At 40.2% G+C, this 121896-nt stretch overlaps 2 protein-coding genes across 2 annotated transcripts; one reads left to right on the top strand and one right to left on the bottom strand.

Annotated features, from left to right (window-relative positions):
• Nucleotides 1–13721: 13721 nt before the first annotated feature.
• On the bottom strand, nt 13722–85392 carry LOC124140880 (Y+L amino acid transporter 2-like). Its single transcript, XM_046508696.2, has 10 exons — nt 84771–85392; nt 77558–77683; nt 68245–68344; nt 48921–48965; nt 21673–21796; nt 20555–20658; nt 20247–20343; nt 17366–17515; nt 16324–16501; nt 13722–14612 (listed from the first exon to the last, which is right to left on the bottom strand). Exons 1-10 carry the CDS (start codon nt 85237–85239, stop codon nt 14548–14550), a joined length of 1458 nt encoding a protein of 485 aa, XP_046364652.2. The 5' UTR covers nt 85240–85392; the 3' UTR covers nt 13722–14547.
• Nucleotides 85393–98253: 12861 nt separating this feature from the next.
• LOC124140879 (sorting nexin-16-like) lies at nt 98254–118780 on the top strand. The gene is made up of 8 exons (XM_046508695.2): nt 98254–98345; nt 101551–102220; nt 104542–104628; nt 106128–106276; nt 107393–107462; nt 108454–108590; nt 115805–115942; nt 117002–118780. The coding sequence occupies exons 2-8, from the start codon at nt 101684–101686 to the stop codon at nt 117129–117131; spliced, it is 1248 nt and encodes a 415-aa protein (XP_046364651.1). The 5' UTR covers nt 98254–98345; nt 101551–101683; the 3' UTR covers nt 117132–118780.
• Nucleotides 118781–121896: the final 3116 nt, after the last annotated feature.

Here is a 121896-nt window from a genome sequence, read left to right as displayed (position 1 = left end):
ATTGGATACAATGGCTGATTGTGTATCCTAGACCGGACACAATGGCTGATTATGTATCCTAGACCGGACACAATGGCTGATTGTGTATCCAAGAACTGACACAATTGCTGATTGTGTATCCTAGACTGGACAATATGGCTGAATGTGTATCTTAGACCAGACACAATGGCTGACTGTGTATCCTAGACTGGACAATATGGCTGATTGTGTATCCTGGAACTGACACAATGGCTTATTGTGTATCCTGGAACTGACACAATGGCTAATTGTGTATCCTAGACTACACACAATGGCTGATTGTGTATACTAGACCGGACACAAAAGCTGATTGTGTATCCTAGACCGGACACAATGGCTGATTGTGTATCCTGGAACTGTCACAATGGCTGATTGTGTATCCTAGACTACACACAATGGCTGATTGTGTATCCTAGACTGGACACAAAAGCTGATTGTGTATCCTAGACCGGACACAATGGCTGATTGTGTATCCTGGAACTGACACAATGGCTGATTGTGTATCCTGGAACTGACACAATGGCTTATTGTGTATCCTGGAACTGACACAATGGCTAATTGTGTATCCTAGACTACACACAATGGCTGATTGTGTATACTAGACCGGACACAAAAGCTTATTGTGTATCCTAGACTGGACACAAAAGCTGATTGCGTATCCTAGACCGGACACAATGGCTGATTGTGTATCATGGAACTGACACAATGGCTGATTGTGTATCCTTGAACTGACACATTGGCTGATTGTGTATCCTGGAATTGACACAATGGCTTATTGTGTATCCTGGAACTGACACAATGGCTAATTGTGTATCCTAGACTACACACAATGGCTGATTGTGTATACTAGACCGGACACAAAAGCTTATTGTGTATCCTAGACTGGACACAAAAGCTGATTGCGTATCCTAGACCGGACACAATGGCTGATTATGTATCATGGAACTGACACAATGGCTGATTGTGTATCCTGGAACTGACACAATGGCTGATTGTGTATCCTGGAACATACACAATGGCTTATTGTGTATCCTGGAACTGACACAATGGCTAATTGTGTATCCTAGACTACACACAATGGCTGATTGTGTATACTAGACCGGACACAAAAGCTTATTGTGTATCCTAGACTGGACACAAAAGCTGATTGCGTATCCTAGACCGGACACAATGGCTGATTATGTATCATGGAACTGACACAATGGCTGATTGTGTATCCTTGAACTGACACATTGGCTGATTGTGTATCCTAGACCTGATACAATGTCTGATTGTGTATCCTAGACCGGACAAAATGGCTGATTGTGTATCCTAGACCGGATACAATGGCTAATTGTGTATCCTAGACTGGACAAAATGGCTCATTGTGTATCCTAGACCAGACACAATGGCTGATTGTGTATGCTAGACTGGACACAATGGCTGATTGTGTATCCTAGACCTGATACAATGGATGATTGTGTATCCTAGACCGGAAACAAAGGCTGATTGTGTATCCTAGACCGGACACAATGGCTTATTGTGTATCCTAGACCGGACACAATGGCTGATTGTGTATCCTAGACTGGACAAAATGGCTGATTGTGTATCCTAGACTGGACACAATGGCTGATTGTGTATACTAGACCGGATACAAAAGCTGATTGTGTATCCTAGACCGGATACAATGTCTGATTGTGTATCCTAGACCGGACACAATGGCTGATTGTGTATCCTAGACCGGATACAATGGCTGATTGTGTATCCTAGAACTGACACAATGGCTGATTGTGTATCCTAGATTGGACACAATGGCTGATTGTGTATCCTAGACCGGACACAATGGCTGATTATGTATCCTAGACTGGACACAATGGCTGATTGTGTATCCTAGACCGGACACAATGGCTGATTGTGTATCCTAGACCGGACACAATGGCTGATTATGTATCCTAGACCGGACACAATTGCTGATTGTGTATCCTAGACCGGACACAATGGCTGATTATGTATCCTTGACTGGACACAATGGCTGACTGTGTATCCTAAACTGGACACAATTGCTGATTGTGTATCCTAGACCGGACACAATTGCTGATTGTGTATCCTAGACCGGACACACTTGCTGATTGTGTATCCTAGACCGGACACAATGGCTGATTATGTATCCTTGACTGGACACAATGGCTGATTATGTATCCTAGACTGGACACAATGGCTGATTATGTATCCTAGACTGGACACAATGGCTGATTGTGTATGCTAGACCGGACACAATCGCTGATTATGTATCCTAGACTGGACACAATGGCTGATTATGTATACTAGACCGGACACAATGGCTGATTGTGTATCCTAGACCGTACACAATTGCTGATTGTTAATCCTAGACTGGACACAATGACTGATTTTGTATGCTAGATTGAACACAATGGCTGATTGTGTATGCTAGACCGGACACAATGGCTGATTGTGTATCCTAGACCGGACACAATGGCTGTTTATCTATGCTAGACTGGACACAATGGATGATTGTGTATCCTAGACCGGACACAATGGCTGATTGTGTATCCTAGACCCGATACAATGACTGATTGTGTATCCTAGACTGGACAAAATGGCTGATTGTGTATCCTAGACCGGACACAATGGCTGATTATGTATCCTAGACCGGACACAAAAGCTGATTGTGTATCCTCGACCGGACACAATGGCTGATTGTGTATTCTAGAACGGACACAATGGCTGATTGTGTTTCCTAGGCCGTCAACACAATGGCTGATTGTGTATCCTAGACCAGACACAATGGCTGATTGTGTATCCTAGACCGGACACAATGGCTGATTATGTATCCTAGACCGGACACAATTGCTGATTGTGTATCCTAGACCGGACACAATGGCTGATTATGTATCCTTGACTGGACACAATGGCTGACTGTGTATCCTAGACTGGACACAATTGCTGATTGTGTATCCTAGACCGGACACAATGGCTGATTGTGTATCCTAGACCGGACACAATTGCTGATTGTGTATCCTAGATTGGACACAATGGCTGATTGTGTATCCTTCACTGGACACAATGGCTGATTATGTATCCTAGACTTGACACAATGGCTGATTGTGTATCCTAGACTGGACACAATGGCTGATTGTGTATGCTAGACCGGACACAATGGCTGATTATGTATCCTAGACCGGACACAATTGCTGATTGTGTATCCTAGACCGGACACAATGGCTGATTATGTATCCTTGACTGGACACAATGGCTGATTGTTAATCCTAGACTGGACACAATGGCTGATTGTGTATCCTAGACCGGACACAATTGCTGATTGTGTATCCTAGACCGGACACACTTGCTGATTGTGTATCCTAGACCGGACACAATGGCTGTTTATGTATGCTAGACTGGACACAATGGATGATTGTGTATCCTAGACCGGACACAATGGCTGATTGTGTATCCTAGACCCGATACAATGGCTGATTGTGTATCCTAGACCGGACACAATGGCTGATTGTGTATCCTAGACTGGACACAATGGCTGATTGTGTATGCTAGACCGAACACAATGGCTGATTGTGTATGCTTAACCGAACACAATGGCTGATTGTGTATCCTAGACCGGACACAATGGCTGATTGTGTATGCTAGACCAGACACAGTGGCTGATTGTGTATCCTTGACTGGACACAATGGCTGACTGTGTATCCTAGACTGGACACAATGGCTGCTCACACAATCAAGCAATGGACTCTGTGACTCCATAACTTAAAGCCTTCATGACATTGCTGGAACGTTGTTGACTGACGCATAAAACAACAATCTTAAGACCCTTGAAAACAGAACACCGACTCCTTCCTGTATACTGTTTATTGTAGAAGAATGCATGGTACAAGGTCAGGAGAGCAAAAGGCATGGCATCACTGCCTGACAGTAGAGAGTATAAAATAGGTCATTATGCTACAAGGATGGACAAACTTACATCACAAATGGACAGTATTTAGTGTGACATGTAAAAGAAGATCTTCGTTAAAATGTTCAAACAAAATATTTCAATCAAAGTCCATTTTATGCATGGACAGTCATATCAAGTATGGATGACACATGTTGCATGTGACGGTACTTTTCTGTGCTCCGATGTTGGGCCCACGTTCACAAAGCAAATCAATGACAGTTGTCTCTCCTGCAATGCTAACATTGCCATGTTAAATGGACCAAGGTCCCTGATCTTATAACAGTCATTGTGCTAAGATTGCTTGTTGGAACAGGCCTCTGGAATGTATGACATGGACTTGAAATAATGGAATAATAGGGGACAGAAACAATACCATGTGAAATTTCTTCTTCAGAATGTTTTGGTCAAATAGTTGGGACAAGCAGCGACCATTTCGATTACTATGTTCTTTTTCTTCAAAGATGTTAATACATCATCGATGGAACATCGATGAGGAGACTACACATTGTAGGGATTAATTTCTCCAAATCTATTTTAGCCAGGGGATGTAATTCTGTAGCACAGCACAGTCCCATCTTAAAAACACAAAAATCATAATTTACAAATATTTGAAAACAAAAAAAAGATATTTAGATAAACTTCTTGACAATCTGGACAAATACAAAATATTTTGTTCAGGTGAAGTAAGCGTAAGTTAGTCTATCAAGGAAAATATCAAGAACAAAATTACATTTCATTACCAGGTCATATCAGTTATTTAGGCCAGGCATTTTATATTTTTCAGATTACAGACCCACCGACTCTAATCTTTTAGAAAATTATAAAAATAATAATCAGATTTCCATTTTTTTCCCCGTCGATAGCCACGTAGTCAGTTTTTTATTTGTTATTACATGTATCACCTTTAAGTTAAAAACATATGAATTTACCATTGTAAACTAGTAAAGAGATTCATAATTGATCTTTGTTGATCTCAAAGCCGAACATGAATAGCCTCCCTTGACAACTGTCCGTGTTGTAAGTGGTAGAATTTTTATTGTTACAAGGGGCTTTATCGTCAGAAATGGCGGTCTTTTGAGCACAGAATATGTTCATAAAGTATGCCATAGGCATTCTGCATTAAAAAAAAAATGCATCAGGCTTTTTTTTTTCCCTCCTCCAACCCTGGACTTTGGGCTGAAAAATCTGTAATCTTAAAAATAAAAAAAAGCCTGGCCTTAGCAGAAAACATAATCAGCAGTCTTTACACATCATGAATAACAAGGAGAGAATGTTCAGTACACACATACACACATGAACAAGGCCTTGGATACTGCCCCTGTATATCTGGGATCATATGTAATTACTTCTACAAGCTGAAACATATCTCTTCTCCAGCTTGTATACCTGTTTATTATTGAACTGTTTATACATGAACAGTTTGTGTATCTGTTTATCATTCAACAATTGGTATACCTGTTTATCATATAGTGGGTAGGTTTCTCAAACAATTCTCCCCAAGGCTCGCTAAATACAATGTTTATTCCTAATGCAGGATATTTCCCATCCCCAAACACACTCGCGTGATAACCTCTATTTATCCTTCAACTATGTACATAAACTGTTTATCCTACAACGATCTATATAAACTGTTCATAACTTAGGTTGGAAATCATGTGTTTGTTTGTTTGTTTGTTTGTTTTTTAACGCCGCACTCAGCAATTTTCCAGCCATATGATGGCGGTCTGTAAATAATCGAGTCTGGACCAGACAATCCAGTGATTGATAACATGAGCATCGATCCACGCAATTGGGATTGATGACATGCATCAACCAAGTCAGCGAGCCTGACCACCCGATCCCGTTAGTCGCCTTTTACGACAAGCACAGTCGCCTTTTACGGCAAGTATGGGTTGCTGAAGCATATCATAAAACAGGTGTCTCATGTTTGAGGTCCATCTTACATTAATGGAAATATAATACAAGCAAGGCTACAAAGGGGCGTGGTGGCTAAGAAATATAGCAGGTACCCCCCTCCCATCAGCCCCTTTAGCAATTATGTATAAATAAACACATGTCAATTAAATTTCCTGCGAAAATAATTAGCATTGCAAAATTCTTATTTGGACCATGCTCTAGAATTTCCACTGATCAATCGTTACCACATTTAAAAGTGAGGAATGAACATTGTTATCACTGAACGAAAGAAGATTCGCCTGGAATGCCAATATATCAACAGTAAATGTAACCCCATAGCTAACTCTCATCCACCCACAAATATACTTGCCAAGAGCAGGATGTATGCTGATGCGACATTAAACAATATTCAGTCGGTCTCTCACCCAAAAATTAGATGTCACTCCACAGTATCACTCTCTTCAAAAATCTGTTCAATAAAAGTTCAATAACATTGTCATAGTATCACTCCCATTCTGACCATGCTGTAAACACTTCCACTTTCTGGATAAACACATTAGCTCTATTATTATGATTCTCGACATCATGACATCTGCACTTTCCACGATTCCATCTTCACCTGAAGACAAAAGGTTCCTTGACACCTTGATCCTTGTGATACTTGTGATCGTCATCGTCCAGTATGTCCAAGACTGGACATACTGGATGTTGACGATCACAAGGATCACATGGATCATGGCTTCAAGGTGTGTTTTGTCACAACAAGCTATTATAGGTCTATGTTACTGTCATATGGAAAAGGACAGTGGTGGATCAGGAGAGTCCTGGTTTTCAAACATCACATTGACCTCAATGACGTAAACCTAAAAAAATGCTATTGTATCACGGACATGAACCAAATCATCCGTATCCCTAATCATCCTGATCCAAACATTAATTCAAAATGTCGACCTCATAATTATCACTACTAGCATTGTGATAAAGCTTGGAAAAAATGAACTCTAATTTTCTGAGTGATTCATCCTGGTGCCAAATGAAATGAGTGAGTGAGTGAGTATGGTTTTATGCCGCTTTTAGCAATATTCCAGCAATATCACGGCAGGAGACACCAGAAATGGGCTTCACACATTGTACCCATGTCGGGAATCGAACCCGGGTCTTCGGCGTGACAAGCGAATGCTTTAACCACTAGGCTACCCGTCTGCCCCAAATGTATTGTTGAATAATGGTGTCAGATACAAACTTACTTTTGGCTGGCCTTATTCCAATAACTAGCACTGCCACAAGGTAAATTTATGAGTTTTCAAGACACAATCTATACTACTCAAAACAAATTAAAGAACACTCACATACAAAAAAAGGGGTTCCTTAACTTCTTTTGAGTAGTGTACAGTTTTGTTTGTTGTTTAACTCCGCACTCAGCAAAGTTCCAGCTCAATGACCGTCTGTAAATAATCAAGTCTGGACTAGACAAACCAGTGATTGATATTATGAGCAATAATCCACAGCGTCGGTATGATGCCACTCAAGCAAGCAAGACACCCAGCTTAGCCACCTAATCTAATAAGTCTGTGAATACATGGAATACTGTTATACATACATACCGTAACAAGAAGCAATCGGACCTCCACACACTGGAAGAACACTGTCCACCAGAACTATACTGCGAGTTATATCTACCACACTGAGACCAGATCTACCAGCGAGCCATGATCACGCTAGTCATACAGTTCACGTTAAGCAATATATTCATATTCAAACCTACATACCATAAAGACACTACCATTGACTTGCTAAACATTAAGAAGCGATTCTATTTACAAAAAAAAAATAAAATCTGGCATGAAAATTTCATCAAAATATCATTTCTATATACAGATTCTGTAATATAAAAAATATGTTTGTTGCGTTTGTGCTTAGGTAATACGAATGCCAATATACTACACAGGCAGTGCTACACTTGTTTAGCACACATGGTGTGAGTATCACCTGTGCTAGTGGACATAATTGATTCAGACATAGGAACATCATATTTATATTTTGTTAATTTAGGGGGGGGGGGGGGAGGGAGAGGGGGGAGGTTACATGGAATACAGACAATATAGTTAGTTCACACTTAATTTAAGATTAAGATTAAAGTACCTATTTTGACATTTTTATTTCAGGATTTATTTTATAAATTCTTGAAACCCCCCTTCCTGGAAGTTGAAACATTTGGCCCCAAAGGCACAGCAAGTAAGGGTCTTGAGGTGTCTGCAGCACACTTACTACAGCTGCAATCGAAACCAAAACTAACTGACATGTTTGTGGAGAGAAAAATGAAGTTAAACCTTCAGTGCCAAATGTAAATAATAAAGGCAAGTAGATTCTGACACCCTATAATGTCAATGACAAATTCATAAAGCATCCAGGGCCCACTTGCACAAAGCGATCTTAGCGCTTAACTCCCATACTTTAACATAGGCTTACAATAGTCTTAGCACTAAGATCGTTTTGTGCAAGTGGGCCCTGATGCCCAGTAGTAATTGTTGAGACCCTTTTTCTTTTGCGTCCCATAATAAAGACTACACAATTAAACAAGTTAGTTTCTAACCTTGAAACTTAAAATCAAGCTAAAACCTTCACCCATGCCTAATGTCTTCAGGAATTTATATTTAATATTGACATTATGGGGTTATCGTGAATTTTCCAGAAAAAAAAAAGACCTATATGTATTAATCAAATTCAAATTACATCAGCTGATCTCCATGCATAAATGAGGGGGAAATTGTTCAATAATGCTCAATGAAAATATATATATTTTCATATCAGGTTTCTGTAAAATTATCCAGATCTGATATGACAGACAAATGTGAGGTATAGATGCATAATATCTAAGTGGCAGTCTTGTTAATAAAATAAATATAAGTGTGCCCAACCGTGAAGGAGTTGCACCTGTATCCAACTATCAATACACCCAATCTCATCAACATCAGATCTTGTAATCTGATACCATACCTCTGTTTGAAGACCAGACAACACCATTGGTTGTGTCAGGTCAATCTGTTAGATGTGTTGAGGCATCTAAATCCTCAGTACAAGTGAAAGAAGCATTCAGATAAACATATCTGATTTCTGTATCTCGAAAATAAAGTTAACCATCCAGTGCCAAATGTAAATAATAAAGAGCCATTATCTCTGATTGGTCAGATGAAATGTCATTCTGACGAGACCGGTCATGGGATGGCCTCAGATCTTTGTTTTGCGGTGGTAAGAACTAAAATCTGATTTTAATGAGATTGTCATTTAAAGGGATGTTTATATATCACAAATGACCAGAGTAACTTAAAAACGCAAATAAAAATATTCATAATAAAAATCCTTAAATATTAAAATTAATGCTTCTTCCTAAAACAGCCCCAGTGGCAGTGCAGTGATGTCAGAGGCTTCAAAATCAGAAGATTCGAACCATCCTGGGGGGTAACAGTTTATACATTCTTTGATTTCAAACTAAGTCTTGAACTGTAAGAAATTATTACATAAAGAATCTCAACATGGCGACATGAGTAAAAGGCAGGTATATTCAACACTCATGTAAGTGAAAGGAGACAAAGAGACAGATACTCCTACTAAATACTGGTAAAACAAAGGAAACCATGGCAACGGTGCTTGAAGCGAGTCATAATGTCAGGTAACAGCGGTGTCAAGGCTGATTTGCAGTTTAGTTGTATGGTGATGATATTGCTTAAGTTTGATAAACTGCTTGTTTGTTTGTGTGTTTTTTTAAGTCTGTAAGGGCTGTAGGGTGGGCGATTTAACTGTGCAGCCCAGACTTAGCCCCCAGTGACTTTTTCCTGTACCGGCAAATGAAATCTGCCCTACATGGAAGACGCTTCCAGGATGACGAGAGATTCTGCGACTTGGTCTTATATTGAAGTTGCAAAACTTATTGAACACCCCTCATACCTAAAACTGTACTATTTTCTTTATCCAAATATGGATTTTGTTTTTGATTATTTTTTTTATCAAATATTGTTCATAACTTATCAATGTATATTTATCATGCCATGTCAATTAGAAATCAATCTGGGTGCACAGCCTCTCCACGTATACATTGTAATACATGTTCTATGGGAATCTGACCTTTCAGTTTTGAGAAACAAACTACAATAGTCTCCCCTGGACATCTAAGAGTGAACTACACACACTAATCTCACTGTGATGCCTCCTTTAATCAGGTCCTGACACTGATGACACGAAAGCAATTATTCTAATAACTGAGTATATCACGTAAAACATCAAAATATCTAGAATAGGATGCTATACATGCCATGCTATATATCTGGAGACGCCATTATGCCTCTATGTCAGAGCATAACAACTGTCCCACATAACCATGAGTTAACAATCATACTCGGCCAACATATACAAAGTGTTTTGTTCGACATTATGCTTTTATGTAGCTTTCATATCAGAATGGTATAACTTGCGTAACAAAATAACAAGTAACATTTGTATGATCTTAATAACAAAAAAGAAAACTGTACACCACCAATGAAACTAAATTAAACAACTCAAAATAGTGTAAGACTATCTGCTTCTTTCTTATTACTATAGTTAATCTGCCATGGCATGGCAGAATTACTATAGTGCAGTAAACTACGTTTACAACAACCAAGCTTATAACAAACTGACGGATATAGCAAACAGTTTTTGTTTTTGCTTGTTTAACGCCGCACTCAGCAATATTCCAGTTATATGACGATGGTCTTCATATATAACCAAGTCTGGATCAGACAATCCAGTGATTGATATCATGAGCATCGATCTACGCAATTGGGATATGATGACATGCGTCAACCAAGTCAGCGATATTCCAGCTACATGACGGCAGTCTGTATATAATCGAGTCTGGACCAGACAATCCAGTGATTGACATCATGAGCATCGATCCACACAATTGGGATATGATGACATGCATCAACCAAGTCAGCGAATCTGACCACCCACTATCCCTTTAGTCGCCTCTTACAACAAGCATAGTCGCCCTTTATGTCAAGCATGGGTTGCTGAAGACCTATTCTACCCAGGATCTTCATGGATATGTTGCCGGCCATATGCTGTATATATGCTGTATAAGTGCTTATAACGAACCAATGTTATAACAAACTAACATTAGTGGTCCCTTTGAGTTTGTTATAACCGTTGTTTACTGTATATGAAAGTATCAGAAGGATCTTAACTTTTTTGAGTAGTATACATCTTGACAATACAATCTTCTACTTGCATATAATATACATAGCTATGTATATATAAGTATCTATATAATACATCCAATCTCAGCAAAGAGATAGTTCTCGGTACCACTAGACAAAGATCTGAGGACATCCCATTACGGGTCACGTCAGAACGGCATTTCATCCGACCATTCAGAGTGCCGCTTACCAGATCAGGAAAATGACGGTCGGAATGTGTTTTCTAATCATGCAACCTAAAAAAAGGTTAACACAGGGTATTCCAGAATAATATGGGCATTACAACTGAATGTCAAAATCATCGTCTATCTCTCACTTCAATATGGGATAAACATTTCTACGGACTTGGATTATCCCATGGGAACTACTGCCATAAAATGTAGGTCATCTTTTAGACATTCCAGAATGTTATTTTGTTCAGTGTTCAAATTTTGAATCGAGAACTTCGTCAAAATATTTTTCAAAGCGTAGTCTGGAATGAGTGAGTGAGTTGGGTTTAACGCCGCTTTTAACAGTATTCCAGTTATATCGCGGCGTGTCAGCTTAATGTGGGAGGAAAGCCCGAAGTGATGCAGGTCTCAGACGTTTACCACTTCGGTGAAACCCACGAGCACGGGTATGGTGCTGACAAACCTAGAAACATAATCGGGGTGAACCGAGTCTGGAATGGAATTCGAAGTTGCCAATTTGAAAATCGTGTCGTTTTGCTCGAGAAAGCTGCTGTCTGATTGGCTAGTGTCGACTTCTGGTTGAGTCATTTCATTGGTTGGTCAACGTTTGCGAATGGTCGTGACCTGTAATGGGATGTCCTCAGATCTTTTTCGCAGTAGCGAGCACTAAGGTCTGATTTTTTTAGACTGACAATACACCTGTATGTACAATGACAAACATATGACCCGAATGCATAGTCTAATTACAAGAATACAGACATGAACATGCAATTGTTCATCATGGAATGAGTTACTTTAGACCCTGTAAACTATTTTCCCCTTAATAAGTGGTAACAATAAACAAAAGTCAGGAGTTATCTCCCTTGTAATATCAAAATTTCCAGAGTCCATTGTTTGAGCTGATGAATGTTGATGGATTTATCATATATTTCGATATGTTATCACGAAAAGAGACAGATAACATGTCTGAGGGCAGTGGCATCACTTTGGATGAAGGAATGAAACAAAACTGAAAAAATTAGTATATTTCATATGCCAATTAGGATATTCACCCTGTATATCTAATATAATACCAACAGGAAGAATATCATTGGTATATCACTGTATATAACACAAACACAATAATTTTCAAACACCGAATATTTCTTGAGAATCAATCTCGTATTTCTTTTTACAAAATACAAACTCAACCTTCTTCCCCTAATATTCTATCAGATCTGATTCTGGATAAATTGATACCTTAATACCTCACTCACAAATGTTTTTTAAACAGCAATGGAGATTCAAAATACACATATGTTTACAAAAGAATCACAACAGTTTGATTCGTAGAAGGATATATGTCTTATCTCCATCACATTCCAAATTCTTAAAAATTAAAAAGTGGTTCTCAACTGAAACAAAACAAACTTGGATAAAGTGGTTCTTAAAAGGTAAAAAATTATTTCATAAGTAATTATTACCAATAATAAACTTAAAAAGCACGAAAGATTTTTTAACAAGAAACAAGAACATTTTTAACATGAAAGCAAAATAACAAAACTGATATATAAACTCAAAAAGAATCAACACAAAAAAGTACAATCCTTTGAGGGTCAATTTTAACATTCGAACAATATTATTACAAGATCATTGTCACACACACAGAGATTTAAACCCTCTTGAACCAGTGTGAATGTTCACAAGCACCATAACAGGAAATCCCCAGTCATTGCAGCCTCATGCATTAACGAACACATTCAGTTATTCCACAAAAACCTTGACATGACACCATAGAGAGCATAAATAGATATTACACAACAGAAATATCTATCATTTTGTTCGGCTAGAAAGCAATCAAATGACTGTCTACAGAAACACATAAATACATCTGTGTATGATATAAACGAAAGTTACTAAAAATAGCACGAGAATCCCATAGATGGTATTCCCAAATCCCAGCCAGTCAGATTTACGTATCTTGTTGGTAGCCTATTTAGTGTGAAAAAAAACCCAGAACTCTTCAGTTGGGTAATACAAACGTGTAAAACAATCTACAGCGACTACAGTTCTATATATTATTCTGTAGACACAAGATGTTACCCAAGACAGGCCAGAGAGTGTTGCCATTCAACCTCGGCATGACAAAACAGGGTGAAAATAAGGTACCATATTCACCGCAATTAGTGCTCTGGGTACTTAGAAAATTTATAAAAAGGGGCGGTTAGGCTTAAAAAAAATAAAAGAATTGGTTCTCTAACAATGTTTTTTGAAAATATGGTGTGGGCATGCGGAGACTTTTTATGTGTTTTTGTTGTTGTTCAAACTAGTATATATATGATGAGCAATATCACGGCGGGGGACACCAGAAATGGGCTTCACACATTGTACCCATGTCGGGAATCGAACCCGGGTCTTCGGCATGACGAGCGAACGCTTTAACCACTAGGCTACCCGACCGCCCCCAATCTGGGAAAGGGCCTCCCTACATAAATGTATGCCTTGATGAGTAAAATATGGAAACAAAAAACGAAACCTGTGGCAAATTTTATGATGATGCAGGCAGTGCCTGAGAACCAAGACTATTATTTTTTTAGCCTTATAAAAATTCTACAATTTGCTAAACTTGTAAAAAATCGAGTGGCAGCAAACAAACTTAGTTCAAACGTCGATGAAACAAAAATGTTTTTGATGATAGATACAAGGCAATTATATTCACCTCCTACAATGCTGTTTTCTGTACGACATATGTAAATGTAAATGTTCAGTCTTAGTAGGGCAACTTACAACAGCGATAATTGGGGAACCACCATTTGACATTCTGGGAGGAGGCCCAGGACACAATCGAAAAACATATATTGTCTTATAAAATGATTCAAAAACAAATTATGCTTCAGACATTTCAACGAAAGAGCATGTCCAGTGAAAAAGTACCTTCTATTTAAATACCAAAATGTATTTTCAAACATTTTCTGGACCAAATTATTTTTTTGAAAAAAAACTCGGGGGACCCCAAGAATATTAAATGTTCAGTTCCTAAGCATTCACAGACATTGTCCTATTTGGTGACATAAATATTAATGTTGCTCTCATGGTTATCAGCATGCGGAAAACAAGTGCAACTTCGAGACTTAATATATTGCCACGCCCCTTCATACAATGCATAGTCTCTTTGTTAATGAGTCTAAATTAGTCAAGTACCTCATTACTGAGGAGCCTAACTTGTCCATTAGCCTGTTAATCCATACTAGTTACTTCCAGGAAACTACGACCATCAATTCGGAGACTACTAGGACGCTAATGCTTAATCTTCTTTCAGTTCTTCTCGTGCTGCGTAGAACAGTTTCTGGGTAAACCTTGTAGTCGTATCTGCAACACAGGATAACATAAAATATTAAAATCTGTTCAAGCGCATGAAGGGCGGGGACGATACACCAACTGTGCAATCCGATATGTATCACGATACGATACGTATCATGATACTTGCATGTGCTCTTAGTGTAAGCCATATTTTCATAGACAGGATCATTCGTCACCACTGGCCCCTTTCCGTAGCCTGCAAAAAGACTCGTCCCCCTATCGATGAATGTTATGTGGGAAAATACAACCAATCAGAATGCGCGTATGATTTCAAGTTCTTCGTCAAAGAATCCCTCAGAAATATTTTTTGATTTTACATATGTCTTGCATCTAAAAATATACCGCATGTCTCGATGTGCTTTAAATTACATCTGAAATATATATAATATATGGGGAAATAAATGTGAACCATTACGCAACGAGTTGACATTGTTTTAGGTATGCCCGTCCGCGCAACGACGGAATCCGGTCGCAAAAATGGCCATGAGAGGGGCACGAGTCGCTATTCGGCTTGTCCCGGAATAACACGAGTTGGTCACGAATGAGACAGGATAGCCAAATACCTGGCACACTGACAATTTACAGTTGGCAGTGTCAAGTGAGTGAGTGAGTATGGTTTTACGCCGTTTTTAGCAATATTCCAGCAATATCACGGCGGGGGACACCAGAAATGGGCTTCACACATTGTACCCATGTCGGGAATCGAACCCGGGTCTTCGGCGTGACGAGCGAACGCTTTAACCACTTGGCTACCCGACCGCCCGGCAGTGTCAAGTGTGGTACAATGGATTGAATTACTTAGGTTTTCACGACTAATCAGAGTTTGGTGTAACAGTTTTTACAGAAAACATTTAAGGTATGTATCGATATTTGTACCTAGTGTACCTCTGTGATTGATACTTGTATCGAGAAGTAACAAATCACAATCAGTGTGTCATCCCACCGCCGTGCACAATGCACATATATTTTGATTTACACAAACTATTCATATATACAGGACTTGGAGACAAAGGGTCAAATTGTACCTACTTAGCACAGAAATGTGTCACTAATAATTGATACACCAGACAACGGGTCAGACTGTACCTACTCAGTAAAGTAACGATTGCTTGTGTGACATATTATTGATACACCAGACAACAGGTCAGACTGTATCTACTCAGTAAAGTAATGATTGCTTGTGTAACATATTATTGATACACCAGACAACGGGTCAGACTGTACCTACTTAGTAAAGTAACGATTGCTTGTGTGACATATTATTGATACACCAGACAACAGGTCAGACTGTATCTACTCAGTAAAGTAACGATTGCTTGTGTGACATATTATTGATACACCAGACAACGGGTTAAATTGTACCTACTCAGTAAAGTAACGACTGCTTGTGTGACATATTATTGATACACCAGACAACGGGTCAGACTGTACCTACTCAGTAAAGTAACGATTGCTTGTGTGACATATTATTGATACACCAGACAACGGGTCAAATTGTACCTACTCAGTAAAGTAACATATTATTGATACACCAGACAACGGGTCAAATTGTACCTACTCAGTAAAGTAACATATTATTGATACACCAGACAACGGGTCAAATTGTACCTACTCAGTAAAGTAACATATTATTGATACACCAGACAACGGGTCAAATTGTACCTACTCAGTAAAGTAACATATTATTGATACACCAGACAACGGGTCAAATTGTACCTACTCAGCAACTTATGGATTGCCCTTGGTTTCTTCTTCCACATGACCCCCAGGAAGTAGACGGGGATCCCGGTGGCGATCATGACGAGGCCCATGAGACACTCCATGGGACTGGACGTCAACGGCGTGATCAGCAGGAACAGACAGATCACCAGGAAGAACACCGGGAAGAAGATGTTCACCTGTAGCCATGACAACCAGGATGAGTGAGGGAGATACTTAACTATACTGAGGAGTATCATGGAGGCACAAACTTAAAAGATGGTGTACACTCTGCATAAATCCATGCAAAGTTTTCAGTTTTTACAGTAACAACTCAATAAACACAAAATTTAAATATGTCAACAATAACTGCAAAAGATACCAACTGTTTTAACATAACATACAGCAAAACCCTGAAAAATGGCACATTTCTACTAGTCCTTATAATACCTTAACTACTGGGCAGTTTGGCTAGTTGGTCAGTTGGTTTGTTGTTTAACGCTGCACTCAGCAATATTCCACCTATATGACGGAGGTAATAATCGAGTCTTGACCAGATAATCCAGTGATTAATATCATGAGCATTGATCCACACAATTGGGATCAATAACATGCATCAACCAAGTCAGTGAGCCTGACCATCCGATCCCGTTAGTCACCTCTTGTGACAAGCATAGTCGCCTTTTTCGGCAAGCATGGGTTGCTGAAGACCTATCCTTCCCCGGATCTTCACTGGTCCATAGGACTAGTGCCAATTTCTAATATAAGGGTAATGCTATTTTTCAGGGCATTATCATTTGCAGAAGACCAAGGCAGGGTAACAACAAGTTCCACCTTTTAACGTCTTTTGGTATGACGCGGCCGGGGATCAAACCCCAGACCTTTCGCTTCCCGGGCAGACGATCTCCAACTAGACCACGGAGGTGGTCCCATAACATTTAAAGGGTTGGAACAGAAACAATTATCTTAAAGCAAAGTTATCAAAAACACAAGACCTACAATCAATAACACTCCCCAAGTGGAGAAGTTTCACGAATAACTTTGGCTTCACAGCGACGCCTTACCTTGATTGGACGTTCCATATTTGGACGGGTATATCTGAGAAACAGCAGGCCAGCCACAGAGAGCGCGATGAAGAGTGACTCCACGAACGACCCGTAGTTGATTAAAGCGTACACATCATTGCTGCACAGCATCACCAGGGACATGATGCACTGAAACACATGATCAACCCCATGACATCAGAATACTCAGTCATGTGAACCTTGTCTGCAGCAGTGGAACATGGGGCAGTGGAGGTCCTAGTGGTCAAAGAGGTCTAGGGTCAGCGCAAACAAACACCTGCCTTAGATCCTACATCGGTACAATGTGTGAAGCATTGGCTTGTTACACCAAACACCTGCCTTAGATCCTACATCGGTACAATGTGTGAAGAATTGGCTTGTTACACCAAACACCTGCCTTAGATCCTACATGAGTGCAATGTGTGAAGCATTGGCTTGTTACACCAAACACCTGCCTTAGATCCTACATTGGTGCAATGTGTGAAGCATTGGCTTGTTACACCAAACACCTGCCTTAGATCCTACATGAGTGCAATGTGTGAAGCATTGGCTTGTTACACCAAACACCTGCCTTAGATCCTACACGGGTGCAATGTGTGAAGCATTGGCTTGTTACACCAAACACATGCCTTAGATCCTACACGGGTGCAATGTGTGAAGCATTGGCTTGTTACACCAAACACCTGCCTTAGATCCTACATCGGTACAATGTGTGAAGCATTGGCTTGTCATCAAACACCTGTCTTAGATACTACACGGGTAAAATGTGTGAAGCATTGGCTTGTTACACCGAACACCTGCCTTAGATCCTACATCGGTACAATGTGTGAAGCATTGGCTTGTCATCAAACACCTGGCTCAGATCCTACATGGGTACAATGTGTGAAGCATTGGCTTGTCATCAAACACCTGGCTCAGATCCTACATGGGTACAATGTGTGAAGCATTGGCTTGTCATCAAACACCTGGCTCAGATCCTACATGGGTACAATGTGTGAAGCATTGGCTTGTTACACCAAACACCTGCCTTAGATCCTACATCGGTACAATTTGTGAAGAATTGGCTTGTTACACCAAACACCTGCCTTAGATCCTACATCGGTATAATGTGTGAAGCATTGGCTTGTTACACCAAACACCTGCCTTAGATTCTACATCGGTACAATGTGTGAAGAATTGGCTTGTTACACCAAACACCTGCCTTAGATCCTACATCGGTACAATGTGTGAAGCATTGGCTTGTCATCAAACACCTGCCTTAGATCCTACATCGGTACAATGTGTGAAGCATTGGCTTGTTACACCAAACACCTGGTTAGGGACCAGTACAAAAGTTCGATGTCAGATAAAAACCTTATTCAGCTTTGGAGGCAGGTGGCCCATTGAATGATGGACAGTGATGCAGACATGGAATTTACAGATTGTATACGAGGTCTATATTAAAAGCGGGAGACATATTAAAAATACATATTTTTAATGTTTAATATATTTCTTAGACTGGCTGCTTTTCAGTAGGGGCAGAGGCTCGGGAAACAAAAAATGAAAAATGTGTGGCCTTTGTTACATCAGAAGAGTGAATGTTGGATAACACTAATTGTACATGGTCGTGAAATATATTAATAGTTTTGTTTCTTTGTTGTTTATATCTTCCAGCTATATGATGGCAGTCTGTAAATACTGTATTTTCTTGAGTATAGTGCGCACTTTTTTTCCCAAAAAACACAGCTGTGTAGAAGGGGGTATGCATTATACACGAATTAATGAGTTTTGATGTTTTTTCCCCCATGGAAAGACATTACTGTGAGCACGTAACACCGGAAATACCATGTCAACAAATCCATACTGAAGTTCGCAAATTATTCATGTAATTACACTGTCTGGCTATAAAAAGTGTTCTTTGTATATCTGGACTTATGTTTGTAACTTATTTCATTTATTTATTCAAAATTCCTTTTACTGTTGTTTTAATTAATTTCGGCGAAATCGTGTGTGAAGCAATCGGAAGATTGCACAACTCACCGTTATTAACAGCAACCACGGTCAGATTACTGCTATTGACGCCTTGAAATGAACTTTAGTTGACAGAGAATGGATACATATATCATAAATGCCATACTTTGAATCGTTAAAAGTCAAATTTGTTGTTGTTGGACGATTCTATGTCAACACATAATTCTCGCGATCACGCGATCACGTGCACGTGAGCCTTGACGGGGAATGGTCAGACTGGTTCCATGTAAAAAATAATACCTGGCAATAGCGATCAGCTGCTTCGCTTAGGGTTATTATTATTTTAAATATGTCTAGTAAAAGCTGCATCTAAATTAACAAGATATTGGAATATTATTCCTGATAAAAAAAGTTTCAGATACAACATTTGCCGATCCTTGCATTAAAATACTGTAAAGTTATATCATTGGGTGTGTCTTGACCGAATCACCGGTAGATTCCAAGAAAACGTGTGTACAGCTAAATCAACATGTCTGGTGATTTTTTATCTCAAATTTCGAATTTGTACTGACAAAGTTTCTCATCACCCGTTCGTTTGCCGGACTTCGCTGAAGGGGTACGGTGTAATTTTTTTCCGCGCATAATATTCAAATTTCTTTTTTTCCAAAACATTGAATCCGCTAGAGGGGGGTGCGCATTATACATGGGTGCGCACTATACTCAAGAAAATACGGCACTAAAATTTGGTCCAGACACTCCAGAGATTGATATTGTGAGTAACGCTCCATGTGTGTACAATGACACGCTATCATCCAAGTCACCAAGTCTGACCATTACTCCAGAGGTCAAATCTCACAACCAGCCTAGGTTGGACCACTTCAAATCTAGAATCCCCAGGAGAAAGACATATTGATATTTCTGGATCACTCACCCCAAACAACAATGAAGGCAATGGTGTCATCGTCTTCAGACTAATGGTTGCTAGGAAACCAGGCAGATGACCTTGACGTGCTCCCACAAAAAATAACCTGGAAGAAGTACACACATACCATGTCATTATCTGTCATAAACATGCAAAGTAAATATTTACCCAAATGCAAAATAACCAACCCCCAGGTACATGGAATGCTGCACACATACTTAACCCCTGAAGATCTTATATGACACACTACAAAATATTACATGATTAAACTTCATTTGAAGATTACGTCGGGCGAGTGGCGAGAAAGTTCTGCTTACCTAGAAGATGTGAAGATTGCACCATTGAGACCACCAAATGTGGAGCAAGCCACAAAAACAGGCATAACCCAAGCCATCACTCCTAGAGTACGATTTGCAAAAGTCTGAAACACAAACAAAGATAAATAGCATTAAAAAATATGATAGATGTGCTGTCAAGTGAATATTGTTGAGGATCCTCCTTTCCCAGAAAAAGATATAGATTATTCACTTGGAGTATAAATTGAACTATCAATGTATTGCCATTGTTAACCCTACAATAAAACTAAATCGTAAGAAAATAAAAACTACCAATAGTATTGTTGATAGTATGCATAACAATCGATAGTTGCAATTAGTTATTAATAAAACAAATTAAGCAAATTTCAAACCTGCCTGTGTATTGATTTGCCAGGACTATGACAATTTCAGACTAGAGTTACTTCCCTTTGATTTGAGTAGGAACAGGGACAAAAATGGCTAACTTTGACATTGTTGGCAATACTTTAGCCATTTCTGTAACATTGATTAATATAATTATCAGTCCTTTAGTTGATGTACTAGTATCTTAGTACTCTTAGTACTATTGCAACAGTTGACAAGTATCACAATACTATTGCAATATTGTGGACTACAAAGGACAAATAGTCACCCCTATTGTTCACAAGGTGATACTCTTCATTTCTTTATAAAGTAGTTCCAGGTTGTAACAATTAAATAAAAATTAGCTTAAGTACTGAAATTGAAATTATGCCTGTACTTTTCTTTTTTTCAAACAATTTTGTTTCTATTGGACCATTATGAAGTCAGCAAAACAATCAGTTTGAAACCACCAAGTCAGTCCAAATTCCACAGCAGTAAATATTCATGTTTCCCCTGCCTGCTGAGTTCATTTTCTAACACATTTTTAGTTCTGAGACGTGAATGTTTAGCGAAATGCAGCACAGGCCTTACCATGGTCAAGTATGGAGTTGCAGTATGCACCTCTTAGAAATGTAAAATGTAAAATGTGACCCTGTAGGTTATACTTGAAGCACTGCGAAAGTCATAACTCCCTTGGTTAACATACAACAAAGACAGTTGTAGCATGAAAATCACTTGGAGAAACAAGCATTGATTCTTTTCCCATGATGACTTACAACAGCTACTGCATCCGATTCTAACATTTCAGCAGGCGTCATCACGGAGAAGTATGCCACGTTTGCCATCAGGTAAATCACTGTCACCATGGGCATCGAGATCCAGATCGCACGCGGTAAATTTCTGAAAGAAAAAAACATGCAAATATTCAAATCTGCCACACACAAAAATACACGTAATACAAACAAACATTTTATATACTATGGGGCAAAACAAAGTTGTTTTTTGTTCTTTTATGTCATTGAAAATTGATAGAACTGAAAATTTTGTTGGGGTGAAACAATGAATGAGTACTGAGTTCAGGTAATTAATTTTAGCAGGTCTATCAGAAATTATGCATCGTGTATCATATCATGAGTGAGTGAGTATGGTTTTACGCCGCTTTTAGCAATATTCCAGCAATATCACGGCGGGGGACACCAGAAATGTTCAAATTTGCCACACACAAAAATACACGTAATACGAACAGACATTTTTTATACTATGGGGCAAAACAAAGAAGTTTTTTGTTTTTTATGTCATTGCAAATTGATAGAACTGTTGCAAATTTTGTAGGGGTGAAACAATGAATGAGTAGTGAGTTCAGGTAATTAATTTTAGCAGGTCTATCAGAAATTATGCATCGTGTATCATATCATGAGTGAGTGAGTATGGTTTTACGCTGCTTTTAGCAATATTCCAGCAATATCACGGCGGGGGACACCAGAAATGGGCTTCACACATTGTACCCATGTCGGGCATCGAACCCAGGTCTTCGGCGTGACAAGCGAACGCTTTAATCACTAGGCTACCCGACCGCCCTTATCATATCAAGACAACTCATAAAGTATCAGCCACTACAAAACGTTTCTGGGTGCACCTGCCAAATGGTTTGAGTAACGATGCGGTGTATTGTTTGAGTCATTTGAAAGACATTGTTGGGGTCATTCAAATGTTAATGTGACGGAAGGTCGGAATGACATCACACTATAGAAATGATGTAATAGCTGAAGAATGTTGACGTCTTTCGACAAATTGTGGTTTTCTAGGACAGCGGTGGTGATAAAAGCATGTTTCTAAAGGAGAACTCAAGGATTACGAAATAATGGGCAATAAAGAAATCATGACACTAAAATGTGCATCTTACTGATTTTACGAAACTCGTGTAAGAATTCATGTATTACCTCACTCTCGCTCAGGAACTTCTGACACTCGTTTCGTTATATCAGTATGACACACATGTTCACATGATAATCTCTATTACCGTATTCGACATAATAAGCGCCTAGGGCGCTCTCAAAATTAGAAATAGGGGGCTCTTATTAGAATATTATTTTGGTGGAAAAAACAGAGTTGAAAGATTAATTTCGTGGTTTATGCTGACAGCCTGAAATGTTTATATGTATACGACAGATATGTTTTTTCAGAATTTAATTGCCCATAATTAAGGGTGTATATAACACACAAATGCGTATTATAAGCGAATAAATAAGTCTTGTGTACATTGATCAATCGGAAGGGGTGCTAATTGGAATTGTTCACTAGCCAATATATGAGCAATTATCGCCTTGGGCGCTTATTAGAGCGGGGCGCTTATTACGTCGAATACGGTATGTGAAATTTGTTTAATAAAATTCAAAAGTTTCAAAATGATATTGTACTTTCAAAAATAAACCTTGGAAGTATTCTTTGAGTGCTGACAAAGTGCCAGCAACTCGATTTGTTTTCTATAATATTGCTAACTTAAATGCGATGCACATGTTGCTATACTCTTGGCTCTTCGGTACTGGTGACATGCTTGATAACAGCCAGCCTGTTCAACATGGCAGCGAGGTCCATGGTTGGGGGGGCAGTCAGTACAACTTTAGCCTTCCAACTGTTTGCCGACAGCTATTGTTACAGTCATTCTGATGACAGGGTAATCATCTTGTCACAAAACAAGGCCTGTACATAAAGAGGGAATTGCAGATTGGGACAAATACTCAGAATGGGTATCTACAATAAACAGAGGCCAGAGTACTCAGAGTTTAAAAAATGATGTTTTAACTATGTTTTGCTGGGACTGGAAATACATGCCGGTTCATATACCAACTCCACTGTAACCACCTCTGGATGTATTGATGGGTAACATCCTTGGTCCACCATGGATGAATTGATAGGGTAACATTCTAGGGCCACCATAGAGGTATTTGTAGGGTAACATCCTAGGGCCACCATAGAGGTATTGGTAGGGTAACATCCTAGGGCTACCATGGAGGTGTTGGTAGGGTAACATCCTAGGGCCACCATGGAGGTGTTGGTAGGGTAACATCCTAGGGCCACCATGGAGGTATTGGTAGGGTAACATCCTTGGTCCACAATGAATGAATTGATAGGGTAACATTCTAGGGCCACCATAGAGGTATTGGAAGGGTAACATCCTAGGGCCACCATAGAGGTATTGGTAGGGTAACATCCTAGGTGAGGTGAGGTGAAATTGGGTTTAACGTTGCGTCCAAGATTATTGCACTTATATAGCGACGTGCATGTACGAGTATGTGTTTGTGTGGCTGCTTGTTCTAGTCCGGACTGATGCCGATTTATAGTGCTAGCTCTCTGAGATACCACGCCGCAGTTTAACATGAATACCCCACTCAGACACAGTATACTGACTCCGAGCCGACCAGTCCTTGTTTTAGCCCCTTAATGCCGAGCCCCAGACAGGGTAACATTAAGTACCATCTTTTAACGTCTTTTGGTATGACGCGGCCTGGGATCGAACCCCGGACCTTCCGCTCTCCGGGCGGACGCTCTACCACAGGACCACGGAGGCGGTCGTAACATCCTAGGGCCACCATGGAGGTGTTGGTAGGGTAACATTCTAGGGCCACCATGGAGGTGTTGGTAGGTTAACATCCTAGGGCCACCATGGAGGTGTTGGTAGGGTAACAATCTAGGGCCACCATGGAGGTGTTGGTAGGGTAACATTCTAGGGCAACCATGGAGGTGTTGGTAGGGTAACATCCTTGGTCCACCATGGATGAATTGATAGGGTAACATTCTAGGGCCACCATAGAGGTATTTGTAGGGTAACATCCTAGGGCCACCATAGAGGTATTGGTAGGGTAACATCCTAGGGCTACCATGGAGGTGTTGGTAGGGTAACATCCTAGGGCCACCTTGGAGGTATTGGTAGGGTAACATTCTAGGGCCACCATGGAGGTATTGGCAGGGTAACATTCTAGGGCCACCTTGGAGACATTGGTAGGATAACATTCTAGGGCCACCATGGAGGTATTGGTAGGGTAACATTAGATCTAGGGCCACCATGGAGGTGTTGGTAGGGTAACATTCTAGGGCCACCATGGAGGTATTGGTAGGGTAACATTCTAAGGCCACCATGGAGGTGTTGGTAAGGTAACATTCTAGGGCCACCATGGAGGTATTGGTAGGGTAACATTCTAGGGCCACCATAGAGGTGTTGGTAGGGTAACATTCTAGGGCCACCATGGAGGTGTTGGTAGGGTAACATTCTAGGGCCACCATGGAGGTTTTGGTAGGGTAACATTCTAGGGCCACCTTGGAGGTGTTGGTAGGGTAACATTCTAGGGCCACCATGGAGGTATTGGTAGGGTAACATTCTAGGGCCACCTTGTAGGTATTGGTAGGGTAACATTCTAGGGCCACCATGGAGGCATTAGTAGGGTAACATCCTAGGTCCACCAAAGAGGTATTGGTAGGGTAACATTCTAGGGCCACCATAGAGGTATTGGTAGGGTAACATTCTAGGGCCACCATGGAGGCATTGGTAGGGTAACATTCTAGGGCCACCATAGAGGTATTGGTAGGGTAACATCCTAGGGCCACCATGGAGGTGTTGGTAGAGGTAACATCCTAGGGCCACCTTGGAGGCATTGGTAGGGTAACATCCTAGGGCCACCATAGAGGTATTGGTAGGGTAACATTCTAGGGCCACCATGGAGGCATTGGTAGGGTAACATCCCAGGGCCACCATAGAGGTATTGGTAGGGTAACATTCTAGGCCCACCATAGAGGTATTGGTAGGGTAACATTCTAGGGCCACCATGGAGGCATTGGTAGGGTAACATCCTAGAGCCACCATAGAGGTATTGGTAGGGTAACATTCTAGGGCCACCATGGAGGTATTGGTAGGGTAACATCCTAGGGCCACCATGGAGGTGTTGGTAGGGTAACATTCTAGGGCCACCTTGGAGGCATTGGTAGGGTAACATTCGAGGGCCACCTTGGAGGCATTGGTAGGGTAGCATCCTAGGGCCACCTTGGAGGCATTGGTAGGGTAACATCCTAGGTCCACCATGGAGACATTGGTAGGGGTAATTCTAGGGCACACATGCTTCATCTGATTCACTCTCCAATTCCATGCCAAACATCTCAACACAACTCCCACTTACAGCCCCATTCCCAATGACAAAACAAGCAGATAGTCAGTGTCTTCATTTGGTAATTTGACACGATGAAAGGTTTCTGGGTGCACCTGCCAAATGCTGACCCATGCATAACAGTTGACTAGAGCAGCAATGAGGTCTATCAATCACCTGCTGATCTTGCAGTGTCTGACATCTCCATGTGGTTACAATCAGGTCAACAGACATAATAAACACAATCCTAGGTCATGCTGCTCCACTCTTGGTGCAGTGGGGTAACACAGAGAAACACAGAGAAACACAGACTGGCATTTTTCTTCTACATGCATGACTTTCAAAAACCTTCCCAGTTGCAGACAAGCGCATCTTTGTCAGCTGACAGATGTCTCATCATGTCCTATCCTTGAGGACTAGGCGTGTCACGATAAATCAAAATAATGATATATTGCTATTGGTTAGGACTTAAAGTCAATAAATTGATTGTTAAATCAGTTTCCGATCAATAGTATCGATTTCAGTTAGGAATATGGATAGTTTTGATTGTATTTACCATATCAATAAAATACATGCAACGCTGTTGAAATTCGTTTTTCTTTTGATCATGATAGTAGTATTAATTTACACATGGTAATGTGACAGTTTCTTTTTCTTAAATTATTAGGGTAAAGAAAAAACAAATCATATCTCAAACTTTTTATCTGTTGTTATGGTTATCATCTGTTGGCATGGTTATCCCATTCAAAGGAAACTTCAGTTCCAAGGTTTAATTCAACTCTAAAATCCATCTAAAATGACACGCTGAAAACTATCGATATTTATCGCAATAGTTACTTGCAATATCAATAGTTATCGCAATAGTGATTTCCATACCAATAGTCACCCCTATTGAGGACCATAGAATAGTCCACATTATCCAATACTTGTCAGAACAGGTCCCCCAGTACCCCATGCTTATCTCCCATGGAGAATCTTGGTTCAGAACAGGTCCCCAGTACCCCACAGAGAATCTTGGTTCAGAACAGGTCCCCAGTACCCCATGCTTATCTCCCATGGAGAATCTTGGTTCAGAACAGGTCCCCCAGTACCCTATGCTTACCTCCCATGGAGAATCTTGGTTCAGAACAGGTCCCCCAGTACCCAATGCTTATCTCCCATGGAGAATCTTGGTTCAGAACAGGTCCCCAGTACCCCACAGAGAATCTTGGTTCAGAACAGGTCCCCAGTACCCCATGCTTACCTCCCATGGAGAATCTTGGTTCAGAACAGGTCCCCCAGTACCCCATGCTTATCTCCCATGGAGAATCTTGGTTCAGAACAGGTCCCCAGTACCCCACAGAGAATCTTGGGTCAGAACAGGTCCCCAGTACCCCACAGAGAATCTTGGTTCAGAACAGGTCCCCAGTACCCCACAGAGAATCTTGGTTCAGAACAGGTCCCCAGTACCCCATGCTTACCTCCCATGGAGAATCTTGGTTCAGAACAGGTCCCCCAGTACCCCATGCTTATCTCCCATGGAGAATCTTGGTTCAGAACAGGTCCCCAGTACCCCACAGAGAATCTTGGGTCAGAACAGGTCCCCAGTACCCCATAGAGAATCTTGGGTCAGAACAGGTCCCCAGTACCCCACAGAGAATCTTGGGTCAGAACAGGTCCCCAGTACCCCACAGAGAAACTTGGGTCAGAACAGGTCCCCAGTACCCCACAGAGAATCTTGGGTCAGAACAGGTCCCCAGTACCCCACAGAGAATCTTGGGTCAGAACAGGTCCCCAGTACCCCACAGAGAATCTTGGTTCAGAACAGGTCCCCAGTACCCCACAGAGAATCTTGGGTCAGAACAGGTCCCCAGTACCCCACAGAGAATCTTGGGTCAGAACAGGTCCCCAGTACCCCACAGAGAATCTTGGTTCAGAACAGGTCCCCAGTACCCCACAGAGAATCTTGGGTCAGAACAGGTCCCCAGTACCCCACAGAGAATCTTGGGTCAGAACAGGTCCCCAGTACCCCACAGAGAATCTTGGGTCAGAACAGGTCCCCAGTACCCCAAGGAGAATCTTGGGTCAGAACAGGTCCCCAGTACCCCAAGGAGAATCTTGGGTCAGAACAGGTCCCCAGTACCCCACAGAGAATCTTGGGTCAGAACAGGTCCCCAGTACCCCACAGAGAATCTTGGGTCAGAACAGGTCCCCAGTACCCCACAGAGAATCTTGGGTCAGAACAGGTCCCCAGTACCCCACAGAGAATCTTGGGTCAGAACAGGTCCCCAGTACCCCACAGAGAATCTTGGGTCAGAACAGGTCCCCAGTACCCCAAGGAGAATCTTGGGTCAGAACAGGTCCCCAGTACCCCACAGAGAATCTTGGGTCAAAACAGGTCCCCAGTGCCCCATGCTTGTCTCTACGGGGAAACTTGGGTCAAAACAGGTCCCCAGTGCCCCATGCTTGTCTCTTGTGGGGATTCCAGGCAGAATAGGTCCCTAGTACACATTTGCCTGGATAGTTTCTCCCTATCAATCACAATAACCATTATTTTCAATGCAGACAACTTGAAATGTTTACTACTGAACAGAAATAAAAGCTTAGCTTTGCTCAGCAATGTACCTGTCATTTGAACAGTGTAAATTATTTCCGCTGCACTGAGTGAGTGAGTGAGTAAGGTTTTACGCCGCTTATTTTCCAGCAATATCACGGCGGGGGACACCAGAAATGGGCTTCACACATTTTTACCCATGTTGGGAATCGAACCCGGGTCTTCGGCGAGACGAGCAAATGCTTTAACCACTAGGCTACCCGACCGCCCCTCCACTGCACTGACTTCACATGATATGGCAATGGAGCATAGCATATTCGAGCACATTACCATGTACACCATCTTGGAAAATCTTCTCATAGGCGTGACATAATAGGCATAATTTTAACTATTGTAAGGACCAGTGCAAAAGTTTTGTCAGATAAAAACCTTAAATTTTGAGATATCCGCCCCAAAAAACTTTATTCTGAAAATGTCAAATTTTCAAGTTTAGTGGCTTCTTTAGTCCTGCATTCTCGTGTTTTGCCCTGTACTTTCAGAACGCCTCTCGAGTGAAGTTTATTGTATTGGTGTTGACAATCATTTGTTGGGTTTTTATACCTCAAATCTGTGATCATATATTACGCACTACAGTAGATGTTCTATTGCTGAGGATGATAACACTCGACCTTGTGGAAAGACTGGATGTATTTTTGACAACTCCAAACAGCATCCAAATGAATATATGATCAGTTTAGTTCAGTTTCTATATAACCCGTTAAGATCCGGGATAGCATAGGTCTTCAGCAACCCATGCTTGCCATAAAAGAAAATTATGCTTGCCATAAGAGGCAACTAACAGGATCGGGTGGTCAGGCTCGCTGACTTGGTTGATGCATGTCATGGATCGATGCTCATCATGTCAATCATTTGGTTGTCTGGTCTAGACTCGATTATTTACAAACTGCCTTCATATAGCTGGAATATTGCTGAGTGCGGCGTTAAACAACAAACAAACAAACGAACAGTTTCTATATAAACCCTTGACAAATCAAGTATTTGATATTGTACGTCAGATCAAAAAATTGCATGCGCATCCATTTAAGCTGTTTGAAGTGAAGGCAATAAATATCCCAAGTTCCAAATACATTTGTGAGATCCTTAGGGTATGATCAGAATCTGTGACTGCAGACTAGAAACTAATATTTTGACCTATTTTAAGGGATCCATCTGCTTACTTCCGATTCGACCCTAAATTCCAAAAATATCTGTTGTAACTCCCAGCTGCCCTAAGGATATGATAGCATTGCATTCATTCGTTCTACTACTTTCAGTAGTATTGCAAATGTATAATGAGGCCCTTGACATTCACAAAATGCTGCCTTCCTGTCCCTCTCTGACAAAATGTCAGCCACACGCACCATTTCCTAGATTCAGGGGATTGCTGGGGAAGCTCTTTAGGATTTAAAGGTAGTCATCAAGCGTCATTCAAACAGCTGCTTAATTCCAAAACCAATCTCATTAAAATCAAACCTCAGTTCTCGCTACCGCTAAACAAAGATCTGAGGACATCCCATTATGGTTCATGTCAGAATAACCTTTCATCCGACTAATCAGAGCATCGCTTACCAGATTATGAAAGTGACAGTCGGAATGTGATTTCTGATCATGCAGCCTCGAAAACTTTAACTCCGAACGATAGTTACGGGTTTAACGACTGTATCCATACAATCTAGACCATCTATTAGCCATTCCAGAATGTTCTTTTGTTCATGTTCCAAATTTGTTATCGAGAATTGGTTAAAATACATTTCGAAGCGTAGTCGCCAATTTGAAATTAGAACGTAAAGCACGAGAGAGCTGCCTTCTGATTGGTCATTGCATTGGTCGGTCAAAGTTCGCGCAAGGTCGGTCTGACGTGACCCGTAATGGGATGTCCTCAGATCTTTGTTTAGCGGTAGCGAGAACTAAGATCTGCTTTTAATGAGAGTGTTCCAAAACGTGCCTCACATCGTCGTGCTATTTCTATTTCCTTGTGTAAAAATAAAGTAACTAAAGCCCTGTGGGAAACCGGGTTAGAATAGGTCCCCAGTGATCTAAGCTGGTCGTAAAACATGACCAAACTGATCGGGTGGTCACTTTTGGTGATGGAGTGCCATCGTGGATCGTTGTTCACAATATCAATCACTGGATTATCTGGCTCAGATCTGATTATCAGTCCCCACTCTATTCCGCAATTATGGAATATTTGGCAGAAATCCTACTCGGTGCAGAAATGTACTGATCTTGCAAAAGGTCATTTCTTGTGCAGAACTCATGCAGAACTTTGCATTTATCTGCCACAGAATTTGTTAAAAACACTTCAGGTTTTACAGTTAGGGTGGCCTCTTCCCCGCGCGGCAATTCAATTCCCATAACTCTGTGTAGAAATTCAGTTTGGCCTGTTTTTACATTTTTTCCCACTTTTTCGTATCAAAAGAGTATTAATTTGCATGAAGAAAGACACAAATAGTAACATACATTCATAATGTTTGTATTAGTGTACTTTTGAAAAAAAAATTAACAGTAATCTTGACTTAGAAAGGGAAAATGTTAAAAAAAATGATGCAAAACAGTAGGGTAATTTCAATTGGCAACTGCAAACTTCATGTGATGAATTTTGTAATAAAACTTATATCATTAGAATCACAAATGCACAAGGAATACTATAACGCACCGTAACGCGATGTTTTTCCTCAACTTCCATGCGTATCGCGGTGGCGAAAAAATATCAAAAGCAGGAGAAATGTGTTGGAATTGGTGGGCAAGCCGTTCGCGTGCGTTCAAGGGAGATAACCGAGTGCGGCTTATTTACCATCAGCTGCCAAGAAGAAGAAGCGCCAATAAAATATACACCTATAAGTACATCGTCATTATTAAGCGTAATACAATGTTGCCTTCAACCAAAAAGACATTGGAGAGAGAATAAGGAAATTCTCAAGAGCTTTGACTGTCTTAGGTATCCAAGAAAAGACTTTTCGTCACATTTTGAGAGCTCCTTAACCGGATGTGCAGACCACTTGAGAGTTCTTCGACCGGATCAGCTGACTACATGTGCCTAATGTCAGGTCTCATCGTATTGTCAACGCAAGTTACACCATGTGAATTAATTATGGTAATTCCTACAAATACAATCGTGATCTTTGCTGTAACACACAGGAAATGTTATGTAATGAGAATGTCGGGCAGGTGTTCTGTTTATGTAATAAACTTGTCAGTGTCACCAAGTTGTTTATACAGTGATTTATGGCACCTCATTAAAAAATCAAAGCCAGCATTTCCTCGAACCCACGAATTTTGCACGAGAATTTTTAGTTGTTTATACAGGGAATTATGGCATTTTCTTGAAGCCATGAATTATGTATGACAATTTTGATAACATGAGAATCGCAAATGCTTACGGAACACTGTAACGCAATGGCGAAAAAAAAGGAGAAATGTGTTGGAATTGAGACAGCAAATTTCAATATATTAAAACAAGATAACGCGGTTGGTTTCCGTGGATATCGCCTGACAAACATGTATGTGGGATTTTATTATATATAAATCTGCCGCCACACAATTGAATCGAAAATTACATTCCCCAAGAAAATACATTTTCAGAAAAGATCGAAAGCAGGAGAAATATGTTGGAAATTGGGGGAACATGTGGTATTTTATTAGCGATTTTAATTGTGAACTGGTGAAAGCTTATATATATGTGTGTGTGATGGCGATACTCACCTCAATGTTCCCTTCCGCTACTTTATTATGTGGCGATACGGTACGGAATAATTCGAGCATGCGAAAGACGTTCGTGGGATGTTAGTCATGTCAGTCGGCATTTGTCACCTTGAGTTATCGGCACGGACACGTTGTTTAATGCCAGAATATATACATGAGAAATCTTTGTCACATGTGGTAACCAAGCACGATATGTCCACGAAGTTCAATATTTTTAACACCCGCGCGATTTCCATCTGAAAAACGGTACCCATTGTTGTAATCTGACCAACCATGATCCGGCAAAAGGATGACGGACAAAAAGCTAATTTCCGGCGCAGTGGTGACGTGGCATTACACCTAATTTGCATATCATGTGACACAACATTTCGTAAAACAAATTATTTACCAAAACTATTTAGACTGTATTGCTACTGGCTATAAATTATCGCCAACTCCCCGTTGTCGCACGGGATATCATTTTAATTTTGCTCGTTTTCATTGGAAGAGAGAAAGATTTATCCGAAAATGACAAAACACTTGTGAGGAAATATTTTTTTTTAAAAACCCACAATAATCGCCAAGCCCGAATACAGCTTTATCAAAGACATGTGGGCCATCGCGACTTATTCACTCGAAAATAAAAAACAAAACACAATGACGCACTTCCGTTCTGGCATTGCTTTCTATCGGTCAGTCATTTCTTTCTCAAAATACAATTCTGAAACCTATTTGAGCTGTACGTAGCATGTGTATATATCGAAATCCATAGTACATATGATAGCATGTAGAGATCGAATGTGGGGAATATTGGTTTGCAGACGACAAATTTGTAATGTCATTTGTATAACTGAAGCGTATATGCGTGATCACGTGGCACGTGCTGTCAAGACGACGGGAAAGTTATACACGTTATAACAGAGATCAACTAAATCATTTTTCACGAACTGAAATCACGGAGTGACAGAAATGAAAAAAAAAACTGGCGATAACTGGTCGGTAACCAGTAGCTCTATCATGTCTACAATGAGGTCATGGGACAACGTAAAAGTGATCTGTGTGCTGTGTATGTATTGAAATGTTCTGTAATGAGCATGTCGGGCAGGTGGTTCTGTTTATGTAATAATAAACTTATCAGAAGTTGTTATCATGGTTATACAGGGATTTATGGCATTTCCTTGAATCTACGAATTTGATAACATTAGAATCGCAAATGCTTACGGAACGCTATAACGCAGTTGTTTTTAACTATTTTCGCCACCTTCCATGCGTAACGCGGTGGCGAAAAATATTTAAAACGCAGGAGAAATGTGTTGGAATTGTGACAGCAGATTTCAATATTTTAAACCATGATAACCATGATGGTTTCCAAGGGTATCGCCTGACAAATATGTATGTGTGGTTTTATTATACATATGAATAGACAACAACAGTCGTCAAAAACGGCGATTACAAGAATAAATGGCTTTCATTTTCAGAAAAGATAAAAAGCAGGGGAATATGTTGGAAATGGGGGGACATGTGGTATTGTATTAGCGATTTTAATTGTGACAGCATATATGTGTGTGTGATGGCGATGTTCACCTCAATGTTCCGTATCGCCAGTGCACAAATGAACACGTTTGTTTTCGACTATTTTCGCCAATCTCCATGCGTAACGCGGTGGTGAAAAAAAGATCAAAAGCAGGAAAAATGTGTTGGGATTTGGGGGCATGTGGAATTTTAATAGCAATCAAAATAATTGTGACAGCAGATTCAAATATTTAGAACCACGATAACGCGGTTGATTACCATGCGTAAAGCATTACCAATATGGATCTGGGGTTATATTATATATGAATCTGCCGCCACACAATTGAAATCGATAATAAAATCCCGACTGTCCTTATTGGATAAATGAAGCTTAAATATACGATTAGCAAGCATTAAATACCAACGTGTTGCGCATATGTCTATTACCCTTTCAACTGGTGGTTCTTTAGGGAACACCAGTTGAAAAGGGTAAAAGACATATGCCTGGCGAATCATATTTGCATTACCAGTGGTGCTAAGCGCTTGCGGGCCTCTTTTATAAGGCGCCGAGACAGCGACAATTTAACGAACTTGTGGTAAAAATAGTTTCACGGAGTTTTTGCTCAGTTTAGTTACTGCATAAAACATTATGAAATCGGGTAAGTCGAAGTGAAACGGCGATTACCTTGATTACTTCCGTGGCGAAAAAAAGATATAAAAAAACCAGGAAAAATGTGTTGGAATTGATGTGCATGTGGATTCAAGCAATTGAGATACGATGACATGCCAGCAGCCCATGCTTGCCGTAAAAGGTGACCATGCTTGTAAAAGGCGACCAACGGGATTGGGTGTCCAGGCTCGCTGACTTGTTTGATGCATGTCATCGATCCCAATTGCGTGGATCGATGCTCATGATATTAATAACTGGGTTGTCTGGTCCAGACTCGATTATTTTACAGACCGCCGTCATATAGCTAGAATATTGCTGGGTGCGGCGATAAACAACAAACAAACAAACGATGACATGCATCAACAAAGTCAGCGAAAATGTCATCAATCCCAATTGCGTGGATCGATGCTCAATATGTCAATCACAGGACTTTCTGGTCCAGACTAGATTAATTACAGACCGCCGTCATATAGCTGGAATATTGCTGAATGCGGTATTTAATATATGTTGTGTTGGAGGGAGCGTTATTTACATAAGCCAGTTTGGCCTGTTTACAAATCTCAGATGAATAAAATATGATTAACCTATTATTACATGTTGCGGGGTGTCTTATTTCATACAAAACCAATGTTCTTAAACACATCACCTTGGGTGAAACAGAATTATTTCCTTGTTTTAGCGTCGATTTCATAATGCTTACATGCGTATGGGATAACATAAGATTGTTATTTGATGTTGTTAATATGCTGTGGGGCATTTGATATTTACAGTCCACATGCCCACGGTGATTTTCTAATATATATTTCATATGCATACAGTACTTCTAGAAATAATGCAAATTCCTCAATCGGCATACACATCTGCCATACACAGGAAACTCTGTATATTTAATTATCCACTGTGATTAGCAGTTATACAGTCCCCCCCCCCCCGGTCTCAGGGCCAATGGACGACCCCAGTGTTATTCCAGTTATGGAATGTAGGTCGGGTGATAGTTGAACTAAAGAGGAGTCCAATACATGTACTGTATATGCACACTTGATGACGTATGTACGTAAATGCGCATGCATGGTTTCGACAGAAGAATTGCCGGTGTTTGTGAGAATAAATACAATGTATGATTTTATTTTTGTTCGAGTTAGATCGATCTTTTGTAGAAGTTTTGATGTTCCGTTATTGTTAACTTCTTTGACTGTTGGGCCCATTTGAATGCAAATATGGTAAGATATACATGAATGAAATAATCTTTTGGGCTTGAAATTTCATTACTTCGCCAGAGATGGGTGTCCCGTCATGTCGGGATAGCGTAAACCACGCAAACAGTGCATTGTCCAGTGTCTGGTCGTACGCCGTCTTGGGGCGGTCGGGTAGCCTAGTGGTTAAAGCGTTCGATCGTCACGCCGAAGACCCGGATTCGAATCCCGACGTGGGTACAATGTGTGAAGCCCATTTCTGGTGTCCCCCGCCGTGATATTGCTGGAATATTGCTAAAAGCGGCGTAAACCCAAACTCACTCACTCACGTACGCCGTCTTTTCCTGCTTCATGTCTCTGTCTTCTGATGTCTTCTGTCTTTAGCCTGTGAATCTCTTTCTCTCTTGATCAACGCTAACTTCTCCGCAATGCTTGTCGTCTGCTTTTCACTGATGCCATGATGAAATGGTACAGAAAAAACTGGGAACTGGACTTTTATATACCCAGTATGATTTCAGCACTAACTTCTTCTCACTTTTTATGTTGTTTCAGATTAGTTTTAACTCTTACACACGCGACACGCTTCATGTTTAAAACTAGTCACAGCACAGATTGATGTGTTAAATTGATGAAGATGGAAGTCGGATCATAATTGGGTCCAGATACGGAAAACCTACGTTGTGTGTTTTAAACAAATAAAAATAACAGGTGTTCATTGTTTTTTGGACATTAATTGTATTAGGTAATCCCTGTACTATCACCAAATACGCGTAATCAAATGGGAAGAAGCATGAAATTTATGGGAGCCAGTGATCACCCCGCAGTCAACTGGGATGACGCAATACAGCACGTGACTTCTCCCAAAATGAACTTACCCCTCCACGTTAAAATATATCGTCGCCTCTTCGATTTCTTTCCCGTGGTATGATAGTTGATGACACCACGAATTAGCCAAAGTACTATGTATGGACATCACAGGCGCGGCGTTTTGCGAGAATACAAAGATTATTTGAATCGGAATTCGCTCGATCGTTCATACTTCCAGCCACTGGCGAAGAATTGTGAAAATGCAAGAGAATAGAAGCGAAGCGAAAATTAATGTATTGATGTCAATATCGAAATATTTGCTATATGATTGTATATGAACACATTTAACATTAATAATATACCAATAATTGCCCAATAACAACTGGAATTGATAACGGGCTAAAATATTTCAAAACAAATTATGATCTAAAAATATTATGCTATTTTAATATAATACATAATACATGTTTCAGTTGATTTAATGTTTTATGTACATAAACATGTACAAATACAGGGAGATATCAATAAAGGTCTGAAATACTCCTAAACGTTCATCCAGTAATTATGAATGCGTCAAATTAACAGTCACAACAATAACGCGTCAGGCTGTACTTGACAATGACACACCTTACGAGTTTCTTTGTCAACAAGTAAGGGTTAGTATCTTGGATATGCATTAAGGTACTAATATCAACTTTTAACAGACGTGCGTGTCTCGAATTCCTTGAATTAGCTGTATGGCAGTGTGAACCATGGAATAATTTTAATGGTTTGACAATCGACCGTGCAGCAATATACATCTACAATATACTTCATCGCTATTTAGACCCATTAATCCGACAGCCTCGCACTCCCGACATCGACACACCGAATTTGCAACGAACCACTGAAATCACTTATTAATTAGTCTCGTTAATCCGACACGGTGATCAACGTACTCCGTGGTCATCTGCCCGCGAGTACACAGACACGTGTTTTGATGCGAGACGAGTCGGCGAGTAGCTGCATATTTCAACGGCTGCAGAGATAAACTTGCTTAACAATAAACAACTACTGCTTTCAATAAACAAAACAGGATTAATCACATGCCTCGATTACCTCAATCTTATTAAACTCATATACAAAATCTCGCAACCGCTGTGTACTTTACAGGTCACGTCAGAACGACCTTCCGCGAAGTTTGACCGACCAATCAAATTACTAACAGGAAGTCGACACAAGCCACTATGAATTGAAAGCAGCTTTCTAAGCATTTGCGGCACTAAAGTACTCACGGAAATGAAAAAAAAACCTGGTTTTTTCGATCTCAGATTTTGAATAAATGCAGTTAATATACAAAATATATAAATATTCAAACAACTCAATTAGTACTAATTGGGCTTTGGCACAAATACAGCGTATCAAAGGTTTTTATATCTTTTTACACGTAGACTGTTGTGAAACTGAGCATAACCAGGTGTTTGAAGATCAAGGTGAATGTCCATGACCTAAGACACCTTGACGACAGGTAAAAACAGGTGCTTGAAACCCACGTGATTTGTCAGTGGTTAGTGATTTGTCAGTGGCATTGTGGGATAGTGAATCATCGTCAAAATATCAGAACGTAAAAGTAACATATTCCCTTCTCAAACAACAACTTACATGTCATTATTATTATGTACATAAACATAGCTGTTATTTTTATTGTTGTTTTGATAACTTTTTTCCAGGCTAATTTGCATAATGCCTATAGCCTGTTTCTGCCTTGTCAATTTGGACTTAGTTTTATTTTTGAATGTTGAAAGTGCCTACAATTACCTCCTGTAAAGTACATTTTGTATTGAGCACTGAGATAAAACTAGCAAATCAAGACTAGTACTTTTCCGGTTGTTTTGTTATTTCGTATTTACATCTACGTAATGCTTTGTGTCGATTATTAAATCCAGCAAAACAGTTTTTTTCCATTTCCATGAGTACTTTAGTTTCAAATTGCCGACTTGCATTCCCAACTATGCCTTATAAAGTATTTTAAGTCAGACATACAGTCCGTATCAGTAGTTTTTGAAAACGTATTCCGCTAACATTGTAACATAACAATATGATTATTTCCTTTTTTATTACGAGTTTGAATCGTTATCGATCGTGTAGTTGTCCGATTTTCGATCACGAACGTTAAAACAACCTAATTTCGTTTATAATAAATAACGGTAGAAACGATGAAACATACATGTAAACACGCGCGCGCACTGAATATCACAGGCAACATTGTGTGTAGAAAAACATACTGTCCAAGTTAGCCAATGGAATTTATGCCCGGGTAAAAATATTTGCATAAAGCGAATTCCGACCTGTCGACAACGGACAAGTACGTAAACCATCTGTCTTGTCATTGAATAAGATCATGTTTTCTTCCCCATTTATATTTATACTTAATGTTATTATTCTTGCAATTGCTATAGTGTAAATTATAGCTTATTCAACATATTGTTGCCATAACACGCGCAATTGAACTTGCAACAAACACCCCCCTGAAACACGTGGTGCTCTTTGTGATGCTGATGTATCCCATAATTATTATTGTTCGTGTTCACTAATAAATGGAGCTGTTGATGACATCTGAACACGATTTCAGAATGAACATATATATGTGGTGGGACTAAATATTTCATAAAGCAAAGAAACAAGACAACAGGCGTACGGATTTCTTCCGTTGACTTTTATTTCTAACATCCTCAAATAAACGATCAAAACGATATGCCTTAACTGTTCCATGACGTGGATGAAATAAATAATCAGCTGCTACCGTATTTTCTTGAGTATAGTGCGCAATATTTGTCAAAAAAACATAGCTGTGTAGAAGAGGGTGCGCAATATACACGAAATAATTACTTTTGATGATTTTTTCCCCCCATGGAAAGATATTGCCGTGGGCACGTAACACCGGAAATACCATGTCAACAATTCCATACTAAAGTACGCAAATTAATAATGTAATTACACTGTCTGGCTATAAAAAGTGTTGTTTTTTTATATCTGGACTTATGTATGTAACTTATTTCATTAATTCTATTCAAAATTCCTTTAAATATTGTTTTAATTAATTTCGGCGAAATCGCGTGCGAAGCGAGCGGAAGATCGCACAACTCACCTTTTATTAACAGCGACCACGGTCAGATTACCGCTATTGACGCCTTGAAACGAACTTTAATTGACAGAGAATGGATACATATATCATAAATGCCATACTTTGACTCGTTAAAAGTCATATTTGTTATAGTTTGACGATTCTATGTCAACACGTAGTTCTCGCGATCACGTGCGCGAGAGCCTTGACGGTGACTGGTCAGACTGGTTCCATGTGAAAAATTATTACCCGGCAATAGCGATCAGCTGCTTCACTTAGGGTTATTATTATTTAAAATATGTTTAGTAAAAGCTGCAACTAAATTAACAAGATATTGGGATATATTATTACTGATAAAAAATAGTTTCAGATACAATTTTTGCCGATCCTTGCATTAAAATACTGTAAAGTTATATATCATTGGGTGTGTCTTAACCGTATCACCGGTAGATTCCAAGAAAACGTGTGTACAGCTGATAGCTGTGTCCGGCTTAGTTTACGAGAAAATACACAAGGTAATCTTAATCCCTGGATGTAAAACAATGCCTGGCAGAACAAAAAATACAATTTAAACGGTAAATAAATTTGTCTGGTGATTTTTTATCTCAAATTTTGAATTTGTACTGACCAAGTTTCTCATCACCCATTCGTTTACCGGAATTCGCAGAAGGGGTAGATCTACAGTGTAATTTATTTCTGCACTTGACATTCGATTTCCCCCCCTAAAATACTGAATCCGCTAGAGGGGGTTGCGCACTATACTCAAGAAAATACTGGTAATTGATATAGGAAATACCCACACACTTGTGTGAACTCTCAACATCTACTGTCGTATTGAATCGTAGACCATTCATTGTGTGCTATGATGAATAGATAAACCACTAAACTCGTGAAGTTCACGTAATAATTTTCAAACAATCCTGATAGTGCAACAAGTTAATTTTAAATCACACACATTCAAGTACACACACGTCTTTCCATGTATCCACATTCACCCGCTAACCGCACAGGCCGCAGACACCTGAACGAGCCTCCTGGTGGTAATGAAGGCCGGGAATCAACCAAGCGCTAACGGTGAAGTGACACCAATACACAGGACATTCAAAGTCCTTTTACACGCGCTTCAGTGACTTTGCCCACGCACGCGAAAAACCGGGTCCTGCAGTAGGAATTGAAAATCCACATCCCAGAGAGGCCACCCTGACTGTTTTAACATGTGAGTCATAAGCTGGTTTTAAACATTGAAAGGTTGCATAGTTTTATTTGAAATGAGCATTGTATTCAACCATTCCAAATAATTTTGAGAAATGCTTAAATGAAATTAATATCCTGATGTTGAACACACATTTTGAAATAAAGTTGACTCTTGACAGTGCATACATGTCTTTATGTTTACACTCGTAATTGCCAGATCATGATATCTGGTCTCGACTCGATTATTTACAGACTGCCATCATATAGCTGGAACATTGCTGAGTGCACTGTTTAACAACAAAGAAAACAAATCCAAAGTACTCCTTGTTTGTAGAAACCTCCTTCAAAGATAGCTATGAAGCCTCACAGACATGCTGAAGTATCACTGGACCTGAATATGTCACAGTGGATTTCCCTTACAGCAGACGTCAACACTGAGGAACTAACAGAACAACTCCTAGATGCCAAACAATATATTCTGAACAGTAAACAGATCACAAACTCTGTTCGAGACATCTACAGGCTTCGCTCAAATGTCTACAACAAGGAAGCCATATCTCTTGTCCTTCAATTCCCATTTGGTCTAAAGGGCAACACCAAGGTTTGCACAGGCTTGAAAAGCCTTGAATTTTGAAGTTGCCTTGAAAATGTCTTAAAATTTTGGCTTGACAAGCCTTGAATTTGGAAGTTCAGTTTTGAAAATGAATACAATCCAGCTTGAAAGCCTTGAATTTTGAAGTTGCCTTGAAAATGTCTTAAAATTTTGGCTTGACAAGCCTTGAATTTGGAAGTTCAGTTTTGAAAATGAATACAATCCAGCTTGAAAAGACCTTGGATTTGGAGGTTCAGCCTCCTGATAAGTATGGAGCTATTCTGACAAGGAAAGATATTTACTTTCAAGCCATTCTGAGGTGGCTGGTTGGGTAGCCTAGCCTACTAAGTGGTTAAAGAATTCACTCGTCACGCCAAAGACCTGAGTTTCCCCACATGCATACAATGTGGAAGCCCATTTCTGGTGTTCCCTGCCGTGATATTGCTGGAATATTGCTAAAAGCGGCGCAAGCTCATATTGACATTCACCATTCAGAGGTCTGACTTTTTGCCTTGAATAGCTTTTTATGCAAAGCTCTGTGGATGTATATATCAAATTTGAGGACATTTTATGACAATTTAACCTCGCATTTGTTTTGGTTGTTTTTTTGTTTACGGCTGCACTCAGCAGTTATGTGACGTCGGCCTGTAAATAATCTGTGTTCCACGGCTAAAACATCAGAATTCTACGGTCAACTTTTGTAAATCTGGCATCCAAATTTTGATAGTTTGTTTGGTTTGTTGTTTTACGCCGCACTCAGCAATATTCCAGCTATATGAAGTCAGTCTGTAAATAATCGAGTCTGGACCAGACAATCCAGTGATTGATATCACGAGCATCGATCCACGCAAATTGGATCGTGACATTCATCAACCAAGTCAGCGAGCCTAACCACCCGATCCCGTTAGTCGCCTTTTACGACAAGCATAGTCACCTTTTACGGTAAGCATGGGTTGCTGAAGACCTATTCTATCCCGGCATCTTCACGGGTCCAAATTTTAATAGTTCTTGCACACAATTCTGCAGTACCTCCCATGGGCTATGGTGAGTCTCTTCCATTTCAAATCTGCAAGTGATAGACGTACAGCCCGTAGCTGTCGTTAGGAATACACTGTGTTAAATTTTTCTAGGTTGCATGATGGTGAGTATGGTTTTATGCTGCTTTAAACAATATTCCAGCAATATCATGATGGGGGGGCACCAGAAATTGGCTTCACACTTTGTACCCTTGTCGGCAATCAAACACTTTAACCACTAGGCTACCCGACTGCCCCAGGTTGCATGATAAACAAAAAACACACATTCAGATTGTCACTTTCCCGATCTGGAAAGCGACGCTCTGACTGGTCTGATAGAAAGTCGTTCTGACGTGAGCCATAATGGAATGTCCTTAGATCTTTGCTTAGCAGTAGCGAGAATAAAGATAGGACATTTAATGAATTTGAAAGGTCTCTGTCACAACTAAGGGAAGCAACTCTGCAGACCCACTGCAGCATCAGATGACGAGGTCACCTAGTTCTACCCAGATATATAAGATAGCATAAGAACATACATGCCAATGCATATCAGTAATCTTCTGGGAAAGTACCATACATCCAGCAACAGGGGGTACAGTCAGACAGGAATTCATGGCGACATGTGGGATGGGATATTAATGCAACAATATCAATGCATATTTATTCCATAAACAATTGATATGCTTTACATAGATATTAAATACTTTATGATCTATGTATATACAACATAGGGATGACTGCTTGGCCTACTCGGTTATGGAGGTTGCCATTAATAGTAAGAAATAAAACGCTAAACGAGCAGCTGATGGGACTGAACAAGTGCAGTGTTGGAACTTGGCACTAGTCCTGTAGTCCTTGCCAAAGTGCCCAATAGCTAAGGTATCATAAGGACGAGTAGAAATTTGCCATTTTAAGGGTTTTGCTACATGTTATCATTATAGGGACTAGTGGACAAACAGTTTCTATCGCTGAACAGTCATCAGAAAAAGACAAAGGGGACAATGAGATCAGTGGTCGAAATAAGCGCTTGCCTGTAGGCCCGTGGCAGGTGGATCTTGTGTCGGGCCTGTAGTTGAAAATTTGTATGGGTCCCTGCAGTAAATTTATGTGTCGATTTATTTGTCACAATAAGCTGCAGTTTTTTATCAGAGCCTGAAGAGTTTTGTCAGAGCCTCCAGCTTCTTAAAGTCTGGGGGCCCTGATGGCACCCTGGTAAATGTGTTTTTTTTATTTCAAACACTGAATACAATTGTTCTTAGGACTGTAATCACTGACACCCATTTCATGTAACATTTTCTTATTTATCTCAGCCCTTCACTGCCCTCCCTAATAAATTACCAGTCCTTTACTGATTTTTTGGTCATGTATGTGCTGAAAAAATGTCAATGTGCTTGGCAATTTATTGTCTAATCATAAACAGTAAAATTGGCTAATTTTGTTCAAAAGTGACCCTTCTTTGTTTAGGCCTATCAATGTCCCATGGTATAACCCCTATCAATGTCCCATGGTATAACCCCTATCAATGTCCCATGGTATAACCCCTATCAATGTCCCATGGTATAACCCCATCAATGTCCCATGGTATAACCCCTATCAATGTCCCATGGTATAACCCCTAACAATGTCCCATGGTATAACCCCTATCAATGTCCCATGGTATAACCCCTATCAATGTCCCATGGTATAACCCCTATCAATGTCCCATGGTATAACCCCTATCAATGTCCCATGGTATAACCCCTATCAATGTCCCATGGTATAACTCCTAATAGTTGGTAGCACCAATCATGATCAGTCCTTATGATTTCAATAAGTTACACACAACAAACAAGTCAATTGTCCTGACATAACCAGTGTTCATCCTCACCCGGATCGGGTGGTCAGACCCGCTGACTTAGTTGATACATGTCAATTGTCCCAATTGCATGGTTTGATGCTCGTGATGTCAATCACTGGATTGTCTGATTATTTATATACCGCCGTCATATAGAGGGAATATTGCTGAGTGGGCATTAAACAACAAACAAACAAAGTATGCAAATCAATGACAATATTGTCAGCGAACTATTTTTTCTATTAAAATTGGTTATAATATTCTATGAAGTAAATAGTGAAGTTTTCCAAATATCCTTGCTTTTTTTATTGCACCTACACATAAAACAATAGCCATGTAGAAATACTTAGACTATAGGTTAAGCGCTGTAAACATACAGGTCTACTCTCTGCTATCAATGAGTGGCTCATCAAGTGCTTGAATCGAGGAGCTTTTTCTTCTGTCGAAATGTCAAGGGCAGAACAGTTTTTTCTTTGAGATGAATGCATCAGTTTCGAACGATAATGCAGGGAGGTGACGAGAGCCGAACATGTCATATATACCGTTAAAGCTGAGACACTGGGCCACATTGACATGACATTGGTCCTGCCTCGATTCTGTAACTTGATCAGGTAGTATGGAGGCTCCCCTTAATGTAATATATGTTTGACGACGATATGTGATATGTGCACCTTTTTAGTTTGAGCAACATTTAGAAGGCAACACCCTGTTTCTGACCCTGTATCAACTTGCAAAAGTGGTTACACTTCGCTCCCACACCAAAACAGCAAGAGCACCAGTAAAATGGGGTTAAACAGAGCATTCAAGAATTATTGCACATACATATATATGTACACCACACACACACACACACACACACACACACACACACACACACACACACACACACAAAATATCTACAAAAATATTCATCAACCATAACTTTTTTGTTTAGTACAGTATTTGTTTTTTCAGTTTGTATATCTTGCATATTTTGTGAAATCATCACTATTATTCCTGTTAATGCTTGGAATTATTGCTGAATACTTATTTTTGCGCTCAATAAAAAATGCTTCATATGAGCAAAATAATGACATGTCAGTTTCTGATGTATGTACTACATTACCAATCAATCTCTTGTTACCCTCGTGGTTGATACAAAAACTTGAGTAATAGTGTAGCTCACCTCACTGGTGAAATAATAATCTGATGACACTTCAACTTTATTAGCTACATTTGTTTGTTTGTTGTTTAACCCCGCACTCAGCAATATTCCAGTTATATGACGGTCGTCTGTGAATAATTGAGTCTGGACCAGACAATCCAGTGATTGGCATCATGGGCATAGATACAAGCAATTGGGATACGATGACATGCATCAACCAAGTCAGCGATCCTGTAAGTCGCCTTTTACGACATACATAGTAATCCTTTTACGGTAAGTATGGGTTGCTGAAGACCTATTCTACCCCGGATCTTCACAGGCTACAAAAATCTATTGTGAGTAAAGAAATATTGGTGCATAAGATCCTGGGAAAGAAAAACATATATTTCTGTAATATAATTGAGTGTAAATACAATCAGGTACATTCACACAGTGTTTAAGCCCTGCCCCCAGCGATTCTTAAGAACAAGATTTTAAAACTTCTTGTACAGTTTGATCATTTAAATATTCTTTAAAAATCACCATGCAATAAAATAACACTCATTTGTGTAAGATAAGATGTCATCATAAAGTTTCGGATTTCAAAATTCCATCAATCCAGCAGTATCAGAGGATAAGATATTCAAGAGCATGCAACAAGGGCAAAGGTCTTTCCACTGAAAAGGTCAGAGCTGGGGTTACCAGGGGTCACAGTGTCATGGGCCTTTTAAGTAGTCCCTCACAAGAAATGGGAGACCCTTGTTTGAAGTGCTATAAGTCCCCAGTCCAAGTGTTGCCTCAACAGCAACAACAATGGATGACAAGTGATCTTGGCTTTTGACCAGCCAAATTGCCAATAACGCTGACCTGCCATCCAGTTTGGACCAGTTTGAACGTGTTTCACTATTTTCTTCACTATGAAAAGGTATAGGATGTTGAAGTTTTGCCTCGTCCATCCTACCGACACCCTATCACAATACTGTTGAACCATTTTTTTTTTAGGTCGAAGTTGGTTTCCATGGCAACCATGTGTGGAAAAACTACTTTTTGCCATTTCTCCCCAAAGTATCCAGATAATTTGATGAAACACAGTATTGGGCAAGTGTGGTTTTCAAGTTTCAATTTTCACTTTGATGACACCAACTATTGTTATGCTGTAATGGTTGAATTAAGGTTAAAATGCAAAATATTCCAAAACAATGGAACGTACATGTTAGGCCCAATACTAACGACAACTGTGCCAAAATACAATTCATTTTGAAAAAAGATGTCCGATTAATAGCCGTTAGGGATGGGTAATTGATGTTTAAAGTGTATCCCAATATTTTACAAAGCACAAGGACGTATTGCAATCACAAAATATTGTATTATTCAAAATTTTGAATTCAGCAGCAATTTGAAACATCAATGGGCAGAAATTGAAGTTCATAAATGGAACAAAACAAGATGCTGGAGCAGCATAATGTTTATTCATTCAATAAATACGCTCTGGGACAGTGATGACTTGGTCATATACCACTGCCTTAGAAGAACTCCAGAATGCAGACTTGCATTTTGGAATTACGGCAACATAGTGAAGGTATAGTAAACTACGGTTATAACGAACTCAAAGGGACTACTAATTTTAGTTTGTTATAACCGTAATTCGTTATAAGCATATATACAGCATAACTACAGCATATAGTCGGGACTAAAAAGTTAGTTCGTTATATCCGTTAGTTTGTTATAAGCGTGTTCGTTATAACCGTAGTTTACTGTACATGTATTTGTCAAGTTTATAACATTAAACACATGATAAAATCACTATTTGAAATCACCCGACATACCAGGCATTAAAACATATTATTGTGATACGTATCGTGGAAAGAACGAACCTCAATTTACCGATATACCGATAAAATCACACACCCTTAATCATGTTAATAGCCATTAATTGGTTTTTAAATGTCTCCACAGAGAACATTTATAACTTCTCCTGTAAAGATGACAAACATCTGTATGCAGTTTCAGCACATATGGCGAACTAATCTGAAATCAATACCAGGTATATGCAAGCCTAGTTGCAGCCTCGTCCAGTGGTTTCAGAGACAGTAGTGCATGACATATGAATAGGTACGACACATCCACTCTCAACCCTGGCCCCTAACATGGATGGAGATGTAAAGATTAGTACCGTCATACGTTTTCCGACGTCCATGTTTATCGCGATTGCTTGCACTATAACTAGGGAGATTCCGGGGTAGAATAGGTCTTCAGCAACCCATGCTTGCCGTAAAAGGTGACTATGCTTGTCATGAAAGGCGATTAACGGGATCGGGTGGTCAGGCTCTCTGACTTGGTTGATGCATGTCATCGATCCCAATTGCGTGGATCGATGCTCATGATGTCAATCACTGGATTGTCTGGTCCAGACTCGATTATTTACAGACTGCCGTCATATAGCTGGAATATTGCTGAGTGCAGCGTTAAACAACAAACCAACCAACTATAACTAGGGATGTAGCATCACACAGACATTGTAAATACTCTGATGATGGCTTTTTTTTTTAGGGAAAACTGTCTTTTAAAAGTGAATGAGATGTTTTACAGTTGTTCATGTGATTACGAATGTTTTGTCAGCGTCCAAAAACCCTTTTCATGGGGATATAAATAGTTTGTGTGATTTTTGGGGATGTATGTTTGTTGTTTAATGTTGTGCGTTGCTATGAGACAGTGGCCTATATATAACCAGGTCTGGACCAGACAATTCAGTGATTGATATTGCAACGATCAACAGATCTATGGTACGATGACAACCCATCAACCAAGATGCAGAGACTGATCACACTACCCATTCAGTGCCTAGACTAGATTATTTGTAGACTATTTTATTTTGATTATTTTCATATAGCTGGAATATTGCTGAGTGTGGCACCAAACAACAAACAAACAAAACAAAACACAATCTGTACAAATGAATGACATTTATCTTCCCAAGTGAGTGAGTTAAAATTTAACTCACTCACTTGGGAAGAAAGATGTTGAGACGAGACCACTGTTAGACGAACATTTAGTCTCTGAAATCTTATATTACACAATATCCTTCTTGACTCGAAAGATAAAAAAAAATTCCCTATGCTAATTTCATATGTTGAATATAGAGCTAGCTAGAGCTGACTAGACTTGCTTTTGTATGCGTTTCTAGATTATTATTTTTTTCATAAAATAAATATATTCCACGGTCATGGTGCAGGACTAGACCTCTGTGTCTGTGATGAAATACCACAAAATAAATATATTGGATGACTGGCTTTGGCCCTGCCCCGCACTAAAACACAGGTTTTGTGGTGCCTCCTTCAGAAAGATTCTTTTTTCAAAACATGTCTCACTTAACCCAGCAGTGAAAAGGTTCCAAGTTAGTTGAGGTGGTAATGTAACTGTTAACGTTCAGGCACGTCATAGACAGCTTGATTTGTATTCTCCCCAGGGAGCTGAGAATGAAAATTGAGTGCACACAGATCCAAGACCAAGGTAATAATGGTGTTTGCGCTTCAAGCATGCACTTGTTTCTGGAATACCCAATATTATTATTTACTATGAAATAATTGCTTACCTGTATGGATCTTTGAGTTCTTCAGTGACGAAGTTCAAATAACTCCTGAAAATAAACATGGAAACAATCAGTGAATCATGTGAATCAGTGACAATCATGTCAAACAAGTACAACACCCTCTGTAGCTCCAGGTAGACCTACACTAATTCCTGAATCCATTCATTTGGTTCTGGCAATCTCAAATTACCCGCCAACCCGCAAAACAATACCAAAAGATAATTTATTGGGTTATTTGCTTGAAAAAATATTTTTATACTTATAATACATCATTTCTTACGAACAGCTGTGATAAAAGTTAGGACAAGATATACGGATTGAAAACTTCCTTATTACAATTAGGAGCAACATTTCGGTGTAGGTTATGACAACGGTGTTTGAGCCTACGCCGACATGTCGCTCCTAACACTGTTGTCAAGCAAGTGTTAGAACCTACACCGAAACATCACTCCTAATTGTAATAAACAAGTTGTTTATCCATATTGTAGCGGCCCGGACCCGAACTTCTGATAAACCTCGAAGTCTGGATGTAACTGAGAGTCAAAACACTTCTTTCCAATGAATAATTAGTTTTTATTCATGTGGGTATAAAAATGCCTTATATGGACAACACAATGCTTCCAAATAAGTAGATCCCTCTGAGCTTTAAGGTTTATTTGTAAGGACCAGTGTCAGGGCAAAATAATTATTGCCTGTAACTATAATGGTAGTTTACTGCTATTAATATATATATATGGATGACTTTACAGTTACTCAGATAGCAATTTGTGTTTGTGTTCAAAAATGCAGTCTATTTATAGAAATGATTACATAAGGACAAGGGGAACTTTTGGGCTGAATTATCTGCCCTTTGATTGAAACTGACCTTTAGACTGCCAAAGTCAGAATGACCCAGAATGGATCTCATCGTATTTATAGGTGTGAGAAAATGGTCACATGTCTGTTATTGACCAATCAAATTACGAGAAATTACGTCTCTTTACGTCCTTATTCCTTTGAGGGATCTACTTTCACAATGTAAAATCACTGAAATAAAGAGGAAGGCAAACCATCTCAGGAGGTAATTTGGTATAAAAATGAGTATTTATACCAATCAATGAATTCTGTCTAATTGATTCACTAATTGCCTTCCAATATCACAAGATAAACAATTACGTCCTGCTACATCGAAGCTACGTCCTTGCTGCCTGCCGAGAGGACGTAATAACAACAAGCAACATCGACTGGGAATTACGATGGACAATTCAAAGAGGAAGATTACAAATGTCAGGAGGCAATTGGAATTTATCTGATGCATAAGACGTTTAATAACACAAATTGGCCACTGGTATGCTTTGACAGAAGCACTGGATGTCATATTTATGAGAAACATGTTCATAAATAGTGACGCTAAATACTGCGCATGAATACATCAGCGAAGATTACATAGTTCCTGATGTCAGAATTAACAGTAACTTTAATACACGTCTTGACATATCATCAAATACGATTCTGGGTTCCTCTGGACATAGTTCATTAGATTAAACAAACTTTATAATGCAAATGCTAAGCATTAGCCAAATTCAGTAACTTCATCGCGACCTAGGCTAGCTGTCACAAAGTTAAAATGGCGGGCGTCGGCGAAACACGTAGCTCAGCCCTGATCACAAATTCACACAAATATGGATAAATATCAAGCTGCCAAGTGATTGTGATCTGTTTGTTGAAGAACAAAGGTATGATTAATCTGTATCTGATGGTTAATTTGCGTAACTGTGTGCTTAGAACGATGAATTCTTCAAAAGTTACGGTCAATGCAAAACTCTTGAAACAAGTAAACAAGATCGTTTTGACAGGCACGTTGTTGACATCGATGCTTATGAGGTACTGGCACATCCTAAACAATATGCGTAACATGATGGCATGGACATATGATTATTTTTACGAGATAACGGTGTGCCATGAAGCTCTATAAAAGCATGCTATGATCCTCTGATAGATTTCTTACCAAAACGGGATTCAAAACATTGAATTACGTGAAAACGAGGTTGGCAAAAGTATACTGATATATACCTGCAAAACTAATTACAGTTTACAGGATAATTATGATATAATTCGTGCACTGTCATATAACCATCAAAAATACAACAGGGAAATATTTAGGAAATATTTCTAATTTTTACAAGCTGTTATAACTTACATATTTTATAATAAAGACACATTAATATTTATATATTCTTCGTGATGGCCATCACATCATCCCCCTCTTCAAAGATCAGGTCCCCTGATCTGCTAATCCGCTTCAAGGCGAAGACCGATCCTTGCTGCATCGATAGAGTTGATGATCCTGTCTGTTTCCGTATTCCTATGGCGTTGGGCGGCTTGATGCATGAGGATTATGGCCCTGGCAGTCTGGCCGTTGATCTTGCCCAAGGAGATGTCAACCAAGGTCCGGTAATCGTAAAGACGGGCCTTCCTTGATGGTGAGTGGTCCTCTGTATGCAGTAGGGTACCAGGGAGGGCAAGCATATTCCATCTGTCATGCAAGTAGCTCCTTTCAATCCGAGGGACTCGTCCTTGGAGGCCCTCCTCCAGGGTCATGGCAGCAAATTCCCACTGGAGGAGTCTCTCATCTGCACTGAGGGTCTCCCAGCTCCTAGGAGGCCAGGTGATGCTCCTTGCACCAGCAGAGAGCCGGATCTGATGGTGTGTCCAGTCCCTTCTGGCTGGGGGAAGCAGTGGCATGCAACCTGTTGTCAAGATCTTCTTGGCATCCCTCATGGTGTCCACTTCCCTTGGCCTTGGGGGAGAGCTGGGCCTTTGATGGTATCTTTTCTGTTCCTCTCTTCTTGGGATCTTTGATGCGGAATCCTTATGGGGAGACATGTTGGAGTTATTCGATCTTTTCTTGGGCCTGGGGGAAGGTTCCCTTGATGAAAAAGGGGATGTCCAGTGTGTAACGGAGTTGATCATGTTCCTCTCTATCCCCAGGAGTGATGCGAAGGTGGCTTTCCTTGTTTCCAGTTGTGGTCCCTCCATTTTCTGGCCCGATCCACTTGGCCTGGAGTTGGGTTCGGCCCTGCCAAGAGTCCTCATCCGCCTTGTGAGGTTGTCGAAGGACTTTGGACTCTGCATGGCTTCTTCCGAAATGCCCGCCTCGTACACAAACCCACCCCCAGGCGTATAGAACAGGACAGTAGCACCATTCCTGTGGAGGAGGATGTCCTTAATCTCTAGTTCAGTCGAGGCGCCACACTTGCTTTCTGAAGGGTCGTATTCTGGTGGTGTGTTAACTTCCGGTTCAAGACTTATGATTCCATCTGTAAATATAGACAGAGCATCATCATCTTCTACCTCCTGCACCTCCACTGGTAGGGTCTTTGTAACCGTTTTAATCGTCTGCCATCCCTCCTCCCATTCTTCCTCTGTTCTTGGCATGCTGCCCTGTGTTGATACCCAAAGAAGGACCATTTCCCTTGTCTTTGCTGAAAGTGCCGCATTCCAACCTGGAGCTGGTACCGCCCTTACATAAGATTCTGGATTAAGTGAAAACCATGTGGCGTTGCTTTCTGACGTAAAGTCTGCATCAAGTTCCTGCAGCTGTAGCTTGTGCTTCGCATCACAGTGCCTCTTCCACTCTGACACTCTTGCAAAGGACTGGAATGAAGGACATAGGATACAGGCTACCTTGAGTTTACGATGTGGTGCTGCTGCCAAATGATTTTTCAATTCTTTCTTCGTTGCAAAAGAATATTTACATGCTCCGAGTCCACAGACATACTTGTGAGCCATCTTCAACGATTATGTGTATTCTGTAACACAAATGTTTTCTTTTAGACTTGCCTAAACATCCAACAATGCAGCATATTATTCCAACTTAAATGCCATCATGTGTAATTGTACTATTGATTATGACTTAAGGTCAATACTCTACAACCCTGACACTGGTTTGCATGGATCTCTGATAAATATCTTAGCCTCACAGGACAATCATAGCTTCTATCTTTACACGGGTCACCTCCATCGGTTCTGTGTACTCCGTTCTCACACGATGCCCAGATCAAATGCCACAGAAAGAATGTAAACAACATCAAGTCAGCAGGTTCCAGGGTGATCAGGCCTAGTCTTACTGCGTTACATGACGGATCCATCATCGTTTGCTGCAGCACTTCCATCAACATGTTCTTTCTGTTTGCAGATATCTGGCGCTGTATGACACAAGTTGAGGTTCCACCCAACAAAGCTTCAAGTCCTTGTACAGCTCCCTAAGATTTACCAGAGCAACCCATGCAAGCAATAGCTTCAGCACTGAAGCTCAAGATCCTTCTTCGGGACATAGATTATCCCATCCAACTATTTACATCGTAATAAAACTCCAACATTGTTAACAATAAACACAAACTTCTGAAGTTCAACTTTTCTTTAAGATATTGTTAAGACAGGTTCTCAAGGCCTAATCTTCTAGTTCCTTGAAGTTGACTGCTGACATCTTTTGATCCATGAGGGAAGGTTCTTCCCTCTGTAGAGTAGCAGCCGATCCACATGAAACACCTTAGAAGGTTGCTTAAGGGACCTTCTCACAAGGTAGGTGACATCATCTATCCTTTTCTCAATGAGATAGGGTCCTTTCCAACTTGAAGTGAGCTTCTGACAGACCCCACGTTTCCGTACAGGGTTGTGGAGCCATGCAGCTTGTCCCTCTTTAAGACATCTTCCCTTGGCCTTGAGATCATAATTCTTCTTCCGATATTCTGCTGTCTGTTTCAGGGATCTCCTGCCAGCTTCGTGAGCTCGTTTCAGCCTATCTTCCAATGTTAAGAGATATGTTTCAACATCAGCCTGATCCCGAAGCTCTTCTGGCCTCCCAATGACTGCTTGCATGGGCAGAACTATCTCCTTTCCGAAGACCATTTTGTTGGGTGTGCGCCCAGTACTGGAATGCATTGAAGCTCTGTAGGCCATCATTACTTGAGGCAAGTACTCGTCCCACCGCTTCTGATCCCTCTCACAATACATTGTGAGCATCTGTGCAAGGGTTTTGTTGAACCTTTCCACAGCTCCATTTGATTGTGGCCTGTAGCTAGTTGTCCTGGTCTTGTGGATCTGTAAGAAGTCGCAGATGTCTTTGAAAAGCTTTGACTCGAATGTAGAGCCTTGGTCAGTGTGTATCTGCATAGGCACGCCAAACCTACTGATGAACACATCCACAAAAGCTTTAGCGACTGTGACAGCTTCCTGGTTAGGGATAGCAACAGCTTCAGTCCACTTAGTGAAACAATCACTTATAACAAGGATGAAGCGATGTCCTGACTTTGTCAGCGGGAGAGGTCCTAAGATGTCCATAGCAACTCGCTCCATAGGCTCTCCAACTGTGTATTCCCCTAGAGGGGCCTTAAGGGGTCCCTTAGGTTGTTTCTTTGCTGTGCAATGGTCACAGGTTTGACAGTAATTCTCCACCTCACCCTTGAGACCTGGCCAGTAGAAAGAGAACTTGACTTTCTCCAGAGTCTTCTCTCTGCCCAAGTGTGCACTGGATGGAATGTCATGATAGTACTTCAAAACGTCATTTTTCAGGCTCTGAGGAACAATCATCTGCTGTCGGGATTCATCATCTTCCATCCATAAGCGATAAAGCACTCCTGAGTAAACATTCAGCCGATCCCAGTGTCTCCAGAGAGTCTTGATAGTGGATGTCATATGAGAGATTTCCTTCCACTCTGGCTTTTTTCCTTCTTCTTTGGCAGCAAGCAAAATCCCCACGTTTGCATCAGCCAACTGCTTCTGCCTGATTTCCGGGAGTGTCCAGCCTTCAAGAGAAACCAATGGCTCACTTGGTTGGTTCATATGGCTCCTAGTAACTGCTCGGTTGAATTCTGTGAAGATATCTGCTTGTGGGCTGCTGCCCTCTGAGACCATCTGATTTCCCTCTTCATCTGACGAGTCTCCCAGCTCCTGCTCTACTTCCTGTCTGAGACATGCTTTACAAGGGTTTCGTGACAGAGCGTCAGCATTTAGATGTTTTCTGCCCTGCCTATGGATGACCATGAGGTTGTAAGTTCCGAGTTCTTCAAGCCACCTGGCAACCTGTCCTGTTGGCTTCTTCAGGCTGCGCATCCAGCTGACAGCTGCATTATCTGTTCTGAGTAAAACCTCCTGTCCATATAAGTAGGAATGAAAGTGCTTAAGAGCATTCACCACAGCAAGAAGTTCCTTACGAGTGACACAATACTTTCTTTCATGACAGTTCAGGGACTTGCTCATGTAAGCAATGACCCTCTCTGCACCATCTTGCTCCTGAGAAAGTACAGCTCCTGTTGCTTTGTCACTTGCATCCGTGTCCAAAATAAATTTGGTTCCAGGTATAGGGTACGACAAAATTGGTGCTGAAGTCAGTGCTTCCTTGAGGTGTTGGAAAGCATTCGAGCACTCTTCTGTCCAGGAAAATGTTACCCTCTTTTCTACCAGCTGGTATAACGGCTTGGCTATTTCGGCAAACTTCTCTACAAACTTCCTGTAATAGGAACATAATCCAAGGAAACTCCTCATCTGCTTGGCTGTTTTTGGCACTGGCCAGTTCTGCACAGCAGATGTCTTTTCTGGATCTGTTTCAATGCCTTTCTCGGACACAATGTGACCTAGAAACCTCACTCGTTTCTGGAAGAAGATGCACTTTGATGGTTTCAGCTTCAGACCAGCCCCTAGTAGTCTTTCAAAGACATGTTCCAACCTTTGCAAAGCTTGTGGCACTTCTATTGCTCCAACTATAATGTCATCTATGAAAAGTAGACATTCCTCCCATTGCAGTCCCCGGAGCACTTCTTCCATTAGTCTTTCAAAAGTTGATGGTGCATTCGCGAGACCGAATGGCATCACTGTAAAGTGATAGAGTCCGAGTCCAGTCGTGAATGCTGTTTTCTCCTTGTCTTCGTCCACCAAACCTATCTGCCAGAACCCTGAGTTTAAGTCCATTGTGCTGAACCATTTTGAATTCGCCAAGGCATCAAGGCAATCATCAGTTCTTGGTAGAGGGTAAGCATCCTTTAATGTGACATCATTCAGACGGCGATAATCTGCGCAAAAGCGCATAGATCCATCTTTCTTTCGTACTAGGACCACAGGGGATGCCCAGGCACTGGTTGAAGGTTCAATTACTCCCCTTTTAAGCATCTTCTGGATCTCTTCTTTTTCAATTTCCCTTTTTCCGAAAGGTTGCCGTCTTGGAGGTTGTCTAATGGGACAGGCTGTTCCAGTGTTAATGCGATGTTGCACCTTTGAAGTTCTGCCAAGGTCGGCCGATGAAGTTGCAAAGACTTGTTGGTATCTTGCAAGAAGAACTGCAAAATCTTCACTCTCATCCATAGAGAGATGCTGGGAGCTTCTTTGCCAAAGGTCCTTGAGGTGGTCAGGAAGAGGTTTACATTGTAAGCTTGAAATATCAGCATTGACGTTGCAATGGACTGAGGCACATCTGTCTTGTTCTTCCAGCTGCATGTACAGTGACTCTGCTACTCCCACAACCATGTTACAGTGGAGTGTGACTTCATCAGGACTGAAGTTAAAGACATTGATTTTCTGGACCTCTTCAGATGTATCTACTACGCACTCTGGTACATGGACTCCAGGCGGAAGATCCCTTTTCCCTGCTATAATACCAGCTGGAGCAAGTTTATTTGCCCTGGGTATCTTCATCGTTATCCAGGCTCCTGAATGAGGTGGAATAACTGTGGTCTCACTCACTTCAACACGACAACTCATTTCAGCTTCGGATGAAATCCAACAACTTAAGGAAGAATCCCCTGAATTGAGCTTTAGACGTTTGTAGTCGATGGCACTCACATGCTTCAAGAGGAAATCTTGACCCAGGATTGCATCCGGAATTACATCACACACAAAGATAGGATGTGTGTATTTTTGTCCATCAAGAATAATGTCCATGTCAGCATGCCCTTCAATCTTTAAACCTGTTCCATCCACTCCTGCGACTTTAATGGTCCCTTGCTGGAGAAAAGGAGCATCTTCCAACTTGATCTGGTCAAATATCCTCTTTGATAATATTGTCATGGTTGACCCACTGTCAACAAGGACGTTTGCTTCTACACCATATATGACACCCTGAATGTAGAATCCATTATCCAAACCCCCCTTAGAGTTCCCAGTCAATCCAACTCGGATAGCAGCATCTTCAGGCCTTGAATTCCCTGTCTCCCCATGGCCTACTGAGTCGACAGGATGGCTTTTCCCTGCGTCCCCGCAGATCCAGCATGAAAGGTGGACATCTGTTCCTGGCACCTTTTGTATATCGGGCAGTCTTTCATAAAATGTTCCCTTGATTTGCAGATGAAACAAGTTCTCTGACTTTGAGGTCGATCATTTCTTTTCTCATATCTGAAGTTGTTGCCCTTTTCAAGCTTCTCTAACCTTCCCATGATCTTGTGCAGCACTTCACCCTGAAGATCTTCATTCGGCTTGGGTGCGCTCTCAAGTTCCAAGGGAGCAAGCCCTCCTTCGTTTCTGTTCCCTACTGCCCTGACTTGTCTCTTCTTATCTCGATGGTCACCAACCAATGCCTCGAACCTTTCAATCACCTCCACCGCTCCTGAAAGAGTCCTGCATCCTCTGTCAATGCAATGAAATTTAAGCTCTGGTGAGACTGTCTTGTATAGCTGATTAAGGGCAATAGCTTCCTGTGCCCTGCTGTCTAAGTCAATGTATGCCCTTTGGGTCATCTGTCTTAGGTCATCGGCCAAAGCAGCAACTGACTCCGCATTCTGTCTCTGTCTGACTTCTAGCCTTGAAAGCCATAAGCTCTGTTGTCTCTCACTCCCAAATCGGTGGTTCAGGTTCCTAACTAGCATGTGCAGTGACCTCTTCTCGTGTGGGGCCAGTCCCATGTAGAATGTCCTAGCAACCCCCTTCAGGCTGGCAGCAAGAACTAAGAGTTGCTGGTCCATAGGCCAGTCACCGAGTTCTGCACAATTCTTGAAGTGTGACAGGTACTCCTCCCAGTCTGTTGTCCCATCATAGAAATCTGGCCTGATTGTGAAGGGTACTCTTCTTCTAGGTATGACCATTGGTCTCCTAGGTGTTGCATCATCTCTATGGTGTACTCTGACCTCGCCATTGGATCTGCTTGGCTCTTCATCAAGTGATTCAGCCTCTTCATACAGTTCATCAATTGTCTCCTCTTCAAAAGATATGTCCCCTTGTCCTTCTTCTGCTGTGGTTTGATGACACTTGTCAAAAGAAACTTCTGCGTCTGGAGATGAAACTGTAGCCATCTTGTCACTGGTCCTAACTGTAAGTCCCTTGGTTCGTATCAAGGATGTTTAAAAATATAAACATCCCACTTCTGACACCAGTTTGTAGCGGCCCGGACCCGAACTTCTGATAAACCTCGAAGTCTGGATGTAACTGAGAGTCAAAACACTTCTTTCCAATGAATAATTAGTTTTTATTCATGTGGGTATAAAAATGCCTTATATGGACAACACAATGCTTCCAAATAAGTAGATCCCTCTGAGCTTTAAGGTTTATTTGTAAGGACCAGTGTCAGGGCAAAATAATTATTGCCTGTAACTATAATGGTAGTTTACTGCTATTAATATATATATATGGATGACTTTACAGTTACTCAGATAGCAATTTGTGTTTGTGTTCAAAAATGCAGTCTATTTATAGAAATGATTACATAAGGACAAGGGGAACTTTTGGGCTGAATTATCTGCCCTTTGATTGAAACTGACCTTTAGACTGCCAAAGTCAGAATGACCCAGAATGGATCTCATCGTATTTATAGGTGTGAGAAAATGGTCACATGTCTGTTATTGACCAATCAAATTACGAGAAATTACGTCTCTTTACGTCCTTATTCCTTTGAGGGATCTACTTTCACAATGTAAAATCACTGAAATAAAGAGGAAGGCAAACCATCTCAGGAGGTAATTTGGTATAAAAATGAGTATTTATACCAATCAATGAATTCTGTCTAATTGATTCACTAATTGCCTTCCAATATCACAAGATAAACAATTACGTCCTGCTACATCGAAGCTACGTCCTTGCTGCCTGCCGAGAGGACGTAATAACAACAAGCAACATCGACTGGGAATTACGATGGACAATTCAAAGAGGAAGATTACAAATGTCAGGAGGCAATTGGAATTTATCTGATGCATAAGACGTTTAATAACACAAATTGGCCACTGGTATGCTTTGACAGAAGCACTGGATGTCATATTTATGAGAAACATGTTCATAAATAGTGACGCTAAATACTGCGCATGAATACATCAGCGAAGATTACATAGTTCCTGATGTCAGAATTAACAGTAACTTTAATACACGTCTTGACATATCATCAAATACGATTCTGGGTTCCTCTGGACATAGTTCATTAGATTAAACAAACTTTATAATGCAAATGCTAAGCATTAGCCAAATTCAGTAACTTCATCGCGACCTAGGCTAGCTGTCACAAAGTTAAAATGGCGGGCGTCGGCGAAACACGTAGCTCAGCCCTGATCACAAATTCACACAAATATGGATAAATATCAAGCTGCCAAGTGATTGTGATCTGTTTGTTGAAGAACAAAGGTATGATTAATCTGTATCTGATGGTTAATTTGCGTAACTGTGTGCTTAGAACGATGAATTCTTCAAAAGTTACGGTCAATGCAAAACTCTTGAAACAAGTAAACAAGATCGTTTTGACAGGCACGTTGTTGACATCGATGCTTATGAGGTACTGGCACATCCTAAACAATATGCGTAACATGATGGCATGGACATATGATTATTTTTACGAGATAACGGTGTGCCATGAAGCTCTATAAAAGCATGCTATGATCCTCTGATAGATTTCTTACCAAAACGGGATTCAAAACATTGAATTACGTGAAAACGAGGTTGGCAAAAGTATACTGATATATACCTGCAAAACTAATTACAGTTTACAGGATAATTATGATATAATTCGTGCACTGTCATATAACCATCAAAAATACAACAGGGAAATATTTAGGAAATATTTCTAATTTTTACAAGCTGTTATAACTTACATATTTTATAATAAAGACACATTAATATTTATATATTCTTCGTGATGGCCATCACAATATATATTATCCTTACTTAACTCTTAAATGCCTCTCAAAGAAGCTGTGATAAAATTTTGTGAACAATCAATTTCGCCTATTTTTTACCTCAATCAGCGACAGGCGTTAAAAACAATTTTTTGCCAAGTCATTTTCTTCTTCTTCTTATACCCCATTCACATGCACAACATTTACTAACGTAAGTAATTAATTTTACACATGTGTAACTATACATACATGCATACATGTATATGTAAATTTACTACGCGTTCACATGAAAAGCATCTTTGGTGTGTAAATAAAGTATGTAAATTGTGTAAGGCACACATATTCGTCAGTCTGTTCACAACTTTCAACACAAAACACGTTTTCCAATCAAAGATGAATGAGAAGAGAGTTGCTTCATCGAAAATGTTCACGTGAAGCAACATGTGTTTGATTTAATTTGTACACAAAGTTTTGACTCCTTGAAACCAAAAGAAAACACCATCCGCTCAACTCTGTATATACGCATATAAGTTGCCAACTGTTGACAATTTGTTTGGTGTTGGCAATCAGATATTAATTAGATCATCCTCTTACGTTTACATAAACGTTCACATTGCAACATATACACACAGCGCAAATTGACATTTACATTTGCACCTGCTCCAGACATGATGCAAATCTGCTCCTGGTGTAAATAAACACAAATGAGTAAACGTGTTCACATGACAAGTATACTCAGGTATGTATTTCTACACACGTATGCACATATACACACATATGTATAGAGGTGCATGTAAACGGGATAAAAGGTGCCACGATTGTGGGTTTGAATTCCAGATTCGGCCTGATTATGTTTCTAGGTTTGTTAGTACTATGCCCGTGCTCGTGGGTTTTACTAAAGTGATAAACGTCTCAGTCCATTGCTTCAGGCTTTCCAACCATATCAAGTTGACACACAGTTTTTCTATGGCTTTTGAAATTACCAGTCCCACCCAATATTTGTCAGTCCCAACTTTGAACAAATGAAACTCGTATGAAAATTACCTGGTTTTAATTCTTTCAACATCAATTTAAATGCAGTGTACTTTCATGGCTGACAAATTCAGTGGCATCATTTCTGAAGAAGCTTATTTAGATCTACACGTCATTCCCATAAAGTTCAATCACATTTTTCTCCTTTTTTTCTGAATATTTCACTTTGATTCAAGACTAAGTCACTACAAATAGATATTTAACCTCGAAGCAAAGCGAAATATTATTTCCTTTCACTGAAAATACACAACGGGAAACCCTGATGAAAACAGACAAGCTGACTTTGTTTGAAAAATATACTTTTTTCACTATCGACGATGTTTTGTTCAACAACAAAGATTTACAAGATACCTTATTTGCCGGTCCACAGGGACTGGCAGTCATAAGAATTACCGGTCCAGGCCTAAACCAAAACTGGTAATTACTAGTAAACAGGAACACTGACACATGATACAACGGACATACTTCTCAAAGTGGCGTTATATAAACTCACTCACTTCCGGTTTGCTGATTAAAGTGGATGCAAATACCCTAAGCCCATTAAAAGCACATCTGTCTTAAAACATGTGTCGCCTGTTGAATGACTGAATACATTAGGCATATTGTATTGGTGCATTGATTAGTGGTTTGCCACTGAAAAGTACTGAAAAATAACAACAATGCCTAAAACTGGGGACCAGTAAAATGCATCTGTATCGCCAAGCACCTGCTGGCCTTGATTAAACCGATTGTATTGTAGTCTGACAAGTCATTTGTCGACAAATTGGGTCAACTGCTTTCAACATTCAGTGAAACAGTGAACAGCTTTTTTCTTTTGTCACTTCAAAAAGGGCGATAAAGTATGGGTCATTTAGCTGTCCTAGACGATGAGGTGAAATTGGGTTTAATGTCGCGTCCAAGATTATTGCACTTACCGTATATAGCAACATGCATGCACGTGTGTGTGGCTGCTTGTACTAGTCCGTACTAATGCCGATTTATAGTGCTAGCACACTGAGATACCATGTCGCAGTTAAACATGAATACCCCAGTCAAAAAAAGTATACTGACTCCGAGCCGACCAGTCCTTGTTTTAGCCCCATAATGCCAAGCGCCAGACAGGGTAACAACAAGTACCATCTTTTAACGTCTTTTGGTATGACGCGGCCGGGGATCGAACCCCGGACCTTCCGCTCTCCAGGCCGACGCTCTACCACTAGACCACGGAAGCGGACAGTTGTCATAGGAACTTGCAGTGAAGTCTTTTAAAACCCACTTACTCAGTCCCTTGGTTGTTTGTTTGTTTATTGTTTAACGCCACACTCAGCAATATTCCAGCTATATGACGGCAGTCAGTAAATAATCGAGTCTGGACTAGACAATCAAGGGATTAACATCATGAGCATCAATCTACGCAATTGGGATACGACAACATCCATCAACTAAATCAGCAAGCCTGACCATCCGATCCCGTTAGTCGCCTCTTATGACAAGCATAGTCACCTTTTACAGCAAGCATGGGTTGCTGAGTGAGTGGGGTTTAACGCCGCTTTTAACAGTATTACAGTTATATCGCGGCATGTCAGCTTAATGTGGGAGGAAAGCCCGACGTGATGCAGGTCTCAGACATTTACCACTTCGGTGAAATCCATGAGCACGGGTATGGGGTTTGACAAACCTAGAAACATAATCTGGGCCAACCAAGATTCTAACCCACAATCATAGGTTTCTGGCATGCCCAAGGGACGCAAATCTGCACAGCGAATCGCGGCACCTCAGACGACCGCATGGGTTGCTGAAGACCTATTCTACCCCGGGTCTTCACGGGTTCTCAGTCTACTGACTCGAATATATTATGTACAGACTCAAATGTATTACAGTGGTCCCTCGCTACAGCGCTACCAATGGGGTCCAAATAATTGGTGGGCGTTATAGACGATGAGCCGTTTAACCAAGGCGGAGTCGTAGGGGAGCATGCTCGGCCAATCTCACGATCTTCGCCTTGGCTTGCACATTGCAATGATATGAGTTGTTTACGGTTCATAGTGTAAAAATAAATATATATCCATTGTATTTTCGCCGTTTGTTATTATTTACAAGCCCTTACTGTCACATTCAATGTGAAAGTAGTCTACTTACATGAGAATATCAATCGTTAATGGTAGTAACAGACGCTATGAGTGAAGAGCCAATTACAATTCAAGTACAGAGTGGTTCAGTGGCATTGATTAGTCATGTTGCTTAAAATACGGAAAACGAGAGTTTTGACCAGCACTAGAATTTATTACATGTGCGCATTCATACAAATTCATTTATGAAGAATTAGATACACATTCATACAGAAATATATACATTTATATAGCATAAGATACACATTCATACAACGAACAACAACATTCAACAGATAAGATAAAAAAATGTATGGTTTGTACGTTGTAAATTGTCAAAACACTGTATTGTCAGATCGATTGAATTCATTCAATTAGTTAGCTCATTTAAAATAATTTGTAAAGCACTGCTACTTCTTGGATGTTGAAATTGGAATGCCCTTGATCTGATAAATTCACTTTATATACAGTAACGTTATCAAGCCAGATTAATTGGTTTGATATGGTTACTTGATCCAAATCAAAAGGAATGACCGTCGTGTTGTGACAGCAACTACATGTGAGTTGACAGTGTCGCCTCAAATTGGATCCCACTAATTAAGAATATGAAAATTCTCTTTTATTGCACGCATGCGCTTCTAAGATCAAAGGATGTATAGTGTGAACAGATAACTAGTAGAACAATCATATTTCCGGGACTTGCCGCGGATGTTTTCAAATTATTAGAACTCCATTCAGCGATAAACGGTTGATTTTGCAATGAGAAGCGTTATGTGCAAATGAACAATGAACAACAACTCTCAGTATTAAAAGTGTACATAAATTTTGGGAGCCATGCGTTACCGCGCATAGTAACCGAAGTAGCGCTTTATCGAAGAGCGCAATAGCGAGCGATCACTATATGTACAGATACATTTAGGAGTTGATGTATGTTTTGTTTGTTGTTAAAAACACACTCAGCAATATTCCAGCTATATGATGTCTGTCTGCATTTAATCAAACCTTGACCAGACAATCCACTGATTGATAGCATGAGCATCTATCTACACAATTTGCGATTTGACGTACATCAACCAAGTCAGTGAGTCTGACCACCCGATTCGGATAGTCGCCTCTTACGACAAGCATGGGTTGCTGAAGACCTATTCTAACCTGGGTCTTCATGGGGAGAAACAAGCATGGGTTGCTGAAGACCTATTCTAACCTGGGTCTTCATGGGGAGAGACAAGCATGGGTTGCTGAAGACCTATTCTAACCCGGGTCTTCATGGGGAGAGACAAGCATGGGTTGCTGAAGACCTATTCTAACCTGGGTCTTCATGGGGAGAAACAAGCATGGGTTGCTGAAGACCAATTCTAACCCAAATCTTCACGGGGGACAAGCATGGGTTGCTGAAGACCTATTCTAACCCAAATCTTCATGGGGGAGAGACAAGCATGGGTTGCTGAAGACCAATTCTAACTCAAATCTTCACGGGGGACAAGCATGGGTTGCTGAAGACCAATTCTAACCCGAGTCTTCATGGGGGAGAGACAAGCATGGGTTGCTGAAGACCAATTCTAACCCGGGTCTTCATGGGGGAGAGACAAGCATGGGTTGCTGAAGACCAATTCTAACCCGAGTCTTCATGGGGGAGAGACAAGCATGGGTTGCTGAAGACCAATTCTAACCCAAATCTTCATGGGGGACAAGCATGGGTTGCTGAAGACCAATTCTAACTCAAATCTTCACGGGGGACAAGCATGGGTTGCTGAAGACCAATTCTTACCCAAGTCTTCATGGGGGAGAGACAAGCATGGGTTGCTGAAGACCAATTCTAACCCAAATCTTCACGGGGGACAAGCATGGATTGCTGAAGACCAATTCTAACTCAAATCTTCACGGGGGACAAGCATGGGTTGCTGAAGACCTATTCTAACCCGGGTCTTCATGGGGAGAGACAAGCATGGGTTGCTGAAGACCTATTCTAACCCGGGTCTTCATGGGGAGAAACAAGCATGGGTTGCTGAAGACCAATTCTAACTCAAATCTTCACGGGGGACAAGCATGGGTTGCTGAAGACCTATTCTAACCCAAATCTTCATGGGGGAGAGACAAGCATGGGTTGCTGAAGACCAAATCTAACTAAAATCTTCACGGGGGACAAGCATGGGTTGCTGAAGACCAATTCTAACCCGAGTCTTCATGGGGGAGAGACAAGCATGGGTTGCTGAAGACCAATTCTAACCCAAATCTTCACGGGGGACAAGCATGGGTTGCTGAAGACCAATTCTAACCCAAGTCTTCATGGGGGACAAGCATGGGTTGCTGAAGACCAATTCTAACCCGAGTCTTCATGGGGGAGAGACAAGCATGGGTTGCTGAAGACCAATTCTAACCCAAATCTTCACGGGGGACAAGCATGGGTTGCTGAAGACCAATTCTAACCCAAGTCTTCATGGGGGACAAGCATGGGTTGCTGAAGACCAATTCTAACCCGAGTCTTCATGGGGGAGAGACAAGCATGGGTTGCTGAAGACCAATTCTAACCCGGGTCTTCATGGGGGAGAGACAAGCATGGGTTGCTGAAGACCAATTCTAACCCGAGTCTTCATGGGGGAGAGACAAGCATGGGTTGCTGAAGACCAATTGTAACCTGGCACTTCGTGGGGGGGGGGGGGGGGGGGTTAAGAGTTTATGATAACCCCTATTACACAGAAACAATGTTCTAATTTCACACATGGCATTGATTACAAGGGGACCTTGACCTTGGCATCAGAACATGGATCATGCCTGCCAAGGACACTAAGTTTGAACTCCTAGAAAGATAACTGCAAAGCTGTGCATCATGAAGCCGAATTTCTGGATTACCCGGACAGATTATATAACTACACCTTCAATCACTCACTCTAACATATGGTGGTGGGATGGCTGGCAGTAAAAGCATTCTATCACCTGGCATCAATCTGCCAGATGGGTACAATGTCCCCTGGTGTACCCTGCGTCATACTGCTGGAATATTGCAAAACGTGGGGAAAAACTCACTATTTAAAAGTAACCATCATTATCCATTACAAATATAATTGTAATGCCATCTTGTTTGGTAGGTCTATAGTCTGGAAGGTAATTTAAGGTACAGACGTTAACTACAATCTCTGAAAAACTATTGGACCTACTCCAGTCAAAGTTGGTATGAGATTATTAAACAGTCATACATAACTACATATTACATTTAAAGACAATGGTGCATGAATTAAAAATCGGTCTATTTAGCTATCACTATATTTCATCAACAACCAGACCTGTTCGTCACGGGTAGAACGAGCATTCATTGAAACAGCCATCTGCATAATGCTACCCCTGCGTCACAGGGCCATATGACACAGTTGAACCAATCAACTCAACTCGAAAGGGTGCACGGGAATCACGCACGTTGAGACGACCAACGCTAACACTGTATTCATGCGTGTGTGATTCCCGTGCAACCTTTCGAGTATAAATATTTTTAAATATTTTCTTAAAGTATGAGGTATTTCAAAATTACATTCAACACAAAGCTAAGTAACTCTCATTTGTTCCTGTTACCAGTTAAATACAAGTCATCTTTGCTAAACACAAACATCAGTTATTATTACTATAACTTCCATTAAAAAATCAAACTTCCAATATCATGAATACGCTCCCAGGATGACGAGGACATAAAGGCTGCCACTGAGGCATGGTTCGAGGGCCAATCTGCGGATTTCTATAAAAGTCATATTAAAAGCTTGAAGGACAAATGGAATAAGTGAACTGAGGTGAATGGAGAAAATATTGAAAAATAAAAGTGCAAAAGATATTCTGCGACTTGGTTTCATATTGAAGTTGCAAAACTTATTGAATGCTCCTCGTAAACATTTGAAGGTATTTATCTGGTTGGAGGCCAATATTTGGCCCCAAGTCTGCAGCAAATACCAGTAAAAATTCCCAATTTCCGTTAAAAATGTCCCAATACAGAATTTATAAAAAAAATCCCATTTTGAACAATTCTCCCAATTTTCCTACAAAGGGCAACTGGCATGGACCTCTGATTTGCTGTAGACCCAACCGGGGCCAAACTTATAGCTCATTTACATGCACAACAGACCTGCGAAGATCCGGGGTAGATTAGGTCTTCAGCAACCCATGCTTGCCGTAAAAAGGGACTATGCTTGTCATAAGAGGCGACTAACGGGATCGGGTGGTCAGGCTTGCTGACTTGGTTAATGCATGTTATCCTATCCCAATTGTGTGGATCCATGCTCATGATTATTTACAAACCACAATCGTATAGCTGGAATATTGCTAGGTGTGACGTTAAACAAACAAACAAACAAAAAAACCATGCACAACATTTACTCACGTAAGTAATTTTGCATGTGTAACTATACATGCATGTATATGCGAATTTACTATGCATTCACATGAAAATTACTTAACACCCCCTTCACATGCACCTCCATACGTATGTGTAAATATATGCATACCTGTGTAAAATATACATACGTGAGTATACTTTTCTTGTGAACGCGTTTACTCGTGTGTATATTTACACCAGGAGCAAATTTGAATCATGTCTGGAGCAGGTGCAAATGTAAATGTAAATTTGCACCGTATGCCAGAAGATGATCTCTCTGTTGATTTGCCAACACCAACCAAATTGTCAACAGTTCTGTATTGCTGTATACAGAACAGCATCAACTTCAGTATACAGAATGGTTGCCAAACTGTATGGTGTAATTTTGCATACGTGATAAAAAATTGTGCATGAGTGCTTTAGCATGCTCAGGCAAATCACTAAAATATCCAATATAGGATCTGACCCAAAACCACAAGTGGCCTGACAATAAGGACAGATTATTCACAAGTTTGCTCCCCCTTTCAGATGCCAGGATCAAAGTTCCCTGAGAACATCCTTAAAGATTATTCCATCCCTGCCCTCCCCAAATGTCTCCCCCTTCAACTGTATTTTCTCCTACAGGGCTTGACATAATATTCTCACACTAGTACAAGCAAACAGGAGTCAAGGTACAACAACTGACTATGTGACCTATATGGGGTGTGGAATGCAGGAGTCAATTGTTGTAATTTCCGCCATAAATCAGGCGTATGTTTGTGGCCCTGCGTTGACCCTTGGTGACATTTACTCACCATCCTGAGTAGGAAAATAACCCTGAGTAGAATGCCAAGGCAAAACGGCTGGGATCCGTTGTGGAGCCGGAAAATGGCTCTTGAAAACTCTCAGTTGACCCTGAAAAGATAAAATGGGGAATGAAACAAACAGCATGCTGGAGATGAAGATGGGACCTTTGGGGAGTAACCATGGTAACAGTATTGGTTCCCAACAACCTATGCTCGTCTCCCTTTCGGGATTTGGAGTAACAGTATTGGTTCCCAACAACCTATGCCTGTCTCCCTATGGGGATTCAGGGTAACATCATTGTTCCCAACAACCTATGCTCGTCTCCCTATGGGGATTCAGGGTAACATTATTGTTCCCAACAACCTCTGCTCTTCTCCCTATGGGGATTCAGGGTAACATTATTGTTCCCAACAACCTCTGCTCCTCTCCCTATGGGGATTCAGGGTAACATTATTGTTCCCAACAACCTATGCTTGTCTCCCTATGGGGATTCAGGGTAACATCATTGTTCCCAACAACCTATGCCTGTCTCCCTATGGGGATTCAGGGTAACATTATTGTTCCCAACAACCTCTGCTCCTCTCCCTATGGGGATTCAGGATAACATTATTGTTCCCAACAACCTATGCTTGTCTCCCTGTGGGGATTCAGGGTAACATCATTGTTCCCAACAACCTATGCTTGTCTCCCTATGGGGATTCAGGGTAACATCATTGTTCCCAACAACCTATGCTCGTCTCCCTATGGGGATTCAGGGTAACATTATTGTTCCCAACAACCTATGCTCGTCTCCCTGTGGGGATTCAGGGTAACATCATTGTTCCCAACAACCTATGCTTGTCTCCCTGTGGGGATTCAGGGTAACATCCTTGTTCCCAACAACCTATGCTCGTCTCCCTATGGGGATTCAGGGTAACATCATTGTTCCCAACAACCTATGCTCGTCTCCCTGTGGAGATTCAGGGTAACATTATTGGTTCCCAACAACCTATGCTCGTCTCCCTATGGGGATTCAGGGTAACATCCTTGTTCCCAACAACCTATGCTCGTCTCCCTATGGGGATTCAGGGTAACATCCTTGTTCCCAACAACCTATGCTCGTCTCCCTATGGGGATTCAGGGTAACATCCTTGTTCCCAACAACCTATGCTCGTCTCCCTATGGGGATTCAGGGTAACATCCTTGTTCCCAACAACCTATGCTCGTCTCCCTATGGGGATTCAGGGTAACATCCTTGTTCCCAACAACCTATGCTCGTCTCCCTATGGGGATTCAGGGTAACATCCTTGTTCCCAACAACCTATGCTCGTCTCCCTATGGGGATTCAGGGTAACATCCTTGTTCCCAACAACCTATGCTCGTCTCCCTATGGGGATTCAGGGTAACATCCTTGTTCCCAACAACCTATGCTCGTCTCCCTGTGGGGATTCAGGGTAACATTATTGGTTCCCAACAACCTATGCTTGTCTCCCTGTGGGGATTCAGGGTAACATCATTGTTCCCAACAACCTATGCTCGTCTCCCTGTGGGGATTCAGGGTAACATCATTGTTCCCAACAACCTATGCTCGTCTCCCTGTGGGGATTCAGGGTAACATCATTGTTCCCAACAACCTATGCTTGTCTCCCTATGGGGATTCAGGGTAACATTATTGGTTCCCAACAACCTCTGCTCGTCTCCCTATGGGGATTCAGGGTAACATCATTGTTCCCAACAACCTATGCTTGTCTCCTTATGGGGATTCAGGATAACATTATTGTTCCCAACAACCTATGCTCGTCTCCCTGTTGGGATTCAGGGTAACATTATTGTTCCCAACAACCTATGCTCGTCTCCCTGTTGGGATTCAGGGTAACATCATTGTTCCCAACAACCTATGCTTGTCTCCTTATGGGGATTCAGGATAACATTATTGTTCCCAACAACCTATGCTCGTCTCCCTGTTGGGATTCAGGGTAACATTATTGTTCCCAACAACCTATGCTCGTCTCCCTGTTGGGATTCAGGGTAACATCATTGTTCCCAACAACCTATGCTTGTCTCCTTATGGGGATTCAGGATAACATTATTGTTCCCAACAACCTATGCTCGTCTCCCTGTTGGGATTCAGGGTAACATTATTGTTCCCAACAACCTATGCTCGTCTCCCTGTTGGGATTCAGGGTAACATTATTGTTCCCAACAACCTATGCTCGTCTCCCTGTTGGGATTCAGGGTAACATTATTGTTCCCAACAACCTATGCTTGTCTCCCTGTGGGGATTCAGGGTAACATTATTGTTCCCAACAACCTATGCTTGTCTCCCTATGGGGATTCAGGGTAACATTATTGGTTCCCAACAACCTATGCTTGTCTCCCTGTGGGGATTCAGGGTAACATTATTGTTCCCAACAACCTATGCTTGTCTCCCTATGGGGATTCAGGGTAACATTATTGGTTCCCAACAACCTCTGCTCGTCTCCCTATGGGGATTCAGGGTAACATCATTGTTCCCAACAACCTATGCTTGTCTCCTTATGGGGATTCAGGATAACATTATTGTTCCCAACAACCTATGCTCGTCTCCCTGTTGGGATTCAGGGTAACATCATTGTTCCCAACAACCTCTGCTCCTCTCCCTATGGGGATTCAGGGTAACATCATTGTTCCCAACAACCTATGCTTGTCTCCTTATGGGGATTCAGGGTAACATCATTGTTCCCAACAACCTATGCTCGTCTCCCTGTGGGGATTCAGGGTAACATCATTGTTCCCAACAACCTATGCTGGTCTCCCTGTGGGGGATTCAGGGTAACATCATTGTTCCCAACAACCTATGCTCGTCTCCCTATGGGGATTCAGGGTAACATCATTGTTCCCAACAACCTATGCTGGTCTCCCTGTGGGGGATTCAGGGTAACATCATTGTTCCCAACAACCTCTGCTTGTTATAAGAGGTGACTTAATAGATACTGTGGTCATAAATATACAAGCACTTTGACAAGTTAATGAAAAACTTTTAACCACTTAAAAAAAAATAATTGTGTTCACATAATTTGGGCAATAATTTCAGTGCAAATTCAAAAGATGATGTCTGTGGCTATAGCAGCAACCATGTTTTCGGATACTGATCTTGAAAAAACATTCTCTGATTGGAGAATGGGTATGTGCGAAAGTGTGAAATGGGAGGGATGGAAGCTAGGCTTTGATATAGGCAAATGGACAGTCTTGCCTCGGGAAAATGATGGGTTCCTAACAAACTGATTCTAAAATGCCGAAAAGCTAGTAAATTATCCCCATATAGCTCCACCTAACGCACTTAAATGAACTTAACCCCTCTAACATTTAATCTGCACCTGATCAATAATGTATTCACAACACTTTAATGTTGGGCAATGTCCTTGAGACATGCACATGCAAGTGAAGCAAGTGCATTATGTGGTGGCTAGTTTTTCTGTTGTTGGAGTAAAGAAACTAGCAAAGCATAAATACTTCTGAGGGAACAAAAACAAGAATAAACTTCTGTGGGACGAAAGATATTTTGTCTGTTAATCCCGTCCCCTGTTTAACTTTCACAACACAACTAGTCTGCTTGATTTCGAAGGATGAACTGTGTGTGACCCAAGCTGTACTCGAAGGACGGCATATCACGCTTTCAATACTACAAAAGCCTATCATACAACAAGCAACAGCTACATGGCCCTAATACTGCTTCACAATTACTATGTGTCCACAATGGCTGTGTGTACCACCAGCCTGCATATAACAATCAGCGTAAATCACCGTCTGTTGAATATATCTTGAAGAAGCAAAGAACTGTTTCAGAATAAGTCAGATCTGGATACAGGGTTCAAATCGATTTGAATACTTTTGGATCAAGAGAAATGAGGGTGACTGCTCCAACGGAAACAGGAAAACTGTGCCCCTCTAACCTAGGGAAACTCCCCAACCCCTATAACATAACATGGGACAATGCATAGGTTGCTGTAGACCTATTTTACCCCATCTTCCCGAGGCAAGAGAGTTAACTGACTTTAAAAGTCCAGTTTCCACCCTTACCGAACTAGGCTGGAATTACTGGGCTCGATCGTGGCGCCACCAGTGGCTATTACCAGTTATGTCCCTTCTAAGCCTCTCCTATGGACCAATCAGATTCCACCTCTCGCATCACTTGCGTTTGCTTTACACAAAATGCTGGCGCCGGGTCAGGACGATCTGATCGATAATCAAGATCTATATTGTGATAAAACGGGTCTTACATCACGAAATGCATCAAATCCCATGAGCACCTTGATTAAAAACATGAAAAGATATAGAAAACATCTGCTGACAACGAGTTGGCGGTGCACATGCTTTGCAAATCCTGCAAACGACCGAAATCTGCACGACAGTTTACGCACCGGATTTTGATTTCGGTGCGCGATTTTGATTGGACTAAGCATAGACTCGTTAGTCCAATTCCATAATACCAGCCTAGTTCGGCAAGGGTGGAAACTGGACTTTTATAGTCAGTTAACTCTCTTGCCTCGGGAAGATGATTTTACCCTGGATCTTCACTGGTCTTTCAAACATGAAGCTCCAATTCTATTTATTCCCATTCATAATTCCTAAGACTAATCAAGGAGGCAGTTACCCTGGCATCAGCTCAAGTGACCCACACCATGTGGAAATACTGTCTGTCCATATTGCATTGTGCCATGTTATTATCCAGATTCCACCTTCCAATATAGGTCCTCAGCAATCCATGCTTGTCATACTGAAGACTAAACGGACTGAGTGGTCAGGCTTGGTGCCTTGTTTGATGCATGTCATCATATCCAAAGTGTGTTGATCATTACTCATGATGTAAATCACTGAATTGTCTGGTCCAGACTCAATTATTCCCAGACCGCTTTCATATAACAGAAATATTGCTGAGTGCGGCGTTAAACAACAAACAATTATCTGGACTAAAAAAGAAAACATTTAAAAAGGTTGAAAAAAATTAAAAAGTGAATATTTGGTATGTATTGATCAATTGAAGGTATAATAAGTTCATGCAATACATGGAAAAATTCAATCTACCACCCACATGCAGAACACCTGCTAACATCCTAATTGCTTTCAGCTTATTTATTGAGAACTTTTTTTTTTAAAATAATTACAAAATGTTATCAGACTTTTAATGGAAAGATTCACTTCAATTCCAAGCTTATTACCAAGGATTGATCCACCCTATGTCTGACTGATTTGTCAAATTTGCAGAGTGCTTGTCCAACCACAGCCGAATGCAATCGGCGCCATTACACAAAGCAACCTCAGCACTAGGGCCATTATCCCATACTTTAACATAGACTAATGATACTAAGATGATTATAGGCAATAGCATGGTACGCTATATTATTGTGGTATTTAATTTATAATGGATCATAATGGCGCACGCTTACAAATCTATTAAATATGTAATACGCAAAATGTTTCTTGTTCTTTGTTGAACTTTTAGAGACATCAATTTGGATTGATTGATGCTGATTTTTTTTACCAAGTTCGGTAAACAAAGTTCCTGTCATTAGCAACCCAAGGGCGGGCAACTCTTATCGTGTGGCTACTTTGTGTAGATACGTGTGAAACATGTGCTTTACATCACTTCCTGTTTTGGATTATAAATAATTAGTGTGCATACGACCTAGGTTGGGTCAAGGGACAAATGGGTTCTTTTCAAATTTATTTATTTCAGAGCCAAAGGTAACAAGTGAGTGAGTGAGTGAGTGAGTGAGGTTTTGCGCCGCTTTTAGCAATATTCCAGCAATATCACGGCGGGGGACACCAGAAATGGGCATCACACGTTGTACCCATGTCGGGAATCGAACCCGGGTCTTCGGCGTGACGAGCTAACGCTTTAACCACAAGGTAACATAGAGTCATACTATACAATCAGGGGATTTTAAACTATTGAGTGAATGCGTTTGCTTCAGCGTCGCTTTAGACAATATTTCAGTTATATCACAGCTTGATTGTGGAAGAAAACCTCAAGTGACTCAAGTCTCATACGTGAACAACCCTCCTAAAGCTAACCTGCATAGTAATGGTCACCAGACCAAGAAACATAATCAGGACAAATCTGGGATTGGAACCCACGACCATTGGTTCCTGGCACTCATAAGGGACGCAACTCTTAGACACCTGTGCCAACTGTGCCCCCATTCATGTACTTTCAATCCAGAGTGCCACTCTATATACTCCAGAAAGAGAGAAAATATTGGTTGCCAGCCTTAGAATTAAGGAATGAAACGATACAGCAAGGTCACGATACGATACGTATCATGATACATAGGTCATGATACGCATATTTCCATCAAATCGCAAATATTTCAGAGCAGGTTCAAAAGGAAAAGCTGGGTGTAAACACATTTTGCAATATCTGACTGACCAAAAAGCCAGGGACATTAAACAAAGAGTAAGTAATTTATTTCAGCAAGTGTATCATCTTGTATCGATACAGAAAAAAACGTATCATGTATCGTACTGTTGTAAATGTTCTATCAGTTTTATTCAGTTACAACTTGTTACAAACTTGAAGCCTTGAGAACTGGTTCAGAATTATAGCCCTCAAATGCTGCTTGTCATGAGGACTACCTTTTTACTGGATTATCACTTGCTATAAGCACAATTTAGTAGCACAGCTCCAGATAACTTTTCGAGCAACTGAGTTTTTACTCTAGGGTATCTACCTTAATTGGGTTATTACATTTTTCATTGGGTAACCAATATTTTCTCACTCATCTATTCATCACTCTTTTGGGTTTTTCCCAAAATAAGAAACATTTTAAGATTTTTAAAAAATGAAATAATGTTTTAGATGTATATAATGAAATATAAAGGCTTGACCATGTTGACTCGGAAAGTAAATTAGCGCGTAATTGTGTTTCGGAAATAAGCTCCTTTGTATGCATGCTGAAAAAGCTTTATTGGGTATTTACGCAAGCTGTTTTTTTATTCATTTAATGCATGCCTTTCTGTATGCAAGTTAATTTAAAGTAATTGGGTTTTGAATATTTTTTGGGGGTATTTTATGCAAATACGCTGCTTATCTGTAGCTCTGTAGAAGGCAAGCAGACCAGCACAAAATTTCAAAGGCTGGGTGCACGTAACAAAATGATCATAAAAGAAACACCTCTCACTGTAGCAGGTGCTGCACTGCCTTTAACTCCTCTTCTACTCCAAACATAATAAAAACCATATTCAATGGCTTTGATAGTTTCTCTGTACCAAAACCAATTGTAAAACGTTTACATGAATGTTTACACTGGCAACAAGAAAATTCACAGCTTGTTACATCTGATTGAAAAGTGAGAATAAATTCAGGTTTGACATGTCAGGAATAATTGTTTTCTGACTGAGTTGACCAATGAACCCTAAGGCTAGAATAACAACCTAAGAGATAACCACTGCTCTAATGGCTGTATAACCATGCCTCCAGGGCAGAGTCAACAAACACAGCCGAGTCAGGCTGTTACAATTCAGTGGTGCAACTTTGTGACAAGAATTGAGTATCGTATCGTTAGATTATGACAAAACAAACCAATACATGTATAAACATGATCAATGATTACTCGTCATGTACTGGGAACCTGTTGGTTGTAAGCCTGAATCTCGACAGGAACATCGTCTTTTACGACAAGCAGGTTCCGAGGACCCATACCAATCTGGAATAGCAACAGACGAGTCACCTCATAAGAAAAGCATAGGTGGTAGACGCCAATTGTCATATCCAACTAGTCTCCAGTTCATTCCATAGACTTGCAAAAGTCTCTAAATTATTAGCCTAAATCATCATTTCTTGATTATATAAACAATAAAAACAAGTTGTCCCTGTAAGAAACTGGCATCTTAAGAGATGTACTGTCTGCTAATCTAGACTTGCCTATTATTAGGATAGCATTACTATACACCCATGGATTTGTTATTCAGAACAGCCTTGAAGCAAGGCTATTCATCCCATACTAGTGTAAAATAACTACCATATATGACCACAGATAAGCTGATCTCATAGATAAGTCAAGGCATTAACATGGTCCTTGAAATCTGTATCAAAATGTTATGTACGGTAGATAAGCGACTATGCTTGTCGTAAGAGGCGACTAATAGTCGGGTGGTCAGGCTCGCTGAATTGGTTGATGCATGTCATCGTATCCCAATTGCGTGGATAAATGCTCATGATGTCAATCACTGGATTGTCTGGTCCAGATTTGATTATTTACAGACTTCGTCATATAGCTGGAATATTGCTGAGTGCAGCGTTAAACAACAAACAAGATAAGCTGGACCTCCAACGTAAAACTGGGTCTCATCATGATCTGTACATTTTAAGTTAAAAACCATCAGTCCCGCCCAATTATTGTCATACCAGTACCCCGCGGGAATTCTGGGTAAGACTTGGTTACCAGCAACCTTTTCTCTTGGAATGGATCGGGTGGTCAGACTTCGCAACTCGGTTGATCGTGTGTCAGTGTACCCCAACACACACGATTATTTACAAACCGCCTTCATATAGCTGGAATATTGCTGAGTGTGGCGTTAAACAACAAACAGACAAGTGACAACCTGGAACGCCCCCTGTCATAGGTTGATGATGAGCTCACACTCGATTATTTACAGACCGCCTTCATATAGGCTTTAGCTGGAATATTGCTGAGTGTGGCGTTAAACAACAAACAGACAAGTGACAACCTGGAACGCCCCGTCATAGGGTGATGATGAGCTCACACTCAATTATTTACAAACTGCCTTCATATGGCTGGAATATTGCTGAGTGTGGCGTTAAACAACAAACAGACAAGAGACAACCTGGAACGCCCCCTGTCATAGGTTGATGATGAGCTCAAAATCGATTATTTACAGACTGCCTTCATATAGGCATTAGCTGGAATATTGCTGAGTGTGGCGTTAAACAACAAACAGACAAGTGACAACCTGGAACGCCCCGTCATAGGGTGATGATGAGCTCACACTCGATTATTTACAAACTGCCTTCATATGGCTGGAATATTGCTGAGTGTGGCGTTAAACAACAAACAGACAAGAGACAACCTGGAACGCCCCCTGTCATAGGTTGATGATGAGCTCAAAATCGATTATTTACAGACTGCCTTCATATAGGCATTAGCTGGAATATTGCTGAGTGTGGCGTTAAACAACAAACAGACAAGTGACAACCTGGAACGCCCCGTCATAGGGTGATGATGAGCTCACACTCGATTATTTACAGACCGCCTTCATATAGGCATTTGCTAGAATATTGCTGAGTGTGACGTTAAACAACAAACAGACAAGTGACAACCTGGAACGCCAATTATGACTTACCCATGCCCAGCTTGGCCACTCCAGTGATGATGATGATGATGAGGGCTACCACCTTTGTAGCTGTGAAGATGTCCTGTGTCCGGGTGGCCCATTTCACATTCGTACAGTTGATAAATGTCAGAAGAGCTGGAAACAAAATTGATTGTGATAATTGACTGTGATATTTGATTGGGACAATTGATCGTGCAGTATATGAGCAATTGGTTTTATTTTCGAAAGTATATCACATTACAATGTAAAAGGCTTACTATAAATAATGTTGTGGTTCAAATTACACTTAATATACACTTAATACAAGACCTGTTAAGATGTGGGTTAGAATAAGTCTTCAGCAACCCATGCTTGCCATAAATAGTGACTATGCTTGTCGTCAGAGGCGACTAATGGGATTGGGGGGTCAGGCTCGCTGACTTGGTTGATGCATATCATCATGTCCCACAATGCTGTGGATCAATGCTCATGATGTCAATCACCGGATTGTCTGGTTCAGACTCGATTATTTACAGACCGCCATCATAAAGCTGGAATATTGCTGAGTGCACCGTTAAACAACAAACAAAACCAAAAACCTTCATATAAAGAAAAGGTTATGTGGGGAGACTTTTCTTCTCAACACAGAATTACTGTAATGTGAGCAGTGCTTGGGGGATATTTTTTTGTGCTCTTTGTTGTTTACATGACTGCAAGTGTGTATATGTAGGAAATGTCAAAACTGTACCTCCTAGTTAGCCAGGGTTGTGGGAACTATATGATTTATATTTATATTGTAAGGCAGGTCTTACAAAAGCTACCCCTGATGTAACAAAATCTGTAGGTTTCAGCAAATCTGTGGAAAATTCTCATCCCTGTATTTGGGTTGAATGTATTGAACTGGCCTGTAAAATAATTAAATCTGGAAAAGATAGACCAGGGACTACGAGCACAAGGATCTCTTCTCCCCAGGGGGGGCAGTTGACCAACATCTGCCCTGTCTGACATACAGCAGATCAGGGGCTACAAGCAGCGAGGATCTCTTCTGCCCATTGAGACAGTTGACCAACATCTGCCCAGTCTGACATACAGCAGACAAGGAGCTACAACCATGAGGATCTCTTCTCCCCATTGAGACAGTTGACCAACATCTGCCCAGTCTGACATACAACAGACCAGGGACTACAAGCACAAGGATCTCTTCTCCCCAGGGGGGGCAGTTGACCAACATCTGCCCAGTCTGATATACAGCAGACAAGGAGCTACAACCATGAGGATCTCTTCTCCCCATTGAGACAGTTGACCAACATCTGCCCAGTCTGACATACAACAGACCAGGGACTACAAGCACAAGGATCTCTTCTCCCCAGGGGGGGCAGTTGACCAACATCTGCCCAGTCTGACATACAGCAGACAAGGAGCTACAACCATGAGGATCTCTTCTCCCCATTGAGACAGTTGACCAACATCTGCCCAGTCTGACATACAACAGACCAGGGACTACAAGCACAAGGATCTCTTCTCCCCAGGGGGGGCAGTTGACCAACATCTGCCCAGTCTGACATACAGCAGATCAGGGGCTACAACCATGAGGATCTCTTCTCCCCATTGAGACAGTTGACCAACATCTGCCCAGTCTGACATACAACAGACCAGGGACTACAAGCAACGAGGATCTCTTCTGCCCATTGAGACAGTTGACCAACATCTGCCCAGTCTGACATACAGCAGATCAGGGGCTACAACCATGAGGATCTCTTCTGTCTAGTTGGGCAGTTGACTAACATGAACTAAAATACAGCTATATGACATCACTGTATTGTTTCAACTGCAGTTATCTGCAAATCAGGTGAACATGGTGAAGTTACGCGACTTTGGTCGTGGAGAATCCTTTGAGGGGTGATCGTGTTCAGCAGTTTGGCTCCTAAGCCTGAGTTTCCAGAGCTTCAGTCCCGCTCCACGCTGAAGCACATGTTGTGTCTCCTTAGGCAAGAGTGTTCAAAATATCCCTCTGTTCACACAATCTCATTAAAATCATATCTTAGTTCTCACTACCGCTAAACAAAGATCTGAGGACATCCCATTAGGGGTCATGTCAGAACGACCTTTCATACGACCAATCAGAGCGTCGCTTACCAGATCATGAAAGTGATAGTCGGAATGTCATTTCTAATAATGCAGCCTCGAAAACGTTAAACGGGGTATTCCGAACGATAGTTACGGGCTTAACGACTGAATCTATACAATCTAGACCATATATTAGCCATTCTAGAACGTTCTTTTGTTCAGGTTTCAAATTTTTAAGCGAGAACTTGTCAAAATATGTTTCGAAGCGTAGTCGCCAATTTGAAATTAGTGCTGTAAAGCACGAGAAAGCTGCCTTCTGATTGGCTAATGTCGACTTCTTGCCAGTAATTCCATTGGTCGGTCAGAGTTTGCGAAAGGTCGGTCTGACGTGACCCGTAATGGGATGTCCTCAGATCTTTGTTTAGCGGCAGTGAGAAGATCTGATTTTAATGAGATTGCTGTTCAGCCATAGTGAATGTGTCACACGCAGGATGAGAGAGTAATGTGACTGTTAACCTTCTAGAGCCTCACAGGGATCGTATACTCCCCAGGGAGCTGACAATGAAAATTGGTTGCACACTGATCCACTGACAAGGGTAAGGTAATGCTTCGGACATACACAACATGTAGAGTTGTGCACTTACAAGTGGCTATTAAACCATATAAAGCCTGACTTGGCATACTCAAATAAAGTCCCCAATGGCGCCACATTTCAACTTGGAGGTCAGCCAACTCGTGCAGTTCAGCGTGGCTCACAAAACAGACAGCAAATTTAATTTTCCTGGCGAATTGACAGTCATAACTACCTGAATTTGATTCATGCAGAAAACAAAGCTATGACATTTTGTTGATGGTAGTTTCTAGTGATTCCATAAATCTAAGTACATTACCACAGAAGCAAAAGATATCGAAGAGGTCCCATGAAAACTCGGATACACTAGTTTCCCACCATGAAAGCCCCAGCGCTCAGGTCAGATGCTGCAGTTAAACACTGGTAATTGGGCCGGCTTGTCAAACAAGGTAAAATTACCCCCACATGGGTTTAGTTGTCAACAGCCGTATAGGAAACTATCTATCTCCAAGGGACTTACGGTGGGAACAAAAAGGGATAAACGTCAAGTCAAGCAAGAACAGTCACTTGTTCAAAGAGTTGAAAATAAATATCCATTGATTTCAGCTGGCACATATTACAAATAATAAAGATTATTTTAGACATTGTAGTTACATTTTTTTTTTATTTGTTAAATACCCACCAACCAATTATCATATTTCTGCCACTTTTCAACTCTCTGGTTGAATATAAGTAAAATGAAGAAAAATGAAGAAAAATCTTGGACATAACTAGTGTATACTATTAGTTTATTTTTCTGTGATTCCGTGCAAGTGATTCTGTGGCATTTGATTGATTACCAAGAAATTCTTTTCGCATAAAAAAAAAATAAGGCTTCACCCACTAACGGAATATTAATTCCTGATAATAAGTGGCGGGATTGTGTTGCATTAATCCTGTTCATGATGTCTCCAGTTTCGTACCGCTGTCGACATTATTTTTAATGAATCAACAGTCCGTAAAGTTATTATTGTTGATGTATCATTTCATAAGAACTGACTTAATTATGCATGTCAAAAATTCCTTAATAACGTAAGGCACCAGTTTTATGGCTAGACTTACAGCTGTGACAAGTGAATCAAGAAATATTGAAAAGTCTTTAAGTTGTGCTCTGGAAACAAAATGTGACGGAGAGAAGAAAGGTAACGGACAGCACCCATTCCTATATCCCCGTCCCTCTCCATGGCATGGGATAATTATATACCAAGATGTCACATTAATGCTCAATTGTGATACCTATAATAGGACGTATTCAATATCATATCATTTTGTAATGAGATAGAGGTATTCTAAAGATGTCATTATTCCTGTTTTGTTTATTTTAATTATTAATTGTTTAGCGAGTTTATCTTTGCAGCCGATGTAAAATGCATCTACTAGCCAACTCGTCTTGCATGAAAACACTTGTCGGTATACTCTACCATGGAGTACGTTGATCACTGTTGGATTAACAAGACTGATTTCGGATCAATTCGTTGCAAATTAGACGTGTTGGAGTGCAAGACTATCGGATTAACAGTGGTGTAAAAAGGAATAGATTGTTTGAATTTTAAATTTTTGCTTGTAATAACACTTTCTTGAAATCATATTAGTAATTAATAAAATTATGTAACGGATTGGGATTGAGTTGCTGCAAGCTTTAACCCTAAAAACAAACAAGTATATCTCTTGTTCACTGAACCACTGTACTCACTGTGTCATTTTAAAAAAGAAGGAGTTTACTTTTATATGCAATATCTGTCTCGGGAGACATGGTGTTCCAACAACAGAGGGACGGCCGGGTAGCCTAGTGGTTAAAGCGTTCCCTCGTCGTGCCGAAGACCCAGGTTCGATACCCAACATGGGTACAATGTGTGAAGCCCATTTATGGTGTCCCCTACCGTGAAATTGCTGGAATATTGCTAAAAGCGGCATAAAACCATACTCACTCACTCCAACAACAGAAAAACACAAAGAAATCATTAATACCCAAACGTCAAACAGTTTGTGTTCATCTTGATAATAGTGAAAATGAACAGATTGTTTGATGGTGCTCAGTAAGAAAAGAGTTTGTTGGAAATAGCTGGGGAGAAAACCGATTGTAAAAATAAATTGTCAAAGCAAGAGAATAACCAGCCTAGATTTTCTGCTGAAACAGATTCCTCTTGGCGTAAAGGGCAAATAGCTGTGGAAATTACATGAATAGACCACTGAAAATCAGTGATGATACCAGGTGTTCGCAAAAGGGTAAGCATGTCCTGCCCAACCGGTAGCCCCCGCCATTCATACAATTTGCATTAAAAAGTAAGTATTTATTGCCTGATGCAGCACAGCTGAACACCTGCTATAAGACAGCCTGCAAACAAACCAGACAATCAAGTGATCAATGAACCACAAAATCCAATGACACAAGAGTACCATTACTGATTTTGTTGAAACTAACAAAAACGATAAGTTAATTTTGAGTTCTGTCTGCTGTGTACAAGTGCAGAGATTTTGCTGCTTATAAGAAAAGAAATATCTTAAGAAATATATTCGTTTTGAAACACAGTGGGGTGCAATTTTTAAGCCTCATCCCAAATATTTCCCCAGTCCCCCTTTAATTAACTGCAAGTAGAAAGCACCATTCTGAATCTGGCCAAACGATATTTCCTGGTCAAGAAATCGCCTTAAACACGGAAATCCATTAACAATAGATTCTACTTTTCAGTATTGCTTTCATCTTGTTTATTCTACCACCAAATATTAAATATAATATTCAGACAAACTAAAATAACAAGTATTTGGTACAAAGTGTAAAGCCCAAACAATATACCACATCCTCCAGAGGTTGTAATTTCCTGGGATCTGAGCCGATATAGTACCATATATGGCTATAGATGAAAAGCTGGTAGGTTAAATTATTCCTTACCAAAGTCCATTCCATTTACAGCTGGGCTAGTTACACACTGAATTAAGCCATAAGGTGACAGCTGAGGATTAGTGACTAACAGATGACTCAAACACCCGACACATTTTAATTTACAGAGAGAAATAATGTACAATGTACTATTTATCTTTTCATAATAAATATGTTCAGGTATAATCCAAACATCAAGTTCTTAATATGTATCTATGCTTATTACTTTTCTGAAATGTTATTGTATTTGATCAAAATTCAGAGTTCTTTTTCAAGCTTTCATTTTGATCTATTTTATTCAATCGTATGACTCATTTTATTTAAAAGAAATGGTCTCATTAGACTAGCATGTCTATTTATTTTTTTTGTGTGTGTGTAACGTAGCAATATTCCAGCTATATGACGACGGTCTGTAAATAATCAAGTCTGGACAAGACAATCCAGTGATTGATATCATGAGCATCAATCCAAGCAATTGGGACCGATGACATGCATCAACCAAGTCAGCAAGCCTGACCACCCGATCTCGTTAGTCGCTTCTTACGACAAGCATAGTCACCTTTTACGGCAAGCATGGGTTGCACTCCAAGTCGCTAAATGTTCTCATTTCTTTCTGACTGCACCCATTCCTTCTGACTTTTATATGCTTGAGTAAAGATAAAGCTTCAGTTAACTTCAGTGTATGCATTATCAGATGGTGGCATGTATCTACGTAATATTAGCCAGGGCTCCTGTAAAACAATTCTTAATTGGACATTTTGTAGCCAACTTGTGACCTATAGCGGTAATACATTTGGACTCGACCCAGCCCTACTTCTGTATATTTTATCTGTCTGTGATAGCTGTCACATCCGTGACTGACAGTATAAGCATGTCAAGTCCACCATTATTGTTTTTTAAACCAATGATCAAACTTTAAATTTAAAACAATTTTCAATATTCATATTCTCAAGTAAAATCACTGATCAATGAAACCCAGGTTATTTTGAGGATACAAGAAAACAGATAAAAAAATAATTAGAAAAAGTTTAAAACATCAAGAGATATTTGACCTTTGAGGTATTCTAGAATCATGTGAGTAGACCTCAATTAGAGCAGAATCCTTCCATATGCTACCATTTCTATATCTCGATAATAGTTTTGATGTATACCCAGGGTAACATACACAGCAAACTTCTTACCAAGCTTACCATTGTGTAGCCTATGTAATTAAGTGTTCAATGTTATTACTATAGAAAGAGAAAAAAAGCCAGCTGTCACCACGTACGCCACCTCCTGCCCCCGAGAGAACAATTAAATAGATCCACATCTATACACTAATAAATTCAGCGGGCTACAAACATGGTCATTTTCTAAAGGGATTAGTAAAGATACAGATCAACCACCCGTTGAACCGCATTTGTGTGCGCTCAGATTTTGTTTATAACACGCGCAAATTGTGAGCCATAAAACTCCCTACAGCGCAGGTATTGAAAAAATCAAAGGAAAACAGGCACCGCTCTTGTCGAACGTTGTGTGCAGCTTAACCCACGTGGACACGGAAACACGATGATGCAATGGCAACGAAACGAACAACAAAGCGCGTAAACATTGACGATCTTGTACAACTAACACTCTCCTTGAACATATGTATGTCCGGGTTAAACATAAGGGGTTAAATAATATAAAAAGTAATTAAATGAACTTACTGATACAGAGCGCGGCAAGTAAACTGACCGCAGTGTCCGGTGGCCCGCAATCTGGAAACGCAGGCTGGAGAATATAGTTCGCAAAAGTCATTGCTGTAATCGCGTTGCCGGTTGGAATGATAATAACTATGGCAACCCATAGATACAGAAATGCCGGCATGTCACCGAACGCCTCAAAGATATAAGAATAATCAGCTCCAGACTTTAAGATGCTTGTTCCAAGCTCGGCATAACAAATGGCACCAATTAGACAAATGACACCACACAACCCCCAAATGATGAGAGAACTGCCGAGGGACCCTGCTTCCAATAACACCCCCTTGGGGGACACGAATATTCCGCTGCCGATAATAATTCCAACAATAATAGCCACTCCATTGAAAAGTCCCAGTTGTTTTTTAAGGTGAACACCTTGGCTGGCAGTATTCTCAACCTCGACTTCAGGTACCTCTTCGTATTCTTCCCCCATGATGATACTGCACTGGCGATCGTTCACTGCTATCCCGCGTTATTCGGCGATAAACAAACGCACGTTGTTACTGTTGTGACAATGAGGCCGTGCCGACTGTGACCATCCCGCACTCTCCGCCGCTGATATAGCCACTCTCTATTTCATTCACATCTGTTGTCTGACGCGGGAATGCCAGCGTGCTTCCGGTTATTTTGATGGTATACAAAATCACGTGACTACGACTCTGCACGGCCCACTTTTCAGCGCGCGAAATTTAAAATTTGTTAAGCGTCGAATATAATCTGAAACACGTTTTCTATTAAATTCACATCTATGGTCGTACCAATGCCATTGCCAATAACACATTAGCAAATTCCCTCGCTAAAGCATTCTTTGAAATGGGTAAACAAGCAGCATTCCATGCATCTACTTCTAATGAGTTCGAACGGTAGTTCAGTTAAATAAGATCGTGTCTGTGTAAATATGGGAGGAAGGCCTAGAGTGACGAAGGTCGTTGACGTTTACTTCACTTAATTTGGCTTAAACAATATAAGTAAGATCGATGTCAATGGTTTCGTATAGTTTTTCTACAGTGTTGTGTGTGTTCGTGTTTAAATAAGCACTCTGTGAAGTTATTATTGTTCGATGTATTTATTTTTAATTTTCGATATGTTATGTGTTTATGGAGTTATAAATGTAAAAACCGATGTGCACACTTTACAGTTTTCCTTCATGAAGAAAGTGGTCAACAACGAATAGGGACCCTGCCGCCTTGGGGACTTGTCATTTAGTATGGGGATTGGGGTGAGATTGGTCCTAGGACTGTATTTTCAATTATGTACGTTATTCACCAACTTATGTGGTAAATTGATCCCTAACAAGCAAACAAATGTTTCTTTGAAAGAAGCTATTTTCTGGAGCTCAATTTAGCTGTTTAGGAAAATTGTTTGAGAGAGTAGTGTTCAAACATTTATATAATTACTTTCATGAGAACAAATTGTTGTATAAGTACCAATCTGGGTTTCTGGCTGGTCACTCAACTGTCCATCAACTAATAGAACTTTACCACCAAATTTGTACAGCGTTAGATAACAAAGAAAACTATTGTATTGTATTCTGTGATGTATCAAAAGCCTTTGATCGTGTATGGCACAGTGGGCCTGTGTACAAATTAGAGAGGTATGGTATAAAAGGCCAATTGTTAAAATGGATTACCAGTTACATAAGTAATCGTAGCCAAAGCGTATTTGTGAATGGGGAAATATCCAAACCAAGATACATGAAGGCTGGCGTGCCACAGGGATCCGTGCTTGGTCCTTTACTCTTTATTGTTTATGTAAACTTACAATCCCGAAAAGACTAAATCGGTCCTATTCTCTCGCAAAGACAACAATGGAGGTCTAAAACTATATTTCAACGGAAAAGAAATCAGCTCTGTAAACAGTCATAAGCACTTGGGTGTTATACTTGAAGCCAGTGGCAAATGGTCTTGTCATATAGATACCATAATTAAAACAACTTCCAAGATGATTTACTCAATGAGAAAACTCAAACATCTACTTCACAGAAATACTATTAACAATATATATAAAATGTTCATAAGACCACACTTTGAATACGCATGTGAGGTTTGGGATGGTTGTACCGAAGGACAAAGTGAGAAATTAGAACAATTACAATTAGAAGCTGCACGCATTGTAACTGGTCTACCTAAATATGCCCCCAGGCATTCATTATATGGGAACCCTTAGTTGAGCGTAGAAAGAAACGTAAACTTTGTCTTTTCTTCAAAATTAATCATAACATGGCCCCTTCCTATCTAACAGATATTCTACCCAAAACCGTTGCTGCAAAAAACTCATAGAGTCTCAGAAACTCTGAAAACATCAGTGTTCCTCTCACAAGACTAAGACATTCGTGTGAATCCTTTTACCCATTGTCTATCCGATTGTGGAACTCTATTCCGTTATCAGATCGAAATTCTACGATTTCTTGTTTTAAAAATTCGTTACAAAAGCACCACCCCACGTCACCTGCGTACTTCGCTTATGGAAAAAGAAAATATAATATCTTACACACAAAACTGAGATACATGTGCAGTCAATTGAATTATGATTTATATAGAATTGGTATAAAAGATCACCCGAACTGTACATGTTCGAATACATGTGAAAATGCATATCATTATCTCATGGAATGTACATTGTTTAGTCATCAGCGTGAAATTATGTTAAACAGCCTTAAAATTATAGTTCATAACATACCTGTTGATGTACACTTACTGTTATACGGCAATGCAGATCACGTTGTTACAGAAAATGAAGCTATATTTAAGGCAGTACAACATTATATATGCACAACTAAAGGATTTGTGTAAAGAACTGTTCATTCAACAATGTATCTCCCCCTCTCTCTCTCTCTCTCTATCTGTCTCTCTCTCTCTCTCTCTCTCTCTCTCTCTCATCTATAGTGTTGTATGCATATATATTGAATTTGAAATTGTAATTTTTTTGTAAATACCAGGGAGAGGGCATTCTAAGTTGGAAGAAATTGTCCCCCAACCCCGTTCACATCTTGTGAATAAATATGTTTAAATCAAAACTCTTTTCTATAGCGACACCAACCCATCCCCAAAGTCATATTTCAATTAAAATGGACATTGTTTCAATCAAAATTATAGATATACTGCACCCCTCCCATATAATAAATGACCAGTCCCTTAGGCGTCACAATTCGTTGCGCATAGTCGCATCTCTTAGACGTCCCAATTGTGTCTAGGTATGCCAGCACCATACCCGTCCATGTGGGTTTCACCAAAGTGGTAAACGTCTGAGACCTGCATCACTTCGGGCTTTCCTCCCACATCAAGCTGACACGCCGTGATATAACTGAAATACTGCTCAACGCGCGTAAAACCAAACACTCGCCCTTATGAATAGACACGGTAAACCTACTCAAACAGTACAGCCCTGAAACACGTATTGACTGTAGACTCTTCATTGCTGTAATAAAAGCAATACATGACACCACCCTCGATTATCCGACGTATTGTAACTTCATTCATTAATGATCCATTCGCCACCATAACTTCGTTTTGGAAGTGACGTCACCAGCTCCATCTCTCACTCAGTCACGAACTCTGAACCGAATTTGAGGTTCAACTCAACAACCGATAAAAAATAATCACGCTTACAATACTCATAAATAATAAAATTGTGTTTGTGCCAAGTCGTAAATCTGTTGCCAATGTTGGCCGTCACTAGTTGTTTGGCAGTGACAGTCAGTCTGAAACAATTATACGTGAAACGGTATGAACGTCACAAAAAGGTGCCAAATTTACCAATTTCCTCATTATCAAGAAAACTGCATCCGGTCATCCCGCACCTAATCAGCATATCGCAGCCATGTAAATTGTACTGAGGAATCGTACACTTTGTCACTTAAAGAAACGCACGTGTGCCTGCAGTGACAGTTCAAGGTTGACTTTCATGATCATTCGTTTCAAACATTAGATTGTCTGCTGAAACATTTGAGACAACACGCGTGACGTTCCTGTCCTGAATATTTTGCTCATTCGTGACCAACTCGTGTTATTCCGGGACAAGCCGAATAGCGTCTTCTTGCAGGTTACGGAAAGGGGCGAGCGGTGACGAATGCATTTTCATTATATTTGAATGAGCAGTATGTGGCCTTCAGTTATTTTGTTGTTGGTGATAAGGTTGCCAAGACCGGAGAACGTTGTCATAAGGGGTCGGGGCTGTCATGACTGCTTAATCAACCTGTGTAGATAAAGGGTGGCCATCGTTGACACTGTACTTTGTTAGATATACAGAGTCTAACGTTAAATCATATTGATTTCTGGCTGCTGCGTTATGATATTCATGTCTTTTTCGAGTATGTCCAGGGCCCACTTGCACAAAGCGATCTTTGCGCTAAGATGATCGTAACTCCCATACTTTAACATAGGGTTACGATTGTCTTAGCGCTAAGATCGCTTTGTGCAAGTGGGCCCAGATAAAGATGCGCCATTCTATTAATGCGCACGAGGGACGTTCACGTTTTTCGCGTTTATTCCTTGATTTATTGAGAATAAAGTCATCAGTTTGGCGTCTTGAAGTCAAGTTGAAAAAATCAGATCATGTGGTTTCTTCACAGCTCTACCAATGGGGTTCTGTGAGGTACTCGGTTGTGAATCTGTGTTTGTTGTTTAACGCCGCACTCAGCGGTCTGTAAATAATTGAGTCTGGACCAGACAATCCAATAATTAACATCATGAGGATAAATAACAAACGTTATCAAAACGTTATCAAGCTGGCACAGTCGCCGCAACACTGCAAACTCAAGGTCTAAAACACAACTATGATACCCGTATCAAATACATCACCATCGATTCACAATTCCTTGTTTGTGGCATATTTAGCCACCATTAAACACGGGTGTATACTTTCTTTTGCCCGGTAGTTTATTATCAGATGAGAAACAGGTTGAAATTTAGCGCCCTACAATTGTGGAGGGTTTACAATATCACCTGTTCACCGAATTTCCAAACAATGGGTTTTTTCCCCTATAGAAATGACCTATTAATATGTAAGTTAATATGTAAAACGCTACTTTACACACGTCTTATATATGAAACGAATTGAATATCTTAATATTCAGTGATTTGCGTGATTCAGAAGATACATCGCCTTAGTTGCAAGATCCATTACATCCAAGATCCTGTTACAATTTATGAGGCGATGTCTGTTAGATTATTTGTTACAGTAGATGCACTGATGACGGGGAGAAGGTACTGGATTCCGTCTAGTGAGACACGATCACTTCCTGACGACTATACACTTCCATTAACACGCGCCGCGTGTCATGCGCGCCCAGCTGTTGCTTAAACTGATACAAATATTAATATTTTCAGCTATTAAATCTTCTACGTTGTCAGATTTAGAATGAAGATGTTTTTTTCCTCTTGTAACGGGATAGTGTTATCCACAAACATGTTTCATGTATTTCTGCAGTCCGTGTTAACTTATTTCGCGATACGGAGGGTAGTCTGTATCAGTCTCCGAAACATAGTATTGTCCCTTCCACCAGCCCTTACTGTAATGTTATAACTCTAAATGAAGCAAGTCTAGATTTACCGAAGAATCTCCCATCTCACATGGTCTCCTTTTTTTTAAATTTAATGGTAGCTAAAGTTTATGGAGAAAAACTTCTATATTATACTGTAATAGCGTTTCGGGATAGATCCTTATAGCGTTGTCAGCAAGGACAGTGAGTGCGAGTATCGTTTTACGCCGCGTTTAGCAGATGCCAGCAACATCACGACGGGGGACGCGGGGTAATCTCTAAAATGGTGCAGTCTTTTCACCCCGTTTATCCGTGCAGTATAGCTTACATTCACAGTGAAATCATCCGGTCTAACGGTTCAAGGGTGCGGTGTGATATCTTTTTTACATACCTGGACATCCTAACACAAGTGCCAGCTGGTTACTGGATTAGCAGGGTCGGGATTAACGTATTGAATTGCTCTTCGACGGCGTCAGACACCCCACACCCTGTGAATTCGTCTGCTTCTTCCCTATATATCTATGGCATTTTAGAAGCTGTAGTGTGAATGGAGACAGTTCAACTTTACTCCATCGTCCTCGCCTCCTCAAACGCAACACTGTCAGAACTTTTACAGAAGCCATCCGCACAAAAATATTGATGCCGACCACATCAACAGAGACCAGGATCACTTCATCCCAGACAGACAGATACATTAAAGTCTCACCTCGTCACATTCTTTTAAGATCCAAAACATAAAACAACAGTGCAAACATATTAAAACAGTTAAACCTGTACACAGTAAAATACAAGTATAACGATCCACCCCATTCGGAGTTACGAGAAAATGAAAATCTACGACTTGAAGAGCACACTAAAATCCATTTCATAAAATGTCCGATCTTGTTGTAATAATGGCACGGCCGGTCTTGGCAGATAATAAACATACATGAGCTTACCACCATCTCATCAACTGGAATCACAGTGACAATGTAACTACACAATACAAACAATCTCCCTGTACTTCGTCCCAAGGTTTCTGCCCTATTATACGGTAAAAATGCATTTCCAAAAAAAGTATTTTTTTCAAGAAATTGGAGGTAAAAAATGGACTCTCGCTCGGGAAATACAAGAATTCTGATACTCGTTTCGTAAAATCAGTTTGACACACATGCCAGTACAAATCTCTATGTAATTGCTGAAGGGTCCCGTGGGATCTCCTTGGCACTCCGAATTGCATGGATCAATACTCATGATATCAATCACTAGATTGTCTGTTCCAGACTCAATTATTAATAGATCGCCGTCAAACAGATGGAATGTTGCTGAGAGCGGCGTTAAACAACAAACAAATAAACAAACGAAATTTATGGCTTTCTCTCCACACCAAGCTGACTCGCAGTGATATAGCTGGAATACTGTTAAATGGAGCGTTAAACCAAACTCACTCGCTCATATTCCCCCAAAGCCAGTAACAACGATATCAGGCGTTTGGGTCCAATATACATGGGCCGGATGACGAAGATTACAAATGTACATGTATATAAACATATATTCCCAAAATAACATTCGTCTTTATCTTCCAAAATACTTGTCCCAAAACACAGGGTTTCCGGAACTACGAGGTATCAATACGCACGCACGCACGCACGCACGCACGCACGCACGCACGTGTAATCTGAATGTTTTTGAACTATGGTACTTCTAACAATACAAAGGCATCAATGTTAATAGTCTTGTCAATATTTACACCCATACATCCAGTAGGCATGTGTGTTAAATAGTGGGATAGGGCTTACCGACTACTTTAAGCGTGTGGACATTATATCGCATGTCTTGACATTCTCTTCACATTGTGTGAACACAACTTCTTCGAGGGTTATTTCCGCTGTGGCCCTTTAGCACTTATTGTCATATTTCATGTATAATTCATTTTAACATGATGTCAATACGAATAATGTTAGATTATATTTGTGACAAATAGTAGTAATTTATTTATTATAATCTGTTATTAGTAGTGTATATAGGTGTTTCACGAACACATTTACGACTTTCATTCAAGAAACATCTTTGATGACAAATTAAATTTAAACATTAAAACGAATCCATAACATTTCTTTTGGGTTTTTACTTGTTCATTCGTAGTATGTGATGGTTATTTATATTTTCATATCTTAACGCGAGCCGACCTATGATTATAATGAAAATATTTGTGAGAGCGCGGTTTGTTTACGTCACAAACCATCTTACATTAAAATCCTACAGTGCGTAAATATTCTGATTTTCAAGTCAGATAATATTATCATGTTCGACAGTGTAGAGTTTGAATTAATAATGTATTGCAAAGATGGTAAATTGAGGTTTACTTATAAACAAAATTGTGCTTTTAGGGGTAAAAAAATGTGTTTATTTCTTAGATGTAAGCAATTGCTTTTCTGCTTCGTCCCTGTTTATTATGATGACTATAGTGGACCCGCTCCCCACCGTGTCTTCGTTTCGGAAGTGACGTCACCATCTCTATCAGTCTTATAATAGCATAGTGAAAAATGAACGTTATAAATACAAAAGACAAAACCTTTCCATATTCATAAGAACAATCTGCTTAAAGCAGTGTCGATTCCGACTTCATCGTGAACATATGTTTATGAATCACTATCAAATAGTGATGATAGCAGGTGTTTGCGAAAAGGTATCCTGCCCCACCGTTGGCACCCGTCACAAACACATGCAAAGCAAGTCAATTGTTCACCTGACAAAAAAACGGGAACATATGGTACAAGTCAAGATAGAGAATTGGATCAGACATAATTTGTTTGTCACGGATGCGTCATATTTGGAAATGTCCTCCGCAAAACCTACATGCCTGGTTAACAGGTGACAGGTGTCTCATAGTTCAAACACGTTCAGATGTTTCAATACTAAGAAATAATATACCTTCGTTAGATATTCAATACGCAGTTAGTACAGCGTGACAGTGTGAATTTCAAATGAGATATAGCCTATATTGTCTCTAATGTAAATGTGTTAATGATATGAATCATAAATATATTCAGTTATCCCATAGTGAAGAGTCCACATAATGAAGAAAGTATTCCCAATATTAAAAAGAGATCTATTAATTAAATACGATATGTCTCGGACCACACGCAGAGACGAGACGAACGATCGTTACGAGAGGTCCCTAAGGAAGCCCGGGAGGGTCATGCCATTTCATAATCATATTGGAAATTCAAGGTACTTAGTTGAAAATTCAAGATCTTATCTTCACAATTCACGTTCTAAAGTTGAAAATTATCTTATACTATCTTGTTTCCCAGTGCTTTACTTTCTACTTTGAACTGACACTGTTGCCAGATAAGAACATGTATTTCAAAGATGAGAAGTTGATTTTTTAAGATGACATCTTTAATTTTCAAGATAAAAAAAAATAATTCATGGTCCTAATGGGCTTCGGTAGATTCCCAATAGCATTTTACGTGAACATTTGTCGTATCTGGCAATTTTAACAATAGAACTGTGTGAATTCGATTATATTATGGATGGTGGTGTTGGTTATTTACCTACTGATGAAGATTACAAGTCAGATTAGTTTTGTCAGAAATTCTCTTGACTCTTGAAAAAATGGTAGACGTTTATTAGACTTCTGTAAACTATTTGGTTTTACATACTGTAACTTGGAGATCTGTATTGGATAGCTCTGATAACTTGACCTTTATCTCCCATACTGGCTGCAGTGTTGTGAATCAATTTCCTAATGTTTTAGATTTGTCAGTTTCACAGCGTACACTCAGATCACTGACCTGCATGTAGTGTGCAGTTTCAAGGAAATTGTTACTGTTGGACTTTACAAGGAAAACTCTGTTTCTGTTTATTTATCCTATATTGCTAAAATATATTATCTCCAGAACAGTTTTCACCTTATGTTAACATCTCAGCAATGATATTTGTAAAGCGGTTGTTTGAAAAATAAATATTGATTGTAGATCAAAATGTAAATGCTGCAGCATGCAAGCTCATACTGTACCGTGCAACGCCAGCTGGTGCTGTTTCTGTAGTAACTACAGCTAGACAAAGTAGTAGCCGCCGAGGTTTGATAAGGAGATCGGGTTTTAGAAGTCAGAAAAATACACACTTATGAATAACTATATATACATTTGCAAGAGTGATTCAAACTTTAAGCAGCACATATCAGCCAAAGGTATGTTAAGAAATGTTGCAAGAAACGTAACTATGACTTTCATCTTAATGAAGACATCAATACTGCTGCTAAACACAGTGATAATCATTGTTAACAGTTAGGTAGGACAGTGAAAAGGGCCATGCAGAGACGTCCACATAGAAGTTATATATCTCCAAGCTGGTTTTCACAGATCTACTTAATCCTTTACAAAGAACTGGCAAAAATGGGTTTCATTGTGTTGTGGGGGAGTTTCTGCTCGCTTATGAATGTGCTAACTGTAATGATTTACCCTTTTCGGTGGAATTCCTGTCAGGTGAGATCACTGAAAGAGGGGTCAAGGACGTTATCAATAATCTGAGTACTGGCAAGTCTGCTGGAGAAGATGAGTACGGGCAAGTCTGCTGGAGAAGATGAGTACGGGCAAGTCTGCTGGAGAAGATGTGTACGGGCAAGTCTGCTGGAGAAGATGAGTACGGGCAAGTCTGCTGGAGAAGATGGGTACGGGCAAGTCTACTGGAGAAGTTGAGTACGGGCAAGTCTGCTGGAGAAGATGGGTACGGGCAAGTCTGCTGGAGAAGATGAGTACGGGCAAGTCTGCTGGAGAAGATGGGTACGGGCAAGTCTACTGGAGAAGATGGGTACGGGCAAGTCTGCTGGAGAAGATGGGTACGGGCAAGTCTGCTGGAGAAGATGGGTACGGGCAAGTCTGCTGGAGAAGATGGGTACGGGTAAGTCTGCTGGAGAAGATGAGTACGGGCAAGTCTGCTGGAGAAGATGGGTACGGGCAAGTCTGCTGTAGAAGATGGGTACGGGCAAGTCTGCTGGAGAAGATGGGTACGGGCAAGTCTGCTGGAGAAGATGAGTACGGGCAAGTCTGCTGGAGAAGATTGGTACGGGCAAGTCTGCTGGAGAAGAGGAGTACGGGCAAGTCTTCTGGAGAAGATGGGATACCCCCGGAACTCTTTAAACTACCACCGGAACCCTCTGTACCATACTTGAAGTTATTGCTTAATAATATTTTAGACACGGGTGTGTTTCCAGAATCTTGGAATATCATTATGATTATTTTATTGCATAAATCTGGGTCAACTTGTAAACCATGTAATTATAGAGGTATTCACTACTTAATGTTATGGGGAAAATCTTCACGTCAGTCACTGAAAAACGATTCAGGATATGGATGGAAGTAAATGATTTACTGTCCTAGTCTCAAGCAGGGTTCCGACCGAACTACTCTACTGTTGATAACTTGTTTGTTTTACAAGCTCTTTATTCTGAATATTTGTGCAAAACCAGAGGTCGATTTTATTGTGTATTCGTTGACTTTTAAAATGCTTTTGACCTTGTTCATAGGAAAAATGGATGTATTTACTTGTTAATAAGGGATGATCAGTTAGCGCATGTATTAAGGTAAATAATGAACGAATGGGGTGCTTTACAACATCCAATGATGTTCGATAAGGCTGTATTTTAAGTCCGTTGTTATTTATATTTTTCAGTTAATAAACTAGCTATAGAACTGTAACAAATGTTATATTTGGGATAACACTTTCTCAGTAAAGTACAGATTCTCCCACCTTTCGGGGGTTGAGTCCCCTCCGGGATTCGAACCTACACTGCCAGAGTGAGGCACCTAATCGCCAGCACACAAAGTCAGCGACCTAACCCACTCAGCCACCGAGGCTTCCACTATAATGAAAGTCCGACAACTGATGGTCTAGATCACATACTTTGTGTACCCCTCTGACAAGTGCAAAGTGGCACGGCTCCCATGGCCGAAAGCTATGAACACACAATGACATTTAGAAAGTGGTCATATGTAACAAATGTTATATTTGGGATAACACTTTCTTAATAATGTACAGATTCTTGTACTTTTTAGGCATGAATAAGATCTATTCTTCGCCCGTAAGAGATGGCTCCATACACCGTTACACAACCTGTACGCAACATCCGGTATAAACATACACACGATATATACGGTATACACACGAATCCGCTCATCTCTCCTTTAAAGAAGGAAACGGGGTGTGCCACTAAAACAAACGCTACACTAACTTTGGGGAAGCCACTGATGATGAGGTAGACACCACTGCAGCCGCTGAAGTCGATTACGTTGGTGTAAAATAACAACAAAGTACGGGCTTCGTGCTCGGATTCCGACAGCTCGTAAACGGGTGCGGGCAGTCTGTGCAACTATAGGACGTAATACTAAAACCAAAACGTGAAATTCAAATTCAGCTTTATATATTGTAATCTGATCGTTGTCAAATTTAATTGGATCTAATCAGTGGCTCTCAGTGAAAATGTAAATATATAAACTTATATTAATCCTTTTGTATATAGTTTACTCCAAGATATTATTAAATTTTAATCTATATTCTGCCCGACAGTTGAAGTTTGTAAACTTGTTTGTGTGCATGCGTGCTTGAAGCACATCATTATTGTAATAATACTATAAATAAATGGAATAACAATTTTATAAACGTATTATTTTTCACACAAATTTGTGTCCTGTGTATACAATTACAAGATACGTGACCAGAAAAACACTTTCGACTTCCGACATTAATACGCATGGCTTTTGTGTGGTATTATCATGTATTTTTTGTCCAGATAACACTGAAAATAATAATCATTTTACGGGATAGCTATAAGTGACATTTAGAATCTGTTGTATCAATGAACACCGGATTTAATGATGGAAATTAGTTATCGTTGTAATCGAAAATCGTTTTAAAAATAATACATTGTCCCCCAGTATGCTTGAACAAAAAAATTATGTTTCAGACTGTTGAAAACATAAATTAATTGCCACAAAGAAAATATACTGTTGCAAGATGGGTTTTTTAGTTGTTGTTTTTTTATGTAGGCTGGCAGGTTCTATTATAACATATTTGGTTTTGCAGCAAAAATCCCACTGTTGCGTATCCTGAACAGGGAAAAGCAATCATCTACGACGCCATGCTTTAACCACTGGACACACAATCCTGTGTGTGAATCAAGTGTATTGCATTTTCGTATTTCATGGTTTGACATTGATGTGTGATGGTTTAATATGACGATTTTACGTGTGATTTTACTAATCTTCCGACAACTGCTCAGTTAAATCAGGTCTCTGGTGAAATCTTTTCGACACACACACTCTCAAGGAAATGTATGACAAATGTATCGTCAATTTCATAATCGCGCTTGATTTCCTCATGATTTCTTTATTTTCCACAATTTATGTGGTGAAGAAGTATTATGTCTTCTATATTGATAAATGGGTGGTGGCGTTGACCGCACAGGGTCAACCTGACTTTAACACCATATGTTGTGACGTCATTACTATTGTGATTTCATTAAGCATGACGTCAGCCACGTTGTTTGTTTTACGTCATCAGTGTTGCCTTTATTACGTCAACAATGGCATTTGAAATGCCAGTCAACATTGACTCAACAATGTAGAAGAGCGCGTGAAAATCATTGGACTTGAACCTGAACACTGGATATATCAAGCTCCGACGTTCATACAGTTTGGCCCTCACTCCATGAAGGTTCATACTCCAATAAACTCACACAAAATGACCCCCAGTCTCCCTGAGAGTATCAAAATTCCCTGGTTTCACATCAACTGGGTAACATTCATAGTTGGGTCATATCTCATATCTAACGGTATGACTTGACATTAAATTCGCTTTCACAGTGACAAAGTCTGCAAATATAAATATATGTCATCTACACATATGCGACACGATCTTGTTACTTTTTCACCGAACTAGGTGGGTAAAGACAATACTGTGCCTGCCACGCGACCCGGTAGGTGTCGCTGTATCACTTCCGGTGAAATCACGTGAAAATATCATAACAAGTGTCTATCACCTGTTAAAGAAAAGGAAGTTAATGCTGTTCCATTGTGGTGGGTTTTTAATTAGTTTTACTATTCCGATCAAAGGTCCAAAATGATTACCGTGGAAAGTTGTTTTGTTTTAGAAACGGTACACATCGTCCTCGTGAAAATACGAAAAACGTTCTAAGAGGAAGGCAATTCGAAATCGGGGATAGATTCGTCGTTTGCTTGAGTCGGACTCGTTCACTCAATGGTGGTGGAATTGGGAATTGACACAACTTTCATCGTTTAGGATTTCATTAATTCTGCACTGAATGATGAGATCATTTCTGCAAAATCTGGTAGAATATATTGACTGCGAATCAACCAGTGACTGTCAAACTGAGTCACAAGTTACCCCTGATTATTCACGTTATTTTTGTCCGTGCTAGATTAGTCAGATGATTACTGACCGGATCACGAGAGTTTAACCTATTAGTCATATAATGCCCAAAAGGTCAGTTTGCAGTAATTGTAGACAAATATGCGGGGGTAGTTTCACAACTTACCTCATGTAATCTACATCATATCGAGATATGGGTTGGCAATTTATCCGATACAAACAAGGGGAAAATATGTTGTTTATCTTGTTTATGTCTTCTTCTTTGTTATAATTGTTTTAAATTTGGCAGAAGAAAACTAAAATCTGTTCATATATAATTTTTATAATGTGAGTTGCATTGAAGGTTGTGGTGCTGAATTAACTTTTGAATTATTATAGCGTGTCCTTAAATTTTATTTAGAAATACCTATATTAAAAGATAAATTTCAGTGAAATGAAGTATATACTCAGGTTATTTTTATGAAAGTGATGTGATCACGTGAAGATCCATGTTAGAATAGGTCTTCAGCAACCAATGCTGCTGTAAAACGCATCTCACGTAATGACACTACCATACCTACATCCCAAGTTATGACAAGGATGTTGCTGTCATGTCAGCTATCAACATTGTAAACGAATTAGGGGATAAGAGCCCTTCAACTATTCATCAATGACATATAATTTATCATGCTTGTAATCATAATAATATAATCATCAAATGGCCAAAATATAATTATATGTTAACATGTCACACACTTATACTCAATCAAAGTCAAACCATAATTGCCATGTCCGGTCCAGGTTCAGATATTAAAGGCTGCAGTGGTATGGCTGGAGTATGTCTGACCAGGCAGATTGTTGTATTATTAAAGCACACTAAACAAAACAAAACCTGATGATGTATTTCCCAATTTCAACTGTCAACAACCAATGTATATATATTGATATATAACAGGCATGAAACATGAGAGTAAGTCAACCATATCCTTTGTTGTTTCAGTGGTATGGCAGATTGGGGATATAGCCTTGATTACTAATGGGGTGATGTTATGACAATCTGTTTCTGCATGTCTTACTAATCTGTTACTAAAACAAAGTACTCCATCATCTTTGTGCATCTGAAAGTGTCAGTCCTGCAACAGCATCACACAAGCAGATGTCTGCTTTATTAATTAGCACTTAATTAGTCCAGTGACAATAAGGCTTGGGTGTACAGTAGCTTAACTGATTGATTAAAAAACTGTTAAGAAAGCTGGACATACTTTGTTGAAGGTACTGACAACAGGACAATATTTTTACTGTCTCAGTATTAATTAACCTGTCTGGTATATTTGCATATATTCAGCGCTGAGGGTGAAATTGAGACATTATATGGAAGGCAACTTGATGTCCACGCATGTTTCAGTACAGATGCTAGTACGTTCATCAGGCAAGTGGTAAGATAAGTCAGTATGAATGTTGTGTATTCCGCTGGAAGAAACGAAATAGCATGTTGAATAATGGGTAGACTCTCTCCCCCTAAACATCCGGTGTGCCAATTCGTTAACCGCCTTTAAACTCCAAATGAATACCTATCTATTTAAGAGATTTTGACATTCACTGACTGTGTTTGTATACACTTGGAGCATGCCCAAGAACATACGCTTTACATGTTGTCTTATTATTAATGTTGTGTTATTATTATTATCATCATTGGACACCATTGGTCATTTCTAACTATTCCACAGCTCATTTCAGATGAATGGCGTATGCAAAATAACTAGATTTGTAAAAGAAAAACTAGTCCCTCTAGATTTTAACTTGTCTTGGACTAACAAATTAATGGCCATGTGTGTCACTGAATAATATATCAAATATATATGATGTACTACATGGATATGACCAAGTAATGGTAGTTTTTATCTTTTCAAACTTGAATGATCATGATGACAAAAAAAACAGCTGTAGTCATGGTAATTGTTTTGTTAGAAGTTTCAAATATAATATCGTTTTGGAAACCAGGACAGTATGGTCCGGTAGTGTTCAGGAACCTTAGTCTCATCTGTGTCTGGTCAGCAGACCTCAGGATTGATTTATTGATGAGATATTCCAGTGATTGATCTTGTTTGAAGACAGGTTATGGTGGTGTTCCCGCTGGCTTTTTATTTTAAACTGCCAGGACGAGTGGACTGGCCACTCTAAATATTACCATTCCACCCTTTTTCTTGTCAGTCTCAACTCTCAACAAAAACAGAAACATGAAAATTACCCAGTCTTAATTATTCAATATCATGTTCAATGCAATAACGTCTTCTCTGAAGTAACTTAGATCTACATGTCATTCACACAAAGTTCAGGCACAATTTTCTCCTTTTTTTATATTTTGAGTCGCTACAAGTATATATTTGACCTCGGTGCACAGCGAAATTTTATTTCCTTGCGCTAAAACTAGATGATGGGAAAGCCTGATGGTAACAGACAAGCTGACTTCGTTTGAAAAATATACTTTATGAATATCGCCGATGTCTTTTTCATCAATAATGATTTATAATTTTACTTTATTTACTGGTCCACAGGGACTGGCAGTCACATGAATTTCCAGTCCAAACCTAACTTTACTGGTTAAAAACTGGTAATTACCGGTAAACGGAAACACTGTTATGGTGAAAAGATACATGATGTAGTGTTTGTTCCAGTATTTTATAAACAGTGAAACTTTGTTGTGATGGAAGCCCTAGAATGCTACTGGTCACTGAGGGATACCACCAATGGCCATTTACTTGTCCTCCACACAATTTGTAGTCTCAGATTGCCATGAATTTCAAAGGCTGCATCAGTGATTGGATGCTATGTAGAAAATAAAGCTTTCCTGTACAAAGTTGGGATATGTTAAACATGTTAACTATGTTAACTTGATTTTTTTGTATTTTTCAGAACATGATTCAGCTGTCTAAACTTGAAGAGAAGTCATTGAGATGTCTCTAACCAAGCCAGACTCCATGCTGTTGGTCTCACAGAGGGTGCTTATTCACTAAGTTGTGATCATCGACAGAGTGACCACATCAAGATGGATTCCTCAGATAGTCATAGTAATCTGGACAGTGGAAGTGTTGGAATCAGTGCCACTGAAAGTTTCCACAATGACGGAACTGCAGTGTTATCAGTTCAGTTTGACAGGAAGTCCTCCTTTCTGGCGCATGATCACAAGACCTCCACACCAGGACGGACTAAGTCCAAGCCGACGAGTCTCGACATGTCCATGACATCCTATGATGCCCTGAAACCCTCTGAAGCACCGTCGGCCATATCAACCAACAGTATTCTTCGCTTGGGAGACGAAGAAGATGATGTAAACACGACCTTGAGTCTTGATGGATCCAGTGAGCCGCCAGGCTCACCCACCTTGCTTGACACGTCTGAAGGCTCGTCCCCCGCAATGTCTCCACCGCGGACTGAACATCGGGTGTTGAATCAGATCTGTCCCGTTGACCCAGATTCCATTCCGGAGATTCGAGTTGAAGCGGAACCGGAGACACTTTACCCAGAAGACATCCGAGTGCCCATCCTGGGATATGAGGTCATGGAGGAGAGAGCCAAGTTCACTGTGAGTCATTGAAAATAAAACCAAGGGATAAGTCCAGCATTAGAAATTGGCACTTGTCCTATGGTCCTTGCCAAACTGGCCAATAGTAAGGTATCCTAAGAACTAGAAGAAATTTCCCCTTTTTGAGGGTTTTGCTATATGTTATGATTATTAGGACTGGTGGGCTAAGACCATCAGTTTCTATTGCTGAGCTAATAATCTTTTGAGCAATTGAGTATATACTCGCAAGTTATCATTTATATTTGGTATTGATAGTTTTCTTTGGGTATTCAGTGTATTTTTACTTCCTTGGGTCCAGTCTATTGGGTATTTTTACACCAATGAGTAGACATTTTACAAAAATAATTGTTATTAAGATGCTGTTTAAGGTGACCTAATTTGTATCTATTTGTGTGCTGCGTCGACATGTTGCACACTCACAACGATCTACATGTCTCATTAACAATGGGCAAGACGTAGCTCCTTTATTATTCATTATTCACTGCAGTAGAATGGTATGTGTGATGCTTGCTATTGATCAGTAGATAAGTATCTGTAGAGAAACACAGGGATGCAAGTAAAAAAGATATTGGGTAATTATGCATAGTGTTGTTGTAATATTGGATTTTTGAACATTTCACATATTTCATGTGTATTTATACATATACAACACAAATTAAATTGGGTCATGGTGAACTGTGTTGCATATTATACAGAAATACACAACTTCTTTGGAACTCTGGAAAATATTTTGCCCTTGCTTGCTCATGCAAAGCAGTCTGTACTGTTAAGGATTCCTGTGTCCGAGTTTCACTGTCAAAGTAGACACAATCTGTGGATAACAACGGCTTTAATTACTGGTAAAGGCGATGATCTGGTATATATCCTTATACAGTGTCAAGCAAGTCGTCGCCTTTACCATGTTTACAGAATTAAAAAAAATTAAAAGTTGTTATCCATAAACATGATAAATTGTATCTACTTTGTCATCCGTCAACTTCTAAGTAATGCCAGTCAAAAATTTCAGTTTCACTGTCATGACAATATCAGTATATGTTGTAACCATGATTGTTATTGTTTGTATACATGCTGAGAAAAACTGTGGATGTAATTATTTATGAATTGTTTTTTAGTATTGGAATCTGTTGAGTTATTGAGATTCTGTTGACATAACATTCTCTCTGTGGTTTTCTGATCATTGCACCATGTTGTTGTTTCATTGCTCTGTTACCATGGTTACCAGTTCAGCAGCAGGGCTTGATTTAACAGGAACTTGATTTCTCTTGCACCAGGTGACTGTTGACATGAAAACCTAGTTGCACCCGACAAAACCAGGTTGCACCATGGTCTCATAAGCATGATAAGTCATAAGAAATTTGTCAAAATTGAAATCTAGGTCTGCTGTCTGTGTCACATTATTGTAAGACGTATTGTTGTAGAACGTAATAGAACATCTTTCAATATTTGGTAGCACTGGTGCAAGTTTTGTATAGCTAAATCTAGCCCTGAGCAGTATTATACCCCCGGGGTAGCCTAGTGGTTAAAGCGTTAGCTCGTCACGCCGAAGACCCGGGTTCGATTCCCGACGTGGGTACAATGTGTGAAGCCCATTTCTGGTGTCCCCCGCGTGATATTGCTGGAATATTGCTAAAAGCGGCGTAAAACCTCACTCGCTCACTCACTATACCCCCGACCCAAAAGGGCAGGGGTATACAGTATCCTGCCATTTGTGCGACCTATAACTTGAAAACTACTTCATGGATTCTTTTCCAATTGGGAATACAGTTTATATACCCATCAGCCCATAGGAGAGGTGCAGTGTGAAGTTTGGTCTTAATATTTTAATTTTCTAAAAAATAATACAGCTATTTTTCACTTAGAATTGTTTTATCTATACGTTTGTGCAACCTAAAACTAGAAAACTACTTCACGGATTCTTTTCAAATTTAGGGAATAGTTTCCATACTAATAGAAGAGGTGCAGTGCAAAGTTTGATTTTGATTTGTGTATTTTCTGAAAAAGAAGATTTTTTTCAGGTATATTTTCAATATTTTTTCACTTCCAACATTTGTGCGACCTATAACCATGATAACTTAATAACTGCTTCATGGATTCTTTTCCAACTTGGTATACAGTTTCTATACCAATAAGAGAGGTGCAGTGCAAAGTTTGATTTCGAGAGGCGGATTTTCTGAGAAATATTGCTTTTTTCATGTTTTGAACATAGAAATATGTTGGAGTCGAAGTCAGGGATATTAGTGAGCCCTGCTCACTTTTTGTCTTGTTATGTGTTGGAAATGTTTAGTGTTTATTTTCAGTAAGCAAGACATTTTTCTTTGTAGGTCTACAAGATACAGGTTGATAAGTCAGATCATGAATCCTGGTTTGTCTTCCGGCGCTACACAGACTTCAGTCACCTCAATGAAAGGGTATGTCCATGCAGGACCTGCTGTTGCCACTGCAGTATACATAGTATGGGTGAATGATTATGTTAAAATGGACATGATTCATTGCTTATGTTGACAAAAACGTTTTTTGTTACTGTGTAGCTTCTTCACATTCCCTTCCTTGGGGTTTGACCCGTGAAGAGCCGGGGTAGAATAGGTCTTCAGCAACCCATGCTTGCTGTAAAAGGCGACTATGCTTGTCGTAAGAGGCGACTAACGGGATTGGGTGGTCATGCTCGCTGACTTGGTTGATGCATGTCATCGATACCAATTGCATGGATTGATGCTCATGATGTCAATCACTGGATTATCTGGTCCAGACTCGATTATTTACAGACTGCCTTCATATAGCTGGAATATTGCTGAGTGCGGCGTGAAACAACTAACAAACAATACAAAATCCTACGACCAGCTTACTTGCTGGGACCTATTCTAACCCAACATCCAGATGGGATATTTACTCGCTCACTTTTCCTTCTGCAATAGTTTGAGGGTTCATACTGATGCTAGCAATAGCCATCATTTAGATGATTGTCTGAGACAATAGCAATCTCATTAAAATTAGATCTTAGTTCTCGCTGCCGCTAAACAACGATCTTAGGACATCCAATTAAGGGTTCACGTCAGAATGACCTTTCATCTGACCAATCGGAGCGTTGCTTACGAGATCAGGAAAGTGACAGTGAGAATGTGTTTTTTAATCATGCAAACACGAAAAAGTTAACACGGGGTATGTGAACAACAGCTTTACGACTGACTCTGTCAAAATCATCGTCTGTCTCTTGCTTTAATGGATAAAGATTTGAACTGAAGAGATGTGCTTCTTTCAGTATTCAAATTTCATCAAAGCATTTTTCAAAATGTGGTTGCCAGTTTGAAACTAGTACCGTATAGCTTGAGAAAGCTGCTTTCCGATTGGCTAATGTGGACTTCATGTTAGTTATTTCATTGGTCTGTCAAACTTTGCGAAAGGTCATTTGATTTGACCTGTAATGGGATGTCCTCAAATCTTTGTTTTGCGGTAATGAGAACTAAGATCTGATTTTATAGAGATTGAGAATATAGTAGCATAGTCTTTTCAGGATTACTTCACTGTAATGTTAGTGAGTGAGTGAGTGAGTTGGGATTAACACCGCTTTTAACAGTATTCCAGTTATATCGCGGCGTGTCAGCTTAATGTGTGAGGAAAACCCGAAGTGATGCAGGTCTCAGACGTTTACCACTTCTGTGAAACCCATGAGCACGGGTATGGTGCTGACAAACCTAGAAACATAATCGGGGTGAACCGGGATTCGAACCCACAATCATAGGTTTCCGGCGTGCCCAAGGGACGCAACTCTGCACATTGAATCGCGGCGCCTTAGACGACTGGGCCCCTCACTGTAATGTTTACATCCTTGGGACCATATGCTGATGTTTTATCAGTATTAAATAGAGGTGAGTTTCTGTACTTGTGGTACTATCCATGTTTTCTCATTTAGCTGCTGAACATGTTCCCCGGCATCCGACTTTCTCTTCCGCCTAAACGCTGGTTTCGTAGCAACTATGAGCGCGACTTCCTGGAGGATCGAGTACAAGGCTTGCAGGCTTTCCTCAACAACGTCACGGGCCACAGTGACATATGCAACAGGTTGGTTCAGTGTGTTATATTTATTAATCATAGTATTTTACTTTGCTAGTTTTTGTGTGATCAGCTATCATCCAGATTATATCCGAAAGAGGTGACTATTGGGATCGGCCGGTCAGGCTCGCTGACTTGCTTGATGCATGTCATCGATCCCATTTGTGAGGATCGATGTTCATGATATTAATCGCTGGATTGTCTGGTCCAGGCGCGATTATTTACAGACCGCCATCATATAGCTGGAATATTGCTGGGTGTGGCGTTAAACAACCAACCAACCAACCAACCAACCCTTCAGCTGAATCTCAGCTGTGTAACATCCCTCTTGGATACCTGATCTGCTTATCATGCTAATTTAGCAAAGCATGGCCCCAGATACCTGTTACCCTAGTTACCAATGTAAGTCATACATGTGGACCACCTCCGTGGTATAGTGGATACAAGGACTCCCCGGAAAGCAGAAGGTCAGTGGTTTAATCCCCCGTCCATGTCATGCCAAAGAGATGGTACTTATTGTTAAACCTTCCTAGTGCTTGGCATGAAGGGGATAAAACAAGAACTGGTTGGCTCGGAGTCAGTATACTGTCAGGGGCACGGTTGCCCAGTCGTCTAATCGCCACAATTCGCTGTGCAGAGTTGCGTCCCTTGGGAAACCTATGAGCATGGGTTCAAATCCAGGTTAGCCTCGATTATGTTCCATTGGTTTCACCAAAGTAAATGCCTGAGACCTGCATCACTTAGAGACGACTGAAAGGGGTACTGAGTGAGTGAGTGAGTTGGGTTTAACGCCGCTTTTAACAGTATTCCAGTTATATCACGGCGAGTCAGCTTAATGTGGGAGGAAAGCACGAAGTGATGCAGGTCTAAGACGTTTACCACTTTGGTGAAACCCACGAGCACGGGTATGGTGCTGACAAACCTAGAAACAACCGGGTGAACCAGGATTTGAACCCACAATCATAGGTTTCTGGCATGCCCAAGGGACGCAACTCTGTTCAGCGAATCGCGGCGCCTTAGACGACTGGGCCACCCGTGCCCCGAAAGAGGTACTAAGGGATCAGATCCTCCTCCCCCACATGCTTGAATAGATGACGATAACGTTCATTCTCTCATTTATTGCAGCAAGCCAGTTCGGGAGTTTTTCTGTTTCGATGATCCTCCAGGGCCTCATGACAGTCTGGAAGAGAGTCGGGTAAGTGTCCTGCTACCATGGTTACTTCTGTCCTTTGTCCCCTGACATCGTTTGTTGTTTAACACCACGATCGGCAATATTCCAGCTATATCATGACATAATATATATACGACTGTCTGTAACCAATCAGGACCAGACAATCCAGTGATTGCCCTCATGAGCAACATCTACATAAATGGGTATACGATGACATGCAATTTTCTAGCTATATCACAACATAATATATACGACTGTCTGTAACCAATCAGAACCAGACAATCCAGTGATTGCATTTATGAGCATCGATCTACACAAATGGGTATACGATGACATGCATCAGCCAAGTCAACGAGGCTGACCACCTAACCATTTAGTCAACAAGCATGGGTTGTTGAAGATCAGTTCTAAGCCAGATCATATCGGGGACAGCTGACATTGAGAAACATCTTTGAGTGGAGCATTTTCCATCATGCACAATCGGATACTGTTTGTAATCAGTCTGATAAGTGTCATTGTGATGTCCTTGTGGGGATCCAGGTTAGAATAGGTCCTGAACAACCTATGCAGGTCGGAAGAGGGGACTAAATGATCAGTGGTCAATATGGTCTCATATTCTTCAACCATTCATTAAATATTTTCATAATTACTTGCACATTCATTCAACAGCAGTATGCTTGAAACCTGAAAGGAATTTCTTTAACGTACTTAAAGGAATTTTAAAACTTCAATCTGAAAAAAAAGAATCCAGTGATAAGACTTGTCCTATTTTGCCAATACTTCTGATACATTAGACATCCACACATGAGTGGGTATGGTGGTTTTACGCCGCTTTTAGCAATATTCCAGCAATATCACAGCGGGGGACACCACAAATGGGCTTCACACATTGTACCTATGTCGGAAATCGAACCCAGGTCTTCGGCTTGACGAGCAAACGGTTTAACCACTAAGCTACCCGACCCTATATGATGTAGTGCTCCCTGATTGAGACTCTATCCTGTGTATCTGTCAGGCACTGTGTGAGAACCTGGAAGAGACGACGTACCATCTCCGACAGGATGTAGATGAGAGAGACCGGGAGATCATGCTGCTGAGGGAAGAGTTGGAGTTATACAAGTCACAAGTCTCCATGCTGTCAAAACGTCTCCGGTAGGTCACAGTCTCCTTGTCATGGTATTTTGTTAAACACTATCTATGGCAGTGTGTTTTAGGACGTATCTGCATACACACCTTCTGTACTCTTTTCATACTGGTCACAGGTCACAGGTCACAGGTCACCTTGCTGTCAAAACACCCCCATGTCAAGGTCACGATGGTTTTTGACTGTTTGTTTGTTGTTTAACGCCGCACTCAGCAGTATTCCAGCTATATGACAACGGTCTGTAAAATAATCGAGTCTGGACCAGACAATCCAGTGATTGACATCATGAGCATCGATCAACGCAATTGGGATCCATGACATGTATCAACCAAGTCAGCGAGTCTGACAACCCGATCCTGTTAGTCGCCTTTTACGACAAGTATAGTCGCCTTTTACGGCAAGTATGGGTTGCTGAAGACCTATTTTACACCCGGCTCTTCATGATTGAATTGTTAAACACTTTCTATGGCAGTCTGTTTGGTGATATTTCTGCATAAACGCCTGCTGTAATGTTTTCATTTTGGGAAGGTTAGATTTGTTAGTGTTACCTCCTATTTTACAATACTTGTGTAAAGCAAGGCACTATTTATCATGTTTCACACATGTGTGGAAGGTCGCGTATTTCTGTGTGGGAAGTGAACACACATCTGCATCCTTGTTTATCCTGGGTCTTGTTTATCATCAGTCTCGGTTTGTGCAGCTTTCCCAAGGGGCAATTTCCATGACTTTGTGTTGGAAGAGTATTTCAGATCTCTTTTTATACATTTTATGCCCTGTTTGTTATCAAAGAAGTGACAACACACCTTAAAAAACAAATAGATATGTATGTTCATGGTAATTATGTTTATTTCACTTTACAAAAAAATACAACAGTAGATGGGAAATAGTCCAGCTCTCAAAGATAGGTGACACAGGGCATGCATAATTATTTAATGTGTGTTCAGTGACTCCGCTAGGTTTGCAAAAAGCCAGGCTTTGTTGTTGGAATTTTTTTTATAATCCACATTTTCATGAGGCCCTCATCACTGTTCATATCTCCATTCTGTTTTGATTAATTAGAAAGGACCCATTTCTTCTAGAGATAGGAGTGGAGATCTACTAGATATTGGAGTGGAGGTGGTGACGTCATTGCCGTAATGAGGCTATGGTAGCACATGGGTCGAGGCTATGGTAGCACATGGGTCGAGGCTATGGTAGCACACGGGTCGAGGATATTAATCAAACTGGAATGGAGATAAAAACAAGGATGGAATATCTTAGTTCTTTCAACAGCCTGTGTGAAGATCGTCCAAATCATATGACGAAGTCTTTGAGGACAATGATGTCTGCCATGAAAATGCACAACCAAAGCCCACCACTTGTCACAACAGTTACACACTGGGAGCAATAATGGAAATTCCTACTTGTTTTAAAATGCCTGACAGGAAGTAGTATTTTGGTGTTTTTCCACCGGGGGATATTATCTGCAATTGGCGCGATTGTTTCAGGGACTATACTTGGCTGAGACATACATCTACACGGCAGAAGTACATGAACTTGAAATGTCCTTCTGGAAGACAAAGAACGTCAAAGGTTAAGACTACATCAAAGCAAACAGCAGGATTTAGCAGTTTAGTTGTCACCATGATGGGAATAATCCGGGCTCGGGATCTGAAGTGTCCGCAATGATGCACAGTCAAGAGTGTTGTGTGTGAAGAAGCACATGCCAGAGTCCTTGGTGTAGTTTGATCTGCAGTGTCTGGTGGAGTTTGATCCACAGTGTCTGGTGGAGTTTGATCCACAGTGTCTGGTGGAGTTTGATCTGCAGTGTCTGGTGGAGTTTGATCCACAGTGTCTGGTGGAGTTTGATCTGCAGTGTCTGGTGGAGTTTGATCCACAGTGTCTGGTGGAGTTTGATCTGCAGTGTCTGGTGGAGTTTGATCTGCAGTGTCTGGTGGAGTTTGATCTGCAGTGTCTGGTGGAGTTTAATCCACAGTGTCTGGTGGAGTTTGATCCACAGTGTCTGGTGGAGTTTGATCGTCAGTGTCTGGTGGAGTTTGATCCACAGTGTCTGGTGGAGTTTGATCCACAGTGTCTGGTGGAGTTTGATCCGCAGTGTCTGGTGGAGTTTGATCCAGTGTCTGGTGGAGTTTGATCCACAGTGTCTGGTGGAGTTTGACCTGCAGTGTCTGGTGGAGTTTGATCTGCAGTGTCTGGTGGAGTTTAATCCACAGTGTCTGGTGGAGTTTGATCCACAGTGTCTGGTGGAGTTTGATCCACAGTGTCTGGTGGAGTTTGATCTGCAGTGTCTGGTGGAGTTTGATCCACAGTGTCAGGTGGAGTTTGATCTGCAGTGTCTGGTGGAGTTTGATCCACAGTGTCTGGTGGAGTTTGATCTACAGTGTCTGGTGGAGTTTGATCCACAGTGTCAGGTGGAGTTTGATCCAGTGTCTGGTGGAGTTTGTCTGGTGGAGTTTGATCCTCAGTGTCTGGTGGGGTTGGATCAACAGTGTCTGAGTTGAATCCACAGTAGCTGATGAGATTGAGCTACTGTCCATGCTGTCTCTGGTGGAGTTTCCATTCACTGTTTGAAAAGAAACATGGTGGTATAAAGAAAATATACAACCCACTGCAGCCAAGAGACGTGGTGGTATAAAGAAAATATACAACAACCCACTGCAGCCAAGAGACATGGTGGTATAAAGAAAATATACAACACACTGAAGCCAAGAGACGTGGTGGTATAAAGAAAATATACAACCCACTGCACCCAGAAGACTTGGTGGTATAAAGAAAATATACAACCCACTGCACCCAGAAGACTTGGTGGTGTAAAGAAAATATACAACTCCCATACAGCAAAGAGACTCGGCAGCATATGGAAAATATACAGCTCACTACAGCCAAGACACATGGTGGTATAAAGAAAATATACAGCCTGCTACAGCCCATAGATGTGTGTTTAAGTATATATACAGCCTATTAGAGCCAAGAGACATGTTCATATAAAGAGAATATACAGCCAACACAGACAAGCAACATGTACATATGAAGAAAATATACAGCTTTCTGCAGCTGAGAGACATGATGGTATAAAGGAAATATACAGCTTTCTACAGTTGAGAGACATGTGCATATAAAGAAAATACTCAGCTTTCTGCAGCTGAAAGACGTGGTGTAAAGAAAATATACAGTTTTCTGCAGTTGAGAGACATGATGGTATAAAGAAAATATGCAGCTTCTGCAGTTGAGAGACATGATGGTATAAAGAAAATATGCAGCTTCTGCAGTTGAGAGACATGATGGTATAAAGAAAATATGCAGCTTCTGCAGCTGAGAGACATGCATATAAAGAAAATTTACACCTTTCTGCAGCTGAGAGACATGATGGTATGAAGAAAATATACAGCTTCTGCAGTTGAGAGACATGCAAATAAAGAAAATATACAGCTTTCTGCAGCTGAGAGACATCATGGTATGAAGAAAATATACAGCTTTCTGAAGCTGAGAGACATCATGGTATGAAGAAAATATACAGCTTTCTGAAGCTGAGAGACATCATGGTATGAAGAAAATATACAGCTTTCTGAAGCTGAGAGACATCATGGTATGAAGAAAATATACAGCTTTCTGAAGCTGAGAGACATGATGGTATAAAGAAAATATACGGCTTCTGCAGATGAGAGACATATTCATATAAAGGAAATAAAAAGCCTTCTACAGCTGAGAGATGGGGCTTAAAGAAAATATACAGCTTTCTGCAGCTGAGAGACATGTGCATCTAAAGAAAATATACAACCCACTGCACCCAGAAGACTTGGTGGTATAAAGAAAATATACAACCCACTGCACCCAGAAGACTTGGTGGTGTAAAGAAAATATACAACCCACTGCACCCAGAAGACTTGGTGGTGTAAAGAAAATATACAACCCACTGCACCCAGAAGACTTGGTGGTGTAAAGAAAATATACAACCCACTGCACCCAGAAGACTTGGTGGTATAAAGAAAATATACAACCCACTGCACCCAGAAGACTTGGTGGTGTAAAGAAAATATACAACTCCCATACAGCAAAGAGACTCGGCAGCATATGGAAAATATACAGCTCACTACAGCCAAGACACATGGTGGTATAAAGAAAATATACAGCCTGCTACAGCCCATAGATGTGTGTTTAAGTATATATACAGCCTATTAGAGCCAAGAGACATGTTCATATAAAGAGAATATACAGCCAACACAGACAAGCAACATGTACATATGAAGAAAATATACAGCTTTCTGCAGCTGAGAGACATGATGTTATAAAGGAAATATACAGCTTTCTACAGTTGAGAGACATGTGCATATAAAGAAAATACTCAGCTTTCTGCAGCTGAAAGACGTGGTGTAAAGAAAATATACAGTTTTCTGAAGCTGAGAGACATGATGGTATGAAGAAAATATACAGCTTTCTGAAGCTGAGAGACATCATGGTATGAAGAAAATATACAGCTTTCTGAAGCTGAGAGACATCATGGTATGAAGAAAATATACAGCTTTCTGAAGCTGAGAGACATGATGGTATAAAGAAAATATACGGCTTCTGCAGATGAGAGACATATTCATATAATGGAAATAAAAAGCCTTCTACAGCTGAGAGATGGGGCTTAAAGAAAATATACAGCTTTCTGCAGCTGAGAGACATGTGCATCTAAAGAAAATATACAGCTTTCTGTAGCTGAGAGACATGTGCATCTAAAGAAAATATACAGCTTTCTGCAGCTGAGAGATGGGGTATAAAGAAAATATACAGCTTTCTGCAGCTGAGAGACATGATTGTATAAAGAAAATATACAGCTTCTGCAGCTGAGAGACATGTGCATCTAAAGAAAATATACAGCTTTCTGTAGCTGAGAGACATGGTGTAAAGAAAAAATACAGCTTTCTGCAGCTGAGAGACATGATGGTATAAAGAAAATATACAGCTTCTGCAGCTGAGAGACATATTCATATAAAGAAAATATACAGCTTTCTGCAGCTGAGAGACATGATGGTATAAAGAAAATATGCAGCTTCTGCAGTTGAGAGACATGATGGTATAAAGAAAATATGCAGCTTCTGCAGTTGAGAGACATGATGGTATAAAGAAAATATGCAGCTTCTGCAGCTGAGAGACATGCATATAAAGAAAATTTACAGCTTTCTGCAGCTGAGAGACATGATGGTATGAAGAAAATATACAGCTTCTGCAGATGAGAGACATCATGGTATGAAGAAAATATACAGCTTTCTGAAGCTGAGAGACATCATGGTATGAAGAAAATATACAGCTTTCTGAAGCTGAGAGACATCATGGTATGAAGAAAATATACAGCTTTCTGAAGCTGAGAGACATCATGGTATGAAGAAAATATACAGCTTTCTGAAGCTGAGAGACATGATGGTATAAAGAAAATATACGGCTTCTGCAGATGAGAGACATATTCATATAATGGAAATAAAAAGCCTTCTACAGCTGAGAGATGGGGCTTAAAGAAAATATACAGCTTTCTGCAGCTGAGAGACATGTGCATCTAAAGAAAATATACAGCTTTCTGTAGCTGAGAGACATGTGCATCTAAAGAAAATATACAGCTTTCTGCAGCTGAGAGATGGGGTATAAAGAAAATATACAGCTTTCTGCAGCTGAGAGACATGATTGTATAAAGAAAATATACAGCTTCTGCAGCTGAGAGACATGTGCATCTAAAGAAAATATACAGCTTTCTGTAGCTGAGAGACATGGTGTAAAGAAAAAATACAGCTTTCAGCAGCTGAGAGACATGATGGTATAAAGAAAATATACAGCTTCTGCAGCTGAGAGACATATTCATATAAAGAAAATATACAGCTTTCTGCAGCTGAGAGACATGATGGTATAAAGAAAATATGCAGCTTCCGCAGCTAAGAGACGTGCATATAAAGAAAATTTACAGATCTCGCAGCTGAGAGACATATTCATATAAAGAAAATATACAGCTTTCTGTAGCTAAGAGATGTGCATATAAAGAAAATATACAACCTATCTGCAGCTGAGAGATGGGGTATAAAGAAAATATACAGCTTTCTGCAGCTGAGAGATGGGGTATAAAGAAAATATACAGCTTTCTGCAGCTGAGAGACGTGATTGTATAAAGAAAATATACAGCATTCTGCAGCTGAGAGACATGTGCATATAAAGAAAATATACAGCTTTCTGCAGCTGAGAGACATGATGGTATAAAGAAAAAATACGGCTTTCTGCAGCTGAGAGACATGGGCATATAAAGAAAATATACAGATTTCTGCAGCTGAGAGACATGATGGTATAAAGAAAATATACAGCTTTCTGCAGCTGAGAGACATGATGGTATAAAGAAAAAATACGGCTTTCTGCAGCTGAGAGACATGTGCATATAAAGAAAATATACAGTTTTCTGCAGCTGAGAGACATGTGCATATAAAGAAAATATACAGCTTTCTGCAGCTGAGAGACATGATGGTATAAAGAAAAAATACGGCTTTCTGCAGCTGAGAGACATGGGCATATGAAGAAAATATACAGCTTTCTGCAGCTGAGAGACATGTGCATATAAAGAAAATATACAGCTTTCTGTAGCTGAGAGACCTGATGGTATGTAGAAAATTATACAGCTTTCTGCATCTGAGAGATTGGGTATAAAGAAAATATACATCTTTCTGCAACTGAGAGACATGATGGTATGAAGAAAATATAACAAACAGCTTGCTGCAACCATGAGATGCTGGTATGACTAACAGCCCACTACAGCCAAAAACTTGGTGGTTTTATCAAGATACAATCTGCTTCAGCTACAAGTACACAACGACATGCAGTCTGCTTGCTGCTTACTCTGCCTATGTTTAGTGTGCAAGATCCACTCCCAACATGGATATGTTACTTTGAAATATCTTGGTGCGCTACAGTGCCTTGCTGCCAATATCTGCAATAAAGCCCTACCAGCTTCCCTAGGCAAGGGATTTAACTGACTGTAAAAGTTTCCACCCTTGCCGAACTAGGCCTGAATTTCGTGGTTCGATCATAGCGCCACCAGTGTCTTTTACAAGTTATGTCCCTTCTGTCCCTCCTCTGGACTTTTGTAGTCCGTTTACTCCCTTTTCTATGGAAAGTCATAATATTACTCCATTTATGTTCAAAAGCACACACAAAAATGTTCATATGTTAGTCTACAGGTCAAATTGAGGTCAGTTTTGTTTTACAGGGAGGTGTCCGGTGGGAGAGATACATCGTCTCTGATGTCGCCAATATCAAACGAGTTCTCGGTGGCGGAGTGTGACATGGAGGTCAGCCTGGAGCCAGAAGCTGACCAGTCACATCCCTTGACGTCCAGTGACAGCAGGTATGGTCATCTACCCTCATTATGGTATTAATACATCTAGAATGTAAGATTTAGGCAGTTTGATAATTTTCGAAATTATGAAGTTACGGCGATGTTGGTCATCTAAAATTCTTTGTTCAAACTCAGTAAGTTTGTTTACGCTGCATGGAGGATCTAGCAAATGAAGTCTCGTAAGCTTGCCCAAATTATTCTGAACTGATTTTCAATTTTGATTTGCGATTTTGGTGATTCATTTTTATGCATGTGTTCCTTTGCTGTGTCTGGTATTTTTAGCCTTATGCGTATAATTTATGAATATTGATAAAACTTTTACTGTATCCCCTTTTGTTGGTCAAGGACCAGCAGTTGAGTAAATGCCTCCTGGACTTGCGGCCTTGTATTATTGTGGAATCAGTACTAGGCATTGGACAATTAGCAGTTATTGTTAGACACCATTCATATGTATAAGTCTACCCTACTTACACTGCGGGGCATGGTTGGCCCAATCGCTGCAATTCTCTGTGCAGAGTTGTGTCCCTTAGGCATGCCAGAAAGCGATGATCGTTGGCTCAAATCCTGGTTCGCTCCAATTATTTTTCTAGGTTTGTCAGCACCATATCCATGTTCATGGGTTTCACCAAAGCGATAAACATCAGATACTTGGATCACTTCGCGCTTTCCTCCCACATGAGGCTGACATGCCATGTTATAACTAGAATACTGTTAAAAGTAAAACCCAGTTCACTCCCTTTCTCATTTCCACAGCTGTACACATTATCTTAGAAACTGAAACATAAATGCACAAGAATGTCCGTTATTTTGACCCCTCGCTCCCCAGTTTCCGTTTAACATTTCAATTCTTAAATGAGGCGGTCGGGTAGCCTAGTGGTTAAAGCATTCGCTCGTCACGCCGAAGACCCGGGTTCAATTCCCGACATGGGAACATTGTGTGAAGCCCATTTCTGGTGTACCCCGGCGTGATATTGCTGGAATATTGCTAAAAAGCGGCGTAAAACCATACTCACTCACTCACTCAATTCTTAAATATTTCATTGACCTCCGACATCGGTTGTCTTGCAGACTCGAGGATGGGAACCGGGACACCTCAACACCGATTCCAGACAAGGATCATCCGCCTGCAGGAAAACGGCTAAAATCATCTCACGTCGTCCCAGTCATGGTGCACACCGCAGCTGAGGAACATACATAGCTGGAGTTACCTCCCTTGTGCTACGTCTCACCATCGCCAAAATGTGAACGAAACTATTGGATTCTGCATAGATGGTGCTTCTCAATATTTCACTACCCTGGATCTTGAACATGAAATGAAAATCATCCACCTAAGTTCTCAAGTCACCAATTTGAAATTAAATATGTCCACCCAATATTGTCATGTAAAAAAGATATCTTATTTAATCACTACGTCACATATAATGTGTGTGACCTGCACAGCCTCACTGATGAATAACTGCTGTGTGATATCACACCAACATGCGGAATAATACAAGACTTCCTGGTTATTTCTTCACAAGACACTGGTGATATTCCTGGGTTTTCACACCCTGTTTCCTGAAGTGCTATTCTCCCCACACAGTGTGGACTACCATCTTATACACGTGCCTTTTTGAATTAATTTTGTTGTGTATAAAACGAATTGATTTGATATTCACAAGATATTTGCCACTTTCACAATTTGAATATTTATAACTCATGTAGATATACACCTGTACATATTACATGCTGATGGGATTATGCATCTAGATGCTGCTTGGTTATTTCTTGTATCTTGAATTCCACGTGCAGTATGATCATGACTGGATGAAATTGTATATAAATACCGTCGTCCCAAATTCGGTGAATATTATGTACATATATTGCATGTATAATAAATTATTTGTATGGACCCAAGTTTATCTCTGGTCTGCAAAACCCTATTACCTTCTATGATGTTTCAATTCAGCAAAAATAATTTCATTTTTGGATCATCATAGTTTAAGTCATATCTGATACATGAAAGCAGCTACCAGTGTGTAATATCAGTGTGTAGAAGTGACACTTGGTTTGATTATAACAGTTTACGCATGGTAGATGTACATCAATGTATGCTGTTATATTGTCAAGGAGGAGGTTATTGATGGGATTACTAGGAGTTGAATTTGTTAAAATGTTAAAGTCTGTCTTAGTCGGAACAATAATTGAAATTATGCACCTAGACTTGTAGAGTTGATCCATTTCCATGTTAAGTTTCATTCATTTAGATGCAGAAATAAATTAATGAAAATTATTTTTACAGCACTGAAATAACTGAAAGCTATGGGCTACAGAGCTGTGTGATAATACCTGTGGTCCCTGCTTGAGTCCAGCATTGCCAAGGGTACAGAAAATACCTTGCTTAGCTGTTATCAAGAAACTCTTGCAAGGTAGTTACAAGATAGTACAATTTAGATCTCAACCTTGCAATTGAAAATATATAGCTGAGCTATAGGTTCTATTAAAATATTGGACTTGATGTCACATTTTTGTATTTCTCTGAACATGCTGAAAACTATTACTTAATATGACTAAGTTGCTATTTTTTTATACATGGAAGTTCAAATGTGAACACTTTGATTGTTGAAAGTGGATAAGTTTGCAAAATGAATTTTATATATTTTAACTAAATCTGTATCAGTATTATAATGTTATTCTTATTTCCTGAAGATTTTATATCTTTTAGTCATTGTGTTAATTCAGGAAAGGTTTATGTTTTAGGACAAATATTTGTTGATTGTTTGAAAACAGTATTATTCCAAAGGTGTTATAAAGTTCATGGTTTCCTTTGGAAAAGGTTATTTAATCTTGTCATAAACAATATTAAACCGAAAGGGATGTATGGATAATCATTGAATTATCATAGCGGTAATTTCCTTTTGTGTTTTATCTTGAAAACATTTCTACTATTGGATTTTCTTCTTCAAATCAGTGTATGTAATATTGTCTTCATTTTATCATTTCGACATCTTTCGCAAACAATGAGGACGGCTGTAATTTTCTCGTATACCCAGTATAACATGATAATGCTTGAACGTTGCTTGAAGCGGCGTAAAACCATACTCACTCACTGTAGTAGAAGACTTATCTTCAACCAGCTTTCGGTTCCCTTTGTTAATAACAAACCTCAAACTAAATCTACTTGGAATCCTTCTTTTGATTGTTTTTATTTATTTTTGTTTTGCAGTTTTCACTTATTTTCAACCTTGGCTTTAGTCTTGTGTGTGCAATAGTTAAGGCTTTTTGTCCTGATATGTCTGTTTGGGCACTGTTTGCGTTGTTCTGAGATTGTATATTTACACAATGTTCATGAATGGTTGAATTACATTAGCTGCAGAGTCATCAGAAAGAGTCATTTATTTGGACGTCAGAGCTTTAACATGTTAAAATTGTGTTTAAAAATTGACATATTTGATTGAAAACTTAAAATATTTATTTTATTATCCACAGAACTAAGATATGAAAATCAGACTTTTGTATTTCTGTTATTACAGATTACATGTGCAGATATGGCAACTATTACTGTTTTGGAATTCATTACAATATTATGAACCAAATTCTCCCAGTACCATTAACAATAAAGAGAAATGTGATACGAATATTGTGAAACAAAATATTGTGAGTATTTTCGTCTGGTTATTGTCCTTGTCACAAGCATCATCACATGCACAAGCAATCAGCTGTCAATAGTTCAGGTTGTGATTGGAAGTTTGACACGTTTCCGAGTGGTTATTGTGATAAAATGTAATGGAAAATATGATTTCTTTTCGTCAAGACCATACATTTGATAACGATATTAATGATTACTTAATTGTCCCCCCAATTATCCAAGTTAGGCTGAATTGACACAATTTGGGGTGGGTATCACTGCATTTTTCAGTGTTAGAGCCAGTCATAGGTAGATGCTGCATTATATACTACTCAAAAGAAGTTAAAGTCACTCAAGTCTTTCATATTCCTGTAAGACATAACTATAACAGATAAGGCAGTTCTTTGACTTCTTTCGAGTGGTATGTACATGGCTTGGGAAGTATTGAGCTTTTTTCTACAGAGATATATTCCGGCCTCAGTTTTAATCTCACTCAGCTTATAGCACATGCCACCCCTGACGATCCGGGGTAGAATAGGTCTTCACCAACCCATGCTTACCGTAAAAGATGCTTTGCTTGTTGTAAGAGGCGACTAACGGGATCGGGTGGTCAGGCTCGCTGACTTGGTTGATGCATGTCATCGTATCCCAATTGTGTGGATCGATGCTCATGATGCCAATCACTGGATTGTCTGGTCCAGACTCGATTATGTACAGACCGCCGTCATATAGCTGGAATATTGCAGAGTGCGGCGTTAAACAACAAACAAAACCCATCATTTGGTGTCTCCTTTCTGCCCTGGTGCCCATTGGTTAGTGTCAGAACTGCATGAGATTCTCACTGAGTGCGGGGGGCGGGGGGCACGGGTGGCCCAGTCGTCTAAGGCTCCACGATTCGCTGTGCAGAGTTGCGTCCCTTGGGCACGCCAGAAACCTATGATTGTGGGTTTGAATCCCAGTTCGCCCCGATTATGTTTCTAGGTTTGTCAGCACCATACCCGTGCTTGTGTGTTTCACCGAAGTGGTAAACGTCCGAGACCTGCATCACTTGGGGCTTTCCTCCCACATTAAGCTGACACACCGTGATATAACTGGAATACTGTTAAAAGCGGCGTTAAACCCAACTCACTCACTCACTCACTCACTCACTCACTCACTGAGGTGGGGTTTATTATGATACAGGGCATGGAGCATTAAGTCCGTCTCTAGTCAATACTGTGTGCTTTCAGTGTGAACCGTTTCCCTGTCCCATTTTGGGTTTTGATTTTGGTGATGCATCCATCCAATTTTATTTTGACATCCCTTTTATTTCGCTTGTTATATGTGATTTTTGATGTCATACCGGTAAATGCTTTGAATTTGTGTAGACTGCTTTGTCCTGCTGCTTGAGGAGCATAGCTCAGTTAATTTTGTCACAAACTTGGGACAAACTATTTTATGTTTTATTTTCTTCAACCGGCCACTTGTGTGAGTTTCTTCAACTTGCAACACCCTCTTTTGCCAAAGCTGGAGCCTCTTTGCCAAATGGTGACATGAACAATTCGTAGAGGTGATGGGCTTGCTTTGTGGTTAAGACGTTAGCGCTCTGCACCAAAGGCCTTTGTTAGATTCTCTGACATGTGTCTTACTGTGTGAAGCAGTGTTTCTCACTGTGATGTTGGTAAACATTGCTAAGAGGGGCGTCATAACTTATCACACACTTATCGAGTCTAAGGTACTTTGTCACACCTGGTATTACAGTTGGGATGTTTTTTCCAGCATAACTCATCTTGTAATTATTGATAGACTAAAATGAATTATACCTATATTACAATTTAATAATCCCAACCGAAAGGAAGCGGATCTAAGATCAATACATGTGTGTATTTTGAATAAGAAATAATTAATTGTAGCCTTATTTTCTCACTTGTGGTTATCTGACCTGAATCATGACTTGTGATTCATTTAACATCTTCGTTCCATTATAGGCAAGCCTTTTGTCATCTATTGTAATTTAATCAAAATCAATGTTAATGGGTCTTTTCTTTTCAAAATGCCAGACCAATTGACTTTCTTGTTTGATGGACAAGTCTAAAGGACAAGAGGTTTAAGGAATAAGTGTTGATGTTTTCTTAGAAATCTTTTTTGTGTGGGTTATATTATGGGTTATATTATGTAATATATACCTATATATATATATGTTTATATGTATTATGGGTTATATTATGTAATATACACCTCTATATATATACCTCTAAATGTATATATATATATACCTATATATGTATATATATATACCTATGTATGTATATATATACCTATGTATATATATGTATTATGGGTTATATTATGTAATATATACCTCTATATATATACC

This window comes from Haliotis rufescens, unplaced genomic scaffold, assembly GCF_023055435.1.
Source record: "Haliotis rufescens isolate VD_foot unplaced genomic scaffold, xgHalRufe1.0.p SCAF_17, whole genome shotgun sequence".
NCBI lineage: Eukaryota > Metazoa > Mollusca > Gastropoda > Lepetellida > Haliotidae > Haliotis > Haliotis rufescens.
This window is presented reverse-complemented; position numbering and strand designations above follow the sequence as displayed.

What these genes read in the sequence shown, in the direction of transcription:
- LOC124140880 (XM_046508696.2), bottom strand. Translation starts at nt 85,239, where the DNA reads ATGGGGGAAGAATACGAAGAGGTACCTGAAGTCGAGGTTGAGAATACT. An exon ending in ACTTGCCGCGCTCTGTATCA is followed by an intron (nt 77,684 to 84,770) that starts GTAAGTTCATTT and finishes TTTTGTTTCCAG; the next exon opens with CTCTTCTGACATTTATCAAC. An exon ending in TGCCTTCATTGTTGTTTGGG is followed by an intron (nt 17,516 to 20,246) that starts GTGAGTGATCCA and finishes CATGTGTTTCAG; the next exon opens with TGCATCATGTCCCTGGTGAT.
- LOC124140879 (XM_046508695.2), top strand. Translation starts at nt 101,684, where the DNA reads ATGGATTCCTCAGATAGTCATAGTAATCTGGACAGTGGAAGTGTTGGA. An exon ending in TCAGTCACCTCAATGAAAGG is followed by an intron (nt 104,629 to 106,127) that starts GTATGTCCATGC and finishes TTTCTCATTTAG; the next exon opens with CTGCTGAACATGTTCCCCGG. An exon ending in CACAGTGACATATGCAACAG is followed by an intron (nt 106,277 to 107,392) that starts GTTGGTTCAGTG and finishes CATTTATTGCAG; the next exon opens with CAAGCCAGTTCGGGAGTTTT.